This window comes from Mercenaria mercenaria, chromosome 3, assembly GCF_021730395.1.
Source record: "Mercenaria mercenaria strain notata chromosome 3, MADL_Memer_1, whole genome shotgun sequence".
NCBI classification, from domain to species: Eukaryota; Metazoa; Mollusca; class Bivalvia; order Venerida; family Veneridae; genus Mercenaria; species Mercenaria mercenaria.
In genome coordinates, this window is record NC_069363.1 from 33,912,325 (window position 1) to 34,033,469 (window position 121,145).

General features: G+C 34.2%; 3 protein-coding genes and 3 long non-coding RNA genes across 10 annotated transcripts; 5 read left to right on the forward strand and 1 right to left on the reverse strand.

The window, feature by feature from the left end:
- Positions 1-14,068: 14,068 nt before the first annotated feature.
- LOC128555548 (uncharacterized) lies at positions 14,069-24,736 on the reverse strand. Its single transcript, XR_008370155.1, has 2 exons — positions 23,453-24,736; positions 14,069-14,737 (listed from the first exon to the last, which is right to left on the reverse strand). It is a non-coding gene; the product is annotated as an uncharacterized LOC128555548 (long non-coding RNA).
- On the forward strand, positions 15,607-17,622 carry LOC128555547 (uncharacterized). Its single transcript, XR_008370154.1, has 3 exons — positions 15,607-15,845; positions 16,059-16,136; positions 16,987-17,622. It is a non-coding gene; the product is annotated as an uncharacterized LOC128555547 (long non-coding RNA).
- A 12,381-nt stretch (positions 24,737-37,117) lies between the features above and the next one.
- LOC128546219 (uncharacterized) lies at positions 37,118-52,869 on the forward strand. Of its 2 annotated transcripts, none has more exons than XM_053538152.1 (2): positions 37,118-43,242; positions 52,720-52,869. In XM_053538152.1, exon 1 carries the CDS (start codon positions 40,037-40,039, stop codon positions 41,225-41,227), a length of 1,191 nt encoding a protein of 396 aa, XP_053394127.1. In that variant the 5' UTR covers positions 37,118-40,036; the 3' UTR covers positions 41,228-43,242; positions 52,720-52,869. The 2 variants fall into 2 exon arrangements, with proteins under 2 accessions (XP_053394127.1, XP_053394126.1); XM_053538151.1 differs by having other exon boundaries at positions 37,118-43,233.
- On the forward strand, positions 52,861-57,743 carry LOC123525126 (uncharacterized). 2 transcript variants are annotated; one of them, XM_053538154.1, is made up of 4 exons: positions 52,861-53,136; positions 53,777-53,837; positions 54,905-55,025; positions 56,828-57,743. In XM_053538154.1, exons 1-4 carry the CDS (start codon positions 52,942-52,944, stop codon positions 57,144-57,146), a joined length of 696 nt encoding a protein of 231 aa, XP_053394129.1. In that variant the 5' UTR covers positions 52,861-52,941; the 3' UTR covers positions 57,147-57,743. The 2 variants fall into 2 exon arrangements, with proteins under 2 accessions (XP_053394129.1, XP_045159829.1); XM_045303894.2 differs by having other exon boundaries at positions 56,831-57,743.
- Positions 57,744-64,612: 6,869 nt separating this feature from the next.
- LOC123525125 (uncharacterized) lies at positions 64,613-94,227 on the forward strand. Of its 3 annotated transcripts, XR_008370152.1 has the most exons (6): positions 67,862-69,413; positions 86,490-86,550; positions 87,328-87,448; positions 88,531-90,633; positions 91,375-91,435; positions 92,407-92,512. XR_008370152.1 is itself a non-coding variant. In XM_053538153.1 (4 exons), exons 1-4 carry the CDS (start codon positions 90,538-90,540, stop codon positions 93,148-93,150), a joined length of 543 nt encoding a protein of 180 aa, XP_053394128.1. In that variant the 5' UTR covers positions 88,881-90,537; the 3' UTR covers positions 93,151-94,227. The 3 variants fall into 3 exon arrangements, 2 of the variants coding, with proteins under 2 accessions (XP_045160925.2, XP_053394128.1); XM_053538153.1 differs by lacking the exons at positions 67,862-69,413; positions 86,490-86,550; positions 87,328-87,448 and adding an exon at positions 92,871-94,227 and having other exon boundaries at positions 88,881-90,633; XM_045304990.2 differs by lacking the exons at positions 86,490-86,550; positions 87,328-87,448; positions 88,531-90,633; positions 91,375-91,435; positions 92,407-92,512 and adding exons at positions 64,613-65,589; positions 83,559-85,427 and having other exon boundaries at positions 66,384-69,413.
- LOC128555546 (uncharacterized) lies at positions 70,115-75,769 on the forward strand. The gene is made up of 3 exons (XR_008370153.1): positions 70,115-73,774; positions 74,387-74,601; positions 75,027-75,769. It is a non-coding gene; the product is annotated as an uncharacterized LOC128555546 (long non-coding RNA).
- Positions 94,228-121,145: the final 26,918 nt, after the last annotated feature.

A 121,145-nucleotide genomic window follows, 5' to 3' on the forward strand; every position in this document is an offset into this window, starting at 1 on the left:
ACCACTTAATATCAAGAAGTATTCATTTTATATAATGACATAACCACACACTATAAAGACATATCCACTTCAATTAAGGACATTACCACGCTATATTAAGAACACTCAGCTTTATATATAGATAGGAACACTCAGTGTACGCCCCTGTTGTTACTTTATATTGGCAATATAAAGTAACAACAGGGGCGTACCTAGGCATATGCCGATGCGCCTGTGCGTGCAATTCAAATTCGACTCTAGGAAAACGGAAAAGGTTATTAAAGTGTGAAAAAAATGCAATCAAATGTAAAGCCTAAAGGGGGTTAGGCGGCTATTTCAAGTTCTCCGTTTAACAATATCATCTGAATAAGATAAATTCTTTTTTGAAATAGTAGATTTATTTGTTCTTGTAAATATCTTGGAAAAAATAAGTGTAGATTTCTTGGAAGCATAAAGCACAGCATATACAGCCAGAGCCACACATCGGCCAATAGGCCCTTCACAAATAGAAGCACAGTATATATATATGAGCCGTGCCATGAGAAAACCAACATAGTGGGTATGCGACCAGCATGGATCCAGACCAGCCTGCGCATCCGCGCAGTCTGGTCAGGATCCATGCTGTTCGCTAACAGTTTCTCCAATTCCAATAGGCTTTAAAAGCGAACAGCATGGAGCCTGACCAGACTGCGCGGATGCGCAGGCTGGTCTGGATCCATGCTGGTCGCATACCCACTATGTTGGTTTTCCCATGGCACGGCTCATATATAGGCACCGCCCAGGAAGGAGCAGTGGTAACACCTTCGATATTTTTTTTTTTCATTCTAAATCATCTTGATTTCGCTTACAAAGAAAAAACAATTTTGTTTATGAAAGTTTGTCCATTTGGCAGTTTTCACTCAGTATTTTCTGTTACCAGGTGTCCCTGCGTGCATTATTGTATCACGGGCGAGCACCTTGGTAGAACCATCGACCTTCCGCAAGCCATGAAGAATTCAACGCCTCGAGTGAGGTTCGAACCCACATCTGTGAGGTGCAAGTGATTCAAAATCAGCAACATTAAACTCGACCATGAGGCCCTAAGCAAAACATTGGTATTCAAGTACGCACGGGAAGAACAAAAATGCTTGAGTCATCCGAGGTCTGGAGTAAAAAACAGCTTGCGCTTAATATCCTTTCAGTGGCCGTAACGTAATAAAACGTATAAGCGTCTGATGGCCCTTTCGCGCTTCCGTAGAATCAACATTTATTACAAGAAAATCATTTGAAAAATTTGTCTGAAATGTCTAGGTCTGCAGCTCTCAAATACGGAAATATCTCACATCCGAGATATATACTGACACTTTCTGACAACATCAAATAGGACCTTTTGAAATATTTGAAGAAGTTCCAAAAATCTCCATATAGGCCTACCCTTGTTCCGTTAAGGACCCCTGCGGGATTTGTGTTTATTCCGAGTGCAAGTCCACGCGCATACATTTAGAGGGGGTGAACCCTGCGCGTGAACCCTGGCTATTGACCAATGCAAAATGCGAGTTTCGTTTTCAAGTTTAAGTGGCAGGGGCCAGTTACGTATTTGGCCCGGGAACGTTTTTTAAATAAAATAGACAGATGCACTTTAAAGGCATTTATATTCAACTGGTTATTTATGGGGGATTCTTGCGTACGAGTAGTTATTGTGTAAAATAAATATGTGCTTGAATCGATTTTCCTAGCTCCGTGTAGACGGCCGGGTCTAAAATCTTACCTGAGGTAACGGAAGTCAGACGAAATGGAAACGGTCATCCATCCATCCAGATTCAGCTAAAATTTGCGGAAAAAGTAAACTGTTATGAGACACTTTTCTTCCCACCATTATTTTCGTCTGATCACATGCTTTAAAAATATACATGTGTTTTAGGTCAGTCATTTGCAGATAATACGGTATAGGTCGCGCAAGGTGTGCATTTTGGGCCAGTTTTGCCTCAAAATTTAGTGTCCTGAAACCGAGTTTTACCCGTTTTTATCATAGAAACAACAGAATCGGCAGGCTAAAAATGTCTCATAATGCAGTGCTAAGTATGTGCAATACATCCGCCCAACATTTACCTGGGATTTTAAAAAAAATTGGATTTTTTCGCACTGGTATCAGCGCAGATTTGTGGAATTTTCAAATCAACTGTCCCTTGCCCCCTTAGCCGGTGTACTTTTATTTTCTTTTCTTCCATAAAGCTGAAGGTCATCTGACGTCATTTTTTGTGCTGTGTTGTCGAAAACATACGGCTGGCGAGATTGCATAAAAATGTGCTGGCCACCCTAAGGTTATTACATTTCACGTGAATATCGATGTGCAATTCAATCTATCAATCTATATCCACATCTGTATAACGAAATAGAAAAAGAAATTTACACAGTTTGAATTTTCGTTTGCAAAAATTATATGTTGTTAAAGTTGTATAAAAAATGTTTATTTTCGTGTGAGAAAGAAATTAATGAATAGTTTTATAAAACCTGACACATTCGCATAGAATGGGTAAGCGCATTTATCAAAAACCTGTTAAAATGCGGATGCAGAAGTCATGCATGAAAATTAAACATTAACGATGATTTCAAAAACGATAACAACAAAAATAAGAATACCCTTATACAATCCAAACCTGCCCACCTCCCCACTACTTCCAGATACGCCCCTGAACAACCACTATATATAGAGTTATATCCACTTGATATATCTATATAAGTATCAACATAATAGATCTATAATGACATTTTTTTTATAAAACAGCTAAGGCTTTCCACATAATTGCGGTAGATCTGCTCTACTTCATTCGCTAGATCTAACACAATGATGACAGAAATGTTTCTGAAAAGCACTTGTTTTTGTAATAGAGCCGACCCTATGTGCTTTATATTTGTCATCCGATTTTCCGCCAAATAGTACAGTTTGAAAGAACGTTTTTCATTGGTCATCTTCATTACTTTTAGTACCTGTTTAAGAAAATATATCCAATGAAAATCTTTGCTACATTTCATACAGCAAGTGCAGCATATATAGGTTACAACACACTAAATAACTGTTCTTCTTTATTCTATATAAAACTGATATATTTCCAATGGCCGCAGCACACATCAGGACCCATAATTAATGTCTGTAACATACATTTTCTTGAAGAATATTGTCAGTGCTGAATAAATATCAAAAGAAAAGTGGGGGTCATGTTTGATGCAAGAAAAATATATTCAGTCAAATACACAAACTGCAAAATCAGCTAAAAATGAGACCCCAAATTGCAGTGGTAGTGTAATCTAAGATTCGATGAAACATTCCGTCATGTTGCATAGATCTGTCATGTGGTTTTAGCGAAAAATTGCAAAGAAAGTAAGGAAAATAGCTCTAGAGAGCAAAACAACTGAGGACTATTTGTATCCGCCATTATGCTACCATTTTTTTCGCGCCATTTTCCTATTTAGTGTCTGTATGCCTATATTGCGACCCTTGCACCATTTATCGACCCCCAACTAAGTTTTAAAAAACAGTTTCAACTTAATGAAATTTATTTTGCGACAAACAGAAAAGATTTCATTCTAATACAATTAAGAAACTTGTGAACATTTAAATCAAGCATTTTCAACAGATCCCTATAAGTTTATGCACATATGTCACAATTAATGTGATATGGGTCGAGTGCCCATCAACAATTAGCAAAATGGGAAGTTCAATAGATTTGGATTTTACAAAGTCTAGACTCAATAAAAGCCGCTGAATCCATCCATCCGTTTTCAATAGTTGAATAAACTGCTTCCGGGAACCCTCAATGCCTACATTTCGAATACGCTACTTGGGGAACAACGTCATTGGAGGGACGTTATCTCCAAAGGCATTCAGACAAGCCATGACCGTGATTTGTGTCTCGGATAGATCTACGTTTTATTTAAGAAATGATATATCCCAAACAGTGATTTGTTATTGAATAAAATCATTGAAACAATGTTTGGAGTTTAGATGATAGAGATCTCTAAATGTTTCTGAAAAGCACTTGTTTTTGTAACAGAGCGATACATCTATTATCGATGCGATACATCTATAATCGACCCTATGTGCTTCGTATTTGTCATCCGATTTTCCGCCAAATAGTACAATTTGAAAGAACGTTTTTTTTCGTTGGTCATCTTCAGTACTTTTAGTACCAGTTTAAGAAAATATAGATAGAGCTAGATCTATATCCAATGAAAATCTTTGCTACATTTTATGCAGTAAGTGTAGAATATATAGACCCTTCCACCATTTATCGGCCCCAACTAAGTTTTTAAAAAAGTTTCAACTTCATGAAATTTATTTTGCGACAAACAGATAAGATTTCTTTCTAATACAATTCAGAATCTTGTGAACATTTAAATCAGATCCCTATAAGTTTATACGCAATCGGGGCATGTGAAATCATATGTCTTGCGACATCTTCATCAAGAAGGTACAACTCAGGACAATTTGCGCAAGCAATATGCCACCTAATATGACACAGATCTATGTCACAATTAATGTTAGGCCTATATAGGTCGAGTGCCCATCAACAATGAGCAAAATGGAAAGTTCAATAGATTTGGATTTTACAAAGTCTAGAAGGACCTTTAAAAACTCAACAAAAGCCGCCGAATCCATCCATCCGTTTTCCGTAGTGGATAAATTGCTTCCGGGAACCCTCAATGCCTACATTTCAAATACGCTCCCCCGGATATATGATGTAGCCTAACTGGAAGATTTCCCAAACAATTCATTTATCTGACGTCACAATTATTACGTCATAGCGTTAGACGGTATAGCGGCGCGCTGGAAAAGAAATTAACAGTAACCCCAGAATAAGAAGGGCGTAAGTGTTAGTTACGCCCTTTTATGAATCATACATTTTTTGAAACTACACATCAAGGGGCATAAGTCTGTAAAAAATTTTTTTGTCACAAACTGCTGTGTTGATCAAATTCACCAATAATAAAAGGGCGTAAGTGAAAAGTTTTTCAGAATCCCAGCAATAGAAGGGCGTATCTGCACTTAATTGTTGTACCAGAAAAGTCCACTTGCTCCCTTAGAATTAGAAGGGCGTATCTGTCATAGACAGTTTTTTTTTCATTTTGCCGAAAACTATGATTTTCCACTTACGCCCTTCTTATTCTGGGGCGTCGGATGTCAGGATATACATAATTAATGAGGCTATATTTTATTGTTTCCCGAAACAATTAGCCGGCGTTTGTATAATCAGCTGAACAATTAATAAAGATTATTCTTTTGTTTTACTTTTTATAGCTTGATCGAGTTATGAAATCTGAAAAAATTAGAGCCTACTCGTCAGCATAAAAACTGTTGTGTTATGTCTATTGCGACATTTGCTGTTTTTAATGTAGCTATATAAAAAAGATAAATCTTCAACTTGTATATTTTTTTAAAACTCTACCAGGGTGCCGAATTTGCCCGAAAGATGTCGAACTTACACGACGACAACAATCAGAATAATATCCATCCTATTGACGATGTAGATGCAAACACTGGGCAGCGTTTTATACTGAAGACGCAGAAAAGGTCTACTTTCGTTTTCATGAAATGATCGCACCGATCATTCTGAACCGAAAATTGCTTCACCGTTTTTATGCTTAAGGTGTCGAATATACCCGAAGTTACTCTAGTAATCCTTGATAACGTGTTAGATTATAGAATTGAAATAATATATCTCAAACAGTGATTTATGCGTGGATAAAATCATTGTTTATCGTTTAGATGCGTATTATTATATCACTCGGTCTGCGCCCTCGTGATAGGCTATAGATCTCTAATTCCTTCGCATCTAAACTCCAAACATTGTTACAATGATTTTATTCAATGACAAATCACTGTTTGGGATATATTATTTCTTAAATAATACGTAGACCTATCCGAGACACAAATCACGGCCATGGCTTGTCTGAATGCCTTTAGAAATTACGTCCCTCCAATGATTTTGTTCCCCGGGGAGCGTTTTCGAGTGAGTGTGCGTTTATGTGTGTTCGGGTTTAACGTCTTTTTTCAACAATTTTTCAGTCATATAAACGACGGTGTCTGCTTGTAGCAGTGAGCACAATGCCCAACTTTATAGCTCTAGTGCTGCCTCACTGGAATATCACGCCGTAGACACGTGACAAAAACAACATTTATTTACTCTGATCAATGTTAATTTTGTAAAAAAGGTCATCTAAAAGTAAAAAAATAAACTAGGCAGTTAGGTCAAGTCGTAGATTGAACATTATTTACACTCCAGAGGCAACATTTTCTGTTCGGTTTACATATTTTTAATCTACTAAGAGTTTTTGCCTTGATATCATCTATTACAAATTTGTATCTGAGTTTTCAAGATTCAGTTACTAGGTCATTAGGTCAAATCATTGAAAGCTTTAGGTCACGCTTTTCTGTTGAGTAACCTGAAAACAGGGCAAAATGTTATCTCAGATAGTGACATGGATTTGAAACAAAGATATATAACCGTTCCCAAACTTTCAAAATATTGACTCAGTTAAGTTTACTGTTAGCGCCTTGTACTTACACTCATTGATGTTATAATTTCTACTCTTTTAATATTACATTTGGGTTCAACCTAGTGCTTGGGTCGTGAGAGATGTTGCATTATTCATAAACACTCATAAAAAACTCAGTTAATCCGATTCCGTTATCATTTTGCTTTTAGTTATAGGCATTATAATTTATTAGGGTATTGCAATGAAGATGTCACCCTTTTCTATAAACCTGCAAAGGGTAAGTAAAGGGTATTGATGCGCGGATTTCAAATAACAGTTATTCTTTAACAACTTGTACTTAATTTTGTATTCTGACATTGCTTAGATTTTAAACTCTTTTTACTGCACTACATACTGTTGGATTTTTACATTATTATGTTAGAAGACCATGTGTTAGACTGACTATAGCCAAATATGTTATCCTCTTTAAATAAAGATTAACCAGATTGCCCAAATTATTTCATTGGTTGTCACAATTTGTTTACGATACCATTCCTTGTTTGTCGTGAAAATCAACTTACCCGTAGCCAATATTTACATATAAATTAATTGTAGAAAAGGTAAAAACATTCGTTTTCTAGATAGGAATTGATACACATAATACATAAACTGATGACTTTATAAAACAGCTTAATATGGATTTGAAGAAAAGTCGAGATATTTTAATATTATCTCATCAACCTGGTTTTATGATTGACTAGATTAGGTTAAGTGCAATGCAAATGCAGGTAAGAAGTTTTTATTTTATATCTAAATGATATGTATGCATTTTCGAGTTGAGGTTAACACTGTTTTACCCATCACGTATTTACTTGTCCTCTGTAAGTTACTAACAGTTCCTAGGTCTAAGACGCGGAGGACGAATGACCAGACATAACTATCTCCTGTTAATTAACATTGGCCTCATCCAGAGACCAAAACATAGTCTTATACTTCACCAGTGCATACTGTGCAGGACAGGCTCCATGTACATGTCTAACCAAATGTTCCATTTTTAACGCACACATAATTTAGTCAAGTCAAGTCAAATATTTTATTGGCATAAACATATATAATTATGTACATCGCCAAACAACTTTGTGGCAGTTTATACATTTATCTACAATATAACAAGAACAGAAAAGTGTAGTATAAACAATTTTCATGATAACATATATCTATGACATAAATTTGACATACATAAACAGAACAATAAACACATAATTAACTAATTTCATTTCTTTTTTGAGTCGCCATGTATATAATCTTTGCTAAATTAACAATCACATTTCTCTGTGTAGATTTCATTATTGTTTTAAATTTGTTGATATTAGGCCAAGAACAATAATATCTAGGTAAACATGTTTTTCTCAAATCATTATAAAATGGGCACACTAATAACAAATTATACTCTGTTTCAATTTGATTCATATTACATTTAGTACAAAAACGTTGACTTCTTTCAATGTTTCTAAATTTACCCTCTTCAATAGCTAATTTATGTGAGGAACATCTAAACCTTGATAATGCTATACGATGTTTCATATTATTAACACAAACTATATATTATTCTTGAGATAATTCCTGTTTAAATAAATTGTAACTTTCCAATGTAGAGAAGGTACTAAGTTCTGCACACCATTGTTGCAATTGTTGATCATATATTATTTGTATAACATTTAAGACATGTGTATTTGTAACAATTTCAGTATCCCACAAATATAAAAAACCTAAGTCTGACAACAATTTCTTAACATTTTTTGACCAATCATTCAACAGATTTCCATTTGCATCTTTTAAGAACATCAGTCTGTATAATAGTGAGTTATGGGATTTCATAATTCTGTACCAGTATCTAATGATTCTGACTTTTCGTATTACTGATAATGGGAATCTTCCAAATTCGCCCAGAACTGCAGATGTTGTAGTCTGTTGGCGTACACCAAGAACTTGTTTCAAAAATTTTAAATGAACTTTTTCAATGTCATGTGCTTTATGAAAACCCCGTACCTCTGATCCATATGTAAGGATCGGTAAAATCATACTATCAAATAATTTTATCTTTTCTGTGACATTCAAAGCAATTACATCAAATAAAGAATTCGTAGAGTAAAGTGCCTTTAATGCTTGATTGGACAATGCTTTTTGAGCTTGGTAAAAAAATCCATTGGACGTTAATGTTACATCAAGATAAATGAACGTCTTAACAACTTTAAGTAAGTACATGTACTTCAAAATTTTCATTTCTCTTTCCGGATTTAAAAAACATAGCAACCGTTTTATCCACATTCACAACAATACCCCATTTTGTACAATAAACATGCTGTTTGTTAAGGAAGGTTTGGAATAGGAAAATAATACTGTATCATCTGATTTCTGATTTCTGATTCTTTAAATATCTGTATCTCTTCCAATGTGAATATATCAATATAATCAGACTGCAAGTTTTCATACATATCATTTTGCGAAAAAAACAAAACAAAAACGATAAAGGTGAGAGTGGTTCCCCTTGTCTTAAGCCTATAAAACTGTTGAAATAGTCTGATAGGGAGCCATTTGCTCTAACGCAAGACTTTACACAACTATGCATACTACGCAAAATTCTGAATACTTTTAAAGTTACACCTGACTCTATTAATTTAAGCCATATTCCATTTCTATACAAAAAATCAAAGCGCTTTCGGAAATCTATAAAGGATGCATACACCTTTTTTCTTTTCATGTTGTATTAATTTATTGATAATCGAATTTAAAACAAATAGGCAATCAATAGTACTTTTGTCTTTTCTGAAACCAGATTGAAACTCGTTCAATATTTCATTACTTTCTGCCCATTTGCGCAATCGCATGTCCAACAATATTGAAAACAGTTTTGAAAATATACTAGTGAGAGTGATGCCCCTATAATTATTCACAACATTTGGATCACCCTTTTTGGGCACAGGTACAATGACACCCTTGCACCAAGATTCGGGATACGCACCTGTATCAAAAATATGTTTAAAAAAAGTATGAATAAACAGTTTACATAACACTGGTGCTAAAACGGTTTTGCATTCAATAAATATTTCAGGAATACTAGTAAGTTGATCTATTCCAGCACTTATACCACTTTTAAGGGAAGAAATAGCAGTAATAACATCTTCGATCGTGAAATTAATGTCAAGTTGATCAACATTACTAAAAACAATATCACTACTATTCAGCTGTTCCTCAACAAAATCGTTCTTAAATGTTTCTTCATTTGAAAACAAGTTCTTAAAATGCTCACACAATTAATCAGATGACAATTCATTTTTAGTAGATTTCTTTCTCAATTTTTTAATTTCTTTCCAAAACTTTTGCGGATGTTTACCAGCTAAAGATGACATTTTCTTTTTCTGATTCAAATGAAATTTAGTACGTGCTCGCCTCTTAGCTATTCTGTATAGGCGCCTTTTAGTAATAAGTATTTCTACGTTTTGATTCGATCTGTTCTTAGAATAATATTTGTTTGCACGTTTAAAGTCTCTTCTAGCGTCTTCACACTCCTGGTTAAACCAAGAGCTTTTATGTTTTCTTTTTCAGTTATTTCTCATATTTCTTATTGTTTTTGTTTCTCCAAAAACACTAAACGATTTTTCGTACAATATATCATATATTCTCTGTATACCTTAGTAAACTTAGTACAAGTTTTTGAATGTATGTGTTCGCTTTTATTACTATTAGTTTATATATTACTGCTTCAAACGTTGTTTCAATATTACTGCATGTTTGAAGAAATTATACAGCATAAAACAAAATTATTTGGAAATGATTAAGTTAATCGCAAACCTATTTCATTGTCACAATAATGAGGTCAGCTATTCTAAACGTTCTATGACCATGTGGTTACACCGTATACGAGACGATGCAAACACAATAAGATATAACAAACTTCATAAGAAGAAACAAAGACACCATCACTACCATTGGTAAAGAAAATATAGAAAGCACATCAATGCATACCCCTTAATTTAGTTTAGAAAGCATATAATTCACTTATCACGTTTACATCTTATTTCGTAAGATAGTTTTGGTTTATGGCTGAATGAACTGTCTGTGCGGACTGTCTCAAATTATTGCCATATTAACATTATCAAATGACAAAACTGTTTGAAATCGTACCCTGTGACTGGCTTCTGTGGAGTGCACTGCGTACGTCCACAACGATTCGTCACCTTTGTGTTATCTGATAACTCATCCTTCTGTTTTCAGAACTATTCAACTTAAGAATGTTTTACAATTTATAAGAGACATACCCCAAACTAACAGAAACGTATTTCTTTTAAGTCACGGATCTGGTGTATAGATGTATGTCAAGTAAATGTGTAACGGCCCTTTAAATTGTTACCGCATTCAAATGTATTGCTCTTGCACAACTAAAGATTTTCAAAGCAAAAGCCTTGAACGAATGTAAGCTATACTTTGACATGTGCACCTGAGAACAGTTCTGTAAAAGGCAGCAAGAACTATAACCGTCTTTTGAATAATTATTAAGTGATACTTTCTTGAAACATAAACCACTATTATCAATTCCCCCCCCCCCCCCCCCCCCCTTCAGTGCGATTATGTTTTCTGGTCCCTTAATTGTGACCATGGGGTCATTTTTTGTTTAATACATAATATAGAGTTCCGTTTAAGCCGAGAGCGTGAGGCGTGTATCTCTTATGAACAGGCTCAATCAATCCGAGAAAGCTATTGCTTTGCTTGGTTGCAATCTATGCTTTCAAGTTTATTGAAAGTGTAGCGGCCATGAAGATATCGTCGTACTTGGACTCAGTGTTGTTATACGTTCTAGTCCTTTGTGATTATGGAGTTAACTCAAAGCTTTTACAATAGAGTTTCGCGATAACGGGTGTGTCGGGGAGGAGTTAGGCGAGTTGTGCTCTCCACTACCTCTCACTGCTCAGTCAACCGAGCGTGTTATTATTTTTGAATAGAAGTAATTGATAGATATTATGGTCTTCTACAAACATTATATTGCTAAATGTTTAAAAACATAAATAAATCGTAACTGTCCTGCAATAATATTAGAACTGCATTCAGTTTTATTTGTTTCTTCGGTTATTAATTCATTAATTCATATTCTGTAAACCAAATCGGTAGTGAGGTTTGGTGGGGGTGGGGCAGGGACAAAACTTGTCGAATCCCTGAATACAAATATGTCTTGGGTTATCCTCAGATAAGAGCATAGCAATGACATTTTACAAAAACAAATCTAAACAATACATTTGAGCTAAAAAAAATTTGATTGGAACGATTAGAGATTCTTTAAAAGTACAAGATATAAATACCTTTAGATTTACGATGTAAAACATTTATTGTTCTTAAAAAATCAAGCACTGGTTTTTTAAATAGCTGTTTAAATAATCGCTTCAAGCAATTTTTTCGATGTTTCCCTAGCGAAAAAATCTTTTTTATTTTGTGAAAAATGTAGATCAAGGATAAACAATACTGTTAATATGCTATCTGAATTTTAACAGTATAAGTTTTGTAAAATAGTTTGAATAAAATGAAGTCTTTTATTGGAATGTCACTGTCTGTAAAATTGAAACATTGTTCAAATATGCTCAAATTTTATTCTCAAATATTTGCGTGCCCCACTTCGTTGAAATTTGGTCTATATCTTAAAATATCGTATTTACATAAACGTACAGATCTCTCATTATGAATTTTACAATATAAATCACATGTTCGGTAAGGTGTGTCAGTCTGTTTGTGTTAAGAAAAGGATTAGTCACAGTAAAAATGCTATAGACAGTTCATTTTGTGGAAGGGGTATGTTAATAATAAACTGCATTTTGTAATAGTGTCAGGTTCATTTTATTGTTGTAGAAATCACTTGTCCACTTAAGATTTCTGATGTCATACCAGCGTCCAGAGATGTACCCGAGTCTAAAAGGTTTACTTTATATTATGTGAAACTGAATATGATATAATTATAAACAACATCTGTGCTGAAAGGATTTTATTAAGGCCGTTGAGACGCATAGAGAGGTGGCACAAGTAGATGGTGGTAATTATTCGAAATGGGGGAAAATAACAGAATATAAATGAATGTTTTATCTATAAATAAATGAAGAGACATAAAAAGATAGCGTTTTGATTGTAATTAAGAAAATAAGTTAAGAAAAAGAAAATTAGGTAGTTTTTAATTTATTATCTATTTTTATGCAGTTACACATTTATTAGCAAAACTGCATACACAGACTGATAAATCAATACTTGCCTAACAAAGTATCATTATTGGTATAGGGACAAGAGCACTAAGTCATTCATATCAGAAGTTTTAACTACCTAAATTCTGTATCGAATAGAGTCCCTCCCACCAAAGACAGAAGTTTTCAATTCTGTTTTAGACAATAAATTTGAATAACACCAAACAACAATATCCTTGATCGGCCAGTTGTGTCTTATTATTGAACGCCTAGCACTTCAAAAGATTATGTTATATATTGCGTACTTTGCCCGGTCATAAATTAACTTTTGAATGCTTTTTGTATTTAAGCTACAGACGACTCGTTCAACGGTTTAAGTTTAGCCTAGCTAACCAGTACTGAATTAAAGAGGTCATGTAATAAAAAAGAGGATAATAATTGATATTAAATTTGACTTACATTCTGAGTATGGTACATGCTGAGTACCATACAAGATATGTATATATTGTTATATCAAAATTTCGAATTGCATAAGTCAGCATTTCGAGTAACATATCTCTCAAAATTTCGAGTCGCACTTGGTACTAATGCCCGTCCATAGAGGTAAGACTATGTATTTCTGTCCTAAAATCTTACAGCGTCTTTTACAAAATCTTACACCGTCTTAAGCTGTTGTCTGCTTTTACCGTTTTATGAAAGACGGATAAATAAATCTTAAGACAAAACCAAAAAATGCTTCGTATGTAAAGTCTTAATAGTTTTTATAGTTTAAAGTTTTAGTCTTATACTGGGAAAAAGCTGGGCCCGTATTTATCAATATTCAGACTTTGTCACAAAATGTATAAATGCACGTGTGCATAACCGTCCAAATAGCTCAGCCAAATTTCATTTATGTGAAAGAAAGCAAAAACTGGTGTTCTAAGCATAAATTTTACGGTAAACATTGATAAATAAGGACCCTGCACTTTGCAAATGGTTGTATTCCAGTGTCAACTGTCAGTTTCCTCAAGGTTTTACACACAATAGGGTCCTCGTTACTTTATGAATACAACTTACTTCCAAGCGACGGCTGTAGAAACGTTTCTATGTTTCCCTCTCTGAAAAGTTGTTTATGATTGTTATGGACTATGAACCCACTTTTGCTGAAACAGGGTTTGAAGCGGTGCCGAGCGTTAGAATCTGCTCATGTCAACTTTTGGTCCATTAATTATTTGTTTTTCTGGCTTCTCCTTTACTGTCCTTTCAGCAAGTTTAATCCTATCTTAGCATCTAGGTTTTAGTTTTGCTATTGACCGTGTTTGTGTCAAGTGACTAGATACTCACTGCAAAAGTACCAACTGTGCGTTTGTCGGAGATAATTCATATCAGGACCGTAGAAGATGACCGTACATTCAAATCAGAATGCATAAAGGGAACCGAATTGTCATTGCCAGAAGTGTACGGTTTGAACAAGAAGAATATTTTTAGCCAAGTCTTGTTAGTGGACCAATCCCGGTTTAGGATAACGATAGGTGGTGTTATCTTTCTACGTACCATTTGTCCACACAGTGAAATTGAATATCCATAACAGAAGAAGTCGCCATCTATCTTTTTAGTAGATGAACTTTTGGTTACCCGCGTTCTGACGTTATTAATAAAATATTCTGCTACCCATTGTTGTAGCTTTGTCTAGATCTTTCTTTGCTTGTCCATGAGTTTTATTTGCGGTGATGCCTTTCCGTCCATGTGGTTAAAAAATACTTGATACATTTTGGATAAGGGTTTCTTCCTCTTTAGAGCAATGAATTGTACAGGATGCAACGATGTTTTATTGTTCTAATCTCTGTCATCATCTCATCTTGCTGTCCACTAGTCCGCCCACTTAGCTCAATCGGTAGAGCGCAGATCTAAGGATCGCGGGTAATGAGTTCGATCCCTTGGCGCGGCGTATGTTCTCCGTGACGACTGATAAAAGACATTGTGTCTGAAATCATTTGTCCTCCACCTCTGATTCATGTGGGGAAGTTGGCAGTTACTTGCGGAGAACAGGTTAGTACTGGTCCAGACTCCAGGAACACTGATTAGACTAACTGCCCACCGTTACATAACTGAAAAAGTGTTGAAAAACGGCGTTAAACCTTATACAAACAAACAAAATAAACAAACAAAGTAGTCTTTTGTGTACGAAAAATTGTTGATGATGTCACAGATATGGATCTGAGTGTTTGCTGTGTAAAGCAAAATATTCTGGTATCACTTTAAAAGCTTACGCACACAACATTGCTGCAAAATTTCGTCATCAGACGTATAATTTGATGTTCAGTTTATAGACTTGCATATCGATTAGGGCAAACAGCATGATTTACTTTGCCTTTGACTGAAACAGCTACTACTCAAAATGACTTATTGGTTATGCAGTGGCCGGCGTGTGTGGTCTGTCACATAGGTGGCCGGGGTTCAGTACTCTGACGAAGTTAAGTTTTTTTCACTGAAGTATTTTGTGGTGTAATTATATTCATTTCACAATTTCAATGTTGCTTTGTAATTATTTTTTTGTACACGTACATTTATGCTTCTTCATTAGCGGAGGGTTCAGTAAAAGTCTACAGTAACTATGACGAGCACATTTTTTTCTAGCTAAGCATTGGATACAATTATAACATACATCTTTCCATATTATTTCATGTTTTTGTATATCTCTCATAAAATATATGAATTCGCTAAGTACCAGTGCATAAAGGTAAATGCGTGTACTTTCGTGTCCTAGGCTGGTAAACATCCTGGTTGCATTCTAATCCAATCGCAGCAGACAGCGACCCTGCTTGTTATTTTCTGAAACTTATTGTATTTGATTGTGGTACGAAGGACAGCACAAAGGCGCGTATTATATTATGCTCGACTCCAAGGTTACTGGTTTTACGTGGTACTATTTATGGATTGAACAGGAATGGTTCAGTTTCAAGATCAGCGATGTTTTTCTACTTATAATGATGATCTGTTATTTAGTTAATGTTTGTAAACATATCAGTGTTGGGTTCACTAAAACACACCTTAATAGCCGTGATAGTATAAATAAGTATAAACCTAGTTATATTTGTATTTTGAGGGTATATTCGCTGAGTATTGTATCATAAAGTTTGATATGGCATAATCGGTAGGGAGTTTGTCTCATATCAGCGACTAAAACAAGGTTATAGGTTCGAACCGTACGCGCGTGTAGGTTCTTACCTTTTTTTTCTTCATATCATTTTCCTTTATATTTTACTTGTTTTAAATTGTAAATTGTGATACACTTTTTGCTATGATTCAGTATGTCATTGAAATGTGTCTAAATAAAAAATTCAAATCTATAGATTGTGGCATACTAAAATACATTAATTATATACGGATGCATTTGATATATAAGACTGCTTTTAATATGCATTACAGTACCTTCAAAGTGAACGTAACGAAGAAAAAACGGAACAGAAATAAGTCTTTTATAAATTCAGAAAGTTAATCAGAAAGGTAAGAAATATTAGAATACGGAATACAAATGAAAGTTCGTTCATGACATTTCATATCTTTAAAAAAAAACGTTAATTGAACTCCGAGTTATCTGATTTCATCCATACATTTATAATCGAACCTGTTAGCGTGGTAGCAAGCACAAGAACGAATCGAAGGGTCACAAGTTCGATTCAAGGGTGCGGCGTATATGAAAACTTGACTGCTGTTGATTTTTGTATCTTGTGGATCAACTGTATAGAAATAGAATGATGCCAGTATTATATGGATTATTAAGTTAAAGATCTAAGAAAATAATACACTGAAAACGTTCAAGTTCTTTCTTTTTTCTTTCTTTCTTTAAGGTATAGGTCCATGTTTCGGAGAAAAAAGTTCGAACGTCATCAAATCATAGAAAGAAAACATTGTTTTACATGAAAATTTAACAGCATATAAAACATTTACATTGTTTTACAAAACCAATGTCAATTTACGCATATGTTTATTGAATTCCGGAAAGGGACTGCTTGAAGGGGCCACACTTCTGGGACAGTTCAGCGCCTTTAAAAACTCACCATTTTTATAAAGCTGCTGCATGTCTTCGTTTTGATGCATTTGCAACATCGTGCGAGAGTTTAAACTTTACATAAGTAGGTAATACATCGTTTTTGACAATTGTTTACATTTATTTCTTTACAAATGGCATTCTTATTTATAGGGGGACAACTCATTTTGAATAATTTTAGTATCCAACTCTGTGGGACAGAACAGTAAAACATGTATTGGACAGGTAAGTTGTGTGTCAAGATGCTGTTCATTTACTAAAAAATCTATTGTTTTGTGATATAATGCTAAACTTTAATTTTTTTAGTTCAGTGAGGTTTTGTGTCCGCTCTGTATCCTTCGTTGTCGCCCATGGTCTACGTTCGTCCTCGGTTGGATCATTTACACTAAGAGGAGATAAAACCTTTGGCACAATCTTGGTGAAACTTGTCTAGGACGTTTGGCAGAAGAAAATATCGGACAAGTTTGATACTCTATTATCTTGGATAAAAAGAGAGGTTACTAACTCAAATCATAGAAAACGATTGTTAATACTCTAGAGGTCGCTGCTTTATCTGTATGTAACCAGAAAAAAATGTTTGTCTCTAAACAAAATAATCTGGGTCAAGTTAGAAACATGGTCATCTGGGATCAAAAACTAGACCACTAGGTTCAATAATGAAAAATTGTTTACTCTGATCTTCAACGAACCTAGTCGGAATATTTAAGCTAATTTTAAAAATAGATTATATAAAGTAAAAAACTGGGACATTAGGTCAAATCATAGAGTAAACATTATTTACACTCTACCGGCAAAAATTTCTTTTGTAGTTAGAATTTCTGCCTCTTTAGCATCTTTTACAATTTTGTAACTGAATTTTCCGGGATCAAATACTAGGTCATTAGGTCAAATTATAGAAAGCTCCCGTTATAAAATTTGAGGTCACACTTTCTTATTGATTTACATGAAAACTGAATGAGATGAGAACTTGAAACAAAGAAATTGGCAAGGGTTCCCTGAAATACGTCCTGAACTAGTACACTTAAACCGTTTTATGCTTAACATAGACATCCAAAGTATTGATTCAGTTAAGTTTTCTGTTGCACTTGAGGTTATAATTTTTAATATCGCCTAGTACATTCAATGTATATTTACATCTAAGTTCCACTGAATGCTTGGGTCGTGAGAGGTATTGCACTATTCATATACACTCATGAAGAAACTCAATTCATCCAGTCAATGCATTATAATATATTTGGGTTTTGCAACTGCACCTACAAAGGGTAAGTAGCATTAAGTAGAAGAAAGAATATCAAGGTTGACAATAAATCTTTAAACTATAATCAAGGCCTTTAACACGTGGCTCTTGCAAGACACATTAAGGAATCTCCCATTACTGACTGATGGACTTGATAGTCACGTATCTCCTCCATACCATCTTTGTCAAATTGTGTGTACAACGTCTTCAGTATTTCACTAGTTAGTCACCTTGTTTGTTTTGTGTAATATGCCAGATTTAAACGATATTAAACTTGTAACTAACAAACATTAGTAACCAGACTGCCCAAATTATTTCATTGGTTGTCACAATTTGTTTACGATACCATACGAACTTTATTTTTTTTCCCTTGTTTATCGTAAAAAATCAGCGGATCAACTTTCCCGTATACAATATTTACATATAAATTGTAGAAAAACTCAAAACATTAATTTCTTATATATTAATTATTGATACACATAAAACATCAACTGATAATTTTATAAAGCAACTTTATATGGTTTTGAAGTTGAAGAAAAGTCGTGATATTTTAATATTATCTCATCAACCTGCCTGGAATTATGATTGACTAGATTCGATTAAGTGCAATTCAAATGCAGGTATGAAGTTTTAATATATATCTAAATGATACGTATGCATTCTCGAGTTGAGGTTAACACCGTTTTGCCTATTTCAGTATTTCATCAAGAATTAACTTGTCCTCTGTAAGTAACTAACATTTCCTAGGACTAAGGCGCATAGCTCGGACGAATGACCAGACATAACTATCTCCTGTTAATTAACACGGGCCTCATCCAGAGACCAAAATTAATCTTGTGCTACAGCAGGGCAGGCTATATGCATGTCTAACGAAATGTTGCATTAAACGCACGCATAATTTAGTACAAGTTTTTGAATGTGTGTGTTTACTTTTATTACTGTTCGTTTATATAATACTGCTTCAAACATTGTTTCAATATTCCTGCATGTTTGAAGAAATTGAAGATCGATACAGCTTAAAACAAAATTATTGGAAGTGATTAAGTTAATTGCAAACGTGTTTCATACGTGCCATGACCATGCGGTTACATCGTATACTAGACGAAGCAAGCAAAATAAGATATAACAAACTTCATTAGAAGAAACAAAGACACAATCACTATCACTGGTAAAGAAAATATAGAAAGCACATCAATGCATATCCCTTAATGTAGCTTAGAAAACATATAATTCACTTATCACGTTTACATCTTATTTCGTAAGATAGTTTTGGTTTATGTCTGAATGAACTGTCTGTGAAGACTGTCTCCAATTATTGCCATATTAAAATTATCAATTGACAAAAAATGTTTGAAATCGGACCCTGTGACTGGCTTCTGTGGAGCGCACTGAGGTCGTTCGCAACGATTCGTCACCTTTGTGTTATCTGATAACTCATCCTTCTGTATTCAAAACTACTCAACTTAAGATGGTATGTAGAAGGCAGCAAGAACAAGAACTATAAGGAGTTAGGCGAGTTGCGCTGTCCACTACCTCTCACTGCTCAGTCAACCGGGTATGTTATTATTTTTGAATGGAAGTAATTTATAGATGTTATGGTTTTCTACAAACATTATATTGCTAAATGTTTAAAAACATAAATAAATCGCAACTTTCCTGCAATAATATTAGAATTGCATTCCATTTTATTTGTTTCTTCGGTTATTAATTCATTAATTCATATTCCGTAAACCAAATCGGTAGTGAGGTTTGGTGGGGATGGGTAGGGACAAAACTTGTCGAATCTCTGAATACAAATATGTCTTGGGTTATCCTCCGATAAGAGCATAACAATGACATTTTACAAAAACAAATCTAAACAATACATTTGAGCTAAAAAAATTTGATTGGAACGATTAGAGATTCTTTAAAAGTACAAGATATAAATACCTTTAGATTTACGATGTAAAACATTTATTATTCTTAAAAAACGAAGCACTGATTTTTGAAAAGGCTGTTTAAATAATCGCTTCAAGTATTTTTTCTACGTTTCCCAAGCGAAATTATTTTTATTTAGTGAAAAATGTAGATCAAGGATCAACAATACTGTAAATATGCTATCTGAATTTTAACAGTCTATGTTTTGTAAAATAATTTTGAATTAAACGAAGTCTTGTATTGAAATGTCACTGTCTGTAAAATTGAAACATTGTTCAAATATGGTTAAATTTTATTCTCAAATATCACCCCACTTCGTTGAAATTTCGTCTGTACTAGTATCTTAAAATATCGTAATTTACATAAACGTACGATCTCTCACTATGAATTTTACAATATAAATCGCATGTTCGGTAAGGTGTGTCAGTCTATTTGTGTTAAGAAAAGGATTAGTCACAGTAAAAATGCTATAGACAGTTCATTTTGTGGAAGGGGTATGTTAATACTTAACTGCATTTTGTAATGGTGTCAGGTTCTTTTTATTGTTGTAGAAATCACTTGTCCACTTAAGATTTCTGATGTCATACCAGCGTTCAGAGATGTACCCGAGTCTAAAAGGTTTACTTTATATTATGTGAAACTGAATATGATATAATTTTTAACAACATCTGTGCTGAAAGATTTCATTATTAAAGGCCTATGAGAGGCAAAGACAAGCACAAATAGGTGGGGTAATTATTCGAATTGTGGCAAAAGAACAGAATATAAGTGAATGTTTTATGTATGAATAAATGAAGAGACAAACAAAGATACAAAGATTGTGCATGGTTTCACTGTAATTAAGAAAATATGAAGTTAAAGAAAAGAAAATTAGGTAATTTTTAATTCATCCATTTTTGATACAGTTATTTGCAAAACTGCATGCACATACTGATAAAGCAGTACTTGCCAAACAAAGTATTACTACTGGTACATGGGGCAATGAGTACTAAGGCATTCATATCAGTAGTTAAACTACTTAAATTCTTTATCGAATAGAGTCCCTCCACCAAAGACAGAAGTTTTCAGTTCTGTTTTGAACAATAAATTTGAATAACACAAAAATAACAAAACCCTTGATCGGCCAATTGTGTCTTTATTATTGAACGCCTGGCACTTTAAAAGATTAAAGTATATACTGCGTACTTTGCCCGTTCATAAATTATTTTTTGAATGATTTTTGAATTTAAGCTTATTTATAGCCGCCATCGGTAACCCAAACAGACGACTCGTTCAACGGTTTGAGTTTAGCCTAGCTAACTAGTACTGAATTAAAGACAATCTATTCCGGCGGTCATGTAATAAACAAGAGGGCCAAGATGGCCCTAGGCCGCTCACCTGAGAAAAACACCATACTAGTGTAAGCTTGTTTGACTTAGTGATTTCATGGAAACAAATATTCTTGCCAATTTTCATTAAGATTGTACCAAAAATGTGGTCTCGAGTTTAAATAAGTATTTTCTTAAACATATCGTGGTGACCTAGCTTTTGACCCAAGATGACCCATATTCAAATTTTTCCTACATTTTATCACGGCAATCATTCTGACCAAATTTCATAAAGATCAATTGAAAAATACAGTCTCTATCTCATACACAAGGTTTTTCTTTGGTTTGACCTAGTGACCTAGGTTTTGACCTCAGATGACCCATATTCAAACTCGACCTAGATTTCATCAAGGCAATCATTCTGAAATAATTTTATGAAGATCAACTGAAAAATACAGCCTCTATTGCATACGCACTGTTTTTCTTTAATTAGACCTACTGACTTAGCTTTTTAACCCAGATGGCCCATATTCAAATTTGACCTAGATTTATCAAGGCAATCATTCCGAACAAATTTCATGAAGATCAATTGAAAAAAAGCTTCTATCGCATAAACAAGGTTTTTCTTTGATTTGACCTAGTGACCTTGTATCTGTCCCAAGACGACCCATATTCGAACTTGACCTAGAGTTCATAAAGGCACTCATTCTGACCAAACTTCATGAAAATCATTTGAAAAATACCGTCTCTATCGCATACACAAGATCATTCTATAATTTGACCTAGTGACCTAGTTTTTGATCCCAGATGACCCATATTCAAACTCGATCTAGACTACATCAAGGCAATCATTCTGACCAAATTTCATGAATGTCAATTGAAAAATACAGCCTCTATCGCATACACAAGGTTTTTCTTTGATTTGACCTAGTGACTTAGTTTTTGACTCTCCATGACCCATATTCAAATTTGACCTAGATTTCATCAAGGCAATCATTCTGACTAAATTTCATGAAAATCAATTGAAAAATGCAGTCTCTATCACATACACAAATTTTTTCTATAATTTGAATTATTGACCTAGTTTCAGATCTCAGATGACCCATATTCAAACTCAACCTAAATTTTATCAAGGCAATCATTCTGACTAAATTTCAAGAAGGCCAGTTGAAAAATACAGCCTCTATCGCATACACAAGGTTTTTATTTGATTTGACCTAGTGACGTAGTTTTTGATCCCAGATGACCCATTTCGAACTTGGGCTAGATTTTATCAAAATCTGAAAAGTAGATCCCTCGGAAGCACCGAGAACAAGGCAAACAGTGAATATTGCAGACTCGGTTTGATTGAGTCTGTTAATGAGCAGTAATGGAAAATGCAACACTGCCCACGCCCCCTAGCACCGGCTTAAGGCTTAAGGTCAAGTTTATCATTCTGACAAAAGTTCAGGAAGAGCAGTTGAAAAGTACAGCCTCTATCGCATACACAAGGCTCTTCTTTGATTTGATCTAGTGACGTAGTTTTAGACCCCAAATGACCCATTTTCAAACTTGGGCTAGATTTCATCAAAGTTATCATTCTGACCAAAACTCATGAAGATCAGTTGAAAAATGCAGCCTCTATCGCATACACAAGGTTTTTCTTTGATTTAACCTTGTGACCTAGTCTTTGAACCCAGATAACCCATATTCAAACTTGACCTAGATTTCATCAAGGCAATCATTCTAACCAAAATTCATGAAAATCAATTGAAAAATACAGTCTCTATCATATACACAAGATTTTTCTATAATTTGTCCTAGTGACTTAGTTTTTGATCTCAGGTGACCCATATTCAAACTCGACTTAGATTTCACCAAGGCAGTCATTCTCACCAAACTTCATGAAGGTCAATTGAAAAATACAGCCTCTATCGCATACACAAATTTTTATTTGATTTGACCTTGTGACCTAGTTTTTTACCCCAGATGACCCATATTCAAACTCAACCTAGATTTTATCAAGGCAATCATTCTGACCAAAATTCATGAAAATCAATCGAAAATACAGTCTCTATCACATACACAAGACTTTTCTATAATTTAACCTAGTGACCTAGTTTCTGACATCATGTTCGTTGATGAATAAGGACCCTGTACTTCGCAAATGGTTGTATTCCAGTGTCAACTGTCAGTTTCATCAACGTTTTACACACAATAGGGTCCTCGTTACTTAATGAAAACAACTTACTTCCAAGCGACGGCTGTAGAAACGTTTTTATGTTTCCCTCTCTGAAAAGTTGTTTATGATTGTTACGGACCATGAACCTACCTTGGCTGAAACAGGGGTTGAAGCGGTGTCGAGCGTTAGAATCTGCCCATGTCAACTTTTGGTTCATGAATCATTTGTTTTTCTGGCTACTCATTTACTGTCCTTTCAGCATGTTTAATCCTATCTTAGCATCTAGGTTTTTGCTTTGCTATTGACCGTGTTTGTGTCAAGTGACTGGATACTCGCTGCAATAGTACCAACTGTGCCTTTGTATCTTAGTCGGCTTTCAGCTTGACAGCATACCACTTTGAAGATTGTCTGAGATAATTCATATCAGGACCGTAGAAGATGACCGTACATTCAAATCAGAATGCATAGGAAACCAAAATGTAATTGCCAGAAGTGTACGGTTTGAACAAAGAGAATATTTTTAGCCCAGTCTTGTTAGTGGCCAAACCCGGTTTAGGATAATAATAGGTGGTGTTACCTTTCTACGTACCATTGCTCCAGACAGTGAAATCGAATATCCATAACAGACGAAGTCACCATCTATCTTTTTAGTAGATGAATCTTTTTGTTACTCGCGCTCTGACGTGCCCAATGTTGTAGCTCCGTCTAGATCTTTCTTTGCTTTGTGGTAATGTTTTTCCATCCATGCAGTTAATAAATAGATGAAACGTTGCGGATAAGGTTTTCTCCTCCTAAGAGCAATGAATTTTACAGGATGCAACGATGTTTATTTTTTTGTTCTAACCGCTATCATCATCTCATCTCCCGCTTAGCTCAATAGGGAGAGCGTTCGAACTCTGGACGCGGCGTATGTTCTCCGTGACGATTGATAAAAGACATTGTGTCTAAAATCATTCTTCCTCCACCTCTGATTCCACAGGTGCTAGACACATAATCAAATATTTTACATAATAGGCCTATATATGTTTATAGATATAAGGTCCCCAACGGAACAAAAACATCATGCACACTGCTGCAAGAAACGACCAGATCACGGTCGCCACTTGTAAGCATCAATCCAAGCATTAACACTTTTTATTTCATTAAAATCCCTCAAATAGCAAGAAAAAATAAAAATAAAAAAAGAAAATGATGAAAAGTTTCACAAAATACCACGATATTTAATCCATGTCGTATTCGAGTCCATTCTGTTCATGTATACAAAAATGATTTCGAGTCGATTCCTACGAAATATACAAAAAAAACGGCTAGAACTTCCACATGCTTTCAATAAACACACTCTTTTCCAGTCAATCCGCGAAGTTTAAACTGAACGGTAGCCATCTACAAACATAATTCATCTGAAAAAGTACGAAGTTATCTAATTTGTGACAGTATTTTATCGCCATTTATACAGTTCTGCACTTAATATTATGCTAGGACTTGATTGGTTAAGACGAGAGTCATTATTTACCTGTTTCATTATTGACCAATCGTATACACTATTACTTCGCAACATTCTGCTGTAACTTCAGAATCAAAATGGCGAGCATTACTTGAGCTGCGCTTCCACGGCTGATATTTTCAGATGCATTATGTTTGTAGAGGGCTGTCGTTCAGTTTAGACTACGCGGATTGACTGGAAAAGAATTCATTTATTGAAAGTATTGAAGTTCTAGCCGTTTTTTGTTTATTTTGTAGGAATCGACCAGAAATCATGTTTGTATACATGTGTAGAATACACGTCGAAAACGACATGGTATTTTTGAAACTTTTCATCATGTTTTTTTGCTATTTGAGGGATTTTAATGAAATGGAAAGTGTTAACGCTTGGATTGATGCTTTCAAGTGGCGACCATAAAAAGAAAACCGTGATCTTGTCGTTTCTTGAAGCAGAGTTCTTGTTTGTTCAGCATGATGTTTTTGTTCCGCTGGGGACATTATAGCTTTATATACGTATATAGGCCTATTAAGTAAACTGTTATATGTCTAGCACTTGTGTCTGATTCATGTGGGGAAGTTGGCTGTTGCTTGCAGAGAACAGGTTAGTACTGGTATAGAGTCCAGGAACACTGATTAGGTTAACTTCCCGCCGTTAGATAACTGAAAAACTGTTAAAAAGGCGTTAAACACAACACAAATAAACAAACAAAATAGTTGTTTTGGTACGAAGTAACTGTTTATGGTGTCAAAGATATGGATCTGAGTTTTTGCTGGGTAAAGTATAAAAAAATCTGGTAGCGGTTGAACAAGCTGGTACCACTACATAACATTACTACAAAGTCTCGTCATCAGACGTATAATTTGATGTTCAGTTGCATATCAGTTGCATATACTTGCATATCGATTAGGGAAATCAGCATGATTTGCTTTTTTGTCGCATGGGCGGCCGGGATTTAATACTCCGACGACGCTAAGTTTTTTTCATTGAACTATTTTTGGGTGTAAATATATTCATTTCACAATTTCAGTATTGTTTTGTAATTAAATATTTTTTTTTCATTATTGTTGTCATGTACAAGTCAGTTTCATTTCAATGTAAAGTATCATTTATGCTTCTTCATTAACGGAGTGTTTAGTAACAACAGTTACTATGACAAGCACATTTTCTAGCTAAGCATTGGATACAATTATAACTTACAGCTTTCCATATTATTTCATGTTTTGTACATATCTCTGATACAAATATATGAATCCGATAAATACCACACACAAAGGTTATTGCGTGTACTTTTCGTGTCATAGGTAAACTTCCTGGTTGCGTTCTTATCCAATCGCTTCACACAGCAAAGTTTTGTTTTCTTTCTTGTAAAGACTGTCTGGCTTCTGATCAAGTATTTAGTCTTTAAAAAGTAATAGATATTTATTTCTGAGACTTATTGTATTTGATTGTCGTACGAATGCCAGTGCATAGGTGCGTGTTATATTATGAACGTATAAACCAATAGTTATTGACGACTGCACACCCCCACCTCGACTCCAAGGTTACTAGTTTTACGTGGTACTATTTATGGATTGAACAGGGATGGTTCAGTTTCAAGGTCAGCGATGTTTTTGTACTTATAATGATAATGTTCTGTTATTTAGTTAATGTTTACATATTAGTGTTGGGTTCACTGAAAATACACCTTAAAAGCCGTGTTAGTACAAGTAAGTATAAGCCTTGATATATTTGTATTTTACGAGTTTATTGGCTGGGTATTTTATCCTAAAGTTTGATATTGCTTAGTCGGTAGGGAGTTTTTCTCATATGAACGACTAAAACAAGGTTGTAGCTTCGAACAGTTCACGCGTGTAGTTTCTTACCTTTTTCCTGATATCATTTTCCTTTATATTTTACTTGTTTTAAATTGTAAATTGTGATATGATTCAGTATGTCATTAAATTATGTCTAAGACGGAAATCAAATAATATATATAATATGTCATACTAATATACATTAAGTGTATACGGATGCATTTGATATATAACACTGCTTTTTATATACAACTCAGTACCTTCATAGTGAACGTAACGTAGAAAATACGGAACAGAAATAAGTCTTTTATAAAGTAAGAAAGTTAATCAGAAAAGTAAGAAATATTAGAATACCGTGTACAAATTAAGTTCGCTCGCGACATTTCTTTTTTTTCAATGTCAATTGAACCCCGAGTTATCTATTTTCATTTATACACTTATAATCGACCCTGTTAGCGTGGTAGCAAGTACAAGAATGAATCGTAGGGTCACGAGTTTGATCAAAGGGTGCGGCGTATATGAAAACTTGACTGCTGTGGATTTTTGCATCTTGTGGATTCGTTCAAAAATTTACTGTAACTACAATATCTAATGACGCCAGTATTAAATTGATTATTAAGTTAAAGGTCTAAAAATAATTCACTGAAAACGTTCAAGTTCTTTCTTTTTTCTTTCTTTCTTTAATTTTTTAGTTCAGTAAGGTGTTGTGTCCGTTCTGTGTCCTTCGTTGTCGTCCATGGTCTACGTTCGTCCTCGGTAGGATTATTTACACTCAAGAGATCAAACCTTTGGCACAGTCTTTGTAAAATTTGGCTAGGACGTTTGGCAGAAGAAAATATCGGACAAGTTTGACACTCTGATATCTTGCGTAAAAAGTGAGGTTTAGTACTAACTCAAATCATAGAAAACGATTGTTAAAACTCTAGGTCGCTGCTTTATCTGTACGAAACCAGGAAAAATGTAGTGTCTCTAAACAAAATAATCCGGGTCAAGTTAGAAACGTGGTCTTCTGGGATCAAAAACTGGACCACTAGGTTCAATAATAAAATAATTGTTTACTCTGATCTTCATCGAACCTAGTCGGAATATTTAAGCTAATTTTGAAAATAGGTTATATAAAGTAAAAAACTGGGCCATTAGGTCAAATCATAGAGTAAACATTATTTACACTCTACCGGCAAAAACAATTTTTCTAGTTAGAATTTCAGCCTCTATAGCATCTTTTACAACTTTGTAACTGCATTTTCCGGGGTCAAATACTAGGTAATTAGGTCAAAGTATAGAAAGCTCCCGTTATAACATTTGAGGTCACACGTTCTTATTGATTTACATGAAAACTGGGCAAAATGTAGTCGACATGAACATGAAAACAAAGAAATTGGCAATGGTTCCCTAAAATACGTCCTGAACTAGTACATTTAAAATAGAGAAAAGTGGAAACTTCACAGGTCGCTCAACACGACAAAAACGATGACGAGAAAGTTGGTTACTTATTCCTTATTCCTTTTTCGAATAAGGAATAAGTAACTAGGTACTTTTTGTTACTTATTCCTTATTCAAATGCGAATAAGTAACAGACACATTAACACCAGATAAAGTCTCATCTCTACAAAAACGGTGTTTGAACACATCTCATATCTATTTCGCCAGCAATGATAAATGTCGAATAAGGAATAAGTAACTGGATTTATTTTGTTACTTATTCTTATTCAAACGCGAATAAGTAACACACAAAATTTACAACAAAATAAAGTGTCATCGCGTTAACGTTTTCTTCAGGATGATTTAATTTTTCACTTTAAGACCTACTAAACTTGTTCTGAATACATGTCATATTGTTTTTCCGAGAAATGAAAAAAAACTCGAATAAGGAATAAGGGTAACTGGCGTTATTTGTTACTTATTCCTTATTCAAACGCGAATAAGTAACAGGCAAAATGAATACCATATTAAAGGTCTCACCTCGTTCACCATTTCTTCAAAATGATTTAATTACTCACTATTAGACCTACAAAACGTGTTGTGAACATATGTCATATTGTTTTCTCCGAGAAATTAAAAAACTCATATAAGAAACTGGCGTTATTTTGTTACTTATTCCTTATTCAAACGCGAATAAGTAACAGGCAAATGAATACCATAAAAAGTCTCACCTCGTTCACCATTTCTTCAACATGATTTAATATCTCACTATTAGACCTACAAAACGTGTTGTGAACACATGTCATATTGTTTTCTCCGAGAAATAAAAAACACGAATAAGGAATAAGTAACTGGCGTTATTTTGTTACTTATTCCTTATTTAAACGCGAATAAGTAACAGGCAAATGAATACAATATAAAGTCTCACCTCGTTCACCATTTCTTCAACATGATTTAATTACTCACTATTAGACCTACAAAACGTGTTCTGAACACATGTCATATCGTTTTCGCCGAGAACTGATATACGTCGAATAAGGAATAAGTAACTGGATTCATTTTGTTACTTATTCCTTATTCAAACGCGAATAAGTAACAGACAAATTAACAACAAAAAAAGTTTCATCGCGTTCACTACTTTTTCAACGTGACTTAATTACTCACTATAAGACCTACAAAATGTGTTCTGAACACATGCCATGTCTTTTTTCACCTAGATATATTAAAAGTCGAATAAGGAATAAGTAAATAGTTCATTTTGTTACTTATTCCTTATTCCTTATTCAAACGCGAAAAAAGTAACAGAGAAATAAACACCAGATTAAGTCATATCATGTTCACCATTTTTTTAATTATGTTTTTATTTAACCACACTTTTCAACTACAAAACGTGTTCCGAACACAATGACATTTTTCTTTCATCAGAAATTGCAGAATTCGAATAAGAACTGGAAAAAAGTAAAAGATGAATGAACTTTAGATACACTCATCTCGTTCATCATTTCTTCAACTGATTTTATTACTCACTATAACACCTACAAAACGTGCTTGAACACATGTCATATCGTTTTCACCGAGAACTGATATACGTTGAATAAGGAATAAGTAACTGGATTCATTTTGTTACTTATTCCTTATTCCTTATTCAAACGCGAATAAGTAACAGAGAAATAAACACCAGATTAAGTCTCATCGCGTTCACCATTTTTTTCAGGATGATTTAGTAACACACTTTTCAACCTACAAAACGTGTTCCGAATACATGACATTTTTCTTTCATCCGAAAATTGCAGTATTCGAATAATTAGAACTGGAAAAAGTAAAAGATGAATGAACATGAGATAACACTCATCTCGTTCATCATTTCTTCAACTTGATTTAATTATTCACTATAACACCTACAAAACGTGTTCTGAACACATGTCATATCGTTTTCGCCGAGAACTGATATACGTCGAATAAGGAATAAGTAAACTGGATTCATTTTGTTACTTATTCCTTATTCAAACGCGAATAAGTAAACAGACAAATTAACAGCAAAAAAAAGTCTCATCGCGTTCCCACTATTTCTTCAACATTATTTAATTACTCACTTTAAGACCTATAAAAGTGTTCTGAACCACATGCCATGTCTTTTTCGCCTAGAAATATTACAAGTCGAATAAGGAATAAGTAACTATTTCATTTTGTTACTTATTCCTTATTCCTTATTCAAACGCGAATAAGTAACAGAGAAATAAACACCAGATTAAGTCATATCACGTTCACCATTTTTTCAGTATGATTTAGTAACACACTTTTCAACCTACAAAAACGTGTTCCGAACCACTTGACATTTTTCTTTCATCAGAAAATTGCAGAAGTCGAAAATTTAGAAACTGGAAAAAAAAGTAAAAGATGAATGAACTTAAGATAACACCCCTTTCGTTCTTTCATTTCTTCAACTTGATTTTGTTACTCATATAAACCTACGTGTTCTGAACACATGTCATATCGTTTTCGCCGAGAACTGACATACGTCGAATAAGGATTCAAAACGTGTTCCGAACACATGACATTTTTCTTTCATCAGAAAATTGCAGAAGTCGAATAATTAGAACTGGAAAAAGTAAAAGATGAATGAACTTAAGATAACACCTCATCTCGAGCACAAATAAGTAACAAGTAACGTGCGGGTTCAATATAATTCAGACATGTTCAAAATTGGTTCTATAGTACTTGCTGAGGTTAGTCAATCATGCTGAACATAAGAATTGGCACTGCATCTGGTGCTAGTATATGTTTAACTTATTCGTGCACAAATAAGTAATAAGTAACGTACGGGTTTGATATAATTCAGGCATGTTCAGAACCAAATTTATATGGTTTGTTATAGCTTACTAAATCATACTTTACATAAGTATGTTCGATTTGCGACTTCATCTTGTGGTTATCCATCTGTTACTTATTCGCGGCCGAATAAGTAACAAGTAACGTGCGGGTTCAATATAATTCAGACATGTTCAAAATTGGTTTCATAGGACTTGTTGAGGGTTAGTCAATCATGCTGAACATAAGATTTGGCACTGCATCTAGCGCTAGTGCATGTTTTACTTATTCGTGCACAAATAAGTAATAAGTAACGTACGGATTTAATACAGTTCAGACATGTTCAGAACCAAATTTACATGACTTCTTATAGCTTACTCAATCATACTCTACATAGTTGTGTTCGATTTGCGAATTCATCTTGTGGTAATTCTTCTGTTACTTATTCGCGGCCGAATAAGTAACAAGAAACGTGCGGGTTCAATATAATTCAGACATGTTCAAAATCGGTTTTATAGGACTTGTTGAGAGCTAGTCAATCATGCTGAACATAAGATTTGGCACTGCATCTAGTGCTAGTGCATGTTTTACTTATTTGTGCACAAATAAGTAATAAGTAACGTATGGGCTTAATATAACTCAGACATGTTCAGAGCTAAATTTATATGACTTGTTATAGCTTACCCAATCACACTCGACATAAGTATGTTCGATTTGCGACTTCATCTTGTGATAATTCTTCTGTTACTTATTCGCGGCCGAATAAGTAACAAGTAACGTGCGGGTTCAATATAATTCAGACATGTTCAAAATCGGTTTGATAGGACTTGTTGAGAGCTAGTCAATCATGCTGAACATACGATTTGGCACTGCATCTAGTGCTAGTGCATGTTTTACTTATTTGTGCACAAATAAGTAATAAGTAACGTATGGGTTTAATATAATTCAGACATGTTCAGAGCTAAATTTATATGACTTGTTATAGCTTACTCAATCACACTCGACATAAGTATGTTCGATTTGCGACTTCATCTTTTGGTAATTCTTCTTTTACTTTTTCGCGGCCGAATAAGTAACAAGTAACGTGCGGGTTCAACATAATTCAGACATGTTCAAAATCGGTTTTATAGGACTTGTTGAGAGCTAGTCAATCATGCTGAACATAAGATTTGGCACTGCATCTATTGTTAGTGCATGTTTTACTTATTTGTGCACAAATAAGTAATAAGTAACGTATGGGTTTAATATAATTCAGACATGTTCAGAGCTAAATTTATATGACTTGTTATAGCTTACTCAATCACACTCGACATAAGTATGTTCGATTTGCGACTTCAGCTTGTGGTAATTCTTCTGTTACTTATTCGCGGCCGAATAAGTAACAAGTAACGTGCGGGTTCAATATAATTCAGACATGTTCGAAATCGGTTTTATAGGACTTGTTGAGGATTAGTCAATCATGTTGAACGTAAGATTTGGCACTGCATCTAGTGCAAATGCATGTTTTACTTATTCGTGCACAAATATGTTTTAAGTAACGTACGGGTTTAATATAATTCAGACATGTTTAGAACCAAATTTATATGACTTGTTATAGCTTACATAATCATACTCTACATAATTGTGATCGATTTTTGAATTCATCTTTTGATAATTCTTCTGTTACTTATTCGCGAACGAATAAGTAACAAGTAAGACATTTCACTCTTCTTTTTTTGTAATATCATTGAAAAAGATACTGTCCTATATTTTCTGTTGTATAATTTCAAGTTAAAAAGTAACACTGTGATTATTTTCTGAGCAAATAAACGCTAATTTTGTCCGAAAGATAACTTTTTTGGTTAAATAAATGCTACTTGAAATTATTACATGGGCCTTTAAACTATCTCTTATGATAACTACAGTATATGAAATGCTAATTGTTTCTTTTCAAAGTGATAAAGATTAAGTAACTTTCATAGGTTCATTACTATACTTAAATCAAGTGCATTAAATTTCCTAAGCATTCAATTCAAAATAAGATTTTAGTACTACATCAATTGTATCTTTTACTTGAAGTAATCTGTTATTTCTGATGCAATGAAACCCATAAAAACATATATAAACTGACCTTATGTTCATTTCAATGTCAAAAGCTCACCGTGAAGAAGGGGGGCTAGTAATTTGATAGGTTTATTAAAAACCAATGTAAAGTCGCTATCTGTAAACTCTCTGGCATTCCCTGTTATTTATAATTTAACGCCAGGGCATAACCTTCCGAACAGAAAATTGTGAGAGAAATTGAAATATTCGACATTTAAGTAGGAGTGATATTAGTTATTGTTAATTTCTTTGTTACCTATTCGCTTTTGAATAAGGAATAAGTAACAAAAATGAAACCAGTTACTTATTCCTTATTCGAGTTTTCTCATTTCTCGGAGGGGAGAGAACAATATGACATGACTTCAGAAACGTTTAGTAGGTCTTAAGTGAATAATTAAATCATGCTGAAGAAATAGTGAAAGCGATGACACTTTATTTTGATGTTAAATTTGTCTGTTACTTATTCGCGTTTGAATAAGGAATAAGTAACAAAATGAATCCAGTTACTTATTCTTTATTCGAAGTTATATCAGTTCTCGGCGGAAAACGATATGGACATGTGTTCAGAACACGTTTTGTAGGTGTTTAAAGTGAGTAATAAAATTAAGTTGAAGAAATGATGAACGATATGAGGTGTTATCTTAAGTTCATTCATCTTTTACTTTTTCCAGTTCTAATCATTCGACTTCTGCAATTTCTGATGAAAGAAAAATGTCATGTGTTCGGAACAAAGTTTTGTAGGTTAAAAAGTGTGTTACTAAAACATACTGAAAAAAATGGTGAACGAGATGAGGGCTTAATCTGGTATTTATTTCTCTGTTACTTATTCGCGTTTTGAATAAGGAATAAGTAACAAAATGAATTCAGTTACTTATTCCTTATTCGACTTTTATCATTTCTCGGCGAAAAAGATATGACATGTGTTCAGAACACGTTTTGTAGGATTAACAGTGAGTATTTAAATCATGTTGAAGAAATAATGAACGCGATGAGACTTTATATGGTATTAATTAGTCTGTTACTTATTCGCGTTTGAATAAGGAATAAGTAACAAAATGAATCCAGTTACTTATTCCTTATTGGACGTTTATCAGTTCTCGGCGGGAAAAACGATTGTGACATGTGTTCAGAACACGTTTTGTAGGTGTTTATAGTGAGTAATAAAATCAAGTTGAAGAATGATGAACGATATGAGGTGTTATCTTAAGTTCATTCATCTTTAACTTTTTCCAGTTCTAATTATTCGACTTCTGCAATTTTCTGATGAAAGAAAAATGTCAAGTGTTCGGAACACGTTTTTTTAGGTTGAAAAAATGTGTTACTAAAATCATATTGAAAAAATGGTGAAGGTGATGAGACCTAATCTGGTGTTTATTTCTCGTTATTTATTCGGTTTGAATAAGGAATAAGTAACAAAATGAATTCAGTATTTTTTCCTTATTCGACTTTTATCATTTCTCGGTTGTTGAAAAAGATATGACATGTGTTCAGAACACGTTTTGTAGGTTTAACTGTGAGTATTTAAATCATGTTGAAGAAATGGTGAAAGAGGTGGGGACTTTATATGGTATTCATTAGTCTGTTACTTATTCGCGTTTGAATAAGGAATAAGTAACAAAATGAATCCAGTTACTTATTCCTTATTCGACGTATGTCAGTTCTCGGCGAAAACGATATGACATGTGTTCAGAACACGTTTCGTAGGTGTTATAGTGAGTAATAAAATCAAGTTGAAGGAATGATGAACGAGATGAGGTGTTATCTTAAGTTCATTCATCTTTTACTTTTTCCAGTTCTAATTATTCGACTTCTGCAATTTTCTGATGGAAAGAAAAATGTCATGTGTTCGGAACCACGTTTTGTAGGTTGAAAAATGTGTACTTTAAACATATTGAAAAAAAATGGTGAACGTGATGGGGAAATTAATCTGAAGTTTATTTCTCTGTTACTTATTCGCGTTTGAATAAGGAAAGGAAAAAAGTAACAAATGAAAACTATTTACTTATTCCTTATGCGAGTTTTTCATTTCTCGGAGTAACAATATGACACGAGTTCAGAACACGTTTAGTAGGTTTTAAACTGAATAATTAAATCATGCTGAAGAAATAGTGAAAGCGATGACACTTTATTTGCTGTAAATTTGTCTGTTACTTATTCGCGTTTGAATAAGGAATAAGTAACAAAATGAATCCAGTTACTTATTCCTTATTCGAAGTATATCAGCTCTCGGCGAAAACGACATGACATGTGTTCAGAACACGTTTTGTAGGTGTTATAGTGAGTAATATAATCAAGTTGAAGGAAGGATGAACGAGATGAGTGTTATCCCAAGTTCATCCATCTTTTACTTTTTCCAGTTCTAATTATTCGAATTCTGCAATTTTCTGATGAAAGAAAAATGTCATGTGTTCGGAACACGTTTTGTAGGTTGAAAAGTATGTTACTAAATCATACTGAAAAAATGGTGAACGTTGTGAGACTTAATCTGTTATTTATTTCTCTGTTACTTATTCGCGTTTGAATAAGGAATAAGTAACAAAATGAAACTAGTTACTTATTCCTTATTCGACTTAATAATTTTTCTGGGCGAAAAAAGACATGGCATGTGTTCAGAACACATTTTGTAGGTCTTATAGTGAGTAATTAAGTCACGTTGAAAAAATAGTGAGACTTTTTTTGTTGTTAATTTGTCTGTTACTAATTCGCGTTTGAATAAGGAATAAGTAACAAAATGAATCCAGTTACTTATTCCTTATTCGAGTTTTATCATTTCTCGGCGAAAACAATATAACATGCGTTCACAACACGTTTTGTAGATCTAATAGTGAGTAATTAAATAATATTGAAGAAATGGTGAACGAGGTGAGACTTTATATGGTAATAATTTGCCTGTTACTTATACGCGTTTGAATAAGGAATAAGTAACAAAATAACGTCAGTTACTTATTCCTTATTCGAGTTTTTTCATTTCTCGGAGAAAACAATATGACATGTATTCAGAACACGTTTAGTAGGTCTCAAAGTGAAAAATTAGATCATGCTGGAAAAATAGTGAAAGCGATGACACTTTATTTTGTTGTAAATTTGTGTGTTTCTTATTCGCGTTTGAATAAGGAATAAGTAACGAAATGAATCCAGTTACTTATTCCTTATTCGACTTTTACCATTGCTTGGCGAAATAGATATGAGATGTGTTCAGAACACGTTTTTATAGGAGATTAGACTTTAACTGGTGTTAATGTTTCTGTTACTTATTCGCATTTGAATAAGGAATAAGTAACAAAAAGTACCTAGTTACTTATTCCTTATTCGAAAAAGGAATAAGGAATAAGTAACCAACTTTCTCGTCATACAAAAACGAAAATGTTGCAGGCTCGGTTTGATTGAGCCTGTTTATAAACCGTTTTATGCTATAAAATAGGCATCCAACGTATTGATTCAGTTAAGTTTTCTATCTATACTTGTATACTGCTGGACCCCCCTCACGGGTTTAATAGACTGCACTTGAGGTTATAATTTTTAATATCGTCCAGTACATTCAATGTATATTTACATCCGAGTTCCACAAAATGCTTGGGTCGTGAGAGGTATTGCACGATTCATATACACTCATGAAGAAACTCAATTCATTCTGTCAATGCATTATAATATATTTGGGTTATGCAACTTCCTGCACACACCTGCAAAGGGTAAGTAGCATTAAATAGAAGAAAGAATATCAAGGTTGACAATAAATCTTTAAACTATAATCAAGGCCTTTAACACGTGGCTCTTGAGAGACACGTTAAAAAATCTCGCATTAATCACTGATGGACTTGATAGTCACGTATCTCCTCCATACCATCTTTGTCAAATTGTTTGTACAACGTCTTCAGTATTTCACTAGTTAGTAACCTTGTTTGTTTATGTGTAATATGCCTGATTTAAACGATATTAAACTTGAAACAAACACTAGTTACCGGACTGCCCAAATTATTTCATTGGTTGTCACAATTTGTTTACGATACCATACGAACTTTATTTTTTTCCTTGTTTATCGTAAAAATCAGCGGATCAACTTACCCGTACCTAATATTTACATAATACATCAACTGATAATTTTATAAAGCAACTTTATATGGTTTTGAAGTTGAAGAAAAGTCGAGATATTTTAATATTATCTCATCAACCTGGAATTATCATTGGCTAGATTCGATTAATTGCAATTCAAATGCAGGTATGAAGTTTTAATATATATCTAAATGATACGTATGCATTCTCGAGTTGAGGTTAACACCGTTTTGCTCATTTCACTGTTGATTTAGGGGCAACGAGCACTAAGTCATTCATATCATAAGTTTTAACATCCTAAATTATTTAAGAGTAGAATCCCTCCCATCAAAGTCAGAAATTTTCAATTCTGTTCCAGACAATGAATTTGAATAACACCAAACAACGATACTCTTGATCGGCCAATTGTGTCTTCATATTGAACGCCTGGCACTTTAAAAGATTATGGTATATATTGCGTACTTTGCCCGTTCATAAATTAATTTTTGAATGCTTTTTGTATTTAAGTTTATTTATAGCCGCCATCGGTAACCCAAACAGACGACTTGTTCAACGGTTTGATTTAAGCCTAGCCAACCAATACTGAATTACAGACAATCTATTCCGGCGGTCATGTAATAAAAAAAGGGTGATAATTAATATTAATTTCGACTAACATTCAAGCTCTGTAATAAAAAAACACAAGCTATATAATAAAAAAGAGAATAATAATTAATATTAAATTCGACTAACATTCATGCTGAGTACCATACAAGATATGTAGGTAATATATTTACTTTAAATCTGTACTATTTAAGAGGCTATAAAACGACCTTTAAACTCAGATGCTCAAGCGAAGTAGACATAACAAATTTATTAACATATTTTTTGCCTTTGACCCACGGAGAAATGTTCAAATTTTACTGATAAGGAGGCAAGATTTTAAAAGAAATTTCGATTTTCCATATCAAAATTTCGAATTACATAAGTCAGCAATTCGAATTATATATCTCTCAAAATTTCGAGTCGCACTTGTCACTAATGCCCGTCCGTAGATGTAAGACTATACATGTATTTCTGTCCTTCTAAAATCTTACAGCGTCTCTTGCAAACTCGTACACCGTCTTAAACTGTACGTCTGCTTTTTACCGTTTTACGAAAGACGGATTGACAAATCTTAAGATAAAAAAATGTTTCGTTTGTAAAGTCTTAATAGTTTTTATAGTTTAATGTTTTTAGTCTTATACTGGGAAAATCTGGGCCCGTATTTATCAATATCCAGACTTTGTCACAGAATGTCTAGATGCACGTATGCATAATCGCCAAAATATCTCAGCCAAATTTCATTTATTAGAATTGATTATAAAGAAAGCAAAGTAAAATGAAAAACTGGTGTTCTAAGCATAAATTTTACGGTAAACGTTGTTGAATAAGGACCTGCACTTCGCAAATGTGTGTTTTACAGTGTCAACTGTCAGTGCCCTCAAGGTTTTACACACAATAGTGCCAACGACACTTTATAAATACAACTTATTTCCAGGCTGTTGAGACGTTTTTATTTTCCCCTCTCTTAAAAGTTGTTCATGATTTTTACGGACCATGAACCCACCTTGGCTGAAACAAGGGCTGAAGCGGTGCCGAGCGTTAAAATACCCTGAAATCCCGACAATAAGCCGCGGCTTATTTTAAATTTTCGTAAGGATTTGGTGGCTTATTATCGAGAACGGCTTATTTTTGAGTCAGGCGAACCTTTGAGTACATATATCAGTTAATGGTTTGAAAACCGGCATATTTTCGAGCAGATACATATATCATTTTTTTTCTTTTAGTAAAAACATCGACGTCGGTAATAACTTAAACTTCTGACATAACTCTTTTGTTACAATTACTTAATGAATGAAAATAATCCGATGCAAACAGATAATTACCCTTTAAAAGTTTTGTCTGATCTAACAAACAAATACATGTACACCTATGATTAAATCGCCCAACGGGTATTAATAACTTACACAATACGTGATAACCACGTGAGGGAGGCGTGTGTGATACCACTACATAAAAATGGAAAAGATAAAAACGACCCTAAATCATATAGACCAATTAGCCTTACCTCCCACTCAGGGAAATTACTGGAGGGGATGGTAAAGGCTCGTTTAGATCACTTACTGGAATCAAAAAATATCATAAACCCCTTTCAATCTGGCTTTAGAAAGGGAAGCAGCACTTTGGATCAGCTTGCGCGTTTGCAGCAAGATGTGATCCAAGCCAAAAACAGATCATGTTCAGTGCTTGCAATATTTTTGGACTTAACTGCAGCTTTTGATTTAATTTAACGTGGCATTTTGGAGTACAATATAAACTTAAGGAATATGGTATCACAGGCGCCTGCTTCCAGTACTTAAGGTCCTTCCTTGAGGGCAGAAAAATTTCTGTTAGAGTAGATGGGGTACTTTCGGATCAAGAACCTCTTGAACGTGGAACTCCTCAAGGTTCGATCCTCTCACCGTTGCTCTTTTCTATTATAATCAACGGTCTCCCAGATACTCTCTTAAACTCTGGGATGGTCATCAGCCAGTTCGCAGATGATTCTGGAACGTGGTAATCAGGGTCCAATTTGGTCAAACTAGCCCAGGATGCACAGGCAGGTTTGGACTCACTATGGGGATGGGCTAAAAACTGGGGATTTAAAATTTCAGAAACTAAAACAGTAGCTATTCTTTTTGGAAATAAAATACAGCACACTTTGAACGTTAATTTAGGCGGCACACCAATAAAATTTGTTAAAGTTGCTCGATTTTTAGGAGTACTATTGGATAAAAAACTCACATTCGAGCAACATATACTAGATTTGGTTAAACGGTGCCAGAAGGACTTAAATGTTATGCGAATGTTAAAAGGCACAGATTTCGGAACAGATAAAAATAGCCTTTTACTACTATATAAGTCCCTTATACGTTCAAAAATAGATTATGGTGCTCATATCTATTCTGGTGCTAGTAATACTCTACTCAATAAGCTTGATAGAGTCCAAAACAATGCCCTGAGGTTGGCCCTGGGTGCCCTCAGCTCCACCCCTGCACAGGACCTTGAGGTAGAGGCAGGAATACCTCAAGAAGAATGGAACAAACATTAAAATATTGGACCAGAATTAAGGCCTCTAAAACTAATAACCCTGTACACACCTTATTAGGTACAGGTTATTTTGCTAAATCAAAGTTCAAAAATTACAGTCTTCCATTTGGGGCTCATTCCCAGGAATTGGCTGAGAATTGTGGCCTAAGAGATGTAAATGTTGCCGAACACAGACCCTCCGTGGTTCCGCCATGGACTCTCAAATTGCCAGATGTTGATATTTTATTAACAGAAAAAGTGAACAAATCTGATTTGCCGCAATTCGCAAATACAGAAACAAAAATCTATTTCGAAAAATATTCAGGTCATGTACATATATATACAGATGGATCAAAATGTCCGAATTCAGGCAAGGGAGCTTCTGCTGTTGTAGTACCATCAATGAATTTCGAACAAATCGACAGGTTAACTAATAATACATCCATCTATACAGCAGAACTACTTGCCATCAAAAATGCTATGTGCTGGATTTTGGCCAACAAATCAAGCAAAGTGGCCATTTCTTCGGATTCACTTTCATCACTGACCTCGCTGAAATCAAATAATAGTCAGTCGAGGCCAGAACTGTTATCAGAAATAATTAATTTATATAATGAGGGCCTGAACGCAGGCCTAGAGGTCACCATAGTATGGTGTCCAGCACATATAGGCATATCTGGCAATGAGAGAGCTGACTTGGCGGCCAAGGCGGGACTGTTGTTTGAGAGTGTAACCAAACATATTGACCTCTCTACCACTGAAGTATACTCCAGGATTCGAACCTATATTCTGGCCAAATGGCAAGCAATTGTTTCTATAGGTGAACCGAAAAATAAACACACCAAGACTTCTGTGGGGCTCAGCCGTCCAATGATATATTCACAAGATATAAAGGTGGATAAGACCATAACACGGCTGAAACTGGGCACAAACCTGTTGCCCGGTAGTATCGGGCAATATATCAGGAAAATTGAACCGGTTTGTGCCCAGTGTAGAGTGAAATATGATACTAAACATCTGTTACTGGACTGTGGTGAATTTGGCACCAATAGAGAAGCTTTCAAACAATCACTATCATTCTGTGGCCTCAATTATACAATAAAAAACATACTAGATCCACCAAAAATTAATAGAGTAGCTGTCTTTAAAGCACTAGAAAAATTTATTCTAGACTGTAGATTAACTGATAAAATCTAAAATAAACATTATTAAGGTTTTCTGCTTCCCACATGTGTCTCTTTTCATAACATAAAGTCATAAAATATAAAATAGTGTAAGGTTTATACTGGATTTTTATACTTGACAAAATAAAGAAAAGTATTATACACAATATACCTAAAAGATCTGGTTGTATAAAGCATTGAATAATTTTATAATGACTTTATAGTGTAAGGTAATATTAATAGTACATGGAGGAGAAATTTAAATATTAATGAGGTTTTATACTTGACAACACCAGAGTATGAGCCAAATTTGTCAGTCTTGTCAGAAACATTTAATATTTTTATATAATTCCAAAGAAGGGTTTTTTGAGTGAGTGCGGACTGACCGAACATTCCCATTGTATTTAATATAATGGAATAAGGTAACATTAAAATTAATTAGTATAATACATAATAATAAGATTGTTTCAGATACTCCATATATATACTTTAATAATATAGAACACAAAGTTGGGTAAGCAGTAAACACAAAACAATAACAACAACTAAACAGATATAGGGGTGCTAGTATATTCTACTTAACTTATAATAGAAATCCATGGGATTGTCAACATTTTACATATATTCTTTAAATAAAAACTCTAAAATAGTTAAATGGCACTTAGGACCCAGTTGTTTGGGTAATTATGAGTAATAGCCAAAGACGGCAAGTCTTTTTCTTTGACAAAGCAAAAATTTTAGGTCAAGCGCGATATTAGCAAGAATAGTTGAGCTACATCATATTCATATATAACCGGTCACCCCAGGAACTCTATTAATTACCAATCAGCTATAATTGTTATGGCTGATTCAGCAAAGGAGATAAAGACAGTAATAAGCTTATAGAAAGAATAATAACAAAAAAACTATGTTTGTTGCTTCTTGTCCTGTCCCTCCTATAATACAGTACAGACGCCATGGTGTACACGAATATATATACTATAATTGTGTAGGTTTTAATTGTTGCCATATCATGTGACCCTTATGTTTTATCTGTAAATATGCCAAATGTAATTATTTTATATATATATTGATATTTTTAACAGTGGCCCTAAAAAGTAAGCCGTGAAACGGTGTTTTCTATATATTGGATTGTTTTTATTATTCATATCTTAAACAGGGTCACGCGAAAGGCATTGTCTTAAATATTGTTTGATTGATGACCATTATTAATCATATGGGAGGAAGGGAGCTACATGTTGCCTGATATGTTAAAAAAGTCTCCATACTGTACATAAATATATACTATTTCTCTTTTATAGTATAAATAATTTTAGCAGTTTACTGCAGAAATGGGCTCAATGTAAATAATATGGAGCAAAAGTCATCATGAGCCCATCCAAGAGTGAAACTATCTTATATATGTTCAACAAGATAGTTTCACCACATACCAGGCAATGAAGATATTACTGATAGCTAAATGGGGCTTTAGTCTACAACTCAGATTTTTCTGAGTTGTTAGAATCTCAGTGTGATATCTGGCAACATTGTTATTCTTATAAGGTCATCATCAATATTCAGTAATAACAAGGTCCAGATATTAGTTAAGTATGCAAAAAAAAATTTAGGCAGAATGACAGAGGCAGTATATAAAAATGATTATGGCTTATGTAAAAACATATTATTTAACATCAGAATGATTTATTTTCTGTTTACAGCAACAATCAGGTGGTTAAATTCGTTTTTTCTGGTTTTTCAGAAAAATCGGATTGACCTACTTGATTTGTAAACAACTTTAGGACAGCCAATCACGACAAAGCAGACAACGCGGTTTTAACCAATCAGCGTTGGCCTGCCAAAACCGTGGTTCGTCTGAAAAATGTAAACAAACAGAAGTTTTTCAATAAATTTAGGACTTTGCTGTCTCTGTCACACTTATAAATATAGTTTTAAATATAAAATATGTTTTAATAATTGATATAGTATAAATTGGGGAAAACAAAATGCCTTGACACACTATATGAGGTACATGAAAGAAGATACACATATAAAAATGAAGAGGTGAAATAAGTTAGTCTTTTCTTCTAACTGTAGTTTTTATGATAAATGTATGGGATTAAGTTCCCATCTTATTCACAGTCCACTGGAGGTCACTTTGACCTACTTTAGACTGTGAATTATGGTACACACTCTACACGTAGCCTATAAAGTGTTGTTATATAATTGAAGCTATGCTCGCCCATATGGTCTTAACCGGTGGCGAGGGTAAAGAAGCTCAACACACACAATGATAACCACCGCATTGTGCTAGCAGTTTAAAGTTTTGATTTGTTCAGGTTTCTAAAAATCAGCAAAGTTTTAAGCGGTTTCTGTTCCAAGGTTTGTGTACGGGTAGGTAGCTTTTGCTGTCTTGTATGGTGTCCTAACAAGGTCATTGATACTATTTCTGATAGAAAAATGTGGACGTCGAAAACGGCATGGATTGAAAATCGTGGTATTCTATGAAACTTTTCTTCATTTTTTTTTTGCTATTTGAGAGGTTTTAATGAAATAAAAAGTGTTAACACTTGGATTGATGCTTTCAAGTGGCGACCACAAAGAGAAAACCGTGATCTGGTCGTTTCTTGTAGCAGTGTTCATGTTTGTTCAGCATGATATTTTTGTTCCGTTGGGGACCTTATTTCTTTATATACATATATAGGCCTATTGAGTAAAATATTTGATTATGTGTCTAGCACCTGTGTCTGATTCATGTGGGGAAGTTGGCAGTAACTTGCAGAGAACAAGTATGTACTTGCACAGAGTCCGCCAGCAACACCGATTAGGTTAACTTCCCGTCGTTAGATAACTGAAAAACTATTTAAACGGCGTTAAACCCAACACAAATAAACAAACAAACAAAATAGTTTTTTGGGTACGAAGTAACTGTTAATGGTGTCAAAGATATGGATCTGAGTGTTTGCAGGGTAAAGTAAAATAAACATTCTGGTAGCGGTTGAACAAGCTGGTACCATTACACAACATTGCTACGAAGTCTCGTCATCAGACGTATAATTTGATGTTCAGTTTATAGGCTTGCATATCGATTAGGGAAATCAGCATGATTTGCTTTTTTGTCACATGGGTGGCCGGGAATCAATACTCCGACGACGCTAATTTTTCTTCATTGAAGTATTTCGGGGTGTAAATATATTCATTTCACAATTTCAATATTGTTTTGTAATTATATATATATTTTTCATTATTGTTGTTATGTACAAGTCAGTTTCATTTCAATGTAAAGTACCATTTATGCTTCTTCGTTAACGGAGTGTTTAGTAAAAGTCAACAGTTACTATGACAAGCACATTTTCTAGCTAAGCATTGGATACAGTTATAACTTACAGCTTTCCATATTATTTCATGTTTTTGTATATATCTCTGATACAAATATATGAATTCGGTAAATACCACACACAAAGGTTATTGCGTGTACTTTTTCGTGTCATAGGTTAACTTCCTGGTTGCGTTCTTATCCAATCGCTGCATACGTTTTCTTTCTTGTAAAGACTGTCTGGCTTCTGATCAAGTATTTAGTCTTTAAATAGTAATAGATATTTATTTCTGAGACTTATTGTATTTGATTGTCGTACGAATGCCAGTGCATAGGTGCATGTTATATTATGAACGTGTAAACCACTGCATACCCCCACCTCGACTCCAGGGTTATTAGTATTACGTGGTACGTACTATTTATGGATTGAACAGGGATGGTTCAGTTGCAAGGTCAGCGATGTTTTAGTACTTAAAATGATAATGATCTGTTATTTAGTTGTTTACATATTAGTGTTGGGTACACTGAAAATACACCTTAATATGATAGTACAAGTAAGTATAAGCCTTGTTATATTTGTATTTTACGGGTTTATTGGCAGAGTATTTTATCCTAAAGTTTGAAATTGCGTAGTCGGTAGGGAATTTTTTCTCATATCAACGACTAAAACAAGGTTGTAGGTTCGAACCGTTCACGCGTGTAGTTTCTTACCTATTTTCCTGATATCATTTCCCTTTATATTTTACTTGTTTTAAATTGTGATATGATTCAGTATGTCATTAAAATATGTCTAATACGGAAATCAAATAATATAGATTGTGACATACTAATATACATTACTTGTATATGGATGCATTTGATATATAACACTGCTCTTTATATACAAAACAATACCTTCACAGTGAACGTAACAAAGAAAATACGGAACAGAAATAAGTCTTTTATAAAGTAAGAAAGTTAATCAGAAAAGTAAGAAATATTCGAATACCGTGTACAAATGTAAGTTCGCTCGCGACATTACATATTTTAAAAAAAAAATGTCAATTGAACTCCGAGTTATCTAGTTTCTTTTATACATTTATAATCGACCCTGTTAGCATGGTAGCAAGAACAAGAATGAATCGAAGGGTCACGAGTTCGATCCAATAGTGCGGCGTATATGAAAACTTGACTGCTGTGGATTTTTGGATTTTTGTTTGCATCTTGTGGATTCGTTCAAGGATCAACTGTAACTACAATATCTAATGACGCCAGTATAATATGGTTTAATAAGTTAAAGATCGTCGGAAATAGAACTAGAGCTCTTTATCTTTTTTTTCTTTTTTCTTTCTTTTTTTAGTTCAGTAAATTGTTGTGTCAGTTCTGTGTACTTTGTTGTCGCCCATGGTCTACTTTCGTCCTCGGTAGGATTATTTACACTCAAGAGATCAAACCTTTGGTACAGTCTTGGTGAAATTTGTCTAGGACGTAGGGCAGAAGAAAATCTCGGACAAGTTTGATACTCTATTATCTTGGATAAAAAGAGAGGTTACTAACTCAAATCATAGAAAACGATTGTTAATACTCTAGTGGTCGCTGCTTTATCTGTTTGAAACCAGAAAAAATGTTTGCCTCTAAACAAAATAATCTGGGTCAAGTTAGAAATCTGGGATCAAAAAACTGGACCAATAGGTCCAGTAATAAAAAAAATGTTTACTCTGATCTTCATCGAACTTAGTCGGAATATTTCAGCTAATTTTGAAAATAGATTATATAAAGTAAAAAACTGGGCCATTAGGTCAAATCATAGAGTAAACGTTATTTACACTCTACCGACAAAACTTCCTTTTCTATTTACATGAATCTAGTTAGAATTTCTGCCTCTATAGCATCTTTTACAATTTTGTAACTTAATTTTCCGTGATCAAATACTAGGTCATTAGGTCAAATTATAGAAAATTCCCATTATAACATTTGAGATCACCCTTTCTTATTGATTTCTTATTGAGTTACATGAAAACTGGGCAAAATGTAGTCGTTGTAAAGCGACATGAACTTGAAACAAAGAAAATGGCAATATTTGTCTCATATCTGTTCCCTTGAATACGTCCTGAACTAGTACACTTGAACCGTTTTATGCTATAACATAGGCCTCAAACGTATTGATTCAGTTAAGTTTTCTGTTGCAGATATTGAGGTTACAATTTTTAATATCGTCGAGTACATTCAATGTATATTAACATCTAAGTTCCACTGATTGCTTTGAGTCATGAGAGGTATTGCACTATTCATATACACTCATGAAGAAACTCAATTCATCCGATTCAGTTATCATTTTGCTCGGATACGGTCAATGCATTATATATATTTGGGTATTACAACTTCTTGCACACACCTGCAAGGGTTATGTAGCATTAAATAGGAAAAATATATCAAGATGGACAATAAATCCTTAAACTATAATCAAGACCTTGAACACGTGGCTCCTGCAAGACACATTTAAAAATCTAGCATTACTGACTGATGTACTGGAAAGTCACGTCTCTCCTCCCTACCATCTTTGTCAAATTGTTTGTACATGGACAACGTCTCCAGTTTTTCACTAGTTAGTCACCTTGTTTGTGTATTGCTGATTTAAACGATATTAAACTTGAAACTAACAAACACTAGTAACCAGCCTGCCCAAATTATTTCATTGGTTGTCACAATTTGTTCACGATACCATTCGAAATTCTTCCTTGTCGTCAAAATCAGCGGATTAACTTACCCGTAGCCAATATTTACATATAAATTGTAGAAAAAGTCAGTACATTCATTTTCAAGAAAGGTATGAATACACATAATACATAAACTGATAATTTTATAAAACATCTTTATATGGTTTTGAAGTTTAAGAAAAGTCGTGATATTTTAATATTATCTCATTTATCTGGATTATGAATGACTAGATTCGATGAAGTGCAGTTTAAATGCAGGTATGAAGTTTTACTATATATCTAAATGACTCGTATGCATTTTCGCTTTGAGTTTAACTCCAGTATCTCATCAAGTATCACCAGTCCTGTTAGTGACTATCAGTTCCGTATGATTAATTAGGACGTGGATGACGAATTACCAGACATAACTATCTCCTGTTCATTACCAGAGACCAAAATTAACCTTGTGCTACACCAGTGCTTGCTAGGCAGGACAGGCTATGTTGCACCGTAAATTTCACGGAAACGAATTCCTCACACATGTGTTACAAATGCGGTCGAAAATATCACAAATCAGAAATGTGACATACGTTTTTGCTTTAATATGGGTACGGATGCGAATAGAATATGTGTGACGAATTCGTTTCTGTGAAATTTACAGTTCAACATGGCTAAATACATGTCTGACCAAATGTTCCATTTACCCTTACCCTGCTAAATGTCTTTAATAAATTTGTCAGTCTTTCAATTTCGACATTACCATTAACTGTAAAAAGGGATGTTTACCAAAAAGATATTGACTGAGTGGTGAAAAGTGCAGATCTTGATCAGACTTCAAGGATGTGCAGGCTGGTCAAGATCTACACTGGTCGCAAATGCATAATCAATCGTGTCCAGCATGATAAGGGTTAAACGTCACATAGCTGATTAAGACTGACAATATGCAGGCATAAAGTAGTACAAGGCTGTGAATTTATATTGGTGTACATTTTATTGCTTCAAATATTGTTTTACTATATGACTGCATGTCTAATAAACTGAAGATCGATACAGCTTAAAACAAAATGATTTGGAAGTGATAAAGTTAACCGCAAACGCGTTTTATTTGTCAATATAAGAATAAAACAATAACATGAGCTTTTTAAAAAAAGCAAGTATGTGGCCCTTTGTAGATTTAATTTCGTGAAAATACCCGGTAGTAACTTTAATTAACATGTTTGAAACTTTTAGAAAGTTCGTCCAAATTTTATTTTATGATTATGATGATTTGCATTATTTTACCAGAAATATGTATCGACGCTCACTGATTACAACATGCTCGTTTACATGTATGATCAGCACGAAAATAATATATCGGATCCTGTATCTGATACAAAATTACTATTTTTACACTAATTAATTTAAGGTGAATCCTGAAACAAATTCTATCAATTTAGACATCAGACTCCGCATCTCATTCATGCGAGATTACGAATTTGAGAGAAGAGCCGTACCGGAGGCAGACGCTCTACCATTAGACAAAATTACTTCACTGAAAGTTGAATCATGTGCCATGACAGCTCAGTGGTAGAACATTTGCCTCCGGATCGAGAGCTCCGGAGTTTGAACCACGACAAAGAGACAGAGAGGTCACAGTTAGGCAGAGTAGCTGGTCCAGCGGAGATACTTTATTCCAGAAAGATAGATCTTCAGATGAAGATAAAGCATTGCAGCTGGTCCGACGCAGAATATTTATTCTTGAGAGAGTGTCTTCATATTACAGTTAAGCACAGCTGCTGGTCCAATGCAAATAATTTATTCCTTGGCGGGAACCTTTTCCACAAGCGAGATTTTCGGACTTTATCGTAGATTTTCATATAAAATGTCCTATTGTCCAGAAATGAGGTATGTCTGTCTAAATCTGCTTTGACCATATGGTTCTACCGTATCCGAGACGATGCAAGCATAAAAATAAGAAGAAACGAAAAAAAAAAAACAAACACCACCACTACCAGATGTAAAAAAAACACTATAGGTAGCACTGCAATGCTTCATGTAGTTTAGAAAGCATAATTATTACGTTTACAGCTTATTTTGTAAGATCATTTTGGTTTATGGCTAAATGAATTGTCTGTGCGGACTATCCAGCCATATTGGCATTTTCAAATGATAAAGAGTCTTTGAAATCGGACCCTTTGAATGGCTACTGTGGAGTGTGTACGTTTGCAATGATTCTTCACTGATAACTCATCCTTCTGTTTTCAGAACTACAGAACTACTCTACTTAAGAAAGTTTTACAGTTTTTATGAGACATGCCCCAAACTTACAGAAACGTATGACTTTTAAGTGATCTTTTGCATACATATATATGTCAAGTAAATGAGTAATGGCCCTTTGAATTATTACCGCATTCAAATGTATTGCCCTTGCGCAACTAAAGATTTTCAAAGCAACAGTGCAATAGTCTTGAACGAATGTGGGCTATACTTTGACATGTGCACCTGAGGACAATTATGTAAAAGGCAACAAGAGCTATAAATGTCATTTAAATAATTAGTAAGTGCCAATTTTTTGAAACATGTAACTCAGTCTTAGACTTTTATTAATTTATCTCCCCTTTTCGTACGGCTTTTTCCATTTGGTAACTTTAATAGCTACCAGAACCTAATAAACTTTTATCACGCAGCACATTACAGTGCCGCTTATGAACAGACTCAGTCAAATCGAGAATGCCGTTATTGTGCTTAGTTGCTTGGTTGCAATCTTTGCTTTCAATGGATTATATCCAAAACCAGAAAAGAAGTCTTTTAAGTGCCATGTAGAGATCATTAAAATCTCCTCATTCTTAGACTCAGTATTGTTATATTTGCTAGTCCTTCTAGATACGAGGTGTGTTGGGGGTGGGAGTGAGGCGAGTTGCGGAGGTGTGTTGGGGGTGGGAATGAGGCGAGTTGCGGAGGTGTGTTGGGGATGGGAATGAGGCGAGTTGCGGAGGTGTGTTGGGGGTGGGAGTGAGGCGAGTTGCGTAGGTGTGCTGGGGGTGGGAATGAGGCGAGTTGCGGAGGTGTGTTGGGGGTGGAAGTGAGGCGAGTTGCGGAGGTGTGTTGGGAGTGGGAGTGAGGCGAGTTGCGCTCTCCACTACCCATGACAGCTCAGTCAAACCGGGTATATTATTGTTTTGCTTGGTTTTGCAGTATATACATTTATAGATTTTATGTTTTTCTACATATAATATACTGTACTGATAAATGTTTAAATACATAAATTGAGCGCAACTATTCTGCAATTGTTTAAACATACAACTTCTTAAGCCCTTTAGATTTACGATTGTATACATTTTTGTTGTTCATTAAAAACCAAGTACTGATACTTTAATTCATCAACAACACTGTAGACACGCCATCTGGATTTTAACAGTACACGTTTTACAAAATAACACTTGAATAATACGAAGCTTTGTATTGCAATGTCATTTCTAAAGTTGAAACGTTATTTAAATATGCTCAAAATCATTCTCAAATATTTGCGTACTACATCGTTTATATTTAGCTTATTTACATAAACGAAAAAACAAACCTCTCTCTATTTACTAGTTTTATTTATGTTAAGAAAAGAATTAGTAACAGTAAAAATACTGCAGCATGTAGATTCCAAACAGTTCATTTTTGTGGAAGGGTCATGTTAAACTAAATATAATATAATTATCAGTAAAATCTATGCTGAAAGGATTTTATTTATGTTTATGAGAAGCAAAGACTTGAAGCTCTAGTAGGTGGGGTAATCATTTGAATTGTGGCAAAAGCATAGAATATTAGTGAATGTTTTGTGTATGAATAAATGAAGGGACATAATGAAATCTTTGTAACTGTAATTAGGAAATTTGAAATTAAAAAAAGAGAAGAAAATTCGGTAGTTTTTAATTTATTATCTATTTTTATGCAGTTATTTGCAAAACTGCAAGCACAGACAGATAAAGCAATACTTGCCTAACAAAGTATCATTATTCATAAAGGTGCAATGAGCACTATGTCATTCATATCAGAAGTTTTTACAACCTAATTTCTTCATCAAATAAAGTCCCTTCCAACAAAAATAGAAGTTTTCAATCCTGTTTTAGACAAAAACAATGAATAAAACCAAATTGTGTTTTCATTATTAAACACCGGACACTTAGAGGATTATGGTATATACTGCGTTCTTTGCCCAGTCATAAATTAATTTTTGAATGCTAATTGTATTTAAGTTTATCTTTAGTCGCCACCGGTAACCCATACTGGCGACTCGTTCAATGTTTTTTGGCGAAAGTTTTGACTTTAGCCCAGCTAACCAGTGTGCTATTGACCTTCGATCAAGAAGAGGATAATATTTTTCCATGGTGCTCCAGATTAAAGTCGACTTACATTCGCCAAGGTTGTAATGAATCACGTGCTTTTATTTATGAACGTGCAAATGGGTAAACTCATACGCTACAATAATGAAATATAACCTAAAGGAAAAACATTTGTTTTATTGTGTTTCAACTATTATTTGTAGAAAACAGTATACATGAAAAAGTGTCAGTCACATGTTGTATGTATAAATCCGGCTCTCGAGGTAACTGTTTAGGCGGTAACTCGGTTACCGCCTAGTCAGTATCCCTAGATCCAGATGAAAAATCCGCACCTTCAACCACTGGAATATATTTATAATTTTCAATATCGCAGAAACACATCTATCGCACTGAATATCGATAGATTTCCTATCTCGCATGTAAAACAATTCTTAAACTGTCTTTCTGTCTCTCTGTCTGTCTCCCCCCCGCCCCCTCTTCTCTCTCTCTCTCTCTCTCTCTCTCTCTCTCTCTCTCTCTCTCTCTCTCTCTCTTGATGCACATTTAAAAAAAAATTAGATTAATTGATTTCTTCATCTTATTGCATAGTTCAATAAAAGCCTTTTCAAAAATAATGACAAAGTTACAGTAACTTAGAATTTTGAAAAGAGAGGACACATGATCTTACAGCCTGTCGCAGAGACAACCCACACCGTATGATGTGTCAGCTGCTGACAACATGTCATTTCATTTTAGTGGTATAACAACATAATATATACTAATTTGGTGCATTTAAGGGAAAATATTCAGAAACATTTTATAATCACGATAAGTGTACATTGTTTTGTTGTTTTGCACGTGTTTGAAGGATAAATAAAATATAATAACATATATGAGATATAGTAAATGAACCCAGGTGCTCCTCAGATCGTTGTTCCAGGCATGGGGGCACCTGGGTGGAACCAGCAGTCTTCCGTAAGCCAGCTGGACTGTTTACTCACTTGAACAATTGTACACCCAAAATGAGGTTTCAAACCCATATCGGTGTGTATGTGAAGAGGCCGGAGGGGGGGGGGGGGGGGGGGGGGTAATTCCAAGTCAGCGACCCTGACCACTTGGCCATGAAGGTCCCAAGATAAAGTAAAGGTGTAATACATTATTCCAGGTAAGCAAATATTACCCCCAAGTTTCGTGAAATTAGATAAGTGTTTAAACATAAATTTCTCGAATTTACATTAAATTTACAAGACATTTTTCTTGTACTTTTCAGATAACGCAAGGTACAGAAAGGCCAGAAAGTAGACTTTATCGATCTTGCGTCATAAAACGTTCAAATATTTCAAGTGGTGAATGTTAATATTTTTAAATGACAATAAGTGTTTGTGTTTGATATCGAACTCCTCTGTGAAGGCTGTGAAGGACACAAAGGACATAACGATTTGCTAGTTTTGTTTAAGTTTGATATATCATTGGAAGTAATACTTATATAATAATGGATGTGACCACAGATGGACAAATAAATAATGGCGCAAAGGACTATGACATAGGGACCAACCACGTGCACAATCATGGTTCTGTGCACGGGTACAACGCCGTAAGAGAACAAGATGAGATACCACACGATATGATAGGAAAAGAACATAGAACAGCTCACATGGAACACATGCAAATGCAAATGCAAACAACGGTATAACATAAATGAGCCGCGACATGAGAAAACCAACATAGTGGCTTTGCGACCAGCATGGATCCAGACCAGCCTGCGCATCCGCGCAGTCTGGTCAGGATCCATGCTGTTCGCTTTCAAACCTATAGTAATTAGAGAAACTGTTAGCGAACAGCATGGATCCTGACCAGACTACCTTTTTTAACCAACCCTACTTCTTACGACACTGATATTTAAGGGGGTAAGCCTGTATTAAATAAGTATCATACTTGAAAATGAAGAGCATGTAAGTTTCATTTATGATTTTGACGTCTATGTGTACCTTTATTTAGTGTGTAATACCTCAGCATTAACACCATGTGAAAAATGTAGAATTCTAGTTGTACGGACGAACAGATCCAGCATATATGGGGATGGATTTTATAAATTTCTTAAAACAGAAATAGACCAAGTTAAAAATAAAGTTTTGACAGATTGGTCTTACTTCTGTATGTAAAAACAAGAATTTTTGTAATGGCGAGGTTTTAGCTTAGACACTGCTGCGGTGATTGAACTAGCAAAAATATAAAATACCGCATGTAGCACTTTATGTGACTATTCCCATTGCAGTTCGTATTTTTCAGTGTAGATATAAAGATTTTTTTCTGTGTATACATTTCAGTTTTCCCTGAAGACATACTCTGATTTTCTACTTGAAGGTGTCAAAATTTCATCTATCCAAGGTAAAGATCCTTTCTTATTTTATGATTGATTTCTTTAAAAGTGAGTCAGAAATAGGTCTCTTAATAATAAATTAAAGGCATGAGATCCTAACCCATGGCCTTGAATAATGGCTACAGTCATTATAAGTTTTTTCATTTCATTTATTGGCAAATCAGCATTACAAATGCCTTTGACCATTTACAATATCTATTACAAATATGGTCAAGACATATTGATATGAAATAAAGAGTCAGTTATACATACAAAAAAAGCGAAACATATCATCCGTAACAAAACATAGTACACTAAACTAAGAGGGGGTTAGAACTTCAATGGTTTGTTTCCGCAATTTAAAAGCTTCGCTTACATATTTAGCATTTTATTCACTCTTTTCTTATTAGTAGAGTACATAATATTAATGGATTTCTGTACAGACGGCCAGGCTGTTTTTACAAAATACTCCTGTCTAATGTTTGGATACTTGTTACAACAAAGTAGCAAATGATATTCGGACTCAACAAACTGACATACCAGTATAACGTCCAACTTCAATCTCATGCCTATGCGATGCAGTTCTAAAACTGATGAATTGTCTTCTTAGTAAATTGCTTTCTAATATGTCCAAATATTTCTCATAACAGAACTCTACTTTAAATTTTCTATAATATTCCAATTTTGATATATTTTGAATCGACGCTTTCCAGTTCGCGTAACCTTTGTTTAAACATATCATAATAGTTACAATTTGAATCAAAATTCAATATAGTGAGGTTTACCGCTCGACGATTCAAATGCAAATTTAAGTGGGAACCTATACGCCATCCTCACGGTGGAGAGGGCATAATAATAAAACAGAGGCATGCAATATTTGTGCATTAAAATATGCATTCATGTTGATATGTATTTTTGTTTATTTCTCGTTCATTTTCAAACATACTTACGTCTGTTATTAACAAGGTCAAAGGTGCGATAGAAATAGCCATAATAATATTTTAATGTACTTGTACTGTATTAACAAACGTGTCCTTTTGTTACGCGTAGGAGTCATCTTATCATCATTATTCATAACTTGAGCTCTTACTTTTAGGAATTGTCCTGGCAATGCTCTTCACTTTTGCGATTACAATGTTAGTTGACAGCTTAAAATTTACGACACACGTGCTGGCAATGCGCAAAGGAAGTCAAGATAAACCGCAAGATCTGAAAAAGTAAGTAGAAGGAATTAGACAATGGAAACAATAGAACACTTGATATGCACTTAACAAGTCAAACATGTATTTTGGCTGCGTAAGACAGGCAGCTGCTTAAGTCAAGTTAAAATTAGAAAATTCAGTTTGGGAATTTAGGTAATTGACTATTTAACGCAAGTGGGTGCTGAATACAGGTGGCCGCTAAGGCACGTTGAGATGTGCATATTAACAATCTTATTATAGTTTACTAAAAGGATTTGCACAAATAATTTTACATGACGACATAAAAAATTCAGTCCGTTGTTTAATGTTAAGATTTTCATGTATCTTCCTATGTATATACATATATTCAAGAGCTAATATCCTTATACAATTAACATACCTACCAGGCGCTTGTATTTTCATTCATTATAGAGATGTGAAATTTCTATCTCCAGATTATAAATTATTTCCAAAAAATGAACGTTACATTGAAATGCCAAAATATCTAACAAATAAGTTCGAATAAAAAAGCTCATACATAGCCTTTTTTTTACTACATATGTATTTCCACAATCGAACTTATGTTAGCAATTAAAACTGGTACTGTAATGACAAGTCTTTAGAAAACCTACATTGGCTTACAATGCAGACAAGTTGACGTGACCTTCAGCAAAAGACTATATCTTATATCTCATTAAACGTCACTTACGATCCTTACGTGGCTATTACAATTAAATGTATATTGGCACTCGGGCTACGCCCTAGTGCTATATAGGTTTAGTCGTGTCAATAACCATATCAGGCCCGCCATTGCCGTTTTGAAAGTATATGATATTGCCCAATACATGTGAAACATATTAATCTATAAAACATATTGCATAGTGTAGGCCTATGTGAACATATTGCTCAGTTGGCCTATATGTAAAAAACAAATAGCACAATATATGTACTTATTATATATCTATTCATTTATAAACTCCGTTAAGTTACAGCGGAACCTGAAATGTCAATATCTTTCCATTTCATGTCAATATCTTTCCATTACATATCGGGCTGCGTGATATCATTTGTGACGTCAGTTTCATGCAAGTCGTCGCGTTTAAAAGCTCTTTAACGAGGATATTTTCAATTTTGCTTAGGCTAAAGAACAAATTCATATGATTTATCATTTTGTTATGAGACCTGTATTGTTATGGAAACTAAAAAGACACTCGGAGCATTATAAGTAAAAGGTCATTAGATTTATATTGAGAAATATGCACTCGTTCTTTCGCGGAATGATATTGGGCTCATAAAGTCGCGCAATATTTCCTGTACAGAATTCATGCATATTTCTCGATACAAATCTAAAAATCTTTGTCACATGTTTGACGTCGTGGGAATTAAAGAAATTTGATAATACACTAATGTAATAAAGCTTTGACGTTGACGTCATTTTGAAAGAAATTTTGATTTTCAGCAGGAAAAGCTTACATGTGATAAAAAGCATATTACATTTGTGTCTTTCCACATTGAATTTATTAAACTCGTTGAATAAAATTGATAAAATGCTCGGCAGAGCCTCGCATTTTATTATTTTTATTCAACTCCTTTAATAAAATTCAATATGAAAAGACACTCACGTACTATCCTTTATATAAATATTGCACAGAATAGGTAAATGTATTGCATATTTATGTAAACAAATACCCCAGCAAGGTAAATAACATTCTAATAATACCGGTATAATGAAGGTGATGCGTTATGTCCTTAGGATTTTAAATAACATGATAACTTTATTTTTCTAACAAAACGCAAAGAACAATAATAGGACTATAACAAATATATATTTGTTTCAGAAGACAGAACAGGCATCTCTTTGTCGCAGCAATTTCTCACACGTTGTCTGTAAGTCTCGCCTATGTTATGATGCTCTGTATAATGACAATGAACGTTTGGTTAATGGTATCAGTCGTTCTAGGATCCGGAATTGCACATTTCCTTATAAGACCTGTGTTGTCATGGAAACTAAAAGAACATTCGGAGCATTCTGAAGACTTAAATATAGAAAGAAATGCAGAAGAAGCCGAGCCATTAAATCATTACCATGACTTTCTAGAAAAAAGAAAGGGGCGCGAAAATGGTAGAATGTGTTCTTTGTTAGAAAATAACTCCTGATCGCTGCAGATGCATACGTTTGAATTCGCTATAAACTAGCAGTTAAACAGAATCTGGATATGTTGATATTTGTTTTATTTTATTGCTCTATCGTTGCACTTCGTTGCAAGTGCTGCATTGATTATAGATATTTGTAGTCAAACAAGACTTGTGTGCTGATTGTGAGAGGATTCAGTTCAAAGGAAAAATAACTGTTCTGAAAACATCCGCAGAGAAGAATATTTACTCAATAGCAGAAAATCTTCAAATACTATTATATCAGGGTGAAATACCTTTACAGTAATTGCATGTTGCAAAACGGCTTACAATGTATCTCACTGCACCGATTGCCAGGCTTTAACCTACATGTATGTACAGTTCAAAGTGTATGGAACATGCAAGTGTCACGGATCACGTGAAATGTTAATGACAAAGAAAACACAATAAAGATTCAAGTATTTGTTTGATTTCATAATGACCTAATATTCAGTACGTAGGATGGTCCACTGAGAAAGACTAAATTATCATTAAAAGTTTGTTATATCTTGTGTTAAAGTTAGTTTCTGCAAATTGCTATTAGTTAACTGTTGCTAGTTAATTACAGAAAGTTGCATTCAGGATCTGTTTAATGTTTTGTTTTGTTTTATGTTGGGTTTAACATCCCGCCGACACAATTATAGGTCATATGGCGATATTCGATCTTTAATTGTGGAGGAAGACCAGAGGTACCCCTCCGTGCATTATTTCATCACGGACGGGCACCTGGGTAGAACCACCGACCTTCCGTAAGCCAGCTGGATGGCTTTCTCACATGAAGAATTCAATGCCCCGAGTAAAGCTCGAGCCCACATTGGTGAGGGGCAAGTGATTTGAAGTCAGCGACCTTAACCACTCGGTCACGACTGTTTAATGAAATTGTGCCGGTAATGTACCAATAACGGAACGAAAGTTAGATTAGGTAAAAGTAGTGTTGTTCAATTTTGAACGCCATATAATATGAAATAATGTAAGGAAATTATCTATCTTTCAGTGATAAATAGTCGTATCTAAGGTAAGTCTAGGGTGATGTTTTGAATTTCAAAAGCACAGCCGAGTTTGTATTTGAAACTGCTAGTAAAGGTTTTGGCCTTAATGTGGAAAGGTCTGTTGTAAGGAAGTCATTCCATTGTTTCACTGAAACTTGTTTTTTGACCGCCTCAATAGCTCAAAGGTAAACTGTCCGCTTTGAGTTCAGAAGGTCGGCGGTTCGATTCCCGTCCTCGTCATACCAAAGACATGAAAAATGGTACTGGTAATTCCCTTCCGTGAAACTCAGTGTTTGAAATGTTGTACTAGAAGGTAAATTAGCCGTAATCTGTTACTGAATACATTGTTTGTCGCACACGAGCTTTGTAGTTCATGCTGTCTGTTGATCCTATGCGACGATAAATAAAGCTACCTTTTTAGACACAGTTATATGGCTTCTTTTTGATAACGATGCTCGTCATTGTCCTCTTAACTTGATATGCAAAGTTCTTAAGTAATACCAGGTAAACTATACAGATTTCCTTTTTACTGATTTTACGCAAAGTTTTATTAACACCTGATGTTGCCGTAACGTCGCTTCGCTTTTCACAGGTAAAAAATAATGCCAGCTTTGTATGTAAAATGCTGGTAGAAACTGTAAAACAGAAAACATAGATTACGTTTATGAACAGTATTTTAAAGACTGTGCATATACGAGGGACTGGTACTATCAATGAAGAAAATGGAATAAGTCAAAATAATATACGAACATAATATTATCGTCTACATAGACTAGAGAGTAACAATGCGTGCTTGTCATAGGTAAGCTCTGTCAAAACTTCGTGGATGTAATAGATTTTGTTTCGTAGACAAGTCTCTTTTAATGTTTGACTGTCAGTAGTGAAGAAACAAAACAAATTTCATAGAACCAATACCGAATCTTGCCCAAAAGAATGGTTTATATATCTTACAGATTCTGTTTTGATGCCATAGAACTAACAATAATATAATGTTGTAATTAAACTTTATTTACGATTCAGTTAAGTAAAATTATTTCTTTGATGGTTAAAACCTTACAGAATATTTCAGTATTTGTGTCTTAAAATATTTACACACTTAGCTGTTTACAATATTTATAATGATAATTTTATTATATTTTGCATAAATATTTTTCTGCTGCAATCGTTTAACCTGCCTTTGCCGTGAATGGGTATAAAAGGTGGTGAATATAATCTCTTGCAATTCATATGTATTTTATATTGTACATGGATGATACATTAATGAAAGTATATAATACATGGAGCAATATTTTCATTTAGATTGACAACGTTTCACGATTTACATTTTCGGAAGGTCCTGGTTCAAAAGATAAAGTGCAAAAACTCGATTAGCTGACACGGTTATTTGAATTAGTTTTTTTGAAATGGGAGCCAAATACATTGTGACAATGTTTCTGTTTTCCATATATGGCCATGGCAACGTAAACAACATGTACAAGTGTAGTAAGTGAATTCTCTTTTGTGAAAAAGATCAAGACATTTATCAAAATATAACAATTACATTAGTGTAGAATATTACCCATCTTAACATTGATTAGTTTACCATATTACATGTATTTAAGTTTATACTGATTTCTTTTAGCTCGATTGTGACGACAGCTTCAAGCGTATTTGAACCACTCTTGCGGGTCTGCTTCATGGAAAGACCAGCACTGGTGTCACGTGAGGAAGTTTGGTCGTTACCCTAACGGGATTCGAATACACGATCCAAGGTTTAAGCGACCGACACCTTTACCACTAGACCACCGCTCCCCTTTATCATATTAAAGTCCGGAAGCTTAAGCCCATATTCTCAACGATTTATCAAAAAAATCTAAAATAAAATGTAAAAAAAAATGTAGAGCATATCCCTGTGCAGCTATTGGATAATAATGCGACCAGGAAGTCTCACGATTTGTTTACAGATATTCAGATGAAAATGTAAGTCAAAATTTAAATCAGTCAGTATCAAAATGTGATCGGCCGCATAAATCGTCGAAACGTCGGAAGTTAAATGTGCAAGCAATGTAAACATGTTTTATAATGAGAAAATATTTGTTTAGTTCATACTCTAGGTTGTAGAAATAAAGATAACTTAAAATGGTAATGTAAAATTTGGTAATAGATGTAAACTTTTTGACTTATCATGTTTTGTATGATTAATGTTCCAAACAAGCAGAGCATTTGAAACGACTTTGAACATCGTTCATGCGTATACAAATATTTAATACCACTTTTATCATTGTTTCGTTATATCTTTGTGTATACTTACATCCGACATCAAACTAATAGAACATGAAAATCTTCATTTTTACCCCAGATGTTCCAGAAAATAGATTTAATATATATAATAATATGTCCCTAATTATTTTCTATATTAACGACTGAAAAACATTTTGTTTACTCGGTGTAACAAATTGACAAACTGGTGGACAAAAAATCCATACCTGCACTGAAAACGAAAACGAGCTTTTTCTTTTTAAAAAAATAGTAGGACTCTTGAAATAAATAGATAAAAGTTCGGCCATATAAATTATTGGTTGTTATATACAGTATTTCTTCTGACTAAGAACGATAACATTCAGTAGCACACATTAACCATGAATATTAATTGTTTACACTGTTTATTTTCCAAGAAAACCTGTTTCATTTATTTAGACCCCACTGCAACGGTTTTAAATATCATGTTTCTGTATGGTAATAAAAACGTTTGGCATTAGCCTGGAAATTAAGGGCAGAATAAGTGCAGGTTAAGTCTCCTTCTGCTGCGTGTACTTCTGTTTTTTTTTTTTGAAGTCTGTACACTTGTTTGTATTCAAAGATAAAATAAAAAGGAAAAGTGATTGATTCAGTTCTAGAATGGATAAAGTATAAATCTAGCCGCTTCGTCTGTAAACTGATCTATCTAGTTTGATAGCCGCGCAGCAAAACAGTGCTGTTAATCAGAAGAAATTTAGCTTTATTTACCGTACTGCTATATTATTAAACTTATGTATTATAAATGCAGTTTTTTCTTTAAACATCTGATACTTAAGACATGCAGTTTTCCATCGTTTACCAAAAGTATTTCAGTCATAAACTGTGCCTCAAATCATTGACATGCTGTCCGCAAATAAAGAAACTTCCACATATGAATCAGAATTATTACAGACAACCAGTCTTCTGTCAAATATTTAGCCTCCCCCAGTGTCAATACATATTTACGCTCTTTCTCCAGCTTTAACTGGACTACCTCATCCGGTGATCTCAAAGCAGTCTTTCGCGCTATCTACAGCTTTAACTGGCAGTCGTCATTCGGAGATTTCAAAGCAGCCTTTCGCTCTATCTATAGCTTTAACTGACAGGCCTCATCCGGAGATCACAAAGCAGCCTTTCGCTCTATCTATAGCTTCAACTGGCAGGCCTCATCCGGAGATTTCAAAGCAGCCTTTCGCGCTATCTACAGCTTTAACTGGCAGGCCTCATCCGGAGATCACAAAGCAGTCTTTCGCTCTATCTATAGCTTTAACTGGCAGGCCTCATCCGGAGATCACAAAGCAGTCTTTCGCTCTATCTATAGCTTTAACTGGCAGGCCTCATCCGGAGATCAAAAAGCAGCCTTTCGCTCTATCTATAGCTGTAACTGGCAGGCCTCATCCAGAGATCTCAAAGCAGACTTTCGCTCTATCTTATAGCTTTAACTGGCAGGCCTCATCCGGAGATCTCAAAGCTGTCTTTCGCGCTATCTACAGCTTTAACTGGCAGGCCTCATCCGGTGATCTCAAAGCAGCCTATCGCTCTATCTATAGCTTCAACCGGCAGGCCTCATCCTGAGATCCCAAAACAGTCTTTCGCTCTATCTACAGGTTTAACTGGCAGGCCTCACCCGGAGATCTCAAAGCAGTTTTTCGCTCTATCTACAGCTTTAACTGGCAGGCCTCATCCTGAGATCCCAAAACAGTCTTTCGCTCTATCTACAGGTTTAACTGGCAGGCCTCGACCGGAGATCTCAAAGCAGCCTTCCGCTCTATCTACAGCATTAACCGTGATCTAAAAGCAGCCTTCCGCTCTATCTATAGCATTAACCGGTGATCTCAAAGCAGTCTTCCGCCCTATCTACAACGCTTACTAGTAAGCCTCACCAGTGATCTCAAAGCAGCCTTTCGCACTATCTATAGTCTCACCCGGTGATTTCAAAGCAATATTTTGCTCTATCGACAGGCTGACTGATCAGCCTCACCCGATGATCTCAAAACAGCTTGTCTATCTACTGCCTCCGGTAATCCTAAAGCAATCTTTCGCGTTATCACAGCCCTAACTGGTCAACCTTACCAAAAATCTCAAAACAGTCTTCCGCTCCATCTACATAGCATACTGGCTTGCCTAACCCGGTGATCTCAAAGCAGCTTTTCGCTCTACCTACAGCGTTAACTGATCAGCACTACCCGGCGAACTCAAAACAGTATTTCGCCCTATCTACAGCGCTAGCAGGTCAGCCTCAGTCTGTAATCTCAAAGCAGCCTTTCACTCTCTTCTACAGAGCTAATTGGTAAGCCTCACCAGGTGATTTCAAAGCAATCTTTCGCTCTACCCACAGCGCTTACCCATCAGCCTCACTCGGTTATCTCAAAACAGCTTTCCGCTCCAGCTACATCACTAACTGGTCAGCCTGTACCAGTTTTTTTGCTTTATCTTCATTTCAAAGCAGCCTTTCCATCTATCTAAAGCTGCAGCTGGTCAGCCTTACTCGGTGATATCAAAGCAGCTTTTCGCTCTAACTACAGCGCTAACTGGTCATCTCCACACGGTGATTTCAAAGCAATCTCCCGTTCTATCTACGGTGCTGGCTGGTCAGCCTCACCTGGTGATCTCAAAGCAGCCGTTCGCTCAATCTACAGTTCTAACTGGTCAGCCTCACCTGGTGATCTCCAAACAGCCGTTCACTCAATCTACAGTTCTAACTGGTCAGCCTCACCCTTTGATTTCAAAACAATCTTCCATTCTATCTAGAATGCTAGCTAGCCAGCCTCTACCGGTGATCTCAAAGCAGACTTTCGCCATGTATAAATGGCTAGCTAATGAGTCTAACCTTGTGATTTCAAAGCAGCCGTTAGCTCTACCTGTAGTCTTACCCAGTTCGAAGCAATCTTTTCCTGAATCTACAGCGGTAACTGATCAGTCTCATCTGATCTGGTCGCCCTCACCCGGTAATCTCATAGCAGGCTGTCGCTCCATCTACAGCGCTAATTGGTCAGCCTAACGGTGATCTAAAAGCAGTCTTCTACATTATCTACAGCGCAAACTTGTCAGCCTCACTAGGTGATCTCGAAGAAGTCTTTTGCTCCATCTATAGCGCTAACTAGCCAGCCTAACCTGGTGATTTCAGAGCAGTCTTTCGCTCTATTCTACAGTGCTAACTGATCAAAATATCGGTGATCTCAAAGCAGTCTTTCGCCCTACCTACAGCGCTAACTGATCAGCCTCACCCGGTGATCTTAAGGTAGCCTACAGTAGCCCTAACTGGTCACCTTCTTCCAATGATTTCAAAGCAGTCTTTTGCTATATCTTCAGTGCTAGCTGATCAGCCACGACCGGTGATATCTGCATCGATAACTGATAAGCCTCATGGTGATTGCAAACAGTACAGCGTTAACAGGTCAGCCTAACCCGGTGATTTCAAAACAGTCTTTTGCTCTATCTTCAGCGCTAAACGGATCTTAAAGCCCTGCTCCGCGGCTATTCAAATTCTATTGTGTGTATGCAACCCATGATTACAATAGGTAACAGTTAACGGCCACGCGCCACACTTTAGCACGCAAATTTTATAGAATTTTATATAAATTAGACTCTAGACTCTATTTTGACAGGCGTCACTGTTCATAGTCAGGATTTTCATGCTTTTTCAGTGACAATTTAAGGTAAAAAGGTAGGACTGGAGCAGGTCTTTAAAGCAGCCTTTCGCTGAACCTACAGCGTTAACTGATCAGCCTCACCTTGTGATCTCAAAGCAGCCTTCCGCTCTATCTACAGCGCTTACTGGCCAGCCTCACCTTGTGATTTCAAAGCAGTGAATTTCGCTCTAAATACAGTGTTAATTGGTCAGCCTATTGATGATTTTAAAGCAATCTTTCGCTCCGTCTACAGCAATAATTGACCAGAACCACCTTGTGATTTCAAAGCAGTCTTTCGCTCTATCTTCACAGCTATCGGATCAGCTTTACCCGATAATCTCAAAGCAGCCTTTTGCTGCATCTACAGCGCAAGCTGGTCGGCCTCAAGTGGTGATCTTAAAGCAGCCTTTCGCTTTTTCTATAGCGCTAGCTGGTCAGCCTCACCTGTCTTTCGTTCTACCTTAGCCTCACTCAGTGTCCTCAAAACTGCCTTTCGCTCTACGTACAGCGCTGACTGTTAGCCTAAGTCGAAAGTTACATAATGCTTTAAAAATGTTCTTAAAAGCAGACGAAACAGCTTTTCAAATAGATGTTATGCGTAATGATTAGAAAAGCCCTACTTTTAATATTGCACATGAACTGTTATAGTTAGTGCCATAATGGGAGGTAATAAAAACAATAGATTCAATAAAACACTAAAGTGTATTCAGCAATATTCAAATCTTCAACAAATGTTAAAGAAAGCAATTACTGAAAATAGGATTTAACAAGAAATTAATGTATTTCATGTTCATAACGGAAAATGTGACAGCCACATTTTATACAAAGGCATTATGAACCTTTAAAGCAATAAACTTGATAACACATATTTCTTTAATTTGACAGTTACGGGTACCATTCTAAAAGAAATGACAATCGTGCTGGAATATGGTATACAGTCTGTGCAGACACTTCAAATTTAGTTTATTCTTTCAAAGAATTCGCCCTTGACTTCCACACACGCAGTCGAGAAATCCAAGAGTTGAACGCTGCAGAATAGTTTTCCCGTGGTATGTGTCACAAATTGACATACGGGCCTTATTTTATCTGTATTGTAAATGCAGGTATTGCATCATCTTTTTGTAATTTTTTGAGTTATTGAGGTAAATGTCAGATTTCACGCAAAAAATACCTCTAATGTTTTTCTGTATTTCATAACTTAAATTTCCATGTAAATTTCATTAAATTCGGTTCAGTAATAAGAAAGTTGATATTTTATAAATTTCAGTAATTTATGGTTTTTATCCCCAAAACCACTATAATGGGCCTCAAATTGTCAATTTCAATCCGCGCCAAAGTAGCTAGATTCCCCGGCTATATCGTGAATCCCGTGGAAATACAAATAGTTAAGAGTTTACGCATAGGCCGTGAATCCCATGAAATTTAGTATTTGGCTGGACATTACCCTTTAAATAGACTGGACTAGATATGCCTTGCGCACACCACATTCCGACATTATAGACGAATCTATGTCTGAATTATTTTCTTGCTAGAAATTTATGCTCGATCGAGGTAAGAAATTTATTTGTTAGATTTTTGTATGATTTTTGCATTACGATTCTTATTTGGTAAATTTTTGTGCATTCTACAGAATTCTGTAACATTTACTTTTCGGCATATGATTTTGGCTAGTTTCGGTATGTCAGGATAATTTATTAAATTTTTCAGACTTTTGTAAATTATTTCGAAAGAGGAATCTAAAATGTTTCATTTATATAAGATGTTAGATTTATACTGAAATTTGTATCGTGATAATTGTAAAGCACTGTTTCAAAAACATATGTCAAACATTTTGTTAATTATGGAACGCCATTACTGCATTGTATTGTTATGTATAAATCTATATGGCAAGTCTAGTACCATGTATGTAATATATTATTGTAATTTGTAATTGTGTGCCAGTCTATAGCACATCTAATTAATGTCCGTTGTACTGTATGGCATTAGATATTATATGGATGCCAACTATGATATAACGTTTGATTTATATTGAATTTTGTTAATTTGTAGTTGTAAATAATAGCTGCAGTTCGTCATGTCCGTATCTATAATGTTTCATCATAAACTTTTCACATCTTTTTCATACTTCAATGTTAGACTTTTAAGTAATTAATTTTTGTAATAATGGAAGTAATTAGTGACGTATTTTAATCACGTGACGTCTGACCTTAGTAGCACATATATTTTGTATAAGTATCACGTATTATTTATGGGAGCCTACGGAGGTATGGTGTACCCAAAGGAGCAGTTATATGCCCTGACTTATTTGTTTTGCTATGGTGCTTACCATATGTTATATATTTTAGCTTCTTCGCCAGACGATTTTACCTGGTGATGTCATAACCTGGAAGTACAATGCCCGAGGTTCACTTGTCTTCACTCGCCTGGATGTGATTTTCCCAGCGCAGAGCTTTCGTCCCATGGTTGTGCCGTAAACCGCAAAGACGCTGATTTTTGTTATCCTCTGAAGTCAGCTCAGGGATGCAATCACCTACCACCATAGTGAGCCAATACGGAATCAACGTATTCACGGTTTAAAGGGACTTTATTTCAAGATACGTTTTGATATTGTTTGTGCTACTTAAAGTTCGCAGTTAAATTAAAGAACTGTGACACGTCACTTTAGAATGGAACTGTAAGATCTTTTGTATCCAGAGATACTGAACTTTGATTTTTTGATTTGTTTTGATGGTTACTGTCGCCGGTACGGCCTTTCCTGCCACAGTATGGTCTTTAGTAAATGAAAAATACCATTCCAAATGCTTTATGCGATAAATATTTGCGCCCAGCCAGCATCTATTTCAGCATTGGAAAGAGATAAACGCCACAAGGACTTAGATCTGAATAAGCGGGGTGATTGATTTGTACCGCTTTTTTATCTCTCAGAAACTTTTGAATGATGCCACTTTGGTTAGCCGCAGCATTGTCATGGATCAGCTCAAGACCACGAAGACTAGTCCTTCGTTGGATTTTTTTTTTGTATTTTCGTTTAACAGCTTTCAGCACTTTGTCTCTTAGAATAAAACTTTCCAATGACTGATTTCCCTGATGGTGTAGGACTTTGTACAACCGTATCCCTTGAGTTAAAGAAGATAAAATACGAAACATTTTTGACATTTTCAGTTCTTTTTGTAATTCCTGGTCTACGGTCACCTTTTTAAAGCCACTGTCTGTTGTGATTGCGAGGCTATGTCTCATAAAAATATACCAAGGTCTTATCTCCTGTTAGGAGCGATCATCTTAATTTGAGAATTTTTCAGCATTTCTTTATCACATTTGATCCTATTGGCCTCGTGCTCTTCGGTTAACATTTGAGGCACCCATGGGCTCAAATCTCTCTCATTAACCAAATGTTCTTGGTGAGAATCTCATGAGTTCTCACCCGTTGACATGCAAAGAAGAGACGCCGTGCACCTGGCGTCTTCATCAATCTGACGTCTTACAGCAGCAAGGTTCTTTGACGTCACTGCTGTGTCTGGCCTGCCAAGAAGAGAATTGTCAATAGGGACTGCCTGGCCATTTCTTACTGTATGTATCCACCTGATAATATTTTCTCTGATACTGCAGACTTCCCATATGAAGTATACAGTTCACTGAGTATCTGCCAACCCATGGAGTTATTTCTAAAGAATAACGTACTTTAATGTACGCTCTAATTCGCTTTTCAAAGCTACATGTATTTTGCTTAGTGTATATGACTACACCTGTTACAAATTTAGTGTATCTCTGAAACGGTGCCATCGTTTTCAATACAACTTTGCAGGATTATAAAGGCGGCATTCATGTATCATCCATGTGAAACATGAGTTACTTGCTTGTCCAACTTCTACGGAAGCGCGCGATTGTAATTTTTTCTAGAATGGCCCTGGTATATATATAAAGAAAATCAAATAAAATCACAATTATTGAGTATAAGTTACTATAAGATTTCTTTCCAAACTTTTTGTTTTCAATACTTTTAAGTGTGATGGAAAGCTTAAGTTACGTCAATAATGGTCTAAAATTTAGTGGAGTGTTCTTAAATCAAAATTGTATCCTCTAAAATTATTCAATGTCTATTTATCATTTGTGTTCTACAAATAAATTTCGGCGGCAAAGACATGAAGTAAACAAGTAGTTCAGATAAACGTCATGCGTAAGTCTGAATGGTTCTTCAACACCTCAAGTAAGTCACTGTGTCACGGTCGGACTTCTTTTATTGCGAAGTATTTATTTTAAAAACATTTTGGGACAGTTTGCATTACATTCTAATTTTAAACGATAAACAATAATTTGGAAAATAAATAGGCGTGTATTGAAATTGTCGTAATCTTTAAAGAACGAAACTTTCTTCAAATATACTCAAATATTGACATGCTCTTATTGATCAAATGTTATTGGATGGTTGTAATTTTCGATATCATTATCATTAGCATTTAAGTCTTCCTCTATGTAAAGTTAAAGAATGTGAATCAAATATTACCTTGGAATATTTAGCCAAATTAATATCTAACAGAATGTAAATAATTTCGCGGTAAGAAGTTAACAGTCTTAAAGATTGAAAGAAAAGCGATGTTGTCGAATTTCTAAAATTCTAAAAAACATTGTTTCTTTCTAGAAATTATGATTATCTGCTGATTTCTTTGTTAATATTATATTTAATAAAATTTAAACATTTATTCAAGTGACGAAACGGTATTAAGTTTTTTTCTGCTAGTTTTTTTTTTTTTTTTTTTTTTTTTTTTGGCTTACGAAATGAAAGGGAAATCGAGCGAGGCATCTTTCATCCAGACAGGCGCAAATCTTTCGAAAGGTGTTTGTACCTTAGTGAGATCGTGTGCTTCAGTCAAATTGGCTTTCTATTGTCCAGATAACATATCAAGTACATAAAAAGCAATGAGGACCTTCTCGCACGTGCATAATGCAACCATAATACTGCAAGTGGTGAAATTTGACATTTTTAAATAACATCAAAAAACGTTTGAAAAAGAAGCCACTGATTGACTGGTAAGGATATATTACGCTCTGACATTTTGTCATAAATTCTATGTATTTTTGTTTCAACTGCACATGAACAAGGATTGTGTGGAACACATGAAACATTTGTTTTTGCTAAAATACTCCTTTGGCAGTATAATAATAACATAATAAACAAAATGGATGTTAACCAAGGTGGACAAAGAAATAATGATGATGAGGACTATCACACAAGGACCAGTCACGTGCATAATCATGGTTCTATGCACGAATATAATGCCGTTAGAGAACAAGGGAATGAGATGCCGATACATGAACACAATATGATGAGAAAAGAACATAAAATGGTTCACACGGAGCATATGCAAATGCGAAAAACGGTATTTAATGTATTGTTTTTGTAAATTTATAAACATTTTTTGTTTGTTTAAGATTAAGGTAGACTATTTATTAACTGTATGATGATATTGTACTTAGAAAATGTATTTTACAAACAGTTTAAAAGATTTTCAGAAAATGCGTATAGTTAATATAAAATTGGGTTGACATAATTATGGTTAACCCTAATTTGACAGACATCGCGTTTGGGATAAGTCTTGTTGAATTAGTATAGACTTGTGAAACTGTAAGACATAAAATACAAAAATGTACAAACCGGCAGAATTAGGAGTAACAAAGTAAATATTATTAGTTACACTGCTTGTTGGTGACAGGATACGGGATATACGTTGTCGAGGAAATCCATATCAGGCTCGATCTTCGCTCTCGCCTGATATCGATTTTCGAGACAGCGTATATCCCGTACCCTGTCACCAACAAGCTGTGTAACGATTTTATCTTGCCGACTACCCTTTACTTAATGCTATAATCAACACATTTTGTAAATTAACAAAGCTACTTACAGTGCAGACTGGATTCCTACAATCATTTGTTTGGTCATCGTGTTTTGTTTATAGTTGATTTACCTCAGCCATAAAATGCACAATGACCTGTGTTTTGGTTAAATCACAAAACACAAAAGCTCATTTACACAGGTTATGATCTTGTTTCAGAAACACTAAAAAACTTCTTGTTCCATCCCTTCGAAAGTCACCAAATTTCACGATGTCACAAATGTCTTGATACTTCGGCTTTCATCCCGTTTCCTGTTAAATCATTTATCTTGCACGTAGATTAAATGATCCTACAACAAACTGCTGAGTAACAAATATGTCAATTCCTTTATTTTACGATGATTTAACTTAAAACAAGATTTCAACGTCCGTGTATCCCATACAGAGTTATTCCGCTTTTACGGCTAACTTTTGTCAAACTTCATGAGCCTCAACTTACAGATCAGCTCACGCGGAAAACCCATTCTACTCGATCCTCGGAGGATGGCCAAAACGAATACTAAGACTAAGACTCGAAGTTTCTTCGAGTCAGCCATCTTCCGTCAAGGAATTTCGCTATCTGACTCTGACTATCTGACAGGATTTATGCGAAGTCACTCGAAGGAAATCCTCGAAGTGACTCGGGATGAAATCCAATTAGCGGAATACACACCTGAATCGGTTTCTTTAGTTCCCGAGTCACTTGACGGAATTCCTTCGAGTGACTCCGAGACGAATTAATAGTTACCTGTAAAAATTTAACTGTGTCTCCTAGTAACTTCGAGGACAGATTTAACATTTGTTGGAGTAGGATAATTATATCTTACGTAGTGATACGCTAGAAAAAACACAGTATTTGTGAATAATATTTATGGTACCTTTTTTATTAAAATTAAAACAATTTATTATCTACCCGATTTTTCTGTTCACTTATTATTATTTCATAACTTTATGAGTAGTTGAGGCAGTTATTTCTCTCTTTTTTGTAGTTCCTTCTAGATAAATTATCAAATGAACAGCAACAAAAACTATCAGCAATATTATTACATATTTGGTATGTTAATACAATAAAGTTACTGAAATTCTTCTATGAAAATACAGGTCATTTTGACCCATTAACGTTCGCCAGAAATTTAGTGTACACAAACAAATAAAGTGGCATTCGTTCTAATTAGTAAACGATCGCCGTTCGATCAAACAGTAAAATATGTTACGCTAAATGGCGTTTCAAATAAATCAATTAAGATAATTTAACTACTTAACATCTCAGGAATGGCATAATTAATTATATTCTATTAAGCCCCTACTAATCTCATGGTTAAACATTGAGCAGAGACTGCCAACAAATTTGTAAATCCCTCTGCTCTACACTTAGGGCTATACTCATAGACAATATTCCAACACCACTCATTGAGTACACTCAAATAAATTGCCTAACGGTCACGTCTTTACTCAGGAAAGATTCAATTTGTATTTATAATGGTGAGTGACAGTCGAGTCAACTCCCAAGAGTGAGTGACTGTTGAGGGAGGTCCTGGGGACCCTTGAGTGTTTCTCAAGGTCTCATAATGTAAGTTTAGATGATAATTTTACAGTATTTAATTAATTTGAAGGTAAGATAATGGTGTCATGTTAAAGCGGAAGGTCATATTTGTGCAAGGTATTTTGGAAAAATTTATTATGTTCTTTTTTAATATAAGTTGTTGAGAACGAGGAAAACGCAAACTGACTCAACAAATTAAAAGACCATTTAATTAATAAAAACAGTTTAAATAGATCTAGGAAATCAAATATACATCTACGAAACCTAGCCTAACGGGGTTTATCAGTCACTCCCAGAAACACACGTCGTAGTAACAAATATTTACATTTCACAAGCCTAGATATCGGTTAATCTATCCTGAAAAATATAAATAATCCGTCAAATGAAATGTCATGAAGAACCTATCATTATTAAATCTCATTGTTTAAATGACAACAGAAACATTTATTTTATAAAAAGATAAGAGCCGCGCCATGAGAAAACCAACATAGTGCGTTTGCAGTCTGGTCAAGATCCATGCTGTTCGCTTTCAAAGCCTATTGCAATTAGAGAAACTATTAGCGGAGAGTATGGATCATGACCAGACTGCGCCGATACGCAGGTTGGTCTGGATCCATGCTGGTCGCAAACGCACTATGTTGGTTTTCTCATGGTGCGGCTCAATTATGTGTTTAGTAATTGAAATTAAAAAAAATACGCGGGCTGGCATTCAGAAAACACCAACAATTAATGGCAGAGTTAAACATTCAGTTGTTTAAATTAATTTCAATTTCAGCGAAAATTAAACTCTATATTTCTAAGTATAAATTAAATTCTACTAATGCAGATGAGTAGACTGGCTGACGGACGAACGGACGGAAGGACGTATTATAAAACAAATAGACGAACGGACGGACGGATAAACATACAGACGACAATAAGATGACAACTTCCAACTACAAAAATAATGATCAGCACTTTTGCATATCTTTGATGTCATTGTCATATAAACCGTTATAATCCTCTAAATCCATTGTGTACAATAAAACCATTACTCGAGCTGTCCTTCCGAAAGTTAAGATTGAGTGGAATTTATGAATATGACTTTCGAACTCCACTCACACTCCCGCAAGGTCTACTCGAGGTCCACTTGAGTGATACTTACCCAAGTTTGAGTCAAGTGTGAGTTTGAGTAACGACTACGAATATAGCCCTTAGTCGGCACTTATTTCATTTTAACAGTTTGTAAACATGTGGAAATAATTGCTGTTCTTTATTAGGGCAAAAGCCTCTATAAAGCGCTGTTTAGGTGGCATCAATTCACATTTGCCTTGAAAGTGTACTAAAGTCTTCATAGTGACAGTTGTAATAAGTTTCTTAATACAGAGATTTTTTTTCACAAAGTTTATCATGTCTTTGCGTCAACGCTCTAAGAAGGATAATTCTTTTCTTGTGAGATACTTCGAAGACGGCGAATATCAGGTCCGTTCACGTGGACATTTCAAAACATCTGACAAGGTAATTATCTGTTTTATATTTCATTTTATTTTAATATCAATTTATTTTTTTAACTGACGTCACTTATTAAAGGACAATGAAATGAACCGTTTTTAATGACTGATTAAAAGACAACAACCTTAAATAACTGTTTATTAAAATTACTTAAACTACTATCTATGTAGAGTTATAATATAAACTATTAGAATTTCAGTTTTAATTCGATGACTATTTGTTAACAACACGTCGAAACAATTAAAGTTAATGATAACATTTAGAAGCAGAAACCATTAGAAGCAACTTGAAAATGGAAGCGTGTATTTATGTATATTAAGTAAATTAAACTTGAAGTGTACACTAGGACTCGTCGTAGATTACCGGGTAATGTTTGAAGTTCGAACTAAAAAAATCTGTTTCGCTAAGAACACAAAATTAATCATTTGAACTATCTAGATTTGTGTAACAGTTACGTTCATTATCTGTTAAAACAATAAAGTTTTTTTTTCTAAATCTGGCACAAATCAGATGCTCTTGCAAACTAAGTTTGGATATTTTATGCTTAAACACATTTGTATAAACTGTTATATTATAATCATATACCGACCCATCAGGCGCACCTTATGTAAAAAAAAAAGTATTTATAAGCAATTTATTACATATTTTCATTGCTTCGTTCAGAAAAAAAAATCTTTTAGCTATATTGCTGTTATCAATGGCCATAAATCTACCTTTTTATGATAACGTATTTTAATCCTTGTGTACCGCAGTTACAGGGGTTGTATAGTACGTCATCAACAGGTGCGCGCAACACTTCCCGATGCGGCTTTTTGTGTCAAAACATCTCGATTCGGTGAGTAAACTTGCGATTATTACATTGATAACTAATAGATTCGGAAATGACATATAGTCTAAAGTACCCGCACATGCGTCTAGTTCATCATATACGTTTGCTTTTTTCAAGAAAGCCTTCCGTTTAAGAAACATTCGTGCACAATGCACTTCATGGAAACACTTCCCTATTCACCACACCATTTTATGTCGCATTACAAGAGTTTACATGTATTTCTGATAAATCCAAGCATTGACGGGTGTTCTTTTATGGTAAACAGATGTCAGTGATACATTGATTAGTCATTGGAATCTAAACTTTCCGAAAAATCAGTAAACTAAAATTTCGCCTTCCCGGTTCACCAACTGAATTGATGTCCTTCCCGGCTCACCAATTTCCAGCATGACTAACATCGGGCTGGTGCTCATGTAAATGTGATCACGCTTGCCTGGAAGTTCTATTAATTGGAATAACTAATTGTTAGAGTGCTTGCAATAGATGGTCCGTAAACTTCATTTTAGCATTTGAAGAAAATATTAAAAGAATGAGGCATATCTTGAACATATGTTGTATAATATAAACGTGCATATGTATGATATATGTTCTATCATGTCTTTATATTTGTTATTTTAGGTACATGAAAGATGAAAAAGGAAACAAAACTTCTAGTCTGCATCAATGGTATTGTCAATATATGTTAAAAAGGATTGCTGAGTGATTGGCATGCAAGACATAATTGACGTATTATATTTTCCAAAAGCTGTACGACATAATATTTGAGAAGTGGAGAACACCCTCTAACGGAATTACCCCAGACAAGGATTTCAACACTCGGTTGCTGTTTGAAGGTATGGATATAAATAACTGATTTAATTTCAATAATTTTACAGTAGATAAACCTTAATCAGAGTTATTGTTAGATAGGCACTTCAACAGATGATAATATAAATATAAATAGAAAGTATTTTGGAAACCATTAGTTAACTTGTTACTCTAATTATTTTTTCATGATAACTATATATGGCGTGTCATCGAAAGTAGTCGAGTATGATGGCTTTGATTCCGAACTTGAGTTCAAGGCAAGACCCGATGAGACAAATAAGAATATGCATTGATAATATGCTAAGTAAAGCAAAATTATATAGTTAAATTATTATCATGTGCTGTTTTTTAAAGGAGCAACCTTTTAATATATTTTTAAAGGTATAAAGTCGCATCAATGCAGTTTAGTTTTCAATGATATGCTACTATTTAATTTTGTTTAACGTTTCAGGGGCCACGTGTTCATCACAATTGCTCGGGAAAAATGAGAAATGACTGTATCGCGCCAACGAAATGTTCTTATTAATGGGTTTTAGATGTGCGCAGGGAAAGAACAAGAGTGACTGCAACCGAATTATAATTACCACTTAGTACAATGGGACATCGATTGAATCTACACTAGAAAGCGGTTCAGGATTTAAAATTTGACTTATGTTCAGATTTTGCTTGCAAATGTTAGTGCACCCAATTACATATTAAAACTCGAAGTGAGCTTGAACAGTGGTAGGACAGTTTTACTTGCAATGTAAATTATTTTATTTTTCTTAAACTGTTTAGTTGTTGAAAATGTTGTTGTATAAACGATTATTTAAAGTAGGAAATTTTACTGTTTTTTTTATTTAAACCCTTACACAGTGGAAGCCATTGTGACATAAACATACGCACATACACTTTCAAGACATAGCAACATTTTCCTTGTTATCAGCTAATGTAATATATATACACACAAATCAACGAAAGTAGATTTATTACTTGATTTTAGCAATTCTAAATTTTTTACACACATATACGAGTATAATGATGATTCATTAACTTTGGACGTAATTCTTTATAACTCAACATTTAAAAAAAATGAAATTCACCTTAAGTTTCATTAAGATCGCATTTCTGACAAATTCGTTCCACATTGTATGCCTTAATTTTCTTCGATCAAGAAGTAGTGTATATCTCTATGTCACATATTCTCAACAATTGGTATTATTCAGACACGACAGGGAACCCTAAAATAATTACAAAACTTTTGTGGTAATATTAGTGTAAAAGAAAAACGATAAAAGACTATTGATAATTTATTATCACATATTCTAAAACGCACAATACCCTCAACAGCATGGTTATTATGAAATTAAAGGCGTTTTATTTTAAATGGCTTTTTGTTTTCATCCACATTCTGAATAGACGACAGCAGCTTTCTGTGGAAAAAATGTCAAAGAATATGTCAACATCTATAGAGGAAGGAATTACACGGAAAAGAAATCTCTGAATGTTATTGATAAGTTACCGTGAAAACCAATTATTGCAATGATATACACCATGTACATGTTTACTAATTATGAAAATTATAAAAAGGTTGAAGTGGAGATTCACTGCCTATACTTCAAAATCAACAAAAATCAGAATATAATAACTCCTGAAACCATTAAACTGGAAAATGTTGAGGTTTTGCGCAACTACACTAATTATAACTCAGAAATTTCATTAAAACACACACAAATTGATAAAGTGGAAATGTAGTATAATCTGTGAACGTTTACTAACCGAAAAAAAAGAGATAAAAAGAATGTTTACATTGTTGTGTTTTACCCGTTATGAGCATTAGTGTCAACTACTTTTCATACAAAGTTTAATACTGCTGTTGCCTTTCATCAAAATCTGTCAATTGTTATTTAGAAGAAAGGAGAAGCAGTGACAAGACTCTGTGACTTCAACACAGACAGACAAAACAAAAAATGTTTCAATAAAAAATCACAATTGTTTGAAGGGCACCATTGTCACGCAATCTCACATTAAATTCCGTCTACAAAAGCTGTTCATGGCTAAATATTGTACGGTAGTGGTCACACGTAACAGTGAGCTGTTTTAAACGGTGTTTGCACATATTACCAGAACCTCAAACAACGACTACTTTCGTGGACTTCATTTCTGACTTTTTCACAAACATCCACAACAAGCAGGTATTGTTCTTTCTACAATTCTGATTTTTCTGACGTGTCATTTTATTCCCGAGAAATGCATGAATTACTATATGCAGTTTATGTTCATCTGTCTACGGATATAATACTACTGAACCCTAAGTGTTTTACTAAGCTTCATAATTTAATTCTGATAAACAGAATATTTCAGGTATTTCTGTTGTGATCTGAAAAAGAAAGAGTAAATCTGTCATAATATAGCCCTTGAAGGTAATTAAACAGTTTTACTGACATAAACGTTCATTGCTAAATACTAGTTTTGCTGGTATGGCAACCAAAGTACCATGCGTCAAAATAAATTGAAAGGCTACATACATATTATTAAGTCAAAGACGATGCCACACGGGCGGTGAGCCGGGAAGTGCGTCGTTTTACCTGGTGAACCGGGAAGGCGAAATTTCATATTATTGATTTCTTTGAAACTACAGATTCCAGTAATTAATTAAGGTATCGCTGACCTCTGATTGCCATAAAAGAACACCCGTCAAGGCATTTAGTCCTTAGAAATGCATGAAAACTCTTTTTATGCGATATAATATGGTACGGTGAATGGGGAAGTGTTTCCATGAAGTGCACTGTGCTCTAATGTTCTCTTAAACGTAAGACTTTCTTGAAAAATGCAAACGTCAGTAATAAACTAGAGACACATGCGGGTACTTTAGACTATATGTCATTTCCAAATCTATTCGTTACCAATAAAATAATCGCAAGTTTACTCACCGAATCGAGGTGTTTTGACATAAAAAAGCCGCATCGGGAAGTGTTGCGCGCACCTGTTGATGACGTACTATACCACCCCTGAGTTAGAGGTATCATAAAAGTGTAAATTATCGCATAGTGCGGCAATTTTCCTTTGATCTTTGCAGCATGTTATACATAGTAACACATAGCCTGGGAAGCCGTTGATAATATTTATGCTTTGTCAGAAGAAATAATACATAATATCTATGCATTGATCCGACTTAATTTGCGCTAATTAGTGTTAATTGGCATTCATCTAGTTTCTGATATTATCAACGCCTGGGGAAATCTGAAGGAGTTTCCATGTCAGTGCTGAATATCGACTTTCTATAATTAGCCTAATTAACATATGATCGTATTTGCGCTTGTTTGAAACGAAAACGAGGCAATTCTGCTGAAAACTCGGCAATTTTCGTAGATCACTAGGTCTTCATTTATATAACATCTCGATGGCTATGACGCAAACTTAAGTTTACTGACATATTTAAAAGTTATTACAACTTGCTGGAAAAGCTATGGGAGGTAAAAACTGGTATTTGTCTATGGCCCGGAAATGTTCGGAAACCTTCGGAAGTATACGATTCCGATCTGTCTTTTCCGTGAGAATTCCGTTTCTATTTTAAGCCATGGATTATTGCTTTCAGAAGTTATCGTTCTTTATCAGACACCCACATATTTCGGGTGTAATATAGGTGGCGCTGCGGTCGGAAAACAGGTTTCCCAAGGCTGTCAATTTGCAGGAAGAAAAAAAGTTAGGAATTGTCAGACTGGATTCCCAGGCTAAGTAACACACATTATTACTACAAAACTGTGCTGATATCTTACAAAACTGTTGCGATATATATCAACACGGAAATCTCTATGGAGTTTCATAAGAAAAAAAGTGTTCCGATATATATCAGCACAGTAAAACTGTTCCGATATATATCGGAACACCTTTTCTCTACTGAGGTCCTATCAAGGGAGTATAATTTTTTCCTTTCAAAGAAAATATGATTTTAGCTCCAATTTACAGTTCACAGAGAAAAAAATTGTCACAAACACCTACATTTATAAAGTAAAAGAATAAATAAACTAGAATATTTCAAAAACTTGATAGTTATTGCCAAATTCAGAAATACATGAAATATATGAAATTCTGAGATTTCTCAAATGTTTCTTTTTCTTTGATTTTTTTTACAAACAAAACAACAAGTTTTACAATATGTCTGGCCAATGAAATGCAAAGATTTAAAGCCAATGCAGAAATTTGTTGGGTACTTTTATCTGGGGAACACATTTTCTAAAACAGAAGTTTTAGTGTTTCAGTCAGCGAGGCGCAGAAAGGGAATCAAAATAGTAAAAATAATAATAAACAAATTTAAATGAAAATAATATATAAATTTTAATGATAAACTATGCGATAAAACAGTTATAATATGTAATGCTCGTGTGTTACCAGGATATATCAGAGCTAGGGGTACATCTCGTTATTTTTCTCTTCACATATCTGTCTCGGCCTACCGGCCTCGACGATATGTGCAGAGAAAAATACCCTCGATGTACCCCTAGCTCTGATATATCCTGGTAACACACTCTCACACATACTATAACTATTACATATTACAGAACAGAACAGAACAGAACAGTAATTTATTGATATAACTTGAACATGTACAGTTCATCGTTATAAGAACGAAATATACTAAACAATGCGAGAGTGAACAAAACAAAAGAACACTCAGTTAAAATTCATTCCATATTATTATTTGCAGTGTGACCTGCCGTGAGAACCAAAGACATATATGTAATATTTTCTAGATAGCATTCCCTCAGGGATAATCTTTCTTCAGCGATTGCATAATATGAGAGATAACATACGAAGGATACAATGTACACATTCATTGAATGTAAAAAGCGCGCGAGACAATACTGTCTGTCACTTCGTGCCGCTGTACGTCTAGTATAATTATAAAGTAAAAGTATGCAGAACTTTGGTAAACCTTACCTAATGCAAGGATTACTTTAGACGCGCAATACTGGTTGACACGAACAATACTGGTTGTCACGAACAATCTTAAATAACTATAAACCTTGCCGAAAAGAAACACAAGGTTTATCTTAAGACTTGAACATGCCGAAAAGCATTCACTAAAAATAGAGCATTTTGTATGTACATTTTGCAATTGTATTTAAGATTATTCAAAAGTATACAGTAACTAACACAATGTTTCTTTTGTTACAGACCACTGGGATTTTATTATCTTTTCTACCCTAAGGGTCATTATAGACGAGAATGTATTCCTTTGTTTTGTATGTTTTTTTCGATAATTTATTTTGGTCTTAATATTCTGCAGAAAAACCTAATAATTATTTAAAAAACAAAACAAGAACAAAAAACCAAAAAAAAAAAAAAAAAAAAAAAAAAAAAAAATAGTACAAGAAAAAAACCTTGTGTGAAAATCTGTAAAAAGATGCAAACTCATATTAAAGGCGGTCAGTCACATTTGAGCAACATTTTATGATACTTATTCCGTTTTCATTTATTTTATTAAGAGATTTACATAAGCAACAGGAAGATCTATTACATAAGTTAGTATCAATTAGAATATACTTTTTTATGAATTTGTAATTACCGCCCTCTTATATAAAATATTTAACTCTACCACCTAAATTTTCTATAATGAAATTGTTCGTGTTCAAATTGACAGTAACTTAATGTTTAAAAGGGTTCTTTCCAATAAGATACTGAGTGGCAAACAGTGCGTCATGATCAGACTACACGGATTGCAGGCTGATCATAATACACTGATAGCAAAGGCAGATTCAGTCGCGCTCGCATGATAAGGTAGAAGTGGTCTATTTCTTTGATTTATTATAATTTCAAACAAAAGGCAAGTTTCAAGAAAATGTCTTGTGTATTAAGAACTCAGTTAACATAAAAAACTGTAACTGATATTTTTAAATTTGTGAACAAATGTGTTATTTTATCACATTCTGATTAACCACCTATTCAAAAGTGTTATTGCTCTGGTTTTGTTTATTATAAAGAGAGATAATCACTTTGAAGTAAAATTATAAAAAAAACAATACAAGTAAGATCCTTTTAAAAGACAGATTTAATATCTCATTTCAGTTGACTGTGGGTCAGTGTTACAATGTTCAGTGGGGACGGGTGGGGACGACGCAGATTGCCGAGGCAGAGATTATCAACTCTGGATGATGGGAATAGATTTTTTTTCCATTTTCAGTTAAGATATTCTGTACACAGGAGAATCGAGTTACGATGAATTTATACTTTGTTCCTTCATACATGCATACCTTGTTAAATTCCCTTTATAAGTGATTTCAACATTCAATACACAACTGTTAAAAGAATCAGTTACGTTGCTTTTTCGAAATAACAAACATTCTAAACGAAAAGTATATGCGACCCACTTCCTAATTTCATTAATTTACCCGAGCTAGGATGATCATAACCAACAATGTCTAAACCAAACACATATAATTTATTTGACATTAAATGTTTTATTCGAAATATCGTCTTTCAAATATTTTCTTTACAAACATCTAATGACGTTTTAGATTACTAAATATTTTTGAAAATGTGTATGCATTTTCAGAGAAGGTGTCATTATCACATCTTTAAACAGATTTCTGTATAAACATATTAGTAAGGGTTCTTCACTATTGAATCGCGTATGCACATATAATACAATAGACTTTACGAGTCGGACGCACATGAATAAGCTTAATCAGTGTCCTGTTTACTTGAAGTTAATCAAACCAAATTCAGTAGATGAGCACGTCTGCGAACATGTTCGTCTGTTTCTATTTTGTCGTTGAAATATCTCAAACTTTTGCCTTCCGAGCGTTCCGTAAACAGTCTGTTCGGAGTGTCTCCAGTCGCAGCGCCGTTCATTCGCGCGCACACAGGGACAACTTTATACAAATGATCGATGTAAATGTTACACTGCTCAACAGTCATTGCAACACTCCAAAATGTCCTAATGCATTCGATAAGCCCTTCTTTTGTTCTTGGTCCCATTTTAGCGACATATCGTTTGAGCTGTGCCCATATCATTTCAATTGGATTAAGGTCTGGGCTCTGTGCAGGCCATTTAGGGTAGTTTATCTGACTGGCGTCTAAGAAGTCACGTGCCATGCGCGAACGATGTTTCGGATCATTATCCTGTTGGAATCTGTGCCCGTCTGGGAATGTCTGTCGCACGAATGGGACTAGATTTTCCACAAGAATAGAGACGGTATAGAATTCAATGTCCATTATTCCCTCGAATATTGAATTTTTGTAGGACCTCTCCTACTTATTCCTGCCCACACATGGATCTTAAGGGGGTGTTTAGGCTTAGGGAGACATTTGTTTAACGACGTTTTTGGTCTATAACTGGTCCGTTTGTTGGAATGCAACTGTATAGAAGATTCATCAGAAAAAATAACATTGTTAAAGTTTTCATTTATTCTTACCAATTCGTTGTAGAAATCCATTCTGACCTCTTTATTAGTGTCACTTACAAGCTGAGCATATCTTGGTTTAGCGTTTGTATATCCTGCAGCATTTATTGCACTCTTGGTTGATGACAGACTGATATTAGCACCGTCCTGTAACAAGGAATTATGTATATCCCTGCTTTAAACGCATGGATCTGTTCTTAGAATTATTTCCACGTCGCGCTGTGATATTACTGTGAAAACATGTTTTTGATCTTCTTGAGCTTGATCCACATTGAACCTGCCGTATTCATAGGCTCGAACCCAGTACCTCACATTATCGCGAGTCACGCTTACACCCCTTGCGGACAATGTTGACATTATAGTCTTAGTAGGAAGTCCTGCTCTGTGCAACTGAACAATGTCATATTTTGTCTGAAAGTCAATTCTCCCCATTGTTAAATACGTTTAAAAAGTAAATCCTATCGTGGTAAATGGTAGGCACAACAAATAATAAATCTTTAACTTAGACTTTTTAATAAATGACTTTCTCTTGTATGATCTTAATTCATATAGCAGTAACGTGTATTGTCATGGGTGAGAAATGTCATGTTACGTGAAACCAGGTGAGAACTGTCATGAGATAGGGTACCAGCTGTGTGACACATGCACTTCAGTATGCAAGAATGTGACACATCCGTTTTCTAGTATATTTTGTTTTTTCTGAAGAGGATTCTTGACCTATCCGCTAAATTTGATACATTGCTTTTTTGTTATGAAATAAGCATATACAGAACAACGTTTTAACAGTATGAATTTGTGTTGTCCTTTTAATCTTACTGTTAAAATTTTTAAAAAATCATAAACACCGCACGGTAACCGGTAGATACTGCTTTCATCCTCACATTATTATGACATCACATATTATTTCTACAACGATTGAATCACTAAATCAATTAAGATTATATATATGTAATAGTTTTGTTTGTTATTTCGTATAAAATCGATAATATCTTTAAATCAATCGATACCGAAGTTATTACCGGGTTATGCTATTGAAACGAAGTGTAAGATTAAAAGAAATAAAATTATTGTAAAAATAAAATTTTTACTGGTCTGGTAATCTTATCCTAGGCGAAATATTATGAACGAATAACGTTACCGCTCGGCCAACTTTGAATCATAAACGTAGCAATTTTATGTTAATTTGTTTGTTTTTACTTCAAAACATCAATATACTGTGCGATACCTATACCCAAACGACAATAATATATAATGAGCCGCGCCATGGGAAAACCAACATAATGGCTTTGCGACCAGCATGGATCCAGACCAGCCTACGCATCCGCAGTTTGGTCAGCATCCATGCTGTCCGCTAACGGTTTCTCTAATTGCAATAGGCTTTGAAAGCGAACAGCATGGATCCTGACCAGTCTGTGCGGATGCGTAGGCTGGTCTGGATCCATGCTGGTCGCAAAGTCACTATGCTGGTTTTCCCATGGCGCGGCTCATATATTTCTTCCTGAGTGAATAATATACTTCAATAAGCTTCAAGTTTAAAGACAAATAATGCGAATAATATTTGATTCAGTTCTAAACAAGTTTTTTTTTTTTAATTTCAGGTTCAGGTCGGGAAGAAAAGGACTACTATTCTTAGCGTTGGTTCTCCGCCATCCTACGATACTCCACCCGCTTCTGCGCAACAAAGTATTGATGTATCGTCATCAGTCACCACAGAAACGACAGACACCAGCCAGATACCAACTTCTGCCACATCAAACCAGACTTCCTCTAACAAGCCGGATTATAACGAACAATCTATTGAAGGACCAGCCACGCCCTCCACACACACGGAACCAGAAAATGGTAACACACCAGTCACTGAAACAGAAACATCGAGACCGTCTCTGACACGTTCTCCATTTAGACCAGTCCGTCCGGTGCAGCCTTCTCCGCAAATGAACCAAACTTTGACTTTGTTGAATGTGCTTACAGATCAAGTGCGAGACCTATCAAAGGAAGTAATTGAGAGTAAAAAGGGACAGGCCGCGTACAATAAAAGATTAACAGATATTGAAGCTACTCAGGCAGTGATTATGAGTAAACTTGATATTTTGATTAATCAAAAGCAACTCCAGTCTTCACCTGTAGAGGACTGTGCCTCGCATGACACCGAGGAAGCTCCTGATATTGATGACCAGTATGTGTTAAGTGAGTCGCTGTTAAGAACTCTTAAGACATGAAGCAAACAACGAGCAGCATTTCGCGTGTTTACTCCTTCCGCATGTATTTCCAGAGCTGTTCAGTGTAGACAAATTACGTGTATTCTATAACTGGAGTGGGAATGCTCACGGGAAGCAAGAGTTGGATCCAGCCAGAAAAGCTGTGGTTAAGAAATAAACAAACCTTTACTATCCAGAAACAAAAAATCCTACATGTTGGGTCCAGGTTGTTACACGTGTAAATGAACGTCTAAGAAGAAAGGACAAACTACCGAAAGTTCAACGCCAAACTGAAAATGAAGGAGCCCAAGATTTCCAAACTCTTGAGAACATTCGACCCCTGTCTGACTTGGGTGTCAGTTTCACCCGGTACTTGAACTCTGTGTGAAATACAATGCCTTTTTAAAAGAGAAAACTATAACCAGCTCATCAAATGTTGCATTTACCAACAGACTGTAGGTTAAGTAGTAAAAAATCTTCGGCATGTGTCACGCAATTTGACATTCTTACATAAACTGAAGTAATACAGTTTTATGTTTTAGCATGTTTACTGTGCAAGTATTTTATCATGATTATTACAAGTGAATGAAAGTAATTATATACATGAAAACGTTTTGATTGTGTTCAGGATTTAATTTACAGCCGTGTCATGTTGATAAATATTGCATGCATAAGCATGTATAAACAGCAGCGTTTTATGTAAATAAATGTGAAATCACCAGATAATGCAGTTTTGTTATATCAAGTAAATATCACATTAAAATACTGTACTGTGTATATCATCACTTATCAATTCCAATCATATATACATAATAAATCTCAACTATTCTTTAACGGCAGTTATTTCGTATGTGTCCAGTTTTATACAATTCTTGAATTAAATTACTTTTACATGAATTCAGTTCTAATTCGAATAGCAAAGTAAAACTATTTCAACATCATACTTATTTTCTTTGCTTTTGGTTTTATGCCGTTTTTCAACAGTTTTTCAGTCATGTAACGGCGGGCACTAAACCTAACCAGTGTTCCTAGATTCTGTACCAGTACAAACCTGTTCTCCGCAAGTAATTGCCAACTTCCCCACATGAATCAGAGGTGGAGGACGAATGATTTCAGGCACAATGTCTTCTATCAAATCTACACGGAGAACATACGCCCCTCCCGAGGATCGAACTCACGTCCCCGCGATCCATAGACCAACGCTTTCTTTTAGAGCTAAGCGGGCGGGCCTCTACTTAACATTTAATATTTTAGCTTCTGTTATTTAAGTTTCCCTATGAAACTTTTTCAAAATAAAAATTCACAAATTTTAGACAATGAAAACAAGCTAATCATGTAATATTCTATCCAGGTAAACGAATACTGCCTCGGAGTTTCGTGAAATCATCTCGCGGCACTCGAAATGACAGATTAATCGTTTATTACAGACTCGGAGTCGCGCGGTGTGGCCATAAAATATCAGTACAGATCATAGTGTTACCTGTATAATTCCGACTCGGAGTTTCTTGAAATCATCTCGCGTCACTCGAAATGACCGGTTAATTGTTTATTACAGACTCGGAGTCGCGCGGAGCGGCCATAAAATAACAGTACATATTATAGTGTTACCTGTATAATTTCGACTCGGAGTTTCGTCAAGTACTTCCTCGGAGTGACTCGACGAAATTCCGCTAAAGTAATAAAACTGAAAAAGTCGGTACTCCGAGTCAGAATTAGGCAGTACTCGGAGGAATTCCTCGCTATGCAAGATTTTTCCTTCGAGGAAAAACGGAAAGTGGGTTTTCCGCGTGAGCTGATCTGTAAGTAGAATGAAATCGGCAAGAAAACACTAAATTTACCCTCGGAAACGATACTATCGCTGGAGCTCATAAATAATCTGACTTGATTCAATTACGCCAGCAGTGTGGCAGCCATTTTGTTTTAAACAAAATTCATATCTGAAATATACTAGCAGGATATGGAATATATCCTGTCTCCACGTGACGTCTATTGACCAATAGAAATGCAAGAAACTTGTAGGAGGCAAGATAATAAATGTTATAATTGCTCCTACATTTTGTTGATATTTTTAGAATGTAATGTCTCCATAGCTACTTCAGGCGGAAAATCTAATAAATAATGAAACGAAAGTAGTAAACCTGTAATGTCACTCGATCACGAATTTTCGTAGGCTATTTCGGCATCCTGCAATAACAGAAATTGAAAATATGGCGGTCATTTTAAAATAAATAAGACATATTCTCTTATTTAGCAATTTAGAAAAAAAAACGTCACATTGTATGAAAGGTAGCAAAATAATTTTACATGTATGTTTAAATGCAACTCTTTCAGTTTACCCTGGAGACGGACACTTATTTTCTGATAGAAGGTATCAAAATTTCATCTGTTCAAGGTAAACAGTTTTCCATATTTTATCATAGTAAACTAAGTACAATTACAATTTAAATCATGCGGCTGAAAATTTTAATTTTACCAAATCAGGCAGTTTTCATTTTGCAAACTGCGGTAAAGAAACGGTCATTTTTCATTTGTTCGCAACCTAAAATGGTGTAAATTTTCTAAATTTATAGGATACGTAACACAAACTCTCACAATTTGAGGCGAATTAAGCCGAAGGGCAAACATGAAACTTGCGTTTTTCATTTTCAAACTACACATCAGAAATCATTCTCTAAGAGTGGTTGCTGTGACTGTTCACAAAATTAATGCAACTACCTGACCGTGAGCAATATTAACGATAAAATGTTTCGTGACAATAGACCCGAGCATTCTCAAGTTGTTGTTGATTAGAAATTCCCATTAGGTTTAAAGCACAAAGCGTGATTCTGTCCATTAGTGTGTTTAATCCCATTTACTTGTTAAGTCTCATGAGGTTGACCTTTTGAAGAACTGACCAACAAACCGAAAAGTGCAGAATTTAGTGGACTTGAGAATGAACATTTAAACATGTATGTGTGCACATTTTCCCGTTATTTATCAAACTGTATTTGTTAGCATATAAAAACACCATAAGGATATATTAACCCACTCAGCGCATATCAATTCTATTTGATTGCTCTACTCACATGCTTTGCTTAAATATGAACTTTAAGCATCCATGTCCTTTCAAAGTGATTGCAAAGTGCGAGAGTGGAAATAGTTGGCTAATCATGTTTACGTTTACTTTCAGGAATTCTACTGGCGGTGCTCTTTACCTTTGCAATCACAGTATTGCTTGACATCTTAAAGTTCATGATGCTTATGCAGGAAATACATAAACGAAATCATATTAAAACACAAGTTCAGAAAAAGTAAGTTAGAATGGAGAAAGTAGAATCAACTGTGAGTAAAATGATAATATTAATTATTTATAACTTATTATTGCTTCTGAAAGAAATTCAATTAACATTTATATCCTTACATATTGTGAAGGATATTTGTTGCAGTGTACAACTTCTTCTTTTTTATATACATGTAAAATAAACAAACGTCTCAGACCTGCACTGCCACACCCTATATGGCTCCCTTCGGATATAGCTCCCCGGGGAGGTATATTTGGAGCACATTTTCATATAAAGCTCCCCCATATCTATGAGCTGCATACGAACGCAAGCGTGTGAAAATCCGAATTTGACTCCCTACACATGGATTTAAACGCTGTAACAGTAATGTAAGAGTAATACAAAACATAAGTATGTGGCAGAGTGAATGTTGCACTTTTAATTTTATCCCCCTTTAGGGAAGTAGAGGAGGCATACAGATTTGTACTTCTCCGTTCTGGAGAGCGAACGTACGTACATACGTACGTCCTGAAAATAAAATACCATTTGATCACCAAACTTTACAAAAATAATAACTGGAAAGTGAAGTTAGGTACCACGGATTTTTTTCCTGGCCCTTGATTTCGTCCAAATACATACTTGATCATACTGTGACAGGCATCCATCTTCAGAACTATGAGAAAGAGTCACCAAATTTGAAACAAATTTTAATTAGATGTAAATGACGATTTTAGTTTTGTATCGGACCAGTAGCTGCAGAATTATAGACCTTGACAGAATAAAGTAATTTCCCCAAAATTCCAAAATAGTTGCTGAGTTACGAACCTTACATTAGATTTAAGACATCATATGTGAAATATTGTGACACAAACTGGTCGACAAGACTATACACTCACCAAATTTAACGCAGATTTCATATAGGAGCAGAAATATCAATGCTTTTGTTTCGTTAAGAGGAAATGCGTATGCTATGGAAAAGTTCTAGTTTTGTATGTGTGAATGTCTCTACAGAAGCAGTCTGATGTGACGGTTATGTATTATGTATATTATATTTTAATGTGTTGTCCACTTTCATTTTCATACAAAAACACAGAGAAATTTATTTGTTTCAGAAGACAGACCTGGCGTTTCTTTGTCACTGCAATTTTTCACATGTTGTCTGTAAGTCTCGCCTATAGTATGATGCTCTGTATAATGACGATGAACGTTTGGTTAATGGTGTCAGTCGTTCTAGGATCAGGATTTGCACATTTCGTTATGAGACCTGTGTTGTCAAGGAGACTAGAAAGACAATCAGAACATTCTAAAGACTTAAATATTGAACGAACCGATGGAGAAGCCGAGCCACTAGACCATAATGATGATCAAGGAATCCAACAAAGGCGTAGAAGAAGCACAAAGACGCTTTCTGTAAGGAGATCACTTCTGATTGAAGACAGTACATACGTTTAAGGTCGTTATTGTCATGCAGCCAAATGGATAACTTTTGAATGACATTAGGAATGTTCTCAAACATTATATAAATGTGATTGTTTTATAAATAGTATGTTTTACACGCGTTTAGTGTCACTCCTCTGTACTTTTCAGTCGAGACCGCCCGTCAGCTTAAGTACACAGTGTTCCGTAAGAGACAAACATAAAATAAAATTAGCAGCCGCAGGTGACTGTTTTCTCGAGCTGTTCATTGTAGCAGCTCTTGTGTTCCATACAATTGAAGAAACAACTAAAACCCTGCATTCTACACTATCTTATATTTGCCGTAAACAAAAATATTGTTATGACGTAGTCGTTGTCGTTTTACTTCAGTGCAAAAGTTCTCATTTAATGTTTTCAGAACTCAGAATTGTTAACACTTGGTAAGCTAGGAATTATATTTGGGCTCATATTACGCTTGCTTTTATAACATATGTTGACTTTTTGATAAATTCGTTTTCTTCGTTTCCTGCATTAATTTGTGACTAATGGGGCCTTTTTTACTAGGGCAGATAATGGACATATTTGTAATCAAGAATATTTGATAAAAGACATTTTGATTATGTTGTTTTAAGTTTTCAGTAATAACATAGAGCAAAAACGATTGACAGGTATTTCCCTGCTGATGTATAAATTTTTACCTCTATATTTTGATAAAAGTAGATCTTTTGTTTTTTTTTTCGTAACATTGCACATAAACTGCTTTTAAATGTTTTGCCCGACATATCGATGCAGATAGAGGTTAAAAGCTGTGCTAAAATACGTCACAATTTAATCATACATCAAGTAAGCGGCACTGTAAAATACCATTTCATGGTTTCGTTATGCGGAATTAAGTTGTTTTTTTTATCGTTAGAATATTTCACTGATTAAAGGTCTGACTCGAGAGTTATTGTTTAGGCGATAGCTATAGGATATGTCCATCCGCGCTTACAACCAGTAATATGTTCTTTTTCTTGTATACTATATTCTTCAAATCATAGAAGAAATAAAATAAAATTAATACAAGTCCTTTAGGCACTATTTGATTGTGATAGTTTATGCGTCACAAATTACAGCACGAGAGTCTTACCACACCCATTTTTTTCAAGCAACGGCTAAAACACAGGGGAATCCTGTCTGGCATACAAAAATGTGCTGTTCGCGTGACAGTTCTCTGATACAACCGATTTATTTCAACGTACCCATTTATTTATCTATATACTAGAATATGACTTATGAAAATGCTTTAATGCTGGAATTGTCATTTTGTTTAGCTACATTGTCTCCAGTTAGTACATCGCCTTTGACAGAGGCAAGTTTTTTTTTGCAGTGTGTTTAATTTGAAACTCTTAATTTAAATACATTATCTGAACTGATAAGAGAATAACTTAATATGCAGTTAAACGAATTTGCAGATAAAACCAAGGACACAGAAGTTCAAAAAGAGGATCTTATCAAGTGTGTATTTTATTATGTTTCAATGACAGTATTTAAATGGAACACTTCTAAATTAAAAAAAAATGGAATTGAAGTTGTTGATGTAATTGTTTGAAGGGCATTGAAGTTGCAAAATCATATTATCAAATACTTTACACTTATGCCGGTGATTTATATAATTATCACTGGTCATATCAGTGTTTTTACAAGGAATATTAATAAAGGATATGGGAGAAAGTGATGAGATTAATAAAGAAATTCAGGAGTCTGAAACAAGGATGAACCACGAGCATCATCATCGTTCTATGCACGGACACAATTTTGTAAGTGTTTGTTTGTAGTAACACCGATACAATTGTAGTAAGGTCGATATGGCAATATTTCAGCTTTAAATGGCACAAGAAGAAATAAGCTGTCTCCGTGAATTATTTCAGGGACGTGCAGGTTCTTTGGTAGAACAACAGACCTTCCATAAGCTAGCCGCATAGCTTTCTCTCGTGAAAGAATTCTGCACTCCTGGTGAGGTATCGAACCCACAGTGGTGAGGGGCTTTCACCACTCGGCCAAAGATGTCCCGTCAGTGTTAGATAATGCAAGCTGGTGGTGAAATGTCGATGCTTGAACACGGTGTGAAGAAGGGCCATAAAATTACAAATGTGAAACACGTGCAGTTACACACAAGAATATCAAATATTATATTTAAGGTTCTCGTATATGAATAAATTGCGTTTTATATCAGGGTGAGACTAGTTTTTCTTCATGAAACAATCACGATGTGTATCTATGCCATTTCATGCAGTTAGTAAAGCAAACAGAAATAACTTTTTCTGCCAAATAAAATGTCGCTGACAGAAGAAGACAGTGAAAATATAAGGCAATCAATCCATAGTAAATGCTCGACTACTTTCCATTTTGTGTGTTCATTATTTTAAAGTTTGAAGGACGAGAAGACATTATCAAATAAGCCATACAAGACGACCGACGTATTACATCACAACATGCATACACATTGTAAAAAGTGTCAACAGATATATGTCATAGTGTGCAAATTGCATTTATTTTAGTTTTCCCTGAAGACAGATTCTGATTTCCTAATTGAAGGCATCAAAATTTCATCCGTTCAAGGTAAACATTTTTTTTATAATATTATACATTAAACGTGAAACGCGTCTAAAATGTTATCCATATATAAATAATTACATACACAGCTTTGTTCCAATATTTCTGTAATGCCACTTTTATTGCATCGAATATTACATTTCATAGAAAGGAGTCAGTTGATTCATTAGCAAGAAATTTATAAGCATAGTATTCTAAATAAACCATTAGCTAACCTATCATTAGTTGTTACATTGAAATAAATGTGAATATTACATAAAATTACCCACATAGCGTTGTCTAAACAGATTAATCCTGATTCCAAAAGTGGAATCGTTGAACAAACTTAGTTATCATTTTGAAGCATCAAAAGTTATCATTTGAAAACATCGAAAGTATCCAAACACAATTATTATATAATAGCAGTCACGGTTTGATCGAGTCTGTAATGAAATGTGCAACACACCTCACGCCTCACCCCCACCCCCCCTCGGCATAAGTGAATTTCTATTACATATTTATTGAATGGACCCCATAACCCCGAAGATCAGAAAATAAAACTAAACTGAGACCAAGGAAATGAAAAAACTGATCAATTTGGCTACATGCAACTGATTTGAAATACGGTGAAATTTAGTTAAAATTCAAAGAAAGTAACAGCTAATGTCCTATTAATTAATTAATTGAAAATGCTCGAAATTACATGTTAAAATGTTCTATCACAGGGATAAAGTATTTCGTTTAATATTTTGATTGATTTCATTGAAAATATATTCTTTCATTAACGTAAAAATGAATAAGCGCATCTCGCTCAAAGGTTCTGTAATGTAACATAAGTGTTTGTTGTACAAGATGAATTTTTCTTAAATTCTCTCCGTATAAGGAAAATTCTAATCTAGTCTGATGGCGTAAATTGAATAATTATCCTGTGAATGTAGCAAACAGTATATCTATATGTGATGAATTATTTTATTTATAAAACAAGCTTTCTTATTCAGGGATTATACTGGCAATGGTGTTTACCTTTGCGATTGCAATATGCTATGACAGTACAAAATATATGATGTTCGTGCAGGATTATCAAACTATACAAGATAAGAAAAGGTAAGTTGGGGGAGAAAAATTTGATGAAAAATAATATTGTAATGATAAAATTGATCTTTTCACATTTCTGCAAGAAACATTGATATCCATTTATATCCTTGTGTGTTTCAATGGTTTATAGACAGATTATTTTTTTTGTGAAATTATCGGATACAGTTCACGTTTATATTTCAATAATTCACTGAAAAATATGGCATTATAAATAATATGTTCGCAAATTAATGTGAGCACATACCCTAACCAGTATAATCGATTTAAAGACTATGAAGGGTATGTGGTCTAAACGTTAAATACAGAACATTTTTTTTTAAAGTAACAACAAAATTAAAATTGAATGATATTTGTGTTTCTATTTCAGGAAAAAGTACTGGCGTCTGTTTGTCAAAGTAATTTCTCACATGTTGTCTGTAAGTCTTGCTTATATTATGATGCTCTGCATAATGACAATGAACGTCTGGTTAATGGTGTCAATGCTTCTGGGATCTGGATTTGCACATTTCGTTATGAGACCTGTGTTGTCACGGAAACTAGAAAGACGTTTGGAACTTTCTACGGAACTGAATATTGAACCACCTGCAGAAGCTGAGCCATTTAATCGACATAATAACAGAAAGAAGAATGAAAACAGCGAAATGTAATCACTTCTGAATGAAGAAAATTCATATGTTTGCTCAAGACATTTGGTACGTTTGATAAAGACAATTCATAAGTTTTAAGCATAGATTACTAAGGTAGCCAAAAATATGTTTTTGATGCATTTGAAATAATATTAGGTATTTCTCAAACAATGTATAAATGTAATTCTTTTATTCACATGTTTTGTTTGTTTAGTACAGTAGTAAAACCATTCTTCAATAATTTTTCAAATGGTAATGGCGGTCAAATACGATACCAACTGTTCACCAAGACAAATAGATAAGATGAAATTTATCTCAAACATTTTTCACATAATTGTTATCCATTCATTTGTGTGTTTAAAACACTTGGAGAAATCTGTAAATCTTGTTATCCTACACAATGTTAGCCGAGATGCGTTTTCAGTCACTTGGAGACTTCAAACGCATTCTCCTCCACGTTAGACAATAATATAGCTCCATGTTGGATGTAAAGAAATTGATATAATTTCTTTTTGTTGAAAGAAAACACACTCTCCTTATATCTTTTCATAAGTTAAGAAAGAGTTTTCTTACAAAAAGGCGAGACTAAACAGGTTAAGATCTAGGTTACTTAGTAAATGCGTCACTATAGAAAAACATGTTGTTTTTCTCATGAAGTGCACATAAAATGCATCTAAAGTTATTGGTCAGGTGATATAAGTGTTATATTGCAGTAAAATGATGGGCATTGTGTGTAACATGAGAGACAATTTATCTATATTTTACGAGAAATATTTTTATTGTTTATTACTTTCGGTTTGTACCAGAATTCAATAATTTTGCTTATGTAAATGATGTATTTGACCAATCTGTATAAATATGGAGACAGAATGTGTATTGTTGGACTAAGCTGAAAGGAGACGCCCGCTCACACAGCAACCACGTGGTGGCTCGGAGGCCGGCCAGGGCTAAGGCCCTGCGCTGTTCACAGCCTGAGCAGGAACGAAGACGGAGACAGAGAGTTATGAAATGCTTAAAGGCTTTACTTGTGCTAGATGGAATTTTGTTAGCTCTGTCAGTTAGAAGTTATACTACTGGTTACGGAAAATAAATTAGTTAGATACAAAAACAGTGTCTTAAGTTATTTATCCAGAGGACTTAAGGAGCGGCTACGCTACATGGGTGATGTATTCGCAGTCTTTCTTTCTCCTGAAAATAATGTTCCCAATCGCGTATTCCCCATACTTCATCATTCATCATATTTTTTTTTTTTATTTGTCAATAGTAGGTTACAGCATATAGCATATAGTATAAGAAATATTCTATAAGCAGGTAATTACATAATGAGTTGTTTGAAAAAGATTGTATTATATAGAACTCGTATAAACCCCTGACCCTTGCCATGTTAGATTAGAAAAAAAAAAAAAAATTCATCATAAAATTACCTCAAAGTAAATCTACCATCCACGTGGTAGGTTAGGGCTCGGAAATATTTTCTTATTCTTTAAAACTGACCTCCAGATTTGTTCCTTCATTTAACGCTTTTATCTAGATCTACACTTAACAAATCTTCTGACGCAAAGCTTACCTTTTTGTAATATCTTATCTTAAGTGTTATTAAATGTACTTTTCAGAAACTCTAGATTAAGTTACTATTGTGAAAATCATCATATATTCATAATCTTGTGTAGAACATATCTGCATTATTGGAAATAGCAACAGAAGTGAAATCAAGCAGTAAATCATTTTCAAACGTATTCATAGTTTAAAGGTGTTTTGGGATTGTTACGCCACGTGTTTTGACTTTAGCGGGGTTATTGTAGGAATAATTATCTTGCATGTCACTTACAAAGCTGCATTTTGGAACAAATATTTAAAATAACTTGAAAAAAAAACAGGAAAATTTGAGCGAGCTACTTTTAAACGTTGCATTGATAAAATGTATTTATTTTTATAAGTTGTTGAGGTATTTGTTGTAATGATAAAACTTTATTAACAACAGATTCTTCTCTGTGTAAAATTTCAGAAGTCAATGAAGAAATTGAAAAGATATTGGCAAAAACAATTGCTTTAGAAGATTTGTCAAGTGTATAAACCATTGATTTCACCTACATTGATAAACGGCTGAGTCTAAATTAGGAAAACTAGATATAATTTAACTGTCTGTGCAGGAACTAACTAGTAGACTGAACTCAATAGATTCAAAATCAGTGAAATAGAGGCCGCCACTTATCTGTGCACAGTACGATGATATTAGTAGGTTACAGTTACGAATAAATCAGTAATCGACACATTACAATCGAACGTTCAAGCATTGGGTGCGGAACATTCAGCATTATGAGCAGAGAAGGAGTATATCAGGGAAGATGTCATTGACTTAACGTGATAACCTGATGTTTTACTGAACTTCGGAGAGTTATACTCTTGGCTTACCGTCCCAGCTACATCAAGATGGTAATTCGAGCGCTTCCGGTGGTGAATGGTCCGTGAATAGTGCCAGCAATACGGGTGATATTCAACAGCCAGACGACATTCAACCTATGCAGGAAATTCAGTCCATGAGTGAAGCTTTGCATGGTGCCCACAGGGTATTATTCAGAGAGAGATATATATATATAAATATATATATTATATGTTATATATATATAATTAAAAACGCTTAAATGCAGTAGCCGGATATATATATTCAGATGTGGGTAGCAAGGAGCCAGTATATGATAATTGTGAAGAAAAAGTGCAATTTTTTTGTGCAAAAGTGTTAAAAATTCCTAATTTAAAAATAAAGTGCTCATTAATCGCGCTCATAGGATTGGATATCCAGTATCCGATAAAATTAGACTCATAGTTTTTAAAGGATACAGCATCATAAATGGTGGTTAAAAACGCCTTGAAAAGTGTTAACCTAGAGAAACTAGCTTCAACGTAGGCGAACAATATCCACAGGAAGTACAGCAGCGAAGACGCGACTTAATACTGTCAGGAAACAGAACAAAAAGGCAGTCTTGTTCGTGATAAGATTTTAGTAACAATAAATTGTATGTCCCATCGCAAAATGCCCCACAAAACACACCCAAATACGCCGCGCGTAATGTTCTTATAAACTCGATCTAGTTATGGTACCTGTGAAAATTATGAACTTAGCTTTTTATCATGGATCATTTAAAGTTTAACATGTTTAGATGACGAAGCCTTTTTAAACTTTGTATACGAGTCTGATTTCATCTTTTTGAGTTGAACTTGGCAGTGTACCGATGAAAGCTTTGAACTTGAAGGATATGAATCTATTTCGGTTCCTAGGCCTGCATCGTTACGAGAGGGTACGGGAGAGTTTGGATTGCAGATTATGGATATAGACCTGGATAAAACTTGTAAAAACTTTCTTTGGAAATGATGACGATATTTATCTTTGCTTTATGTACATTCCTCCTAGTAACTCTGTTTATTTTCATTCTCATGAAGAAGGATTTTTTTAACTTCTTGAAACAAATGTTAGAAAGTACTCTAGTATGGGTTCTGTTAGCATAATTGGAGACTTGAACTCGCGATGCGGCGATAAATGTGACATTTTAGAGTTTCCGGACATATATGAACGTTATATACATACTGTTGATAACGACATGTCTAGTTATGTCATTGACACGTTACCTGTGAGAAGTATTCTTGATAATATTGTCAATTAATCTTCATGGGGTATTAAGCTTATAGATTTATGTTGTGCTCTGATCTGAAAATTGTTAAGATTACGGAGTTGGTGATATGTCAAGTACCGGTAATAGTGTTAGGCATTGATGTCGTATCGATTATTTATAAGTAATTTTTTAGTACATTATTTGTTTTCGATGTGTACTGCTATCATAAGAAACACGAAAACAGTAATGAGCCTGTGACTGTAAAGAAATTAAAGTGGGATAATACTTTAAGAGAATATGTTACTTCTGATTTGCCAACTATTGAAATGATTGTAAATAAAGTTATTGAAAATAATTTAAGCTTAGATAGTGGGGCTGATTCTATATCTAACATATTCATATTGTACAAAAATGCATATGATACTTATCTTATGGTGTTACGAAAGTTATTAAAACTTATACATAAAGAAGAAAATGTAAAAGTGAATGGTTTGACCAGAACTGCGAACAAGCAAATAAATTTTTTTTATGCAAATAGTAGATCTTTATTAAATAGAGAAAATTTAGTTACCAATAGACGTTTGTATAGATTAGCCAAAAGGCGAGCTAAGACAAAATTTCACCTGGCTCAAAAAATAAAATACAGGATTTATAAAAGAAATTCTCCTAAATTATTTTGGAATGAAATAAGAAAGTTAATACAAATAAGGATTCTAAATGTAAAGTCCCTAAAGATGAGCTTTTCAGCCATTTCAAGAATTTATTTAGTGATGAAAATGTATTTGTTGATGATGATATTGAGCAGTTTATAAACAGAGATGACACAAGTTTTAATCATGTTGAAATACTAGGCAGCTGAGGTGTCTAAAGTTATTTCTTCTTTAAATAGAAACAAAAGCAGATGTTATTATCTAAATTTACATGAAATATTTATTGGAAGCTGTAACTTATTATTACCAACCTTGTATAGATTGTTTATTTACATTTTTACAAATGGTTGAAGGTCAGTTATTCAAATCCTTCTTTGTTTCATATAAAGTTCGTATCTTTATAGAACATCACTTTTTCCTACACCTATTTTTCATGAAAGTTCTATCGTAAATTAACGAAAATAATGAAAAGAAAATAGGGGGTTGAATAGTTCCTAGTGAAATGCCAGTCAGTTGTGGTCTGCTACCCAAAAATGGCGGATAATTACTCTTTTCCGCTCAATAATCACCTACTTCCGGTTTCGATCTGCGAAACAAGCCGTGTGGGGTGTATAAACATGAAAACCGTCTCATTTCATGCAGAATGTATTCTAGCAGTGAAACAATTTGATTAAAGCACTCGTTCTACACGAATTTACCTTATTCCTAAAGCAATTATTGTTCCGGTTACTAAGAAGGGAGACCCTGGAGATGTAAATAATTATAAACTGAGATAACTCTCTCACAAGTATTTTCTCAAAAATATTTTTCGATAATCCTTGATAATAGGTTACGTCAGTGGTCTAAAGTAAATAGTACACTCACCACAGAAAACCAATATGTGTTTAGAAAAGGTAAAAGCACCATTGATTGTATCTTTATACTTAACTCTATTACATGGTTGTTAAGGTAGTTCTGCACGTTTGGATCAAAATTTTTTCTACAACGTAGAATGTGATTAAACTCTGATTTTTCAAAACTTCAGAATATACCTAGAAAAATCAGCAAATAAAAAAGACCGGGTCGTGTGCTTGATTTTTTGCTAGACTGATCTGAAAAATGTGGACCTCACGCAATATTTCATAAGAGTCAATGGGAAAATCACAACTTTCATTACATTTTTGTGAATAGAAATGTTTTAACAATGTAGATTCTGATGAAACTTCTCGCAGTTGTAAATAAGCACATGACTTATAATATGGTGAAATAAAATTTATAGGTTCGTGTGCTTATTTTTGAGATATTTGACCATGATTAAAGTGAACTGGACATTTCAGGCTACTTTTTAGACATAATTTTGAATTATTTAACATGTCATATGTTTTAATATCATATTTTGACATTAGAAATATAGTAATAGTGTCATTGCAATAAATTTACTCACGGGTTACCATTAATTCAATAAATGATTTTCATTTCCGTACGCCGAATCCAGGCTTTATTCTACGTTTTCCGGATAAATGACGTTACGCCATCACTTCCGGAACTACCTTAAGCGGGGAAAAAAGAAATGGTACACTGCATTCGTAGATTTTCGTAAGGCATTTGATTTAACATACAGAAATTGTATCTGGTTTAAATAAGTAGATATGGGTATGTCATTAACCGACTCCTTTGATAGCTATATGGGCTTAAAGCATTAGCCATTATCTCCCATTCCATTCATAATGTTTGTCGATCAATGATATGCAAGAATACTTAGCTGATGATAACATTGATGCATTAAGTATAGATGAAAAACAAATCTATATTTGTTATCATTTGCTGATGGTACTGCTTTATTTTCGTACTCTGAGCAAGGGCTACTAAATTATATAATTACGGCAGTAAATGGGGTATAGAAATAAATGCAGACAAAACAGTTGTTGTGGTTTTAAGACAGGGTAATAGGCCACATAATGTATCATTAAAATATAATAATCAATTTTTGAAGTAGTTAAAAGTTTTACATATCTTGGTGTTACTTTATCGTCTAATGGTATTTTCTATCAGGCCCATAAGGCATTATCTACGCAGGACTGAATTAAAAGCCCGATTTTCTCTAAACTCACTTTTTGTTAATGTTAGTTTGGATGTTACTGACAAGATAAAACTTTTCTATTCTATTGTATTACCGATATTGTGTTATGAATCTGTGATATGGGGGTTTCATAAGTCTCTAGACATAGAACGTATATACCTATAGCTTCTTAAACAAGTTCTTAGTGTTAAGCAACAAACATGTAGCAGTGCAGTATATAGAGAATTTGATGTATTTCCTATCTATGTAATAAATATTAGAATTATTGAGTATTGGTACAAATTTATGAATATGCCTAATTCATTAATGCATAAATTAATGATGGCACAAGGACACAATAATACATTGTTAAGTAGCTGGTCAGTTATTGTGAGAAACTTAGATTTTCTTTTTTATTGAATTATGATAGAATATCTGAAACAAATGTTAATGCAGTAGTTTAGAGAATTTATAATCAATATTTACAGCAATGGTTAGCTGAACCTGATTTATCTACTAAACTGGATTATTAAACAATTTAAGTTAAATTTTCTTCAAGAAAATTATTTAAGCATGATAATAGAAGGTCGTTAAAGAAATGTTGTTGGGTCAGACAGAGTATGTAGTCGATGTAATTTGAATCAAGTTTAATCAGAGTCTCATTTCAAGGGGGGGTATTCGATCTACTCCTTACCACCGAAACAAAATGGCGGCCAAAACTGAAAATGTGAGTTTTTCTTACTTTTTTTTCTTTTTCAATGATATCTAGACAATAACACATGTCTATCAACCTGCTCCACTGTTTTCTCTATCAACCGGTACCTTTCACTTTGGAAACAGTGCCGTAATTTGTCTGGAATGCTGGTCATGAGATTCGAATCGATGGAAAATCCTCCGTTAAACACGGGATAATGAATAGTGCGATTAGCAAAAATGGTCTTTTTTCCAAATATACCGCAGGTTGTAAGCTATTTTTCTGGTTGGAAGGAATATTTCCACAAACTTATCTAATACTGTTCGTTTTGTGCAGATCACAGTTCGTATTTTCAAAAAAACACAATTTTTGTCCGATGGTAAGGAACAGTGTGCGAAAATCAGAGGATAAGGTGCAGTGCAATTTTTTCAAACGGATTTTACAGTTTTCTTTCATCGTTTCTGAGATAACCAGTTGACATTTCTCTACCATGTAATAACTGAAGGGGTCGGATTGAGGAGTAGAACAGTAACATAATCCCCGAATGAACATAAATTACCAGACAAGATATGTCAGTAGGTAAGCACACTTGACTTTTTCAGTGATTGTCGATTAAACAAAACTGTTGTTCTCTGTTCTACGTGGTGTCTTATATCACTTTTTGCCTAGATATTTGGCCAATCAAACATTTTATAGGAACTTATATTTGGCCATTCAAATGCTAAATAGGTAGGGAGCAAATGTAACCGATTTTTCCATTGGTTAAATATACAAAGCAACCAATTTCCTCTTCAAAAGATATACTACAAAGTTTGATTTCCACTTCAGAAGCTTTTCACGAAATATAAACAACAACGATTCTTCTGGAAATTACAAATTGGTTAGGTCTCTTGGTAGACTTTTATGATTATTCATGACGGCCAAGAACCGTTGCTTTTTATTTCACATTCTCATTTGCATATTTAAAGTGAAACTCTGATCATCTTACTGTAATTCGTGTAGTATAATACTAGTAGCAATTTTCAGTTGCTGTGCATTTCCATGTATAAAATGAATGATATTTCCGCATAAGTATTTGGTTGTAGTGCTTTTGAAATATAGAAACCAGGCATTCGGAACAGGACAATGCTCTATTCTGTATGCTAAAACATACGGTAATCCAATCTCACTTGAAAGACTTCCAAGTAGGATGTCTCGTTATCAGCCTGCATGAAAAAAGTGAAAAATGTAAACATTTTCATAAACATGGCTATAATTATGGGGACTCGGATTCAGTCTTCATTTAAAAATGCAAAAGGAATTATTCACCCAAAATCACTAGTGAGGCGCATGTGTATGTTACTGTTTACTATCTTATTCACAAATCAATAGAAGAGTAATTCGTCTCCATGTCATATAGCACTAAGCTTGTTTGATTTTTATACCGAATCTTTGACTGTTACCTTTGTCTGTTAGTAATTTATGAAGCTTCAAACTACCGTAAACAATACATACGTTACTGTCGCCAGCTCATTTTTATGTTTAATGAACGTTCTTGTAGTTAAAATTCATCAGTAGTCAACGAAATCACATATTTTTATGAAGTAACATAGGAAGTTATTTTATAATCAAACATAGATACAAATTTTTCTAGACTCCTTTGGTATCAGTCATCATTTAAAATGATGCCAAAGAATATGATAATGTTTTTGCCGTTTCTGGGTAGAATAAACATTCACACATGTCTGTTTGTAAATTATATAACTGTAATTCGGGTTTCATTTTATACCATATCAGCGTGGAAAACCTTACCCAAAAGCGTATATAACAGATTGATACATCCGTTACCGTATTGTAGAAATATCACAATTTAATTAATTTTTTAATGCTCTTAAAGACGAAGTTCATTGTCATATCTAGCTGATTACCCTTTAGGCAACAAATATCTATCTATGAATATTCTTTATGAGCATCAAAGAAGGAAATGATATATATGTGATCGATACATACGTTACTGAAATATTTAAAACTAACTCCTACGTCAGCATACGTCAACAGTGACGCAGGGTTTCATGTTTACAAGCTTTTTAGGTCGCCAACTTTTAATTTTGATAACCTTTTATCACGTACACATTGTAAACAAATTCAGTTTTGAGAATTGTATGCTATAGATATGATAAGAGAATAATATCTCACCGTAATAAATTTTCATATCTAATAATTTTTAAATATAGAATATGTTTATTGTTTTCAAATGAAATCATTACATGTATATTAATGTATATAAAAGTAAAGATACAGTGTTTACGAGTAATACATACGTATCCAATAGTAACAATACTAATGCTTCAATTCAGTCGTACAGGATGGATTTCATATCGTTTCGTAGAATTTTGACGATTACATAACGCAGATTCTTACTTTTGTACAGCAGGAGGTTACATGCCAGTGTAATTGTACAGTAACGTATGTATTTGCTTTGAAAAAAAAGCTATTTGCTGTCGCGATATTGTTTATTCTTCTTTTCTGCAATTCACATGATATGCATAACTGCCTTGATAGTGATTAAACATCTTAAAACATTTCCTTTATTATAGTTTTGGACCAATACACTAGAAATTTAGGACTTACATAAATTTCAGGGCAGTATCATAGATGATTGAATTCAAATGAGAATACACTATTGCCCATATAAACAGTAATACAAAATTTAATGTGGTCGAAACATATTCAAATGGGCATATAAAAGATTTTATTGCATTAACGAAAAGTGGTATCGGTAAATACATTGTATATGCATAATTTACTTAACTGGTACATACGTTACCTTGAGCATACTCATCGATTTTGTGTTATGTATGATGAAAATATGATAGAATGTTCTCAAAGTTGTTAGAATGCCTGTAAATATTCCAGGACTTTTCCTTCAGACAAAACTATTGTTTGTATTACGTTTAAATTACATAGACAAAAAAGAAAAAACTGGTTTAGTTCACTCTGAATGTTTAAATAAAATTTGATTTCAATTCATCTTGTTAGTTTGATATACGAAGCCGGAAAAAATAAATACAGTTTGTATAATCAGTATGTAGCTAAAATGCTGGTATATTTTCAGCTATTTTACTAAACATACCGACACAGTCAACTGCGCAACTGTTCCCGAAAACAGTTTGTTTTTTAAACACTGGTGTAGTCACGTATGTATTTTGAAAACCCTCAAGGAAAAAGTGGTGATGTTTTTTCATGTATCATAACTTTCTTCAGAGAAAATTTTCATGGTTGTTTTTTGTGTGTTTAATCTAGGTATGTTTTATTTTGGAAATGAAAACACCTCACTTGTATACCTCAAAATTATTTTTTTTTTTTTAGATTTTTTACGACCTATATGCGCCTAATTTGTAATTTGGGGTGAATTACTTCCCCAAAAAAGCTTTTAAAATGTTTGAATTATTATATACCATTAGGAGAAAGGCTTCTGGAAAATAAGGTGTAGTCCTTTTCATAAAAAGATGTCAGCAATAGTGTTTTCATATCATAATAGTAAAATTTAGATTCGTTTATTTATATAGCTTATGGAACTAGATGTGTTGATAAACGTATTTTATGATACTGTTTTCACCCTTGAAATTAACATGTATGCTTTAACACATAGTGGGAACTCCAAAAACATTAGAAGCATAAGCACCACTTGTCAAAACACAAATGTAAAAGCACATATAGTGTAAACCCTCCTATACCAAAAAGAAATTTACTGATAGTTAAATGTTGGCAAGGGATACTATATTAAAGACTTGCTAAACTTTTGGCTTTCAGTACATCACGTGTCTGATAGACAGGCGGATACCTTTTAAATCTTACTACATTGAGCAAGAGATAGTTATAAATGATCACCAAAATATTATTTTAACAGAATTTTACTTGATTGTCTCTGAAAAGAGCGAAGGAAAAAGTCGCTTGAAGAAGTGAACTGCACCTTATCCTCTTATTTTCGTACACTGTTCCTTACCATCAGACAAAAAACTGTGTAATTTAAAATTACGACTTTTAATCGGCTCCAGACTAACCATGAAGGAAATATATATTGATATTTTACTTCTTATCAAAAAATAGCTCACAGCTGTTTGAATAATTAGGAAAAAAGACCATTTTTGCTAATCGCACTATTCCTTATCCCGTGTTTAACGGAGGATTTTCCATCGATTCAAATCCCATGACCAGCATTCCAGACAAATTACAGCACTATTTCCAAAGTTAAAGGTGCCGATAGATAGAGAAAACAGTGGAGCAGGTTGATAGCCATGTGTAATGGTCTAGAAATCCTTAAAAAAGATAAAAAGTAAGAAAAACTCACATTTTCAGTTTTGGCCGCCATTTTGTTCCGGAGATAAAGAGTAGATCGAATACCCCCCTTGATTTGCTGTTGGTATGTCCATTATACATTGATTTTCGATCAAGTCTTTTGAATAGACAGTATTATACATGGCCAAATATGACAAAATTCAAACATTTAAAAAAATATCTGTTCTTGTTAAGCTCGCGAAGTTTGTTTATCCTGCTGTAAAGGTTCGAAATGATAATGTTTAATGTATTTAACTTGAAGTTATATATTATACGTTGTAGCATTGCTATATGAGGTATTGTGTAAATATGAATTTAAGTTAATATGACTTATAATACGGTACATACATTTGTATCATTCTTATTTTTATGCTATCGATAGTATTGTCACGTTTGTTATAATTTGTGATGTTTTTCAATTCACTTCTGCTAAGCAAACCCAAAATGATACGTTTTTGGCGAAAAACATCATGTATATTTATATATTTCTGCCAGTAAATATTTTGATCTGACTCGACTTGATGACATTTGGGACTGATTGCAGTTTTCCAAGGATTTATTATATTAATAAATAGGTAGTTGCTTGAATTGCTAATTAGTCAAGCGTTGCAGTTACTTGGTTGCTAATTAGTTTAAAAGTAAGGCTTATCAATAACTTAGTTTTGAGGCAGATTATGCTTTAAAAAGACGCTACCTCAGGAATGCGCTGCAGGTATATAATCTTATAATCTATCCGTCCAGCTCAGTATATTCATAAGATGAACTTTTTGACCAAGGGACACATTGATATATTGTGTGTGCCAGGAATGGCACCTTGTGATATCCGTTGACCGTCTGTGAAGTTGTTAGTGCAGTACAGCGAAGGTCAACGTTTTGAGGCGGGGTCACATAGATTTGTTCTCGATGAAGCGACACGTCCCTTGTGGTATTCAGTTTCTTAATTTTTTACCAAGTCAAGGGCCAAGATTTTTTATTTTTCATTAAGACTATTCTGATAGAAAGACGGAACCTTTTAACGAATACTATTCATGATAATAATATTGAATTCAGAACTACGGTGTTTTGAATATATTTTTTGTTAGTTTGCGGTAACCCTTTGAACCAATATCGTACTTTTTTACAGACCAGTATCGTACTTTCTGCATTTGATATCTGTCGGAAATGATTTAACACCAGGTTCACCATACACCGTACAAGTAGGTCTGCTTGAATTTAAACCTAATATATATTTCGAAAACTTAAGCTGAACTTCTTCTATACATTCGATTTAACCATACACCTATATCTCACAGCCATACAGTAGTACAGGTTTCACAATTTTGTTGAATACATGTAAATCTATCTGCATGTCAATAGATTATTCTAACATTTTACATTCTTAATAAGAACTTAAACTTAAACTTAAAACTTAAACTAGCTCAGAAACTACTGATTGTTGAGTGCCCTTTGCTGTAAGACCTATACATCTAATGTATTTTTTTTTCGCTGGCTTTATGATGATTCGTGTTTAAAGCATTCTCAAAAGGATAGTCATGATTAGTCAAGCAATTTTAGGGATCATTCGAACTGCTCATTGCATCAATCCTGTCATATTTAGCTAAATTTTCTATATGCTGGGAACTAAAGGGTGTAAGAAAAGTTCGTTCCAAATGGAAAGTAAATCAGCATATCAAAAACATGTAAAGGAAGACATATTTTCAGTCACATTAAATGCTGATATGTTGACGTAATGCTGCTATAGAAATTTGGTAAATATTAGAACATTTTGTTCTATGTATTCAGTTCCGAAATTTTCAACTTTTGAAAATAAACAAGCGCTTCTTCTTTCATTGATTCTAACACAAACATTTATGTCATATCTGACTTATTGTTTGTACAATGCAAATTCAACAACTGTAATGTAAAACAAAACAATAACTTCTAAATATATTGCAACATAATTATGCGTACTGTTAAGTATGGAGGTAGCCTACCCTAATAAAGTTTAGTGAAAATGCCATTTTCTACAAAACAATTGAAAGAAAGGAAAATTGTCACCGAATGTCAAACATTCATTTCAACTTGCCCAACAGTAAAACCCTTAAATATAGTAATTGGTAGTCTTTCAAAGAATGGTATGAACTTCTTTACACCCTTTACTATCATGACGATGTTACCGAAATACACGAGTCCTGTCTTATAGACGTTCCGCTTATATCCTTGATCTCAGTATATCTGCCCTGACTCTGATACTAGGGTTCTTTCCTTACTCTGATGATAGGGCTTTGACTTCTCGGTAGATCTATGTCTGCTGTCCCATACTTACAAGCATATTTTAGCGGTATCTATCTGCATGTGGTATCCAACCAAGTGCTAGCTTCTGTCACTGTCCCGAACGTCTCTTTATCAATATACTAGTAGCCTATCTAACCTAATTAGTCCAGACATATATAGAGCCCTTTTCTTGATGTCAGTAGTCATTGTGCCTAAAAAGTCTTATATATGCCTACCGCGTACTCGTTTCGCAAGTGCTTGCTCAGAGTTAGAGGAATTTGATTATAGAAATCTTCAAATTACCAAAACGTTATTTAACAAGGTTACTAATATCATAAACTACAGAAGGCTTTTACTAAAGTTACAACAGATCGTCCGAACTTTTAAAGAAATATTATACCTTTAAAACCTAGTCTTACACACCGCATCCCGTATACTATGGAGATGTAGTTTATAAACAACGAAAAGTTAAACATAATGTTTACTTTATCTAAACATGTGTAAAACATGTTAGTAGGTTTATCAAAAGAGGATACAATGCAAAAATGTTTGTTGATTGACCCCACTACAGTTAGTCGCTACGCTTCCCTATTTGGTGGTGCGATGACTAATAAAGTGTAAAACTCTTGGTGCTCAGACAAGCTTTTGCGAATAATGGTGTGCTAATACCTCTGATTGACCCTATTTATGTGCTTTACATTATACAAACTGGCACTTTGTCGTTTCTCAGCGAGGATTTATTATATTTAAACTGTCTTGTCTGACTTTTTGAAAACAGTACGAGTGCGAGGCTGGCATGTACTAACAACGCGTCTAAACCCCCCAGTTTCATTTATATAAGTTACTGACAGTTCAAAACGGTGCCTCTATTTTAAACTTGCTTTTTGTCTGTTTCGTATTATATATAATGTATATTTTCTTGTTTGCAGGTGGTGTTACTTTCCTTTCCCAGCCAGGCCCCTTACGTTTACCCCCACCTCTCTTTTTATTTTGAGAAGGTTAGATACCCACCATATACCAGCTGGAGCTCTAAACTTTTTTTGCCACCGGCCCTAGTGGTCCCCAGTTGTCTTGTCCTACTTGTCCGTTTGTTTTGCTTTTTCTATAAGTATACGCGTGTGTCTATGGAGATTGCGTTTTTGGAACTTCGTTTTCCCTGTTGGATATTCATGTGTTCCACTTGCTCCAAAACTCCAATCCATTTCTCTACCCCTCACACATTTTTGCATCTTGAATGTTGATACTTCCAGGAAATCTACCATTACAGACGGGTGAAGGTCAAGGTCATCTATATATAGGCCTTTTTGTAGGTCTTGCCATAAAGTTTGTTGAGTTTGAGTATGAACGAAATTGGGTTATTTATGAGGGCTGTAGGGCCATAAATGTTGTTCATTAAGGTTATAAATTTGAAGGTGAATGCCATATAAAGATCAATGTCAGTTATATATAGATCAGTTTGTAGGTCTTGCCATAAGTTTTGTTTCTTGTAAGTATGAATTAAATTGTGTCATTTATTTGGTCTGTAGGACCAAAAATGTTGTTTACTAAAGTTTGAAGGTGAAGGTCATATGGGGCCAAGATCGTTTATATACAAGTCAGTCTTGTCACAAAAAATATTGAGTGTGAGTATGATCTAAATCGGTTCATCAATGTAGGTTATAGGCAATCCGGTTCTTACGGACGGACGGACGGACAAACGGAAGGACGGACAGTTCAATCGCTATTTGCCCGGGGCATAAAAAGGATTATAATTGTGGTAGAAGAGACTAATAAAAGCTATTTCGTATAAAGCAGGTTCCAGTTTACAGCAAATGTGACCTTGATCTATTATCCAGTAAGACCAAAACATCAGGGATCATCTACACACTTTGAGAGAAAAAAATAACACTTTATAAAGCACTACTAAGCACATTTAACGCTTAAATATCACATAAAGGCTAATGTGAACTTTGAACCTAGCAGTCTCGAAAAAGTACACAATCCGGTTTCAAAGTAATTGAGATTCTGACCTTTGATCTATTGAATCTATTGAATCAAAATAAAATAAGTACAAGGTCATCCTACAAATTGTAGACTATCTTCGTCGAAGGGTTCTCTGGTTATTTAGCGGATCCCTTGCTTTTACCCTCTCTTAATCGAAGCAAGGCACAAAACATTTTTTTTTAAACGGTGACCAGCGGAGGTACTTTTGTTTAGGTCCACTTTTCATGAATACTTGAAGAGCAATGACTTTAGAACTTTTCACACTTGTTTTTTTAAACGGTGACTAGTGGAAGTATTTTGGTTCAGACCCACTTACATGAATACCACAAGAGCAATAGCCTTGAAACATTAGTAAATAGGTCTAGAACTATAAAACTTTATCTAGCAATTTCAGAGTTATGGTCCTTTTTAGCTTAAAAAATTGGTATTTCTTCATTATTTTTTGTTAAGGTTCAATTTTCTTGAATACTATTGCTTTGAAACTTTATGCATTTCTGTTATCAGTAGTTGTGTAAGAAAGCCAAGAACCATAACTCTTTTCTTACACATTAACTTGTCAAGCGTTGGAACTCGAAGGCAGTTCTCTTGTTTGTTTCAGCATAGAGTTGTTTTCTGTAAATAACATATGAATTTCTCCGGGATGCATTTCCCATCAGGACCAGTTATATGTTTTAAAATAGAAAAAGTGGAAACTCCACAGGTCGCTCAACGCAACAAAAACGAAAATGTTGCAGGCTCATCTTGAATGAGCCTGTTCATGGACGGCAGTGGAAATGGATGCTACTGTCCACACCCACTAACCCAAGTACAAAAAAATGAAGCATCCGCAGATGTGTTCATACGGCGGTGCACATGGAACCTTCAATGATACACTAGCGTCAGTTAATCAGTTATTTGTCTACATTTTCCATAGGTTCTTAGATATTGTATAATGTATTACAGGTTTCAAAACTGTTCTACTTTGTTCTAAAGAGTCTAAATACGCAATTTATAGATTGTCCAAAATGATTATTTAAAAGGGTAACGTATGATAATTTAAGTCACTACATCATCAAAACAATAACCTCAAGACAACTTTGCAATTAAAATTCACATACATGTAATAATACAAATATAAAGATGCCACGATTTTATAATCATAAATGAATGATGAAAATGAAATGGCATACACATGGAAGTATATTATTGACCGGATGTTTTCTGTATATCTCCAATTATGAACGTTGTTTAGTTTAACTAACGAGTACTCCTAGGTTCCCTACTAGGTCTTCGTCCTAGGAATACCAAATATTGTTAAATTGTATAACCATTGTTGGAATCTACCTTGTAATTTAACATAATGGAATCACGTCTAATAGTATTTCCATTTTTATCATATATATAACATTGTTTCACCTTTTTACTAGATATTTTCCAAATATATCTGTAACGCTTTGGTTGGCGAAACCTAGGGCAACTCTACAAGTACAGCAAATTATCTGAAATTTGTATTACCTCCCCTTATACAGTTAATGAGAAAATTACCATCATAGTACTTACGGTGGTTCAAGAAAACTGTTAATAGGTTTTTGTGTTTCAATAGTAGAGTGTTACGTCTAACAGACCTTTCGCTTTTCATTTCTGAACAAGGCTCCTATTCTTAGAGTTCAGATGTAAGACAAAATTCCCGAACCCCAGCTTATCATGAAAAGATAATCCAGCAGTTCCACAGATGATTTACATAGTCTGTTTGCCTCCCTTCATATACATCTAAGCTAGACCAATGACACGGATTTCTAAATTAAATGTTCTTTTCCATTTTATTTTGTAAGGTCTTTGGTCACTAGATATTTTTATCAGTTTCTAATGTACTAGATAAAGACATAATAAGTTAGTGGCTACTTTTCAGTTATATATATGGACATATTGCAAAAAACAAAAGAGTGCAACTGACAACTTTAAAGAAATAAACAATATGATGTATTTCATGTATTGAATATACAGCTCTCTTCCAGAAATAGAATACTTCCGAAAGTTCGCTAAACGGTCTGGTCGGTTTCATTTTCATGCCCACCTACATAAGTTGCAAGATTGTACATGCTCAACGTATTCATGTTTCCTTTCTCATAAAGACATATGGGCTTGTAGTTCATTCTTGGCTAATTTATAGCATTTTATCACCCATCAAACATACTTAACATGACATAAGAAATATTCATTAAATATTATGCTTTATTTCAATTTGTACTTATTTTAAACTATGTTACCTTATTTTATTGTTATTGTATTAAGAAAATCTTGTAGGGCCCATTAATCACTAAATAATTTATCTCTTGTACCATCAATTAATGCTTTGCAAAATTTCTTGAACTTGGAAGACACATTAATTTTAAATGGAAGGAAATCATTAAAAGTAAATGAAAAAGATGGCCGAACTGATACAAAGTGTTTATAAATATCAAATATTTGGACATTAAGAATTGAATCATTAGTAAAAACATTGATTGAGAAAAACTTTAGTTATAATGATACATATCCAGTTGAAGAACAAAGCTACTTAAAAGATATTATTTCAGGAAATATTATAAATAAGTCATCTTTTGCTAAAGTTTTGAATAGGGTTATCATACAGTTGTTTTATGAAAAAGATTTTCTAATATGTGACCTTGAGAGAAACATCATTGATAATGTAAAATACTTTTTGAGAACGCCGAACTTGCTGATATTACTACTCCACAGGAGTACTATATATCATTTATTATTGAATTATATAAACTTGGCTTTTGAGCATATCATTCAATTAAAACATCAATTTATTCTGCTGTCCACACTGCCATGTTTATTTCTTAAATAAGCCCGGCATACAATGGTGGTTGTATTAGATCTCAATACATATTTAATGAAAAAATGTAAACAAAATACCATACTGGGAAGGTTCTCCTCATCAAAACCCTTTATCAGAGTATTTGACAGCACAACCTTGCAAGAAAAAAAAGATGAGTTCTAAACGCTACAAGATCTTGCAGCCGAAAATTATCTGGAAGCTGCCACTCATAAAGACTCTAATGGGGGACACAATGTACTGTCTACACGGTACAAGTTGCCATGATTTATGTCTTGTGCAAGGTTTAGTGAACAATATAGACGAGGTTTTATAACTTATTATGTCGAATCTACATCTTTCAATAAAACTTGCACAAGACCTAAATCATGGCAACTTGTATAGTGTAGACAGTACATAGTGTCTTTTTGAGTGGCAGCTTCCAGATAATTTTCGGCTACAAGATCATTTAAGGCCCGTCTACAAACTACAAGAAAAGCTTGTAGGGCCTACAAATCACTAAATAATTGATCTCTTGTACAAGCCATCAATGCTTTGCAATATTTCTTGAACTTGGAACACACATTTATTATAAATGGAGGGAAATCATGACAGGTAAATAAAAAAAATGGTCGAAATAATACAAAGTGTTTATAAAAATCAAATATTTGGACATTTATAAAATGAATCATCAGTGAAAACATTGATTGAGAAAAACTCTAGCTGAAGTTATACATATCCAGTTGAAGAACAAAGTTACTTAAAAGATATTATTTCAGGAAATATGATAAAACAGTCATATTTTGTTAATATGTGACCTTGTGAGAAACATCATTGACAATGTGAAAATACTTTTTGAGAACACCGAACTTGCTCTTCCACTGGAGTACTTAATTGGTATACTTTTATTATTGAATTATATAAACTTGGCTTTTGAGCATGTCATTCAATTACTTTTTTTTCTGCTGTCTACACTACCATGTTTATTTCTTAAATCATCAAAGCCCAGCATACAATGATGGTTTTATTAAATCTCAATACACATTTAATGAAAAAAATGTAAACAAGACTGGCAGGTGCTCCTCATCAAAAACCCTTTATCAGAGCATTTGACAGCATTACCATCCAAGAAAAATAGGATGAGTTCTAAACGTTACAAGATCTTGTAGACGAAAATTATCTGGAAGCTGCCACTCAAAAAGACACTAATGGGGGATACAATGTACTATCTACACTATACAAGTTGCTGTGATTTATGTCTTGTGCAAGCTTTCTTAAATAATGTAGACGAGCCTTTATTAGAAATCTTCCTATTTTCTTGCAAGGCTGTGCTGTCAAATGCACTGATACAGGGTTTTTGGTGAGGAGCACCTTTTGTTAACAAATTTCCATTAAATGTGTATTGAGAACTAAACCAACCACCATTTTTATGCTGGGCTTATTGAAAAATAAACATGGCAGTGTGGACAGCAGAAAAATAGATGTTTTAATTGAATCATATGCTCAAAAGCCATGTTTATATAATACAGCGTCTTGTTCTTCCGTTGGGTATATATCACTATAACAAGAGTTTTTCTCAATTAATACGGGAAAACCGAAGGTTTTTCCTTCTATAGATATTGTGCACGTGTATATGTCAAAGTAAACCTATATACCGTTCAACTTGGGAATAAAGTTTCAAGTTTCAAGTTTATTCATTTAGTCATGGCATATTACATGCATGAGATTATAACAGCATAACATAACAAATAAAACATCAGTGTGGAATGCATATGAATGGTTGCTATATAATATATAATTGGAATAAGTATTTTTACAATAGTTGCAAATACTTGTATTTACTTTCACGACTAGAAAGGTTGCAATATGTAACATTTGCCAGTAAGTAACAATGTAGAATATACATATGGATACTACTTACAATACATAATCTGAATGACTAGAGAAAAAGACTATATATAGTTGTACAAGCAACAGGGATTTAGTCATAATAAGTGTTAACAAGTCTAAAATTATGAAGATATGCCAAAATATGTTTTACACGGAGAATGAGTTGTATGAAATAAGGCTTATTAAAGTGTAATAGCTGGCTAGCTAAAACATGACATAATGGATTTACAAAACAGAGCAAGTTTAATAAGTGAAGGTTTGTCATTGCTATTCATAAGTTTCTCAAAGCTGTAGGTATTTGGATTATTCAAAAAGTGATGTTCCAAATATTTAATTCTGACATTTACAAATAACTGACATTCCATAATGTAATGATATTCGTCACCGAGACAGTTGTTCAGACAAAAACCACACAGGCGCTGTTCTCTTTCAATACCCAAGAACCTACCTTTTTCAATAGGTAATCTGTGGTTTGTAGTGCTTACAAAGTGATAAGGCTAAATTTGTAGGTAATATATCAAGATACCTTCAAAGCAATGTTTCTGCTTAAAAATACGGTACACCAAGCATTTTGAAGAGTCATTAACAGTGCTATTCCAGGACTGCAAGAACTGATCATATAGCCTTGTTTTTACTAGAGCCTTGAAATGAGATACATTTTCAATTTTTTAATTTATGAAATACTCAGACAATCCTAGTTCGTTCAAACAATTTCTAACATATACAATCCATGGAGAGCTAAAAGTACCTGCATTATGTAAAGTTTACATTGTTCTATACAGGATTCTACAAATATTTGTCATTCTTTGCATTTAATATTTTAATCCAGTAACATAATAATCTTGCTTTAATAAGCAAAGTTATGGGTTTAATACCCAGTTCACCATATAACATAACATTTGATGTAGAAGTCTAAACAATAATTTACAATACTTTAGTTGAAACTGTTCAATTATCTTAATATTTTCAAAACCCCATACTTCCGACGCATATAGTAATATTGGCGTTTCTGTTGCATCAAACAAATGCAGTTGTAAAGAGAACGGCAAGTTCAGTTTACGGACTTTGGCAATCAGAGCAAACATTGCTTTTCTGGCTTGATCAACTAAAAGATTTTTAGTTTTCAAAAAGTTACCATTATAACTGAATTTCACACCAAGGTAAGAAAATTCGTCTACAATATCAAGTTCACTATTATCGTAATAGAACTTATACTGATTCCTCTTGCGTTTTGACCTGCTGAACACAACAACTTTTGTCTTACCAGCATTAACTTGTAGACCCCACAATCTACAATATTAGTGCATAGCATATAAAGCATTTTGTAATTCTAAGTGATCTTCAGCTAGTATAACAGTGTCATCTGCATATAACAGCAAGAACAATCTGAGGTAAACCTCCAGTTCATCATCACTTAAACAATCAAAAGTAGTTTTGCATAGGGTGGACAGACCTTCAAAGTTTACAGACATATATTAAGTAAGGTCATTCAAAAATAAAGAAAAAAGGACAGGAGACAAATTTTCACCCTGCCGTACACCAGTTTGACTAGAGAAAAAAATTGACAAAGTGTTAACTTTAACACAAGATTTAGCAAGCGAATACATATTATGTATGATTTTCAAACATTTACCATCTATATTAAAGGACAACAACTTATGCCAAAGTGCTGTACGATTCACAGAATCGAACGCTTTCTTGTAATCAATAAAAGCACAAAACAATGTTTTTTTTTCTTGGCAAGATAGAAGTCTACAATAAATTTCAGTGAAAATATATGATCTATTATACTGTAACCTTTTCTGAAACCCGCTTCTTCCTCACACAAAAGATTATTGTCCTCTAAATAACAATTTAATCTGTTATTTAAAACTGCAGTAAGCTTACCAAAACAACTTAGTATAGTGATTCCTCTATAATTGTCAGGGTCATCCTTATTACCCTTATTTTTATAAATTGGAAGAATAATGCCTTTACTCCATACTTCTGGGAAAATACCAGCATCTAGTATAACATTAAACAATTTACAAATAACCTCAACATATTGTTCATTACAGCAATATTTAAGATATTCATTAAGATTATTATCAAAAGAAGACGGGCTCTTCCCATTTTTCAATGCACTTATAGTTTTTTTATCTCATGAATAGTAAAAGGAGAATTCAACATATCGTTGCTGCTAGGTATAGAATCTAAATCAATATCATCAAAAGAGTTTTCCGCATTGATATCTGACTGATTTAACTTAGTTCAATACCTGACTTGATATTTTAGTAATAGTGTCTTTTTCTATCACTTGTATACTTATTCAAAAGATTCCAGTAAGATTTAGGATCAGTGCTACGCAAATTGTACAACTTCTTGTTTACACCATCTTGAAATTGACGTATTTTATTGTTCAACAATCTTTTATAAGCTTTGCTACTATTTAACATACTATTATAACTATCTACAGATCTAGATTTTCTGTATTTGTTCTTATGTAAATGATATTGATTTCTGGCATTTTTACAGTCTGCATCAAACCAGGGTTTATTGACACCCTTCTTCTTACGCTTGTGATTACTTCTTACAGTAAGATTACAATTGGTAGCAGCCAGTGACATAATATTTGAAACCTTTTCTGTAATACCACTAATACTAACATCAGAGTAAGATTTCTCAACGAGCATAGTATCAAGCTCAGTCAGCAACTGACTAATAACATTATTATCAAAACTAGCAATATATTTGTTATTGGCAGAGCTGTCCCATATTGGTTTAACATTTACAGTTTCAGGTACATCATCATTATCACTTTCAACAATTACACAATCGTTTACAGTAGGAATATTCTGCTGAATGTCAAAAGAAAAACAGATACAAGAGTGTACATCAGAAAATACTGGATCAAATTCACGTACTTCAAATTCTTTAACACGTGGAAAATTACAACCAGACATTATTACATAGTCTACAAGACTTGCATTTCTACAAGTACTTCGACCAATGTATCTATCCTTACCGCATCGGCCATTTGCTATAAACAGTCCAATGCTATCATGGCACAACTGAATGAGGCGGCGCCCATAATTGTTTATAAATGTATTATCTTCTGACCAATGTTCAAGAGGAAAGCCAAGATCGGACAAAATAATTGCGGATAAGTTGTCACTTGTAGTGTCATCTCGTAAGAAGTCAGAAATATATTGGTCGATATTAATAAAATCAGGCAACAAACCACTTCTGTCGTTGAAGTCGTCAGCTAATACAAACGAAGCATTATCGTCACTTGTTTGATGTTTAATATATCATTTTCCAAAACATAAAAAAGTTCAAGTGAGCTATATGATGATCCTTCAGGAGAAATGTACACTATACCTAAGTAAGTATTGTTATTACAAAGTTTAAACCAGAGACAGTTCTCGTGACTGGATTCCAAAATAGTAATGTGATTTATCAAACCGTTTTTAACAAATAGACCAATACCACCAGACCTATTTTTAAAAGTTTCCCGGTGCACACCTTTAAAGGTAAAATAATCGACTGATATGTTATCAAAAATATCAAGTTTTGTCTCAGCCAACCCTATAATACTAAACTGGCTCAAAATTATATGAAGTCTGGGTTGTTTAACCCAGAGCGTAGACCACCTACATTGATATATGCAAAGTTAATAATATGGTATGTTCTATACCTTCACCGTTTTGTTGTTGTTGTTTTTACCCATAATTCCCGGAACTGCTGCCGTGCAGATTGCGCAATAAATAATTTTCAGGACGACATTTGATAAAATAAAATTGCTTATGAACGATCCGGCGCCACATGATCAAAACAAATTATTCTATCGAGTTGAAAATCCGCGGTATTAATGGAAATCGGTGTTATTCGGCTTTCTTCATGTAGCGAGTTTATGGATGATTAAAGCGGCCCGTTTTTTGTTTCCAACACTGAATAATAATGTAGGCTACATTACAGCAGTGTTAGAATAATAAAATCATTGTTTATTTATATTTTTTAATGTAGAAAAGACAATAAATTTCAAAAATGTAAAAGTAAAACGAATTTAGACACGCTGCCCTAACAAAATTAATTTATATACATAATTTTAACACCAAATGGCGTAACACTTCACCGTGGTCCAGTGGTTAGCGTACATATTTTCCATGCGCGCGGTCGGAGTTCGAATCTCGTCAGCTGTTTGTAATAATTTTCTTTTTTTTTGCTTAGGCCCAATTTTATTTTTTTTTATTGATGTTTATCACAATTTTTGCAATTATTGGAACAGAAATCAATAATGTGTATGGTTAACAAATGTTCTGCTTGTAAATTTTGGGTCACTTTTCATTATTTGATCCAGAATGACTGTTGCAGCATTTTTGGGAAAGTTTCAATATAATGCAATGAGGAAAATTTTGTAAATGACAAAGTGGTCGAATTTATCAACGTTTGTACAGACCCCTTTTACATTTTACAGACCCCTTTCAGGCCCTCACTTCGTGTGAGTTTGCTTACTAAATATAAATTTGAATTGTGTAAAGTTTTCAGCAAATGTTAAGCATTATTTTGATACCAACCATTGATAACAATTTGCAGAAATAAAAAAGTTACATGAACAGGTCATTTTTCTGTCCGGGTTTATCATCAGTACCAGTATGTGTGCATTTTGGGACTAGATTCTGTGCACTCAAGTATCATATTATCTTTAACTTATGAACACTATTTTTCATTGTCTGTCTAGTCTTGACACATTTAAAGAAATGATTAGATCTACGTTCATTTAAACAAAACATTTTAAAACATTTTCCTTTGTTAATTTTTATAACAAGAGCAAAACCATCAGGCTTACTGTCAAACTGAAAATATCAGAAAGAATACTTTATGCAGAAAAAAGGAAAGAACTTCCGTATGACTAGGTTTTCCCGTCAACTAGGCAGCGCCTAATTTCATATTATTTTCACTAATGATTCATTATATAAACGTCCAAATATCCGATACTTATAAATACTATGTATCAATGGAGCCATTTTTTCTTTATTTACTTGTCATGCTTTCCCTCCATTAAAAATTAATGTGTCTTCCAGTTGCAAGAAATATTGCAAAGCACTAATTGTTTGTACAAGAGAATATTTATTAAGTGATTAATGAGTCCGACAAGATTTTCTTGCAGTATGTAGACAGGCTTTTAACCTTAGCGAAATGCTATATCACTTAACGTAATATGATATTTTAAAAAAAACTGCGTCTGGTTTCGTTTTAATGTCTTTTTCCCCTTGAAATGATGATTAATCAGATTGCAACTTCACTTCCTTAACTGGTATCTGACGTGAAACTATCTTTTACTACTAACATCCCTTCACAGAATTGCACGCGGCAATAATGTGCAATTAAGACGGACTTTCATGATAAAAATGATACTCAATACCAGGAAAGTGTGATTAGTTAATAAGCACAATATTTAAGTAAACATTGGAAATGTTTTTAAAACCGCATTTTGAATAATTTAATAAAAAAAAAACACTGTTAAAAAGCAAGAAAGTCGATGCAAAATATCTTGTTTACACCTCAATGTCATTTGATATTCGAAGCGCTCTAACGCTCGAACTAGACAAATCTAGTGCGGAATCTACCTTATTACTTTGTAATTAAAATTGCATTATTGTAGCAGTGGCCAAAACAGTGTTGTATTTTGCAATACCACTACAGACTCAGGCCTCTACACTTATTTATTGCACAGTTGTAATAAATGGACTGACTTTATTACGGTCACATTCCGGCTCATGCATTATTTATCAACAGAAATAATAATGTGTCTGTAATGGTCCAGTCCACGAATTTATATACGAATAAAAAAATATTAGTTATGTTAATTTGTACTTTTAATATCTACATTCTTTTCGGGACAGCGAAAAGAAATTGACCAAAGTTTTCAATTTATTTCAATTAAAGCAGCATGCCTCCAGATTAGGCTAAAAAATAATCTTTCTTTCAAATTGAAGTTTGGTCATATTATGAACATTAGAATATGATTTTTTGTTTCTAAAATATTTTAAAAGTTCCAAATCGAGACAAAAAATATGACCGCGCCGGGAATCGAACCCAGGACCGCCGCGGCAATAAAGACATTTTCCCGCCGTCGTAACCAACAGCGCTATAGCTGAAGTAGTGAATAATGACTTCGAACTATAGATATTTATAATCGAGACAGTTTGCCTGGAGTAAAAGCGTGACAAACGCTTTCCGCTTTTCATCGTAAAAAGTAGTAAAAACAGCAAATTTTGTGTTTCCGTAACATAGAGTTTGTCAGTAATTAAGTTTTAAAGCCTTCTTAAGAAATATGGCATTTATTTCAAGATATCTAAAATATATATATATATATATATATATATATATATATATATATATATATATATATATTGTTGTCGAACGATCTGGAGGCATGCTGCTTTAACGAAACAACATGACTGTGTACATTGAATCATATCAATTGATAAATTGCACTTCTTGGTGTTTTTCGAATATGTTCACAATACAGGGGGGGGGGAAATGAACCTGGGAAAATGAATTATTTATACAGATACGATACAATGCAAATATTTATTATTTCTCTGTATTGGTTACTTTTTCTTGTTTTAAAACGTTACGGTGAAAAGGTTACAAAGCTGTAAGTGTTTTAATGCTCCAAAGCCAATTGTGACCTCAATAAATCAAGCATTGCTACTTTTGCGTTCTACAGAAACATAAACAGTTCATTTAAATATCAGACAATGATAATTGTCTTGAAACTTTGTGTAAAATTGTTGTAATATCTCTTAAAATTATTTTTCGCGCAGATTTGAATTATTATACTTTTGTTGTTAATGTTGGTTTGAAAGAATCATCGACAACTTTATGTGAAGAGTGTTCTTATATTTTCTGGTCCTTTGGGATCATGGAGTCGATTCAGTTTTTTTTTACAATAGAAAGCCGGTGCTAGGAGGAGTGAAGAATTTTGCACATTTCATAACTTCTCATGAACAGTCTCAAACAAATCGAGTCCTCTACTTGTTTGCTTTGCTGCATTCATTGCTTCCAAAGGATCTAAATATGGATCTGATTTCCAACCTTTATAAAGGGAGAATAATCTGTTTCCATCTCCGGACATGGTTCCAGACACAGGCGATACCTGCATGGGTAGAACCACCAATCCACAAAAGTCATAGGTATACTTCCAAGCTGTCCCAATCAGTATTTGTATAGATATGTACTCGATTGATAAACATATATGTACACAAAAATATAAAGACGGAGTAAGACTTATATACAAAAAGGACATCTAGAATGTGTCTGTAGGACATAGGGTGTGCCCCTACTGGTAAATTTGTCACAATAAGGGGCAATAATTCAAATGTTTGCAGTATAGCCTCAACAAAAAATTTATATAAATCATTCATTATTCTAGGCAATATACTTTTTGAGCTATGAGCATCACAAATAAAACATCCACTATTTTGGGTATTTAAAGTGCCATAACTGTGTAATAAGCGCTAAGATTCTCAAGAAGAATGCCAAGTGTGCAAGGTCACATCATGATAAAGCCCCATGCAAGGTTTCATGAATTTACATCAAATAATTTTTGAGCTAGGCACGTCATTAGTGAAAATGTGCATCTTTTACTAGTCCAGGGGCCATAACTATAAAAACAGGGGGTGGAGCGAAACGAAAAATAATAGGTGCGCAAGTTTATACCATGATAAAGACTCACGCAAGTTTTCATAAACTTCATTTTGAGCTAGGCGCGTCACAGGGTCATTTTTGACTATTT

Coding starts and splice junctions, on each gene's coding strand:
- LOC128546219 (XM_053538152.1), top strand. CDS start 40,037: ATGGAACAAACATTAAAATATTGGACCAGAATTAAGGCCTCTAAAACT.
- LOC123525126 (XM_053538154.1), top strand. CDS start 52,942: ATGGATGTGACCACAGATGGACAAATAAATAATGGCGCAAAGGACTAT. Junction 53,137..53,776: donor AAATGCAAATGCAAACAACG/GTATAACATAAA, acceptor TATACATTTCAG/TTTTCCCTGAAGACATACTC. Junction 53,838..54,904: donor CAAAATTTCATCTATCCAAG/GTAAAGATCCTT, acceptor TCTTACTTTTAG/GAATTGTCCTGGCAATGCTC.
- LOC123525125 (XM_045304990.2), top strand. CDS start 69,213: ATGGATGTTAACCAAGGTGGACAAAGAAATAATGATGATGAGGACTAT. Junction 69,414..83,558: donor ATATGCAAATGCGAAAAACG/GTATTTAATGTA, acceptor TTTTAATTTCAG/GTTCAGGTCGGGAAGAAAAG.